At 34.7% G+C, this 144,179-nt stretch overlaps 8 protein-coding genes, 1 long non-coding RNA gene and 6 pseudogenes across 9 annotated transcripts; 10 read left to right on the top strand and 5 right to left on the bottom strand.

Moving 5' to 3' along the window:
- The window catches only part of LOC106399747, a 16,493-nt pseudogene extending 9,013 nt beyond the window's left edge, over positions 1-7,480 (top strand).
- Positions 7,481-26,926: 19,446 nt separating this feature from the next.
- Positions 26,927-29,035, bottom strand: LOC106399858. The gene is made up of 4 exons (XR_001280175.3): positions 28,453-29,035; positions 28,320-28,370; positions 28,103-28,149; positions 26,927-27,923 (listed from the first exon to the last, which is right to left on the bottom strand). It is a non-coding gene; the product is annotated as an uncharacterized LOC106399858 (long non-coding RNA).
- A 3,913-nt stretch (positions 29,036-32,948) lies between these two features.
- Positions 32,949-35,115, bottom strand: LOC106397787 (annotated as a pseudogene).
- A 15,465-nt stretch (positions 35,116-50,580) lies between these two features.
- LOC125592696 lies at positions 50,581-55,182 on the top strand (annotated as a pseudogene).
- A 15,479-nt stretch (positions 55,183-70,661) lies between these two features.
- Positions 70,662-76,270, top strand: LOC106400290 (annotated as a pseudogene).
- LOC106397964 lies at positions 73,501-76,334 on the top strand (annotated as a pseudogene).
- A 7,294-nt stretch (positions 76,335-83,628) lies between these two features.
- LOC106400341 (AAA-ATPase At5g57480-like) lies at positions 83,629-86,093 on the top strand. Its single transcript, XM_013840713.3, has one exon. The coding sequence runs from the start codon at positions 84,064-84,066 to the stop codon at positions 85,600-85,602; it is 1,539 nt and encodes a 512-aa protein (XP_013696167.2). The 5' UTR covers positions 83,629-84,063; the 3' UTR covers positions 85,603-86,093.
- Positions 86,094-94,016: 7,923 nt separating this feature from the next.
- Positions 94,017-96,221, bottom strand: LOC106397965. The gene has a single exon (XM_013838584.3). It carries the CDS (start codon positions 96,048-96,050, stop codon positions 94,113-94,115), a length of 1,938 nt encoding a protein of 645 aa, XP_013694038.2. The 5' UTR covers positions 96,051-96,221; the 3' UTR covers positions 94,017-94,112.
- Positions 96,222-96,354: 133 nt separating this feature from the next.
- On the top strand, positions 96,355-98,307 carry LOC106402182 ((DL)-glycerol-3-phosphatase 2-like). The gene is made up of 6 exons (XM_013842867.3): positions 96,355-96,535; positions 96,929-97,159; positions 97,342-97,402; positions 97,534-97,681; positions 97,811-97,890; positions 98,003-98,307. Exons 1-6 carry the CDS (start codon positions 96,463-96,465, stop codon positions 98,130-98,132), a joined length of 723 nt encoding a protein of 240 aa, XP_013698321.2. The 5' UTR covers positions 96,355-96,462; the 3' UTR covers positions 98,133-98,307.
- A 1,110-nt stretch (positions 98,308-99,417) lies between these two features.
- LOC106402183 lies at positions 99,418-100,702 on the top strand (annotated as a pseudogene).
- A 299-nt stretch (positions 100,703-101,001) lies between these two features.
- LOC106397966 lies at positions 101,002-101,550 on the top strand. The gene has a single exon (XM_013838585.1). It carries the CDS (start codon positions 101,002-101,004, stop codon positions 101,548-101,550), a length of 549 nt encoding a protein of 182 aa, XP_013694039.1.
- Positions 101,551-102,009: 459 nt separating this feature from the next.
- LOC106400265 (auxin-responsive protein IAA33-like) lies at positions 102,010-104,012 on the bottom strand. Its single transcript, XM_013840643.3, has 2 exons — positions 103,105-104,012; positions 102,010-102,686 (listed from the first exon to the last, which is right to left on the bottom strand). The coding sequence occupies exons 1-2, from the start codon at positions 103,506-103,508 to the stop codon at positions 102,608-102,610; spliced, it is 483 nt and encodes a 160-aa protein (XP_013696097.1). The 5' UTR covers positions 103,509-104,012; the 3' UTR covers positions 102,010-102,607.
- A 600-nt stretch (positions 104,013-104,612) lies between these two features.
- On the top strand, positions 104,613-110,181 carry LOC106397968. Its single transcript, XM_022709496.1, is given in 3 exon segments — positions 104,613-104,703; positions 108,904-109,356; positions 110,033-110,181. Coding segments are annotated over 3 exon segments (693 nt in total).
- Positions 110,182-110,994: 813 nt separating this feature from the next.
- On the bottom strand, positions 110,995-112,244 carry LOC106397185 (U4/U6.U5 small nuclear ribonucleoprotein 27 kDa protein). Its single transcript, XM_013837759.3, has 2 exons — positions 111,548-112,244; positions 110,995-111,281 (listed from the first exon to the last, which is right to left on the bottom strand). The coding sequence occupies exon 1, from the start codon at positions 112,177-112,179 to the stop codon at positions 111,550-111,552; it is 630 nt and encodes a 209-aa protein (XP_013693213.1). The 5' UTR covers positions 112,180-112,244; the 3' UTR covers positions 110,995-111,281; positions 111,548-111,549.
- Positions 112,245-136,128: 23,884 nt separating this feature from the next.
- Positions 136,129-142,402, top strand: LOC106400935 (ATPase 3, plasma membrane-type-like). The gene is made up of 12 exons (XM_048768817.1): positions 136,129-136,317; positions 138,233-138,352; positions 138,432-138,668; positions 138,737-139,621; positions 139,729-140,143; positions 140,221-140,459; positions 140,563-140,595; positions 140,680-140,922; positions 141,005-141,178; positions 141,261-141,443; positions 141,547-141,728; positions 142,010-142,402. The coding sequence occupies exons 1-12, from the start codon at positions 136,264-136,266 to the stop codon at positions 142,101-142,103; spliced, it is 2,859 nt and encodes a 952-aa protein (XP_048624774.1). The 5' UTR covers positions 136,129-136,263; the 3' UTR covers positions 142,104-142,402.
- Positions 142,403-144,179: the final 1,777 nt, after the last annotated feature.

Here is a 144,179-nt window from a genome sequence, read left to right as displayed (position 1 = left end):
ATCCTAGTCAATGGTCGGATCAGTGTTCCTAATGATAGAAGTCTTAAGGAAGAGATTATGAGCGAAGCTCACAAGTCTAGGTTCTCGGTTCATCCTGGTGCTACCAAGATGTATCAAAACCTTAAGAAGTTCTATCATTGGATCCGTATGAAGGCAGATGTTGCCGAATGGGTGGCGAAGTGTTCCACTTGCCAACTCATTAAAGCAGAACATCAAGTGCCTAGTGGCTTACTACAAAACTTGCCTATTCCAGAATGGAAATGGGACCACATCACAATGGATTTTGTGACTGGCTTCCCTACCACCAGGAATAAGAAAGACGCGGTTTGGGTTGTGGTGGATCGCCTAACCAAATCAGCATACTTTCTGGCCATCCAGAAAACGGACGGGGTCGATCAGATCGTACGCAAGTACATAGACGAAATCGTCCGACTGCATGGTGTTCCGGCAAGCATTGTATCAGATAGGGACCCAAGGTTCACATCTTATTTCTGGAGAGCTTTCCAAAAGGCTTTAGGAACTAGAGTGAACATGAGTACTGCCTATCACCCACAAACGGATGGACAATCTGAACGGACGATCCAGACATTGGAAGATATGTTGCGAGCATGTGTCTTGGACTGGGGTGACTCCTGGGAAAGACATTTACCCTTAGTGGAATTTTCTTACAACAATAGCTTCCATAGGAGCATTGGCATGTCGCCATATGAAGCTCTGTATGGACGGCCGTGCAGGACCCCGTTATGCTGGACCCAAGTGGGGGAGCGTAGCATGATTGGTCCAGAGATAGTCGAAGACACAACTGAAAAGATAAAATTCTTGAAGGAAAAGATGAAAGAGGCACAAGATCGAGCCAAGAACTACGCAGACAAAAGGAGAAAGGATCTGGAGTTCGCGGTCGATGACTTGGTATACCTCAAGATGATAACCTTCAAGGGACGGGTGAGAATTTCCGGGAGAAGGAAACTCGACCCGAGATACTTAGGTCCATTCAAGATTATTGAACGGGTTGGTAAGGTGGCATACAAGTTGGATTTGCCGACAGCAATGGATGCATTCCACAACGTGTTCCATGTCTCCCAACTCAAGAAATGTCGAACGGATCAAGATGTCATTGTACCAGAAATTCCTTCTGATCTGGGTACGAACTTGACCTTAGAAACAAGGTCGGTTCGAATCTTAGATAGGATGGAAAAAGCAATGAGAAAGAAAACAATACAGATGGTCAAGATCGTTTGGGATTGTAGTGGACGTGAGGAAATCACTTGGGAGACCGAGGCTAGAATGAAAGCCGACTATCCTTAGTGGTTCAATCAGTTCATGGACGAGGATGCACTTGATTCGGATTCGAGGACGAATCCCTTGCAAGTGGGGGAGACTTGTCGCATCCCCGATCCTGAATAGGATCGTTGGGATGGCCATGGATCGAGGAAACGTACTAGCCAGTCTTAAGACATGAAGGCAGGCGTTCCATGGCCAAGAAAGAAGGTTAAGAACATAAGGAAACTTAGACTTAACCTTATAAGAGCAAAGAGACAGCTAGGACGAGCAAGACAGTAGCTGGAAGGAGTTTGCGAGAAGCTCGACCAGCTCATCGGAGCTAGGCCAAGTTCACTCCAGCTCAACCACTACTAAGTTAGCTCCACTAGCTGGACTACTAGCTCACTCAGCTGAAGCAGCTGGGGGTCAGCTCATCTCAGCTAGACAGACTGCTCGGGTTTCGGGCCGATGGACCGAGTCCAGGTCAGTGGTGGGCTGTGAGGTCCAGCCATGAGGCCATGGACTGTTGGGTCTTTGGACAAGGCCGTGGGCTAAGTCTAGAAGGCTTGGGGCGTGGGTTGGGCTTGTGACCGACCCCAAACCCAATCAGAAAGGGGCGATGGGATGCAAGTGGCCAAAAGGGCACAACCTTTGGCCGATGGTGCCCATCCGCTAGCAAGTCGTGAATTGTTTTAATTCTTCACGCGTCTTGAAAACAGTTTTCCATTCATCCCCCGGTCTGAACCGAATTTGGTGATATCCACTTTTAAGATCCAATTTGGTAAAGATCGAAGCTTTTCCGATTTGGTCAAGTAGATCGTCCAAGCGGGGAATCGGGAATCGATATCGTGTAGTGATCTTGTTGATTGCTCTACTGTCCACACACATATGCCATGATCGATCCTTCTTTGGAATAAGTAGGGCAGGCACTGCGCAGGGGCTCATACTTTCGCGCACGTAACCTTTAAGCAACAAGGCTTCGACTTGTCTCCATAGTTCCTCATGTTCTTCGGGGCTCATACGGTACTGTGCGCGATTAGGTAGAACTGCATTAGGTACAAGATCAATATGGTGCTGAATATCCCGAAGTGGTGGTAATCCCGCAGGGAGTTCGTCCGGGAAGAGTTCGTGAAACTCTTCGATGATAGGTAGAAATTCTGCAGGAATTGGTAGTGACACAGCTTTTTCTGTCTCTATTGCGACTAAAGCAAATATCTGAGAAGTATCGCGCAGCACTTCGTTGAATTGTGATTTGGAAACGATGATCAGGTTTGGTTTAGACGGGTTTAGTTCCTTAGGCGGCACGCAGGGGACGGTAGCAGCGTGATCCTCCGGCCTTCAAACATGAAAGATTTCGTGTTAGTCTTACCGTTGTGAATAACCTTTCGATCGTATTGCCATGGGCGCCCAAGGATGATATGAGAAACGTCCATTGGGGCGATATCACAACAAATTGTGTCTTTATAGAAAGAGCCAATGGACAATGATATAAGGGTTCTCTTCGAAACATAAACCTCGGTGCCAGTTTTCATCCATATAAGGCGATATGGGTGGGGGTGGTTTTCAGTGGTGAGGGCGAGCTCGCGGACTGCTTCTTCGGAGACGGCGTTCGCAGAACAGCCCGAGTCGATGACGAAGCGACATACTTTACCTTTCACCGTACAAGTCGAGCTGAACAAGGTTGTTCTTTGCCATGCTTCGGTTGTCTTTGGAGCTAGACAATTTCGTCGTTTCATTAGGAAAGTTCCCGTGTCGCCGGAGACTTCTTCTTCCTCCACGTCGTCGAATTGACCGTCTTCTGTGTCATAAACTGGATCCCCAGTTATTTCTTTTTCATTCGCAAGTAATCCACGACGTCCTTTACGAAGGCAAGCCGACTGAATATGACCTCGTTCGCCACAGGTGAAGCAACGGAGAGCGTTGGGACGAGAAGGTCATGGTTCCACGGTTTCATTCGGACGAGGATCTGTTGTTGTATCCCGACCTGTGGACGTTTTTGAATCATCTGTAGTGGTCGTTGTGTTGCGCGTTTTGGTATTACCGGACCACTGATTGGCGCTGAGACGGGTTTGCTGTTCCACTAACAAAGCTCATTGACGTGCTTCAGCGACAGAGCCCGGGTCGAATTGGTGGAGCATGTTCTGAAGCTGGGGTTGCAACCCTGCTATAAATCGGGCTACTAACTGGTCTTCGGAGTCATTGATATCCACTCGTGTGAGCATCTGGTAGAACTCGTTAGATTAGTCTTCGACAGAACGTGGTCCTTGTTTTATGTTATGAAATTTCTGTAACAAAAGATGCTCAAAGTTATATGGGATGAACGTTTTCCGCATATGTTTCTTGAGCTTGTCCCATGCAGTTATTTTATCTTTCCCGCGTCGAGAACGAGACAGCTTAACTTGGTTCCACCAGGACGCGGCGTGACCGCGAACCCGAGTAGTAACTAAAGGAACTTGCTTGTTGACTGGTACTTCTTTGAATTCTAACAACTCATCGACTGTTACGAACCAGTCGAGAAGCTCTTTCGGCTGAGAACTACCATGAAACTCTGGGATATCGAGTTTTAAACCTGATGTCCAACGGGTATTCTCGGCGTGTCTGGGGTATGATCTCAATCATGCTGCTGGCGTCGATTGTTGATGTTGTCTCCGAAAGGGTTATCTTCTTCGGAATCATCATTGTCGTCTTCAAACACCGTATTGTGACGACGGTTTTGGTGCTGTTGTGGCCGTGCGTTTGCTGCGTCTGCTGCATTGGCTGCGTTTGCTGCAAGGGCGGCTTGAACTCCTGCTTGAACTCCGGTCTGAATTGCATCAGCCATTGTTCGTCGCATATTATCTTGAAAGTTTTCTTGAAAATCTTCGAGAAACTGTTGCATCTGTGTCCATTCATTAGGACGCGGAGCCATTGAAACCGAAGATCGATAATCACGATTAGAATCGTAATCAAAGGTCTCTGATACCAAATGACGGAGCGGAAGTAACTGTTAGTAACCGATAACGCGAAGATAACGTTGAATTATGCGAATGCCCGTTAACTAAGCTTTCTTAAAATCTGTTGAATTCTCAAAGAATGCCAAGAAACTAAGGATCAAGAGTGGCTTAAAACCAAACTCTAAGTTTATATTAATATCAAATCAAAGGTGTCTCTCACAAATCCAAGAGATCACTATATATAGCAAAGCAAAAGTCCTAAAGCTGCTAGGGATAAGGACAAACGAAACCTAATTAAAAACAGAAAAAAGAAACTAACATAACTATGGAAAAGGAAACTAGAAAACCAAAGCATTTTGGGATAGCAATGTATGCTACATCACGTATCCACCGGAAGTTTCTACGACAACTTCGACATCCCACATCCCATGGGGTAATGGTCGTGCCAAGATATTTGAGTCTGGACAGCTCTTGACATGCACTCTCGACAAGATCTCTGGTTCAGGTTTTCAATCCAAGAAAGAGTATTTATTCGGAAAGATTGATATGAAGATGAAACTTGTCGCTGGAAACTCAGCCGGAACAGTTACTGCTTACTCCGTACGTAAAAATCAACATTTATCTCCTTTTTACGTTTAAATTTTTTGGCACTGATTGTATGATTTTGATATTAAGGATAATGTTTTCACAGCTTTCCTCTAAAGGCGAGACATGGGATGAGATAGACTTCGAGTTCTTGGGTAATGTTACAGGACAGCCTTATGTTCTCCATACCAATGTGTTCACCGGAGGTAAAGGTAACCGTGAAATGCAGTTCTATCTCTGGTTCGATCCCACCGCGGATTTTCACACTTACACCGTCCTTTGGAACCCTCTCAACATCATGTAAGTAATGTGGTTCAACCCGATGTTCTTTTACATCGTCCTTTAGAAGCTTGATCTGATACATGACGGTTCTTGATTTTCTTGATATCTCTAAAGCTTTCTTGTGGATGGAATCCCGATCCGGGTGTTCAAGAACAACGAGGCTCACGGTGTGGCTTACCCGAAGAGCCAGCCAATGAAGATCTACTCAAGTCTATGGGAGGCTGATGATTGGGCTACACAGGGTGGTCGAGTCAAGATGGATTGGACTAACGCACCATTCAGCGCTTTCTACATGAGCTTCAATTATGTGGACTGTTGTAGCCGGACTTCAGTGTGGAACTGGGTTACGTGCAATGCGAATAGCAACTCGTGGATGTGGACTACACTTAACCCCAATCAGGTTGGACAAATGAAGTGGGTGCAAGATGATTACATGATCTATAACTATTGTACTGATTACAAGAGGTTCCCTCAAGGTCTACCCACGGAATGCAACCTTGGCTGATTGTGTGTCCGAGCAAATTCAAGCATGTTGCAGTTTGTTTCTTTCTTTCCTTCTAATTTGATCTCATGTTTTGTTGATTTGATCCTGTTATTCTTTTGAGTTTCTATTTGTTTCCCTTATTGGGTAATTGATTATACTTGGGCTCATCTGTAATAATTTCATTAATATGATTAAACTGTTGGTTTTTTATATCGTGACATTTAACCAGAGTACCAGACCAACCTGAGAATTGAGGAAAGAAACATACTTTCATAACATAGGGCATAAACAGAGTATTCTGTTATGAAAACAGAGCTAATTACGGAACTCTATGCACTAAGAACAAATTAGAGGATCACATTTCTCTGTTATTTTTCCTTCACATGGGCCTTGGGCTTTTTAACACACAAATAAACACAAATTTGTTTTCGTGATTAACCGTTCAATTTTATACTTATAAACTAAAATGATATTATTTAACTTCTAATCACTTTGCATGTTCGAAAAATTAGAATACTATATTTAATACAGAAAATTCAAGAACTTGATTTTTTCTTAGAATGTATAGTAAGTCCATGTTAGCTAATTCAACTAAAAAAATCGACTTTACATATTTGTTCAAAAAAAAATCGACTTTACATGTTTGTTCAAAAAAAAATCGACTTTACATGTCACTGGTACTTCAACTACATATTCCTTTTCAAACTCACATACATAACCGATAGAACTTTTGGCGTCTGATTGATCATATATCAGGTATTATCATCGTTAGACATCGTTAGAATGAGAAGCTTTGGGTTTTTTTTAGCTCTTCAGCAAATTTGGATACGTGGATGGCGCAGGGTGTGGTTTGAAGGGGACAATCTGTACAATTGTTAATCAAGTAAAGGACCATGTGGACTTAGGAAACCTTCTATGTGAAATTCGACATTGGATACAACTTCTACCGGAAAGCTCGTTGGATTATGTGAATCGGGAAAGGAACCAAGCGGCAGATGCTATTGCTAAAAAGGTTGTTCATCAAATAGTTCTAGTATATTTTATCATATTCCATCTGTTAGATTGATTAATTTCTTGAATTATACGTTTACGATTTAAACTAATAAAGCTTTTATGGTTTAAAAATTCAGATATAATCATTGCAGTTGAAGTACTTTTTCATTCATAACTTGGAATCTATCATGGTGTATCTAATAAAAAGATTTAGATTGATGTGACACCTTTCGAACACACCTGTTAGAGCATCTCGAATGAGAGGATTTAGTTTAGGGGTTCTAAAAGTATTATATATATATATATATATATATAATTGAGGAGTTTTAAATTTTATGGAAAACTTAACCCAAAGTATCTGTTTTTAGATATTTTGGATTATGTTTCTTGTAAAATTTAGAGTTCCACAATTATATATATACTTTTAGAACTCCAAAACTAAAATCTTTTAATAAGGTTGCTCTTAGTTAATTATGTCAAAAACTCTTAAATCGGTATTTATAGAACAAGCAAAATAAAACGAAAATTGATAAAAACGAGATGATAACAAAGGAGTTCAAGAAAACTTGTTGGTCTGTAGTAAATGATGGACAAGATTGCTAACTAACAAAGTTTATAAGACTGCATTGTGTTTGGACGGTGACACTCATCTCTTCAGTCACATGTCAACCAAAGCTATCAAGATTCAATGTATCGATTTCGACGTGAAAGAGATGATAAGTATTTTAAATTGGTTTTAATAATAAAAGATTATGACTTAAATAATAACACTAATAGAAAATTAAACATTAACCGAAAAATAAAATCTATCTTTAATATATTTCATACAGATTAAGATGACATCTAATAATTATATGCATACAAATAAAATTAAACTGTATTCAAAACACCTTTTGTTTAGTTAGTAATTCATTCATCTATACTATTAAAATATAAGTCATTACTTATTTCATATGTATTTTTTTTGTCCATTCCTAAAAGAATTATTAAATTTTACATAACTTCATTATAATATTTTTTAGGGAAATTTACTAAAATGATACAAATTAATTGTGTTATTACTAGAATGACTCATATTTATTGAAAATTGTTATAAAAATTTTCTGGACGAAACTGCCCGTACCCATAGTTAAAAAAAAATCATTACCAAAGTGTCCTTACCAATTTTTCGTTGGCAGATTTATTTTCAAAAAAATAAATCTATCAAATAATAAGTTTATTTATAAAATCTTTATAGAAAAAGAAATCTACTGTTATATTGGTGTCAGACTTTTTAAGAAACGTCAGATTTGTTTTCACGACAGAGTTAATTATCCGATTTAAATAGATAACAGACTTTTAAAGATATGTCCGGCGACTGAGGTAGCAGATTTGTTATAAATGGTAGATTTTTGTGGTCAACTTATTTTCTTATGTACCGACTTATTTTTTTTGTTCGACTTATTTTCTTATGGCTGAGTTATGTGTCCGGCTTAAAAGTGTTGGTAGACTTTATATTTTATATGGTGGCAGACGTTTTAATTTATGTTGTGGCAGATTTGTTGACGGAAATCTGGATTTATGTAAACCAAACTTAATTTAATATTCAATTTCAACCGAGTTTACATTAATTTTGAATCTGGTTTATTTTTAGGTTAATTAAGATCAGAATTAGATATCAAATAATGAAGTATCAACAAACTCCAAGTTCTTTTGTTGGTATATTTGACGTCTTTTTGTGTATATGTATACATATAGAATTGTTTCACGTATCATTGTCCAAGTTTCTTTCATCACCTGAAGCATAAGGTCTGGATTTAACTTAGTGCACGATTATTTTGTAAATACAAATATGCTTCTATAAATAGTGTTACTAGGGGCAAAGTAAATAAAAAAAATCTGTATGAGATTCTTGATGAAACTATAAGAGCTGGTGTAAGAGCACTCGCGGTTGGCATATACAATAATCCGACTAAAAGAACATCAGCCTGTGTACTGGAATACTTGTACATTACAAAAAAAACAACAAAAAACTACATAAGCAATTTAAAAACAACATGCATACTACTTAGTAAACTTAAGGAGCCTCCTCGTAGATTTCTACAGCCATCTTCAGATGTAGAACTGGAATAGTATTGTCATTCAAGCCGTTAAACATGCACCCTATTGGTAAACAGTGAATATACTTCAAAGTGTATAAACCCACAGTCTCCGAGGTTCAGCTCTTGTGGTATTGTCTTCTTTCTTTGCACCCTGAACTGCTTCTCACTTTTCTTCCACATTTTAGGAGACAACATCTAGCTTAGCAATGTCGACAACATTCTTTTTCTAAAAGAAACTAAAAATATGAAAAGCCAGAAGTGAACTGAGAAAGAATAAGATATTAGCACAAAAACTACAATTAGTATACCTTATAAGTCAATTAAGGGAAACTGTTTCTACATATATACTAAAATTGTAGAACACATAATGAATAAGTGAGTTACTATCATGACTATACTAACTCAAACTGTTAATGCAAATATACTAAATATGCAGAACACATAAAATTAAACTAAGAAATGAGCATCAGACTACCATTGATGCAATACACATAAAACTACGAAGCCCAAGCTGAGAAAGGATTGGAACTGCGACAAGCGACTGGTCCTTGCACCCAGATTTTCAACACTGATGCAGGATACACCAATCAAAGACAAATTCAACTAAGTGATGAAAGCATAGGTCCTGCTGGACGCGGAACCACCGAGCCGGACTCAAACCCCACTGGACAGTTAGATTCACCATCGCCCACAGGCGGATAGATCACGCCCTGACGACGAACTCGGCCTCACTGGTCACAAGGCAGAAACCAACCGTAGCTCAACCACACCATATCACCATTGAGAAAAGTTCTATCACCTTCCAGTACAGCCAAAGACCTTAAAACATCGATTAAAAGTAAAGAGGACTCATAGAGGCCTTCTCACAGCACATGTAAGAGCACCGCCGCCGGAAAAAGTATCAGATCCGAGAGACGAAACGGAGAGACGCGAGAGAGGAAACAATGTTTTTAGGTTTTTTTAGAAAATGCTTTTAATTTTTCGAAAATACTGTAAAATGACAGCACGTAAATAAGATTTCAAGGGTATTTGTGTATTTTGACCTTCTATGAAAGTTATTCTGGTAATTATAAAATAATATGCATTATTTTAGCCATTACAAGTAAAATATGTGTCATTTTAAGAAATTTCTCTATCTTTTAATATCATTTTTTGAAATACTAATAAATATCTTAAAGAAATGTCTAACAAAATCTTTCAAATATCTTTTAGAATCTTTTTAAAATATATATTTCGAAATTAGTTAATTAATATTTTAATTATCACAAAGTATAATTAGAAACTAAATTTTAGTTTAGTTTTGATTGTAAACAAAAATTAATAATTATATAAAATACTTTAATAATATTTTAATAATAATAGTAATAATTTTAAATTGATTTAATTTTCAAAATTAAATTGAAGAAAAATTTTAAAAGATGTTTTAAAAAGAAATATTCATTTCTATTTCTAATTTAAAAATAAAAATATATATTATCTATTTAGCACATAAATTATTACTTATTTCATATGTGATTGTTTTCTACAATTTACACTCCCTTCATAGATAAAACTTTTGATCTTTATTCATATCGTATATATAAGACTTTAGTATACTCTAATTAACGTTTGTACATTCTCCTGAGTTAAAAACCAATTCGATTTATTATTTAAACAACTATACTAAATTGTTTTAATTAATCATTATATATCATATTCTCTATTATGTAGGTTCAACTTAATTTAATTTTCACATATTTTTCAAATTTAGAAATAAAACAAAAATTATGTAAATCAGTATTGTTACATGATAATGTTTTCAAAATAAATTTTGTTACAAAAATTCAAAATTTATAAAATTTATAGTAATAATATTATACATCACAAAAATATTAATATTAAATTAGATAGTATATAACACCAAATTATATTATTTTACTGCTATATTTTATTGCATAACCTAAACTATTTTAATATTAAAGAAAATCTGCACGGTCGTGCAGGTCAAGATCTAGTTACTAATTAATAGGTGTCTTCAATTTTTCGCACATATTATGAAATGTTTAACAATGACTATCCTAGTCATGTTTCATTAGTATATATCATAATATTAAATATAGAAAAGGAACAATAACTACATATATAAATTTCTTTAACATCTAACAATTAGACGTAGAGGTAGTAAAGATTAATATGCCATTCGCTTTTTCATCTTTTCTTGTGTTCAAATTAACATCACTTTTAGGGTCATGCATAGCCTTTTAAATTCAGAATTGAATTATAAAGTCATATTTGAAATTTCATGCTATCTCATCTCATACACCCACTAGATACACCTTTACTAGGGTTAGTTCTATTTTTTTTACGTCAGTTAACTGCCAGTTAACATTAGATAGCCATTTACATGTACAATTTGTTTTCTACATTTTATATTCTATGTATACAGTATATGTTTTTTTCTTCTGAATGTTTTTTCCAACTTCGAAGTATTAGCAAACTATCTCTCAGACTAGAACAACTGTTTTCTATTATTCTTAAAAAAACAAAAAAAAACAATATGGCATCGTAAGCTCCGGTGTTTCGGCAGTGCCGGCCTGACCTAAAGCTGGGGAAGCACCAGATTTGGGCGTCAAACTGATTTATATATTTATGGGCATCACATAGAACAAAACTTCCATGTGGTTGTGTACCTCTTAACTGGTTTAAAGGTGCAATGTTCAAATCTGTAAGGGCGTCAAAATTTGTTTTGCTTTAGGCAATATTATATTCGAGACAAATGATGATAAATTTTAACTAAGGATTTTAACTAATCTGTAAATTTTTTTCTCTAGGTAATTTTAACTAAGTATTTTAACTAAGAGACAAATGATGATAAATTTTTTCTCTAGGTTGTTTCTCTAAAAAGTTTAAGAATAGGTTTAGTTTCATCATACGGCATCATATACAGTATAACCTCTTTAAATTAATACTCTATAAATTAAAATACACTAAAAATCTCTATAAAATAATATAATTTTATAGTCTCAAATTGAGTTTTTGGTTCAATTAGTATATCGATAAATTAATATCTCTATAAATTAATAAAAAAATTATAGTTTTGGTGTACATTATTAATTTATACAGGTTTCACTGTATATACATATTCGGAACTATTGTTTTATTGTACATCATTATTGTACAGCATTTATTATACATATCAAAAAATCTATATCATTAATTCTCCAACAAAAAAAATTAAAACTACAATCTTTACCGATCAAGCCCTTAATTATTGTCCAAAAAGAAGACTTATCACTAACAAAGGTACTAATGTACAATTTTTTCAACCTCCCAATTTTTTTCTAGGTTGTTTCTCTAAAAAGTTTAAGATTAGGTTTAGTTTCATCATACGGCATCATATATATACAACTATTGTTTTATTGTAAATAAATTATATATTTTAATAAATTACAGTTATTTTATTTTTACTCCAGAAAACTCATAAAATTAAGCTGTGGAAATTTGACTATGTATAACACTTATACATATGAGTTTTCTGGAGTAAAAATGTGCATCTAGGAAATGTTTATAGAGAATAAAATATCATGAAAACATCAAAATAATTGTAAGAAAAAAAAAAGAAAACTTATACTATAGATCAAAAGTCGAATCTTCTCTATTAGAAAAAAGAAGTACACTTTTAATTTAACCTTATCTTGATGTGGGGTATTACAAGTTTTGTCACTCATATATAACACAAATCGAATAAATTCATTAATGGCAATTTAGCAAATTAACTACCCCTAAGATTATCACATATTTCGTACGTATGATCACTATAATTCAGCCTACTAATGGTTTAATGTACCCTCCCCAATAATGACATTTAAATATGTGGCTCTGACTGGTTGGGCTTCGATTAGTAAAGCTAACACAAAAAACACGTGTGTACTATAGGAAAATATACATAAGTGTGCAAAAATCAAGATATTACAAATAGGGGTATTACAATTAATTTCTATGAAAACTAGAGTCTTTGTCCGCGTTTAAATATTTTAATTTTAGATGATAATCTATGGAAAAAAATATTTCATTGTTTAGTTTAATTAAGATTTTATTAGATGTTGTATCACAGGTTTTTCCAGTTTGTGAATTAATTGATGAGGATAGACTTTGGTGGAAGAATTAATTTGAAGACGTAATATAAAAAGTTGTTAAGACATGAATAAAAAAATATCATTTGGATTCGCCATATAAGCAATAATGTAAATTTACTCTAAAATTATTTTATATTAAAAAATAAAATTTTTATAAAACATATGAAAATATATTTTATATTGAAAATAATAAATATAATCTTTTAATTCTAAGATCATATTGCAAATTTTATCAAATTTTAGCTTCGAATGTTGACTGCACCAAACCACCACTTAACATAAATCTCTACATATACCTATGTATCTATACATTTTTGTTATTATTAGAACTAGAGATTTTACCGCGCTACGCGCGGTTTATTTGTTATAAAATTAATATTAAAAATATATATTATAAAATTTTATATTTATTTTTTTAGTGTTTATTATTTTGTAAATAAGTATTTATTATAAAAATGTGAAATCTGTAGGAGATTTCGTTCTGTTTAGATAATACAAAAATTACTTTGGATGGATTATGTGCAATATCATATGCATATATATTTGTGATTGATATTGTGTATAAATATGTAACCTTGCAATATTGTTGGTATAGCAAGAAGCAAAATTCATCAATTGGTGATGTCAGACATAAATTGACATTTATATAAACTTATTTGGTATAACAATGTAAATAAAGATGAAAAAGTCTAAAAGTATATATATAATAAACTGGAGGTAACAACTAAAAAAAATCTTTGTAATGTAATTTTTTTGATTCAAAAGTTTCCTTTCTATTCAATTTTGTTTTTAATAATTGTTAATTTTATTTATCCTAATTGTTAAACAAAGCCCTAATTTGATAAAAAAACAAGTTAGTTAAATAACTTGTTTTTAATGGAAAGTAAACACTAATATTAAAAATAAAATTTATAATTATATTTTAAAACTAAAACATGATTTTGATATTTGCTTATATTTTAGACGATTTATATTATTTTATCAATATATACATATTTAATAAAATTTATTGATCTATGGTTTAACAACAGTCTATCCAGTGATCTGGTGACTATGAAAATAATCTGGTTTAGTGCCCAAGTTGAGTTTAAAATATTGACAGGATCCATAAATCATTTTCCTATTTTTCTTTATTTTAATAGTGTTTTAGTTTCTTATATTTATTAATTTTTGTATATATATATTCTTATAATTATTAGATGTCAATATATATATATACATCTTCTGATTTTAGCAACTTTTTACATGATATGCTACACCGTTTGATTCTGTGATTTCTATTATTTGAGTGAGGAGAAAAAATTGTGTTGTTATGGCTTGTAACCGAATAAACCAGATCATTAGAAATCCATTCTAATATATTTAAAATTATTCAAAATTTTTTTTATTGATGGATCATATAAACAACCAATTTTTAAGGCTTATTTTTTTAGTTCAGAGGGGTTTATTGGTGTCATATAAACAACCAACTTTTTATGTTTTATTTTATTTTTTAGCTTAATCTGAAAATTTCAGACTCTTTCAATGATTTATTGTTTTTATTTTGTGGTTATCTTGTGTTGATTAATTAATAGAGGTCAGGTTACACAAAGAATGAAGATCCCATAGATGAGTTTTAATCAAAAGGTGATATTAGTATTACCCATATCCTAAACAGAGAACTCTTTTCACCAAAATGGAAAGCCCGAAGGCATATATGTTTGCAGCTGACCCTGATTATAAACAAAGTGATATATTTCGAGTTTCCTTTTAACACTGGCGTATTTTCTATGAGTATAAGGAAAAATAACGTGATTACAGGAATGATAAACAAAGCTTTAGTACGTGTGCGAGAGTTAAGAACTTCGTAAGTTATTTCTTACTACATCATATATGGTAATATCTGGCTCTTGATATAATCTTCTGGAAATTTATCTTGCCTAGCAAGAAAAGATGAATACAAAAATTTGAGACTTGAAGTAAGAAAGCTACAAATGATCAAAAAGATAGATCATATACCTCATTTGTTTCCTATGCTAGCTACTACAGATACAATATCTTCCTACATAAATTCCAATTCCTTTTCGCTAAAACTACTTTAGACAATATATATACCTCTCCTCTGAAATTAATACAATGTATGAACAATATATAAAGTCTCATCAATAAATGTCAAGCTCACATCATCCTCCCTGAATCTTCCAGCGCTAGTTCACCTCCAGTAGCATATTCCATTACAATAGCGATATTCATTGGTGTCCAAAATCACCTGAAAAAGTCGAGTGAGGTGTGGCTATTGGTTAATAATCTCTGTTGCCACGTTTTCAAATGTGGTTCTTGCATTGCCTTCCTCTTCTTCTTGTTTCTTGGAGCTCATGGCCTGAGAAATGGATTGACCATGTATACAGCAAAGCTCCATAGAAAAAGGACACGCTGAGACAACCCTGTTGAGTTATAAGATTCTGAGTTTCAAATCAAATGACAGACTAATAATAAACGTAACACTTAATGGGCAATGGATGCAAAGTTGATGAGCAAGTGATGAAGTAATTTGATATTGATTGAAGCAATTGACTGTAATAGTTAAAGTAAAGTGTATAAACCTTCAGAATTATGCTTTATATCCGCCAAGACATGATTTCGCACAGAAGCATCAATTGCTTCAAATTCCATATCATCCGCCCACTGATGAATCTGATGTTATCTTGAACATGAAGCTGATGCACATGAGTCAGCCACCATTCCTGTCATATATTGCCACCTTAAGCATTTAAGTACTTTGTTTAAAAGAAACGTATTGTTAGATCAGGGAAGACAATCTTAATCGAAGCTTATTATGATGGGAAACTGAGATTTAAGACAAACAATAGAAGAAATCTCAAAACCATTTAGAAAATAAACATGTCCTAAGTTCAAGCTTTGAGATCGAAACCAAGATATTAATAGATACATTCTTAAGAGATCGTACGGGTGGTGTAAATGCAAGTGTTTGGAAATGAGAAAGTAAAAAGCTGTATGGTGCGATCAGACAGCATGTCTCATAACAGAGGTCATGAATATCGGTACATGAAATCCAAAGTATGAAACCTTGATTACTACTCTTCCACCAGAGATGTCTTCGCCTTTTACAAAAGATTTTATAAAAAAAATCGATACTTAATTCTACGTGTTAGAACAATAGAGTAGAAACTTTATGGAAAAGAAGAAAGCAGGAAGATGACATAAGGGAAGTTACATGCATGTCGAAACTGAGATTTTAAATATTGCGTCTTTACCACTCACAACAGGTTCAGGAGAGATCTTTACACCTTCTACCTTAACCGGAACCAACCTGATCCATCATGGTTTTGAAAAATTAAAATGTATATTATGAGAAGATAAAAATATGATTCCAGTCAAATTTAAATATATCATCTGAGTGTCATTAAACTTGATACAAAGAGAGGACAACAAAATCATACCCCTTTCGGAAATAAACTTTTGCCAATGTCAAAAGGAAGTAAACTCTGAAAAGCATCTTGATCCTCAGTTTTTACGCTCCGAGTAACAGCTTGCTATAATTCTTAAGAGGAGCAATCTACAAAATTGGTCGATCCAAATCATCTATGCAGCAGAACAAACAATTGCAGCAAGAGCTTCATAGTTCATAGTAAGATCTGAAGTTATATTGAAAGCCTTGTTCAAGACTATCCCAAACTACGAATATATATTTTAAAGTTTCTTGAATTTTTTTGCCTCAAGAGTCAAGACCCATTAACGGTTCTGTAAAAAGAAATATACTTACATGTGTTGGTCATATTGATCCAATAGATGTAGTACAGTCTCTTCCTTGCTCTTGTAATCACGCATGCACTTCATGATCCTTCCGTGAACCTGAAACAGAGCAACGAAAGAAGAGCGTAAGAGATTATATAATGTAACTTCTAACGGATTGATGATATGATGGATTCTTACGTAAGGCATCACCAGCATTAGAAGTAGTAGGTTCTTGAGGTGTTTGTGATGTTACAGCATCATCATCTCTTTGGATATTACATAGACGTTGTTGCTCTTTCTCTCTTTTATCCCTGAACCACATCGGTAAGTGTTTGTGGCTGTATATTCTTGAAGCTTTACGTATCTTCCGATAAGTGTCGCAAGACTGATAGTAGGATCTGAACTATTCTGTGTACATTGCTTAACAACGATCCCTCACTACAAAATAAAAGTTTATAATCACTGAAACTATCAGTTCAAGTGGTCCAGAGACATATCCATATAGTCATACAAACCAAAGAAGAAGAAAAAAACTAACACAATTCATCGGGTCTTGTAGAGCAATTAAGTACATAAACTTGACACACAATATATAGATATATATAGAGCCAATAAGTGAAACTTACCTGCAAGAGTCAATCATTGTGTGTTATCAAACCATCGATAGCCACAAAGTATAGCCATGTGTGTGATTGTCAAATGTAAATTAGGAAGAGAAAATCGAGGTGAGCCATGACGTAAAAGAAAGTAGAAAAGTACGAACTACAGAGAACTTGGTTTGGGGTAGTGAGGGTTCGTGGGTATGGCCCTAAATTTATACCAAGTGGTTGATAAATTCATGAAATATCTGGATTTGAAAGATGAAGAATCATCAGAGGTAAAACGAAACATTGAAAAAGATTTTAAAGATCATTGATTGATCAAAAGTGGCTCATGGTAACGGGGGAGTCGGTGGGTGGGGGGAATCGCAAGCTGAGAAGAAATTGGGTTTGCGAAGGGCCAACTTATAATTTTTATAAAGCCCACCCGAAATCCATTTCTAATCCAGCGATGTTGACGTGGCAAAATCGAACTCACCCATTGGCTGATTTTTCATGCTGAGATGGATAGGCCCAATAGAGCTCATATTCCCCTTTTAGTATTGTATGATCACACCGCATTTGTTCTGCAGTTGTTCCGCACGTTACTATTTGGATTCTTGGTTGTTTTGTCTTTGTTGGTTTGAGTTGAAAAGACCGCAAAATTATTAAATTAAAAAATAAGGGAAATGTAAGGATTTATATTTTTCTATATGATTTCTATTTCAATTAGATGTCGAAGAAAATATAAAGTAAGAATAACTATAATATTTTTTTATTTCTAAGAGATTAGATTTTAATATTATTACAATAACTAATTTTCTCATGATAATAAATTAATCCCACCTCCAAGCTAAATCAATTGAAAATTAATAGTAATGTGATAAGATTATAAAAAGGCATATTAAAAGTAATATATAAATAGTTTCAATAATGTCATAAATAATAATTAGTATTTATTATGTAACAACAAATGATGTTTTATAATATATGTTTGTTTCTGTTTATAATATATTTGTTTTTAATATATAATTCACATATATCATGGCTATGATATATAAAATATAAATCATATATCAAATTTGCAAGTATTAAAACTCAAAAAAATTTCATCTTTTTACTACCCAAAATATATGGGATGCTGAGCAAACATGTGAGATAAATAGAGAGCATTTGTGTTAGTCTTATCAGATAACTCATATGTTGATCTGTGTATTTTATAATCAGATAACTTATATGTTGATTTGTTTCGGCTATACACTACAAGAAAACACATACTTAGCGAGGAAAATTAACGAGGAAAAACAATCCTCGTAAATTTGCGTCGAGTTTACGACGAATTTACGTGAAAAACTAAAGTCATCGTTATTTCCTCGTAACGTAACGACAAAACTGTTTCGTCGTAAAGTGGATGTAATTTTACGAGTATTTTACGAGGAAAAACTATTTCCTCGTAAATACGACGTAAACTTTGCGTGGTATTTACGAGGTAATAGTTTACGTGTATTTAGCGAGGAAATTTTTGAATCCACCAACTTTATAGGTGTTACACGTTTTTTTTGCCCACCTAATTAATTTTCGTCGTAAATTCATAGCAAAATTACAACTACCAGATTCGAATTTTCCTATAAATATGGATGTTTGAACATCATTTTAAACACACCAACAACAAAAAACGTGAAAGAAAAAAAATGGCTGGCTCCGAGACTATTTACGAGTTGCGGAAGTGGATGTATATGCATAGAGATGCTAACGGGAGAGTGACGAAAGAATACCTTGCGGGTCTGGAGACATTTATGCATCAAGCAGATTCAACACCGCTCGCCCAAGAAAGTGGTAAGATGTTCTGTCCTTGTCGGAAATGCAACAATTCGAAACTGGCAAATCGTGAAATGTTTGGAAGCATTTAATAAATAGAGGTTTCACGGCAAATTACTATATCTGGTTTCAACATGGAGAAGGTTTTAATTATGATCAGAATGAAGCAAGTAGTAGTAATAGCAATTTTCAGGAAAAAGAACCGGTTGATCATCATTTGCATAATGAACATAGTTACCATCAGGAGGAGATGGTAGATTATGATAGGGTTCATGATATGGTAGCTGATGCATTTGTAGCTCATGATGAAGATGAAGAACCTAATATAGATGCAAAAAAGTTTTACGAAATGTTAAACGCGGCGAATCAACCACTTTACAGTGGTTGTAGAGAAGGTCTCTCTAAATTGTCGTTAGCTGCTAGAATGATGAATATTAAAACTGATCACAATCTACCTGAAAGTTGCATGAACGAATGGGCGGACTTGTTTAAAGAGTACTTGCCGGAAGACAATGTGTCTGCTGATTCTTATTATGAGATTCAGAAACTGGTTTATAGTCTTGGGTTGCCTTCGGAGATGATAGATGTTTGCATCGACAACTGCATGATCTATTGGGGAGATGATGAGAAGCTAGAAGAATGTCGATTCTGCAAGAAGCCACGATTCAAGCCGCAAGGACGGGGACGTAATAGGGTACCGTACCAAAGGATGTGGTACCTACCAATTACAGATAGATTGAAAAGATTGTATCAATCAGAGCAGACTGCTGGAAAGATGAGATGGCATGCCGAGCATACTCAGACGGATGGTGAGATGACTCATCCATCAGATGCAAGAGCCTGGAAACATTTCAACAAAGTACATCCAGATTTCGCTAGCAATATCCGGAATGTGTATCTCGGATTATGCACAGATGGATTTAGTCCGTTCGGAATGTCAGGGAGACAATATTCATTGTGGCCAGTCTTTCTTACTCCATACAACCTGCCACCGGAGATGTGCATGCAACGGGAGTTACTATTCTTGACCATATTAATACCTGGTCCGAACCATCCAAAAAGGTCCCTGGATGTTTTCCTACAACCACTGATAAAAGAGTTGAAGGATTTGTGGTCAACAGGGGTGAGGACGTATGACTGTTCAACGAAGACGAATTTTACGATGCGAGCGATGCTTTTGTGGACCATAAGTGATTTTCCTGCCTATGGGATGTTGTCTGGATGGACTACACATGGGAGATTAGCTTGTCCATATTGTAATGGAACGACAGATGCGTTTCAACTGAAGAATGGTAGGAAGACAAGTTGGTTTGATTGTCACCGTCGATTTCTTCCCATTGGCCATCCTTACCGAAGAAACAAGAATTTGTTTAGGCACAAAAGGGTTGTGAGAGACACTCCTCCTCCATATCTAACTGGAGAACAAATTGAAGCGCAAATCGACTACTACGGAGCTAACGAAACAGTTCGTTGGGGTGGTAATTGGCATGTCCCTCGTAATATGCCAGATTCTTACGGTGTTCATCACAACTGGCACAAGAAGAGTATATTTTGGGAGTTGCCATATTGGAAGGATCTTCTTCTGCGCCACAACCTCGATGTGATGCATATAGAGAAGAATTTCTTTGAGAACATCATGAATACAATATTGAATGTCCCAGGGAAGACAAAAGACAACATAAAATCGAGGTTGGACTTGCCGGATATTTGCTCAAGAAGCGAGTTACATATTAAAAGCAATGGACAAGTTCCCGTTCCGATATTCAGATTATCTTCAGAAAAAAAGTCGGTGTTGTTCAACTGGGTGGCATCAGAAGTGAAGTTCCCCGATGGGTATGTTTCGAATCTCTCTAGATGTGTTGAAAAGGGTCAAAAGTTCTCCGGGATGAAGAGTCATGATTGTCATGTATTTATGCAACGACTACTGCCCTTTGCATTTGCGGAGCTACTTCCAACAAACGTACATGAAGCACTTGCAGGTACGTAGTGTATTATATCACAATAATTTACAAAATAATATATGACTAACAATGTGTTTAATTTTTTTTTGAATATAAAAGGCATTGGAGCATTTTTCAGGGATCTGAGCACACGCACTCTTAAAGAAGAAGTTGTGGAACAGCTTCAGGAGAACATTCCCATCTTATTGTGCAACTTGGAGAAGATATTTCCTCCCGGATTTTTTGACGTCATGGAGCATCTAGCTGTCCACCTCCCATATGAGGCATTGCTTCGTGGACCTGTACATTACGGATGGATGTATCAGTATGAGCGAGCCATGAAATATTTGAAGGGAAAAGCAAAGAACCTCGCCAAAGTTGAAGGTTCTATAATTGCTGGAAGTTTGACGGAAGAAGTTTCTCACTTCACATCGTACTACTTTGCGTCAAAAGTACGTACACGGAGAAGAGCTCCAAGAAGATATGATGATGGTGGTGTTGCGCCAACATATGCAGTTGCTGGTGTTCCAGACATCTTTAGCCAGATTGGGCGACTCGGTGGGAAGTCTAAAGAGGTTTGGTGGTCGAGTGAACAAGACGCTCATAGTGCACACACCTATATTCTACTCAATTGCGAAGATCCATTGATTCGTTATTTTGAAAGGTAACATATATTGACACTTCGAAACACATATAAGTATAATTAATTGTATAATTGCGAGAGATTCATTCCTATAAAATGTGATTTTACAGCCTATTTGTTTCTCAAGTCGAAGAAACATTTCCTGGTATATCCACAAGTGACGTAGACAAAAGGAAAGATCAACACTTCATTAAGTGGTTGCGGAATCAGGTATTAACTAAAAAAATTTCATACATTATCTGTATTTCATTAACATTCTCTTTATTTTTGCAGGTTGATTATGACGACGACGATGCAGATTATCCTAAGTGGTTACACGAAGTAATTCAATCTCCACTTGTAAAGGTCACCACATCACAGATGTATTTCACACGAGGCTATACTTTTCATACATATGACTATGGTAGACAACGGGCGACCAGTAACTATGGAATATGTGTGAAAGGGGAAACAGATTTCTACGGGATCTTGACGGAGATTATTGAAGTCGAATTTCCAGGGATACTGAAGCTGAAATGCGTCCTCTTCAAATGTGAATGGTTCGACCCCGTCGTCAACAGAGGTGTTCGGTCTAACAAATTCGGTGTAGTTGATGTCAACGGTGGACGAAGGTACAACAAATTCGAGCCTTTCATCTTAGCTTCACAAGCAGACCAAGTTAGCTTCCTTCCATACCCTCGGATGAGAGATTCAGGTATAAATTGGTTAGCAGTAATCAAAGTTACACCTCGAGGACGAATCATCAGTGGAGAAGAACCACCATTGCAAGAAGAACAGATAAATGAAGTTGAGGAACCTGAACAAGAAATTGATGATATCCTTCTCATTGATCCGCATAATCACGAGTACGAAGATCTTACCGATGATGCCACAGACGAAGCTGTTGAAGACGAGTTTAATGAAAATGATGATGTTTCTAGTGATGACGAGAATGTCGATGTATCCGATTGATGTATTTGTTTTATGAATAAGATGAGGGAGTTTGTTTTATGAATAAGATAATGTGGGGTTTGTTTTATGAATAAGGTAATGTGGGAGTTTGTTTTATGAATAAGCAAATGTGGGAATTGTGGTTTGGAATGGAAATAAAGATGGGGTTTGAAATATATGAAGTAGAAAATAAGGAATATGGGGTTTGGGGTTTCGGGTTTCGGGTTTTGGATTCTAGGGATTTAAACATAACACTCGTTAATTCCACGTAAGCTTAAATCGTCGTAAAGTCCTCGTATTCCAACGAGTAAATAACGACGAAGGACTCGTTAATTCCACGTAGGACTAAATCGTCGTAAATACCACGTAGGATGAATTCGTCGTAAAAACCACGTAGGATGAAATCGTCGTAAATATAACGTAATACAACGAGGAAATAACGACGAAACCTAAAAATAAATATGGGGTTTGGAATATATGAAGTAGAAAATAAGGAATATGGGGTTTGGGGTTTGGGGTTTTGGGTTTCGGGTTTCGGGTTTCGGGTTTGGGGTTTCGGGTTTTGGGGTTCCGGGTTTTGGATTTCGGGTTTCGGGTTTCGGGTTTTTGGTTTCGGGTTTGGGGTTTCGGGTTTAGGTGTTCGGGGTTTGGGGTTTCGGGTTTTGGATTTCGGGTTTCGGGTTTCGGGTTTCGGGTTTCGGGTTTCGGGTTCTAGGGATTTAACCATAACACTCGTTAAAAATAACGACGAAACTTAAAATTAAATATGGGGTTTGGAATATATGAAGTAGAAAATTAAAGATGGGGGTTTGGGTTTCGGGTTTCGGGTTTGGGGGTTGGGGTTTCGGGTTTCGGGTATGGGGTTTCGGGTTTCGGGTTTGGGTTTCGGGTTTCGGGTTTCGGATTCTAGGGATTTAAACATAACACTCGTTAATTCCACGTAAGCACAAATCGTCGTAAAGTCCTCGTAGGATGAAATCGTCGTAACTACCACGTAAAATGATTTAAACAAAACACTCGTTAATTCCACGTAAGCAGAAATCGTCGTAAAGACCACGTAAACGGATTTATACATAAACCCGTTAATTCCACGTAAGTACAAATCGTCGTAAATATCTCGTAGTGTACAAACTTGAAAAAAAAAGGAAAAGGAGAGAAATACCAGATTAACATGTGGCAAGACTTCCAGCAATTATAATACGTAAGTCTCGCCCACATGAATTCTAATATCTTCTCCTTTTCCTATTTTTTTCAAATATTTATAATTTGAATAGGATTTTTTTGAGGATTGTGATTTGAGATAAGGTGTGATTTGGGAGTTTGTGTGTGGTTTGAGAGTGAGAGTTGTGGGTATATTTATAGGAAAGCAAGCCTCGTTAATTCCTCGTAAGGTAAATCGTCGTTAATACCTCGTATAAAAAAACACGGGCCTTTGTGATTCCTCGCAATTTCCTCGTAAAAAAAAAGACGGGCCTTTGTAACTGCTCGCTATTTCGTCGTAAACTTACGAGGAATTTGCGACGATATGTAATCTTATATATACACCCGAGCGCTCACTCTTTCTTTCCTCTCTACTTCCTCTCTACTTCCTCTCCATTTCGTAGCAATGGTTAGCCTCTCTGATTCCTCTCTAATTTGGTTAGTTTATGATAGATTAGGTGGTTAGTATAGGGAATTTAGATAGGTTTGCGGATTTTATGTTGTTTAGTGTTGATTATGTGGATAATGTTGGGAAATATATTGTTGATGTTAATTTTAAAATTTTCATTTTTTTTCCAGGTTCGAAAAGGAAGACTTACTGCCCATTACAGAGAGATCTTCGGTGAGCCGGGTAGTCGTTTAGACCCGGCCTCTTCTTCCGCTCCCAGTTCTTCGGGCCAGGAGACTGTCCCCGAGACTCAGTACACTCAGAGAGTCTCTGGGTCTACTTCTTCTACTGCACCATCGGCTCCTCATGTGCCTCCTCCGATGCCTCCTCCTGTGCCTCCTCCGATGGCACCTCCGATGGCCGCCGATATTCATCCTGATTTGATGGTGCCTCCGAGTGCTCCTTACTCGCAGTACACTGTAGAGGACATTCTCAGTCTGCCAGGCAGAGAAGGTTTACCAGTCATCGACCCAGACCGACCGGACGGAACTTTGTGGTATGTTGCATTAATTTTTTTTTAATTCGTTTAAATTTCTTTTATAACATTAAAAAATAATTTATATTTTAAATTTGTATTTTCCAGGTGGGGGGTTGACGGATGTCTTGCATCGGACGTAACCGACACGATCAAGGGTTACTTCTCCATGCCACATCCAAACTGGAGTAAGACGCCTCACTACGTCAGAAAGACGTGGTTCAAAATTTACGCTGTAAGTTTCTATTAATTAATTATATATACTTTAATTTTTTCATGATTTATATATATACTTTCTAAAAAACTAATTGTTAATTTATTTTTCCAACAGCAAAAATATACTTGGGCCTTGGGGATCACTGAGAGGGTGAGGAAGAAGTTTAACGCGAAGGCGAAAGTTCGCTTGTTGGACACGGTCTCCAACTGGAAGGGTGACTGGATCGTGAAGGGGTATGAGCGTGGCAAACCCGCTGAGCTCACCACGGATGTGTGGGATGGCCTCATCCGTTATTGGCGCCTTCCTGATTCCATTAGAATCGCCCAGGCTTGCTCTAACTCCCGTAACACGGTCGATGAGCACGGGAACGGGCCGATGCTTCACACTACGGGCCAAAAACCCCACGCCGGTGTCCGTTTGGAAATGGTAATTAAATATTTTATTAAATAATTTTTTTAATATATATATTAATTTATTCTAACTTTCTTAACTGTTTTTAGGCCAAAGAGACGGGACATCTCCCTTCTCTTATGGAACTTTACGAGAGGACCCACAAGAACAAGGCGGGCGTATTTGTAGATGGCAAGTCCGAGCAAATCTACAACGACGTAGTTGCTCGGGTTGAAGACCGCCAGACTCAGCTGACCCAGCAGTCTACCGACGGATTACCCGTCACCTTATCCACACTTGACGTGGATAAGATTTACGAGGAGGTAAATTTTCAAAAAAATTAATTTTTTATTATTCATTTAATTTAACTTTAAATTTTTACTTACAATATTTATTTTTTGTTTTTAAGGTTGTCCCTAAAAAAAGGGACGGACGTTGGGTATTGGTTCCGTCAACGATGTTCCGAGAGCGACATCGTCTTATGGTCAGCGACGGGATGATGAAGTCACTGAGCTGCGTAGAGAGTCCGCTCAGCTGCGTAACGAGTTGACCGCGACAAAATCTCGTATGGGTGGAGTCGAGGGTTTCTTGGACGTTATTGCGGCCACAAATCCGGAATGGGAGTCCATGTTGAGGAACATGCGACAACAACATCCCATTCAAGGCGAGTCATCCGACGTACATAACGAGGCGGATGTTACGAGGAGGAGTGATGAATTCTACCGGGCGATGAACGACCCTTAGTTTTTTTTTTGGTTGTTGTATTATATAAATTCAAAACTTATTTATATATAAAATATTTTCATTTTGATTTATTTTTATTTTAAATTTTAATTTATTATTAAATTAAATAATTTTAATTATTTTTTAATTATATTTTTAAATTCTGTAAAAATAATAAAAACGAAGTAAATTCGTAGCTAATGTACGACCTCTTTACGTGGAAACCTTACGAGGAAATGACGAGAAACAATTAACGACTATTTTACGAGGAAACATTTGCGAGGAAATAACGAGGAAAAGTTTACGAGTATTTTACGAGGAAATCGTTTCGTGGTAGTTACGTGTATTTTGCGAGGAAACTCTTTCAAGGTATTTACGTGTAGGTTACGAGGAACTCATTTCGAGGTATTTACGAGGAATTGTAGCTACGTCTTTGCGTGGAATATTGACGTGGTCTTTACGACGAATCGCCCTACTTCGTCTTTACGACGAAATATATTCCTCGCTAAGTTACGACGAATTAGCGAGGAAATATGTGTTACGACGGACGAGTAACGAGCAACCGCGCTTCCTCGCTATTTCGTCGTAAAGCCTTTTTTACGACGAAATAACGAGGAAAACCGCCCTCGTTAAGGTGATGTTTTCTTGTAGTGATATACAAAGCGGCCGAGCATTTGTGTAGTCTTATAATTATGATCCATATAGATTCTAAGAATACATTGAGATTCTGTAACACCGTACATAAGATGATAAGAACTTCATTATTAGTAATTAAATGGATTAACAAATATAGCTTAGTTGAAAGCAGCACAAATGCTCAGCCGCTTTCTATAGCCGAGACAAATCAACATGAGTTATCTCTGATTATAAAATATCACAGAAAGTTAACCATTTTAAGGCCTTTTTAGATTCAATTCTTGTATAAAATCTACAATCTTGTTCTCAAAATCAATGTTCAAGTGATACATGTTTGTCACCGGAAACAAAGAGAAAGAGGAACAACGCTGAGAGATCCATTAAACTTTGTTGACCTATTTAATCTTTGGCATAAGAAAGGTATGAGACTAATTATGTGGGAAAAAAAGAGAACATGATGAGAAGGGATAAATCTTGAAGCTGACATTTAATCACACTTGCAAAAGAAAATCAAACTACACATACAAAATGGAAGTTCACAAAATGATTAGAATATTAAGGCTAAAAGCTTAGTAGCTCTACTCCACAAAGAGAACGCCACAACTTATCCATGGGGCGAAGCTCTTGGTATCGCCGCTAATCTAAACTCATCCTCAGCATGTTAATCATATCGTTAAACCTCTCATTAGGCACAGCACAGGTAACTCCTGCTTTGAAGAATTTCAAGTTCGTAGAAGAGAATGGTCGAAACGCTTAACCTGACCTCGACCAGGTAGAGCTATTGGTGTTTTGAGATCTATTAACCCCTGAGAATGAAACCTTAAAAGACAGTTAAGAAACAAACATGCAGAAAGAACTTCAGTAACAAAATACAAAGAACGCAGTTGTATTCTAAACCAAGCCGAAATTCAGAAAACAGTAAAAAACTTGTAGAAAAGCCAGAACAGACAGGGCGAAACCAAACCTCCCACTGCTGTTCCAATCACTTGGCTCACAAACATAACCCTTGGAGATGACAATATTAGGTAACCTGTCTTGATCTTGTGTCAGTTCTGAAGCTCTCGATACTATGTGCAAGAAGACCTACATGGTCTGAACCAGCATATGCTCTGATTGTAAACATGGCAAGTTTTTTTCATAGGTTGGCTAGTGAACAAACCGTGAGCCCGGCTCCATAAGAATGGCATAAAGCCAAGACTAAGGCGAAGACAGAGATGGCCAGAATGTAGTACTATTCAGCTAAGCGAAGCTCATAGCCTCCACCTGCAAACCATGAAGGAATTTGGTCTTTAAGGAAGAATCTTGTTCTATGCTGATATCTTTAGTGTCAATGGGAAAGGAGGAGGTTCTCGAACCAGCTCCACCTCGGATCTTGTTTAATATTCCGAAAAGGGTCCGGCTCAGCTTAAAAGTTTGTATATACCATCTCCTAGGATCATAGCAACAACAATTAACACCTGAAGAAGAGAAAGAAACCATCAATTACATCAAACACTGCATATATGAAAGTGAGCGATTTGAGTATTTTCTAATGAGTAGCTGCAATTGTTGTAAAGAACAAAGAATAAACAGAATGAGTAGCTGCTTTATATTACTAACCAATCACTGCAGTAGATAATAAAGGGAAGACATTAACCTGAAGTAGTTGTGTCCGCCATCTTCACAAAAATGCCTTACTTAACACTGTGTATTCACAAAAGACATTAACTATTATGATTTATTTATGTTATACTTGTCATGTAACTCCATTTCAACATGTTATTCTGTATATCTCACATTTCAAACGGAAGAATAGAGAAATATGAAAAGGACTTGAAAAGAAATATATAGATTCTATTTTTTGAATTCTGTACCATAAACGTTTTTCTATCTGTCGATCTACTTCAGTTTCTGCTTGTGTGTCCCTGCGATTTTTATTTTTTAAAAGGAAGAAATTATAGGGGAATGCAAGCTATCAGAAGAATCAACGCACTTTGTCTCTCGTACCATTTTCTCAGACGTTGTTGGATCATACAATACATCAAAAACTCTGCTTCATCTTTATTGTCCTCCTCTTGATACTCATCTGTTTAATCGATCATTGAGACATCATGTGGTGATGTTCCTGGCGAACTTGGATTTCCATCAGGATCACCGCCATTTCCCTTTCGCGGAACAGCTGCTCGAGCTCTCTTTAAGGTCTACAGTTCCAACCGAAGGAAATCCAATCCTAGAGAGTGGGTAGAATCGGGTAAATCATGTTAATGCACCGATTTAAGGAGCGCATAAATGAAAATCGGAACAGTTATAGAGAGTTCTTCGGAGGAGGCATCATCTCAAGAAAGCAACGGCGTAGCTTTCTTTGTCGACATTACTAAAATTGCTGCTGGAATTCATTGCTTGAGAGAATATTTTTGTGTTGGAATAAATCTGGGAAGAAGAAGATGTTATAAAGAAATTTAGAGGGAGGAAGGCCAAAGGAAAGCCATAAATGGGATTTTCGGAGGATTCATTGCACATAGATAGTGTGTCTATTGATCAACTATCCTAGGGATGTTATAACGGGTTCTCTCCCCGGGTTTTTAATGGGTTTTAAAGAAAAAAACAAAAATGCTCATTTAGATCCATTTAGTTTAACGGGTTTTAAATGAGTAGTTTTGTTAAAACCCGTTTATTAAATAGATTTTAAGTGGAGACCCTATTAACCCATATAACTTAATATAATTAATTAATTATTTTTTTAGGAAAATGTTATTGTATAGTTTTGGTGAAAATTTCGGTTTTACGATTTACGCGGAAAAATTACGATTTTACAGTTTTGGCGGAAAACTCAATTTCTACGATTTTGGCGGGAAAACTCGGTTTTACGGTTTTGGCTGGAAAACTCAAATTTTACGGTTTTGGCGGGAAAACTCAAATTTTACGGTTTTGGCGGGAAAAACTGATTCTGCGATTTTGGCGGGAAAATCTGATTTTGCACTTTAGCGGGAAAACTCGGTTTTACGGTTTTGGCGGGAAAACTCGGTTTTACGGTTTTGGCAGAAAAACTTGGTTTTCCGGTTTTGGCAGGAAAATCTGATTTTGCGGTTTTAGTGGGGAAACTCAATTTTACGGTTTTGGCGGGAAAATCTGATTTTGCGCTTTAGCGGGAAAACTCGGTTTTACGGTTTTGGCGGAAAAACTCGGTTCTACGGTTTTGGCGGGAAAGCTCGGTTTTCCGGTTTTGGCGAGAAAGCTTGGTTTTCCGGTTTTGGCGGGAAAATCTAGTTTTGCGGTTTTAGCGGGAAAATTCGATTTTACGGTTTTGGCGGGAAAATCTGATTTTGCATTTTGGAGGGAAAACTCGGTTTTACGGTTTTGGCGGGAAAACTTGGTTTTCCGGTTTTGGCGGGAAAACTCAATTTTTACGGTTTTGCCAGGAAACTCGGTTTACGGTTTTGGCGAGAAAACTTGATTTTACGGTTTTAGCAGGAAAACTTAATTTTGCAGTTTTAAAAGAAAACTCGATTCCACTGTTTTATTAGAACAATTTGATTTGCGTTTATATAATAAAAATAAGTTATAATTTTTTATTTGTTTCATTTAATTTTTGTTAAAAAACCTTAAAGTTAAAACAATTAAAAATTAAATCAACAATAGTTTAAATGGGTCTAAATAGGTTAGTACAAAATTTATGGGTCTAAATGGGTACCCGTAATAGACCTATTTTTAAATGGGTCTAAACGGGTATGAGTTTTAAATGGGGTGGGTCTTAAACGGAGTGAGTTTAAATGAGGTGGGTTTTACCATTTTAACATCCTTAAACCATCCCTTGAAGAAGTGGATACGACGGAGAGGGATTCATCCTTTCATCCTCAGCGTTTTAGGGATCAAAAGAAAAAACAGCCCAACACCGGTGTGACGTGGCAAAAAACTGGTTTTTCATTGGTTGATTTTCCCATTCTACGTAGACAGTCTAACTGAGGCTTATATCCCCTTTTGTTACTTGTTTATTTGCGTAGTATACATTCTATAAGTAAGCTACTTTAAAATAAGTAATTAATATTGGGATTCTCAAGAAAATATGTTTTAAATAGATTTTTTATAATAATCGTTATTTGTATTTCTCCAAAGTTGTTAGTCGAATATATTATCACTAGGGTCGGTCCGCGATACGCGCGGGATATGATATATAATTTTTTTAAAATATACTTTTTGGAAATTTTTCTTTGTTTGTATTTGGATTTATTGATTGTGTGAATGTTCTTAGTTTTGAAATTTTTGGTTCACGATGAGTTGATTGCTATTAGACCAAATGAGGGAGTAATTTATTCTGGTGTGAGCAAGTTCTAGAGATGGTGAGATTAATTAAGTTTACAAAATCCGGTTTTCTTTATTTGCTAATATTTAGTGTATTCTTTTATGTTTAAAAAGCATATTGTTTAAATTTGAGAAGCATTATGAATTAACATATTAATAAGAATAGGTGGACTTGCGAATATGTCCTAATTGTTGGACTTTTTTAGATTAGTAACCGTATACAATAGTAAATATGAAAAAGAATTAGATCATATTAATTGCTTAGTTTTGTCGACACCAGTCAAGCAAATACTATATATAAGTTTGCAATTTAGTAGTTTTGTAGTATTTTAACTTAAACAAATTAACATGGAAACATGAAATTATTTCTCGAACAGAAAATATACCTACTATTCCAGTTATACCTATCACTCGGATTGTTACTGAATTAATGTTACATTTTTGTATTTTTATTGTTCAGATATTAATGTTTTGTATATTGGAAAGTATACTGTTTGGTATATTGTGTTTTTTCATATAAGAACACATAGAGTGTATTTGGGTCGGCAAACAATGATAGTTTGTTGGTTGGAGTAGCTAGAGAGGAGGTAGTGATGTATTGGAAAAAAATATTGGGATAACTTTTACAAACTAACCATTTTGTTTGTAAAATGAGCTTTTATTTTTGGTTTGTTATGCTATATGGTGTTGTAAGTGGAACCTTTTTTATTTGATCTAATTGTGGACATATATGTTTTAGTTGAGAATGTTTATTCATATTTATAAAGGAAAAAATAAAACAATAATTCTACATTTTAAAATTTAGCCAAAAATTTTTTTAACTCATAACTGCACCAATTTTAATTCTAAGTTTTCAGTCAAACATGAATAAATGTTATTTTTCGTTAACTAAGTCATTTTTATCTAGTAAAAAGTAAATCATTTAATTTAGTTAATTATATTAATGATTGATTTTTGACGGATCCAAGTGGATTGATCAACACAATTATGAGATTTTTTTTTCTATTTTAAAGTTGATGATTAATATGATTTATTTTACAAAAATGATTCCAGTATACATAAAATCTAACTTAAACACAACTGAAATCAGTTCAGAGACAACATTAAAATAAGTAAGTGCTTAACTCCAAACAAAACTTAATCATAAATATAAAATGATAGTTTTTCTACGAATTATTTCTTGAGACGGTGTTTCTTTCTACGAATCTTTTTCATTACTACATGAATTATATATTTTAAATTAAATTTTTAAGTTTTTGGTTTCATTTGTATTTAAATATATCTTAAATATACAATGAACCGATAACACAAATATATAATGGGAGGTGAATAAGAAATTGCTTTTTTATTCATGATGAACAAACTAAAATTATTTGTACTCATATTTTTTAATTTTCATAACTTAAAATTATATTCAAGAAATCAAGCTAAATGAATAAAAAGTTAATTAAATTTTTGATATGATCAAATAGTCTTTTATCTTGTTCATTCAGGTTTCTATGAAAAAACAATTATTTTCTTTACAACTGATTTTTAATACCTTTAAAATAATTGAATTATCATCTCCAATCTTAAAAATAAATCGACCTATAAATAGGTAATTTTTGGTTTAGTGATAAAATAGTTTTATCGATCTAACTATATTTACAATCATGTAAAAAAATCAATTTTTAAGCTATAATATCTTTCACTTTTTTGTGTATTCTTTGCATTAATATCTTTCCATAGACATCTTTACTTACCATTTTTCTTTCTCGGCAGGCTTGAAATCTTCTCGAAAAACCCTTCGATGAGACTGTTAAACTCATGTTGTGAAACTCAAGGAGGGAGAATTAATAATAGAGTGACTTTCTCTAATTTATTAACTTTGATACTCAACTTTGACGAACTCTACGTCCCAATTATTGAGCTCAGTGTTGCCATAAAGATAGATAGCATCGTCATACAAATCTTTCGTTGCTATGCATCTCTGTTGTTGTTGTTTTTATGAAAATACTCTTATATTCTATGTATGTAATGATAACTGTTAGCTAAACATTGTTCTATTAGAGAACCGTGAGGATACGCGTTGTACGTTAGAATCATTGCAATCAAGAAACTGTTGAAAAAGCTTGAAACTGAGAGAGAATCTGTTGATGTAAAGTTTTAGGATATTGTGAGAAGTCTTTCTCATCTTCTTCTCGTAAACCAGAGAACCAATACCATTGATAAGTAGCTTAACCTTCTTGGATATTCATGTGTAGGAGCTGTTCGTCAGTTGTCACTCTGGTTTGAGTGAGAGACTGAGAATTCGTCTTTTATCAGTAATGGGACAGCTCTATAAACTATGAGTTGAAAAGAGTTAATCAGGATCCAGTGATTCCAGAGTAAAAAAAAAAACAAATTTTGATGGAAAACCATTTTCCCGTTGGTTCTTGCCAGCTTGGATATGATCAGATAGTGAAATATATCTTCCTTTTCCTCCTTCTCCTCTCTTTCCTTATCAGTTCCAAGTCCAGTTTCTCCAGCTTGGCTGTAACTGAGCACCATATACTTTCCAATAGGAATTATACCAAGACTTGTTTTCTTCTTGTGAATCTGAGAGGAAAAATATACAAAACCAAATAATCATCAAGTTAGTTTCTTGCTTTGTCTGAGGCGTCCAAGGAATAGTTTCTTATACCTATGTGAGTCTCTTCTTCAGTTTAGAACATGAAGCTGTTACATTCTTCTTGTTCTGTTTTGTTTTTTCAGTGCTTCCTTTTATTTGGTCTCTCTCTCTCTCTTGATGTATTTCTTTCCACAACTCTCCTCATCTTCTCTGTCTTGGCGTGTGCAGCTTCTTCTGCTCTCATCTTGTCTTGTTCCTTTGTTATTGCTTTCTCTTCAGCCAATTTAAGCTTGTCATATGAAATCTCTCGGTTTGCTTTTTCGTAACTGTCCCATTTAAGTTCTACTTCGTCACTTCCTCCTTCCCTTGCAACTTCTGTAATGTTCTCTGACCACAACGAAGTGAGCTTCTCCCTTAATGACTTGGATCTTGACCTTACAGCCCAAACTTTTTCATTAAAGCTCTCATCTTCTCCTCGGTTTCGTCACTGCAAGAGACAAACTCAGAATTTTTAACTGTGGTGTATCTACACTAATATGTTAATAATATATGTAAAAATGAATTGTGAGCCGGCATGCACACTAAGACGCACCATACATTCCTGCATAGAAGTGTGCTTAGACGTTGTGAGTATTCACTATTCAGGTTTGGTTTTGGAAGACCAATGCATTTAAACATTGTAGAGGTTGCACATATGATTACTGACTTGTAGGTGCTCGCCGTCGGTGTCTTTCTTGTAAGCTTAAGAGACTGTCATTTGTAAATTACGGAGGTATTATCCGGCCATTCCCTGCAATATTCATTCATAGAATGAGTTGATAGAGAAGATATTTATGTGAAACATATTAGGAGTTTGGGAATCTTTCTGATAGCCAGGTTTATAAAAGTGATAACCACGAAAGAAGCTAAAAATAAACAGAATTACCTCAATAGCAGCATGAGATATGTAAAGGAGCCTGATGAAACCGAAACCAGTTCATGGTATCAGGATCCTTACATTATCTGAAATGAAGAACTGTGAGAATATTACTCATATGCGTACAACCATTCTTTTCCCTACAACAAAGGACATATTAATTAAAAGATTCTACTTCAGGATTAGAACGTATCACAAAAAATCTGTTCATCCACATCTTGTAAAAACCGAACCTTAGTTGCCGTACGTACCAATACGTTAGAGTAAAATTACCATTACCACCAAGAGATATACTTGCATGGTCAAGGTTTCCAATGAAAAGTTTAGCACCAACATCCAAGCTCTTCGTATCTTGAGAATTTCAATCCAAGAATCTTGGATTGAAATTCTCAAGAGTGATAGTTCCGTAAGAATTTCTTAATAAACAAAATATAGGATGCTCCAGAAACAAAGACGATACCTTTGTTAACGCGTATAGACTCCCCATGGAGCCTAACCTTAATTGACTGCAGAGAAGACATTACCATTTCAGCCAACAAAGAAGATCAGGACTCTTCCTTGCTTCAGAGCTCAATGAATCCATATAATTTTTTTCGGGACAAAGAAAACTTGCAGAGAAGAAACAAATTTATACTCAAGAGCTCCAAGCAGTTACCTTTGATTGATAATGAATCATGCCATTGTTTATCGCCATGTATCCTGGCCTTAGCTTTGTCCCACTCTCCATTAATGATCTCTTCTCTCTATCCTCTTCACCACCATCAATGGCTTTCTCTTTATCCTTCACCGCTTTCATCCTCCTCCTTTCTTCTGTCGCAGCTTTCCTCCTATTGTGCCGATATCGTTTCCGACGATTGTCTTTCATCCAGGAAGTCTTAGCTTCCTCTCATAGGCGATAGCTCATAGCGAGAGGAGTTTGTCACTGTGTTCTGCAAAAGATTTAAGAGTTAATATGATTGTGATGAATGATGAAATCTTCAGAAGCAAGACTCACCTATTTATATATGTAGATTCACCGTCTGAAAGCAAGGTACGTTTTTGATTTCCCATTGCAATAGGAGGAAGAAATCATGTATGTTGATCGTGGTGACAATCAAACGGATGCAATCGAAACCCATCGAGTTGATTTGTCATGTCGACTGCAGCTTTCGAACGGCGGACTACAAAGAACGGGATGAAGACACGCGGGTTGAGAGGGTTAAGGTCACTTGTTATCAGCCTGGGTTTTATGAGCCGCGACCACGACCTCCTCGAGCGCCGCCTCTATTTCCTCCATTCCCACCTCTGTTTGCCGTTGAACGTTCTTCCCATCAGTCAGGAAATCCGACCAACTGCCAACAGTTTGTTTTATCGTGACATGTTCTTCTACAGTGAGTGCACTGTGATCGTCTTCCAAAACCGGCAGAGTTAGTGTGAGAAGCAGTTTGCTCTTCTTCTATTTTAGCCAAGAACCCAGTTGCATTCTGCTGTGATTCTCGTTCCTTGGCAGAGTTAAGACGCTCCTCTTCTCTGATGACTTTCGCATATATCTCTCTAATATCTAGCTCTGAGTCGGAAGAGATGATCGACTGACAAATTCCACCGAAACAGACCTCACTCAAACCCATAACAAACTGATGCATCTTCTCTGTTTCTCTGTCTCAGGAGCTGTTGCACAAGTGTAACTTGGAAGAGGCGAGTACATGTCCAACTCCTCCCATAGCTTGGACAGACGCCCAAAGAACTCAATCACTGATGGTCCATCCTGACGACATGATGCTAGCTGTTCCTTTAGGTGATGTACGCACACCTTGTTTCCTAAAGAGAACCGTTTGCGGAGATTTTCTCATAGTTTGTGAGTCTTGAACAAACGTAATTGTAGACCGCACTCGCGGTTCAATAGACGTACGAATCCTTCCCATAGTCATTGAATTAACCGAGAGCCAGAGCTCCAAGCTAGGATCGTTTGTGGACGGCTTCGTTATAGAACCATCAATGAAACCAAGCTTCCGTTTGGCACATATAGCATTGGTCATCTCACTAGACCACTCATTGTAATTCTCTCCTGTCAACGTCACCGACGTGATCATAGCTCCCAGATTGTCGGAGGCATAGAAAGAATACGGCGTTGCACTGTCAACGCCTCTGTTTTCCGACGTTCCACTCTTGGTCGCGGACGACTCATCTATTTCAACCATGCTTACTGAATCTCACAGAGAACCAACAGACACAACACAGGACTTCGAACTTCAAAGTTCTTAATACCAAAAACACAAACATTCTAGGTCTCAGAAAATTTCTGCTCTGATACCATGTAAATTTGGGAGACGATATTTTGAATAGAGTTTCTGTATATATACAACTCGAACGATGAGATATTCCTTAAACATAATTGGAATTATCTCTAATATAATGGAAGTTATCCTAATCTCAATAATGGGAATATTCTATTCCCTAACGGATGTCATGTGTATACATATGTTTCATTAAGATTTTGTCTTTTAAAGATCGAAAGAGATTACGTTTTGTGTTATAAACCAAGTGGTGATCGACTCATATCAGGCCCAAACCGTCCGGCCCATCAGCTATCCATCCGGCGCATTCGCTAATGACTTAGGCGAATGAGAGTTTACATTTATCTATACTTGATGTTTATCATTTTCCATATGTATTTAGGATAAGTACTATTTCCTATTCCTATTAGGAATATGATTTTCTTTTCTGTTATGACGGTCTAAATAAGACGGTCTAATACTTGTATAAATATAGACCTCTGGTCATGAGTAATAATAAGCTTACACATCATCTCTTTTATAACACGTTATCAGCACGATAGCCTCTAACCCTAAGCCCCCACGAAATTCCTTAAACTCAGCCGAATATCACAAAACCCTAATTCCGGCGGAACTTTAAAGAGATCGTTCTCCCAAATCGTGAGAACCCAGACGACGAGCAATATATCAAATAGAAGCTCTCGCCGAGACGAATCAGACGCTGCAAACCGCTTGTCGATCCGATCACTGACGCGCCATCACGCTCCGCTACAATTAGCTCTTTCTAGACGCGATCAAGTAAACCAGACGTTCTCCTTCTTCCCTGTTCGTGATCCGACCAAGCAAGCAGCCCGTCCACGACCCGACTCGAAGAACGATCAGCTCGCGGCGTCCTTCTCTCTTTGGTGGTCCAAATCTACACTCTATAAGTTTCTAAAGGTAAAACTCGAAACTTAAAAGAACCTACACTGAATTTGGTTGATTGATAAAGATCTGAACCATTAAAATTTGAAGAACCCTAATCTAGGATAATAGAAAACCTAACATATGGAACTAAGTTTTGGTTAGATTGTTTTCCTGTTAAGTTGATAGATCAATGGCTGTTAGGGTTGCTAGAACATTGATTGATCAGTAAGGGCATTGAAACCCTAAATCTAAATTATATGATCCGTTTCCTTTATGATGTTTTGAAAATCTGAAATATCAAAAACCTAAATTGATCCGACTGTTTTGATTGATTGATTTTGATGTATCTGAGGTTTAAGTTGCTAGATTAAAACCTTGAATTATCTTTGATGATTGTTTGAGTAAATAGAACTGTTTAGAATCGAATTTGATCTTAAAATTGTTAAATTGCTGAAAACCCTAATTTTCTTTTTTGCATAAATCGATTGATAAACAAATTTTCATATTGTGATTAATTGTTTGAATATCGAATGAACTGATTAGAAAAATTGCTAGTTTTGATTAAAACTATAATCTGTCCAGAATTGTGAATTTTCTTTTTGCTAAAAGTAGAAAATTTCTTTTTTCCTAAAATTTTCTTTTCTACTTGCTGGAAAATTTCTTTTTACTGTTAGGATTGCTAGAGAATTGCTAAAATTGACTGATTGATCTGATTTAATTCTTTTGTAAAGCTTGATATTGATAAAATCAAACCGAAAAAATGGGCCTTGAAACCCTAATATGATCTGATGATACTTGCATTATTATTCTGATTGCTTGATCATACTAAATGTTTTAAGAAAAGTAAAACATAACAATTATTGACCTGGTCTCACATTGATTAAAAATCGGCATGAATATGATTGTTGTTATGATTGATGCTTTGATTGCATTCAGATATAAAATCCGACCTCTAGGGTTGTTGCATCAAAATTTTATAAGGCCGTGTGTCCTAAAGCATCATATAGACCTCGCATACTTGTTTTTCTCGCACCATGGTCGAGTAGTTAATTGTTTGGTTGAGAGACTTGTGAAACCGTATGCATTGATTTTATTGACTCGGTTGCATCTTGAACTGATTAATAATATGTTTCAGATGTCGAAATTTGAGCCTTCGGATTATGCTGCCCTAAATCTCTCTGGAGATAATTATCTAGAATGGGTAATGAACACTTCAGTTGCCCTGAAGTCTAGAGGACTCGGGAAATGTATCATTGATGGCAATAATGCAATTGAAAGTGAAAAGCATAGAGCCATAACAATTATGCGCTATCATCTCACTGAGGATCTGAGAGATCAGTACTTAAATATTGAGGATCCTTGTGACCTTTGGACAAAACTAAATTCCAGATACTCAATGGCATTATGGCGAAAAGCCATGAATGAATGGAAGATTCTCAGGTTCCAGGATTTTGAATCCGTGGACGAATATAATTCTGCTCTGATGAAAATCGCCTATAGTCTTGAACTATGTGGTGAAGTGGTAACAAATGAGGATTTACTATATAAAACCTATTCCACATTCCATCCAAAGGATCTGTTGTTATCACATAAGGCTAAGGGTTTCACCACCTATAATGACCTATTGTCATGCCTATTGGCAACTGAGCAAAGAGAGCAGAAAGTTATAGATACCATTAGCAGATTTGAAAAACTTCAGAAAAGATACATTGAGCAACGAAACAGTGAGATGAGACCTCCTGAATCCAATGAGGCTAAAAATGATAAGGAGGAATCCAAGGAAGCCTTGTGGAAATATATGGATTGTGAGGCCGACTTATACATTGACTAAAGAAACGAGATTTCGACATTCTGATTTTATGTTTTATGTTTTGCTTTGATTTGCTTGTCATTTACAATTTTATAGCAATAATAAGAGTTGTTTTTAGTTATCATGTTTGATTTGCTTGATGATTTCTTGATTGATAAATGACAATGAAAACTTAATAAAAGGATAGTCAGTCTATTATAGACCACGGCATTGCCTAAAGGGGCACGAATTTATTCACCCAATAAAAGACCCATTGAGTTATAAAGAATTGAGCATGAATGGTTTCCACATTGAACCAATGGGCAAAGGAAACAAAAGTTCCTTTCAGATTATAAGAAAATCGCCTAAGGCCTTATAAGAAAGTGGTCAAGACTATACCTACATACTCTACTGATCTAGACTATGCCAAGGATCAGTATGATAAAGGCAAAAGCCATGGTAACCTGTATACCCACGAAATTTTATACACTTTATAGCATGACTGGATTAGCCATCCAGGTCTTTAAAAATTGATGCACATATTGCAAAAGGCACAAAGAGTTATCCCATAAAATCTCACGTTGTGTAACATGTACACAAGGGAAACTCATTAGGCTCTATTGTCCCAAGTACCACGTGATTATAGTATGTCCATGAGGGGGAGTGAGGACAAACTGTGATCCATGAACATACTACAAATCCGTGTGACATGGTCTATGACCATAGTAAGACTTGGCCGAATTCTTTATACTACAAAGGCCACTACCTAATGCTTGGGGACACAAGGATTTACATGTGTAAGGTTAATATGCATCAGGCCATATAAGTGAGCATAGATAATCCCATCTCAGAATGAATACGGGTCATAAACCAGACATATACCATCCTAAGAGATTTTGAATAAACCACCACATACATATGTGCCGGCTAGGATGGAACCTCAGAAGAGGATGAGAAAAAGATTGGAAATATATGTTGGATAGGAACATGTCTTTCTCCCACGTTTTTTTAAGAGACCTTGTGCCAAATATGGGTGATCAAATTATGGCCAGGTACACGGATCGCATGACTGATGAATCCGACTATCCAACATCAGGGGGAGAAAGAAATAAGCTGGTAAAAGAGAATAAGAGAAATAGAATGGTATTTACCATCATTGTCTTGGCAAGATCCTCGGACTAGAAAATATGATTTAAGACGTCCAAAGAATGTGATCAAATGATACAAAAGCTAGCAGAACTAGATGCCAGACACATTGACCCGAAAAGAAAAGAATGACTAAGTCATACCAGCTTAGCACCACGAATTTGATGTCCTAAGAGACACAATCAAGTTGCTACAGTGTCTATACAAGATAGACCAATAAGTTCCAAAAGATAAGAAACCTCGGAAAGAAATGAAAGGTGCATAGAATGATACAAATCCGAGTTCAAAGGAAACCAGTCCAGATAGAGAGATAAGGCTGGCCAGCTAAACATCTAAGGTACCAAACCATGTAGTTTGGGACGCCAAACTGCAAGGTAGTAAAGGTCCTGGATAATAAGATCTCAAATCTATTAGATCATGTCTGGAACACTATGGAACTACATAAGAGTGTTAACACCAATGATGTATTTACATATAAGAGAGCTCATAAAAGAAAGTAGCACTTGAGTTTAAAGATATAAAGCGAGGATCATGAACCCACGTAAGAGTACTCATAAAGAATAAAGATCAGATTAAAAGAAAACGTGAGGTTTAAAGAGTTTAAAGAAGAGATGGGCGTATTGGCCAAATATATAGAAACGCCATCTGATGATATAGACCAGTGGATAAATGGGTCTTGTGAGGGAAAGAAAATCGTGAGATGTGAAACGTGACCAAGTAGTCAAGAGGTCATTCACATTACTACTTACAGCATTCAAAGAATGGCTTGTTACACAAGGATACTCATAAAGACCAAAGGAACATATTATAAGGAAATATGCTCCTATGTGGTGGATGCTACTATACAAACTCGAAATTGATGAAGTCTGGAAACAAAAGAAATAATGATGTAGTAAGCAGTATATTGATCACTGGATAAAGAAAATAAAGGTATCAGAAAGATGAGAAAAGAAGTTCTCAAAGAACAGCATTGTTCATAAACTGTTCATGGACTGAAGCAAAAGCAGCTGCATTGAATATGATAAGACTAAGTAAAACTTAGTGAAGGAGTTCGATAAAGAACAATCCAAATCAGTCCATATATTCTTATAAAAGAAATCCCTTGTGTTTATAATAAATCAGCACTGCAAGTAGGTCATGAGATGCCATCAAAGAAAGTGTGGACTGCGATGTTTTTCAAGTAATAAGATTATAGTATGGGACTGCAATGTAAGCACAAGCCATTATGTTTATATCAGTGGATAAAAGGAAACCATAATGGTCCAAGAGAGTGACCAGAAGTATGTCTGGTCGAGGTCAAATGGATATGGCATTGCTGAAGGCAAGAAAGATCGATAACCATGTATAAAGGTCCTTGAGTGTATTTGACTGCAGATCCATAGTTTGATGAGATTATAAAACTCATTGCAGCAATGATTATTAATGATATGACCTTAGACACTCATGGGGTATGGACGAGTATAGACAAGGTCTATAACTCAACATGGATCGACCAATGAAGAAAGATCGACTATAATGGATAAGCCATTAGCACATACGGGTGATGTATGTCCGAATGGACGAAGGCATGTCCGTGAGAAGCCAAGTGATTCGTATGTGTTTGGGTCGATGACTCAATATATATATTAAAGTGTCCACGGTATGGCAAAGCCATGTGACTAGAGGATCCGTGGGACATGAGAGGACTTGCGAGTAAAGTTTGATCGCAGATTAGAGTTCCATCCGTGTACTGGTCGAGTGCCATCCGTCCGACCAGGACATAGAGTGGTCAGCTGCAAAGATGCACGTCTTGACCATGTCTTAATGAAGTTCCAGAAGATATGAGAGTTACAAGATAACTCAAGTTACAATTCGGCAAGAGTTATTCCTACATCACGTTCAAGAAGCTCAAAGGACTACAAGTTCAGTCATATGATATGTCAGCCGACTTTTCACCATGTCTACACCAACCACACGTCCATGAAATTTATCTATCAGTTTGGGACGTGCCAATTAAAGGACCAGTTCAAGACTTGGCGCCCATGAAGCTAAACTATCAAATTGTCCATACGCCAACTTGAAGAACATACACGGGGGTACAAGTCAGGGGGAGTTCATGTGTTGTACTCTTTTTCCTTATCCATGGTTTTGTCCCACTGGGTTTTCCTAGAAAGGCTTTAATGAGGCAACATTAAGCATGTTACAAGTCCTGAACCGGATGTGTCGATCAAGGGGGAGTGTTATAAACCAAGTGGTGATCGACCCATATCAGGCCCAAACCGTCCGGCCCATCAGCTATCCATCCGGCCCATTCGCTAATGACTTAGGCGAATAAGAGTTTACATTTATCACTTGATGTTTATCTTTTTCAATATGTATTTAAGATAAGTATTATTTCCTATTCCTATTAGGAATATGATTTCATTTTCTGTTATGACGGTCTAAATAAAGCGGTCTAATACTTGTATAAATATAGACCCCTGATCATGAGTAATAATAAGCTTACACAGCATCTTTTTATAACATTTTGCACTAATCTATCATGCTTGTTTCGCTTTCTTTAATTAATTTCTTTTGGGTCCGGTAGATTTTTAAATTTATGGTACTTTGGTAACCAGCCAAGTGAAATTGTTTGATCAATTATTTATTTCTAAACAGCTAATAATAAACTAAAACCAATTGTTCTAGTGTCATATAGTTTAGAATTATTGTGCAATTCAAACTGATATTATCATGGTATCATGGTTTGTACTTTGTATTAATGTTGTTATGCGTAAAGAAGTGGAAAATACTTTCGTATAAAGGCGATTAATATGATCATGGTATAAAATCATGGTTTGTATTAGTGTTGTTATTTTGTTATCATTCGGATTCAAACTCTTTCACTGCAAGTTATTAATAAACAATATTCTAATGGAACACTTTATTAGAAAAACATCGGTATATGTTTTAAACATTGGTCGAATCCGTCATAATAACCATTTTACAAAAATTAAAATTTATGCAGTAGTACTAATTTTTTTTTAAAAAATACTTTTCTACAAAAGCTAGTGTTGATATTATGTTGTCATTCGGAATTTTTTTTTTTTTGTCGACTGAAATCATTCTGAAAAACTTAATAGTTATTTTCTGATAAAAGCTGATTTTTTTTTGTTAATAAAATCTAGCCTATCAATAAAGGTGTGTTTTCAGAATTCCCTCTATATGTTTGGTAAAAATGTAGTCCATGTATATAAATATTTATTTTTGTACCAGCAGTTTATGATAATGCTTTTTAATATATAAACAAAATTCTTGAAGTATAAGAGCATCAACAACAGAGAGAACCCCTCTTAAAATATATAATACATAGTATAATACCAATACATTTTAATTTTGTTATTAAATTTAATACTTTCTTCATTCATTTTTATTTTTATTTTTTATTTTAAAATAAGTGTCGTTTTAAAATTTTAATGCAAAATTTATTATCTTTATATGTTATATGATTTTTTATATTTTCTGATCTATTTTTCTATTGGGTAAAATGTGGTTGGGTATATCAATAATAATGTTTTTATTTATAAAATATATAAAATTAAATATATTTTATTCTGTATATATAAATTTAAAATGATAATTAAAATAACACGGAGAGAATATAAAAGAAGACTAAATCAATAGAAATACAAGTAAAAAAAGAGTTTTTAGAAAGGAAAAAAAAAAGAATTTGTCTGCAAGAAATGGCTCTCAGCTTTTCACCCTCTAATTTTTTTCCATTTTTCGAATATTTTCACAAGAAATACTGTGAGATACCTCCCATAATAATGCCTTAAAACCCCAACAATTTCTTTTTAAAAAAACGGAATGCAATAATGTTATTTGATTATGAGGAGACGTGGAAGATGACCAAAAGAAAATTTTAAAAGAAGGTTGGACTATTATGTTGCTGTCCACCTCAAATTTATTTGTCCTACGACGACACTTAACATAAATACTTTTTTTTTTGCTTTTGAAAAAGAATAAAACTCAGTTCACCTCTAGATTAATTAAAATGTCACGTAGATAATTAATTAAAAAATATTAAATTTATTTAAAAATAACTAAAAAAAAATAATGTTAATTTTAACAACGCTGACGCCGCCACCTAACCCATAAACCCGAAATCTTAAATTCTCAACCCTAAACCGTAAATCTTAACCTAAACGGTATACCCTAAACCCAAATCCTAGACCCTAAACCCAAATCCTAGACCCTAAACCCAAACCGTAAACCTTAAATCAAAACCTTATACCCTAAACCAAATCCTAGATCCTAAACTCAAATTGTATACTCTAAACCCAAATCTTAGACTTAAAACCCAAACCTTAAACCAAGACGCTATATGGTTTTGATTTAGGGTATAGGATTTAGGTTTAGGGTATATGGTTTGGGTTTAGGGTTTATGGTTTGGGTTTAGAGTATACAATTTGAGTTTAGGGTCTAGGATTTTGGTTTAGCATATAGGGTTTAGGTTTTGGGTATATGGTTTGGGTTTAGGGTTTATTGTTTGGGTTTAGAGTATACAATTTGGGTTTAGAGTATACAATTTGAGTTTAGGGTCTAGGATTTTGGTTTAGCATATAGGGTTTAGGGTTTAGGGTTTAGGTTTAGGATTTAAGGTTTAGGGTTCAAAATTTAAGATTTAGGGTTTACGGTTTAGCCAGCAGCGTTATTGTCGTTAAAATTAGCGTTATTCTTTTTTAAAATTATTTTTAAATAAATTTAATATTTTTTAATTAATTATCTACGTGACACTTTGATTGGCAGTAAAAAAATAGGTGAATTTAAAAGTTCACCCTAAGAAGTGAACCAACTGAGATTATGTGGAGAAGAGGTAACAGATAATGATTGTCTATTCAAGACATACTCCACATTCCATCCAGAAGATTTGTTGTCAAAACATATTTACATAGAAAGAGGTTCTACCACTTACAATGACCTGATCTCTTGCCTAACAGTGATTGAGAATGACAAGGTACTAAAGAAAAGCAGTGAGATGAAATATCCTGAGGAAATGGATCAAGATGAATCCAACGCAGCCGTGTCCAATGCAATAGATGGACAGGCCGGCTTATCTATTTAACTAAGAGGGATCTCGACATTTTATTTTAAAGTCCTTGTGATTTACTTTTAACCTACTTGATCGTTCACGATTTTATATATACAATGGAATTGGTTTTGAATTCATTGTCTTGCCTGATCTTACTTGAACATATAAATGATTTTAAAGAGTTGCCTAAAGGGCATAAAACCAAGTAAGAAATCATGAATGGGTATAGTAAGCATAGTAAAGAAACTATGGCTAAGGCATTGCCTTAAAAGGTATTATACACACCCAAAAGAACATGTGACCCATTGAAGTTATAATGTATGGTTTCCAAGAAGAAACAATGGGTAAGGAAGGAAACAAGTTCCTTTAGACTTTAAGAAGAAAAACGCCTAAGACCTTGAAAGAAAGTGATCGAGACTATACCTATGATCTCTACTGATCAAAACTATGCTACAGATCAGTATGATAAAGAGGCAAGAGATGTGGTAACCATATTGAGATAACACCACGAAATTTTACACTATATGGCATGATAGGATTAGCCATCCTAAAGTCTAAACTTGATGCAAAGATTGAAAAGGCACAGAGTTATCCCATAAAAGATCTCACGTTGTGAAACATGTACACAAAGGGAAACTCATTAGGCTTAATTGTCCCAAGCACCACGACCTTATAGCATGGTCATGAGGGGGAGAGAGGATAAACCCATGATCAATACTACAAGTTCGTGTATGGTCTACGAGCATGTTATATGGCTCGGTCATTACTCGGCCATAAAGGACCATTCCTCGGCCGTAGAGGCCATGATACAAATGGCCAAACCGAAGAGACCATTACTCGGCCGAAGAGACCATGTTATGGTTGGTTGCAAAGACCATCACCTATAAACGGCTTGGCCACGACTTGACCATGACTTGGCTGTATAGTTCAGGCTTGGCCGCATACAAGCCATTACATATAAAAGGTTCGGCCATGTAAGCCATTATCTATAAGACTAAGATTCTAAAGTCTATAAGCTTGGAGACATTATGAATTTTACATGTATAGAATGATAATATCCATCAGGCCATATAAGTGAGCATAGATATTCTCATCTCAGATTGAATACGGGTCATAAAACCAGACATACACCATCTTAAGAGATTTTAAATAAACCACCACATACATATATGTGTCGTCTAAGATGGAACCTCAGAAGAGGATTGGGAATATATAAGAATAAGATCTTCTCCACGAAATCAAAAGGGCCAAGAGCCAAAACATGGGTGATCAAATAGTGGCCAGGTACGGATTGCATGAAACAAATGAATCTGAATATTAAAGGAGAAAGATTATAAGCTGGATAAAGAATGTTAAAAGTACGAATGGTTTTAACCATCATTGTCTTGGCAAAGATCCTCGGACTAGAGTTTAAGACGTCCAAAGAAAGATTATATAAAGCTAGCTAGTTGAGAAGCTAATCGAAATGCCAGACACTGACCCGAGAAATGACTAACCAGCTTAGCACCAAATGAATGTCCTAGAAGAGACATAATCAAGTTGCTATAGAGTCTATACAAGATAGACCAAGTGTTCCATAAGATAAAGGAATCTCGGATAGAAAAATGGTGCATAGAATACAGATCCGAGATTATAAGAGAAACCATACCAGACATTGAGAAAAGGCTGCGCAGCTACACATCTAAGGTACCAAACCATGTGGCTTGGGACGCCAAGCTACTAGGTAATAAAGGTCCTTGATAATAAGATCTCAAATCTATAGATCATGTCTGGAACATAATGGAACCACATGAAAGTGTCGACACACACACATTTGTATAAAGATACATAAAGTTATAGCACTTGAACATAAAGAGATAAGCGAGGTACTCATACAATCATAAAAGATCATAGAGATTAGAAAAGATAAAACGTGGAGGTTCAAATTATCTAAAAGAGAGATGGGCGTATTGGCCATATACATATACAGAAACACCATCTAATAAACCAGTGAAATAGATGGATCTTGTGAGAAGTAAAGAAACCGTGAGAGATGTACATGATGTAAAGGTGTTCATGTTTTTCTACTAATAGCATTCGATTATAGCTTGTTACACAAGGTACTCACATAGATCAAAGGAACATATTATAAGGAGATGAACTCCTATGTGGTGGTTGCTGCTACAGATTTTCGAAATTGACAATGGTCCGGTCATAAGAAAGAAATTAGATACAAATGATGTAGTAAGCAGCATATGGATCACTGGATAAGATGAAAGAACAGCTTCGTTCCTAAGCTGATTCATGGACTGAAACATAAAGCAGCTGCATATAGTATGTAAAAGAAATTGATCACACATGATCATTGATCTTGGAGTTGTATAAAATACAATCCAATACAGTCCATATATTTGAAATTCCTTGTGATTATACTAAACCTTAAAGAGGTTAGTAGGCATAGAATAAATCTATGTGGGTGTCCGACCAAAAGCATCCGGCCCCGGCCCTTCAAACTAAAGATGTCTGACTATGTCCATCTAAGAGCGTCCGGCTCTTCAGCAAAGAACGTCTGGCTCTTCGACTAGACGCGTCCGACTTTTAAGACTAAAAGGCGTCTAGCCCTTTCTTTTTGATCACGGGCTAGTAGAGACAAAAGATCAACCATATACAAATGTATTGTAGTCCATAAGCTTGTGATAGCAGAGATCTATGACCTAATAATATATATTTCAGTGTGTGATATAATCCACAGCAACAGAGGTCATGAGACGCCATCAAGAGATGGATAAAGGACTACAATGTCCGAGATAGATATGGTACTGCTTAAAGCAAGAAAGATCGATGTCCACATGTGAGATACATGAGAGTGTTCGGCCACAGAGCCATAATGAGAGATTATAAAAACTTAAAGCGATGATCATTGATCTTGAACACTCATGAGACAAGTAGTGGACATGTATAGACGAGGTCTATGACCCAGACATGGATCAGCCAGATCGAGACACAGGTTCATGATAACCACATCTAGTACATTGTCCATAAGTACTTAGTTTGTCCGATCAAAGTAAAGAGTTAACAGTAGAAGATCACGTCTAGACTATGGATACATGCAAACACGATTTTCAAAGGACCAATAGTGATCCCCGAGAACAATATGGTTCACATTGTTTAGCACACATGCTTTACCGGGACACTTAATGTCAAAAGACATGAGAGACGACCTGAGAGGTCAAAGTGGTCTAGATACGGCTTAGTAATGAACTTGGCCGATTACTCCCTTCCTACATATACAAGAAAGACCACGCACCAGATGCGTATAATGTAGAAACCTACACTGAGGTTCACATCAGGGGGAGTAGTGCGTGTTGTACTCTTTTTCCTTCATCATGGTTTTGTCCCACTGGGTTTTCCTTATAAGGTTTTAATGAGACAACATGAAGCGTACTACAAATCATGTATGGTTATGGCATCCAAGGGGGAGTGTTATAAATCATGGAGTGGATTGCCATTAACCAGACCCGGTCCAAGACCGGCCCAATACCTAGAAGATGGAGAGATGGCCGAAGCCTAGAGAGAGGAGAGAGAGAGCCGACTTTAGGAGAGATAAAGGCGGCCACAAAGCTTGGAGAAAAGGAAACTATTTTATTTTCCTAGTAGATGTAATCTTTTCATTATTATGTATTAGTAGTTTTCCTAATCCTAGTAAGTTTTTTTTTTTTTTTTTGATCAAATCCTAGTAAATTTAGGTTTTGGATACTTTCCATTTATCATCATCTTGTAATCCTTATATAAAGGAACCCCTTTGATCATTAATAAAAACACAGAAATATTCAGTCTCAAACATTCTAATTACAACAAGTATGTACTTTATTTCATTCTCATTGTTTTAATGTCACACTGTCGTTATACGGAAGTAACTGGAAAAATGCAGACAGGTAAATTATACGACAATTGTGTCCATCATGACACCTATTGTTGGAAAAAAATATACATACATATATCATATTATATATTATCATAAAGTTTTAGAAATTTATCAATGCTACTAAGAGCACTCTCGGTGAGAGTTATAGTCACAAAGTTCTTAGAATGTATTCTAAAAATTTTGTGACTAGAATTCCCCATTGGGGGTGCACTGATGTCTATGCACCTAGTCAATTGATAATATAATATTGTTAGGGTTTATATTGATGGAATTTAAAATTTAGTCCATAAGAAAATGTTCAATTTCTTTTCAATAAAAGTTTTCAATTTGTATTTAGTTTCTATGAAACTATAACTGATTGATGATGACAAAAATAATTTCTTATTGTTTCGGTAATTGCTTGACAAACTAGTGACCAAGAATCTATGTATGTAACTGAATCAATATAAATAATTTAGGGATTATCTTACTAGTTAACTTAATTTTCCATGTAAAAATTAAATATCAGAATCAGCAAATGCGTCTTCTAAAAAAAAAAGATAAAGCACTTACGTTTTATTAGGATGCCATATGTTGAACCGAGTATTGAACCCAAAAAAGCCTTGTTAAACAATTTTGTATCCTAATTAACAAATTCTAACAAAGTAGCAACTCTGAATGGCACATGGGAAGTGAATGCCTGAGTGGGGCTGGATTGAAAGGCTATGGAATATTCATAAAGTCGATTCGTACAGGTAAACTCGGCGTACGACTACAACCAATAGCAAAAATGAGATACACAACGCTCCCAAATGTCCACTTAAAATATAGATTTTTTTTTTGTCAGCCACTTAAAATATAGATAGTAACAAAAATAACTACAAAGAAAAAAACATAAAGAAAGGAAATGTCAGATCTGATCTGATCACTACAAAACTATTAAATTCATAATACATTTTTAATTTAAAAAGAAGGAAAGGGAATGATTAGAACAAGACTAGACCATGATTGTGGGACTATAATCTAAACAGACGGCTAAGTTTGCGCTGAGCATTTTGTCTCTTTATTACAGACACAACACAACAAGATTTGTTTCACATGATTTGTTATGTTTATGTTAATTTTCGTGATTGCTTTTATACAGATTCAAAATTAAGATTTAGGGGGATAAGAAATTAAAAATTAATTTTATATTCGGTGATTTTGACTTCATGTTAAATAAAATTCAGAATCAGAGGAGTTCAGAGGAGATCCGCACTCGTATCCCTTGGATCCTTTGGTTCATATGGAAGGCACGGAATGACATGGTGTTTGAGCTGAAGGAAATATCACCCATGGAGATTCTGCATTCTGCGACTTTGGAAGCAGCTAGCAAGAGCCTAGCTAGCGTACGTAGTTTCAGCGGTGACAGAGGAGAATGAAAGTCCTCTTGTCGTAGAACATCGTACCATTCCATCGAGACCGTTCTGCAGGTTTGATGCTTCCTGGAAGGACACTGATACTCGTTACGTAGAAGGTTCTGTGATCGTGAACGAGGATGGGAATATAATTTTCGGTTCATTCTCTAGTAATCGAGTTTTGTCCCTCCTACACGCAGAAATCCTCACTAGCTCTCAGTTATGGCTCAATGGCTTTTGAATCAGATTACCTACAACTGGTTAAGCTAACTGAAGATGAAGAAGAATGACCAAGTCTTATGGCTGAGTTTAATGATTTTATCGAGTTTCATTCTAAATTTATTTTTTGCTCCATATCTTTTTTTCTTCGTTCTCAGAGCATCCGAGCTGATCGCCATGCGAAAGGTGTCGGGTCTCGAAGTTTTAGTTTTTCCCATGTAAACTATGAGGTCGCATTTTGGATAGTGCTTGACACTGCTTTGTTGGAATAATCGTAATAGAATTATGGAGTTTTTGATGCCAAACAAAAAAAAATATAAATACTATGATCAGTCAAAGCATATAGTCTGTACTTTGTAACAAATATTTGGTTTGTGATAAAATGTTTATTAATTAGCAGTATGTACGTCCATTGAAAGAACTTAGACGGGAACGGCTGTGAACATGTTTTTCTAGCAGTATGTACGTCCATTGAAAGAACTTAGACGGGAACGGTTGTGAACATGTTTTTCCTTTGTCCACTTCTAATATCAATATATTTGTTTGAAATTTTGTCCTCAAATTCAGTTCATACACAGCCTGTGTTGGTGAATGCTATAACATTAGTACGATAAACATGGATATACATTGGATAACAGTAAGTGAGTAAAGTATATGTGAATTTACAATGTATCCATTAGAAAATTAAAAAAATAAAGATATAACTGTTATAAATCATATTGTGGATGTTCATAACCGGCCCGGTTCATAAGCGGTCCAATGCTAGAGAGAGAGACTTGGCTGTGAGGAGAGAGAGAGAGAGAGAGAGAGAGAGAGAGAGAGAGAGAATCGGCATCTTGCATTTTTCTTATTAGATTATGATTTGTACTCTTTCCATATTTGTATTTCCTTTCTTTAGCCTTTCCATTATTCTAAGACGGTGTAATTCTCTATATATAAAGGACTCCTTATCTTTATGAATAAGATAGAAACATAGATTTCATTCTCTAGTTTCACAACACGTTATCAGCACGATTACTCTAAACCCAAAGCTAAACAAACCCTAGCCGGCAAATCCATAATCCCCTCGACGATAAACCCTAACCGTTGAGACTCCCGATCACGAACCCAAAACCTAATACTCATCATGTTCCCGTTCGTGACACGATCCCAGCTCATGACCTCAGACCGTCTCAGCTCGATCCCGAGACACGATCTCAGCCAGCTCGCGATAGACGACTCGATACCGCTCGCGATAACAGCTTGTTTCCGTTCGTGATCAGACGATCTCAGCTTCAGCTTGCGTTCCCGATACCAGCAAGGACAGCTTGCGATACGTTCCAGCTCTAGACGACCTCAGCTCGTTCGCGTATCAATCTCAACGTTCACCTCGCGATCCTCATCTCATTAGTGGTCCATTCAACCCTACTTGTGGTTAAGGTAATCCTTAAACCCTAATCGAAACCCTAAGGTAATAGATCAAAACCCCAATGAGTAAATCGAAACTCATAATCATAAGTTTGATTCCCTAAATCCCAATTGATCTAATGATCAAAATCGTTTTCCTAATACCTTTAGCCGCATACCGCATACATGCAAAATGCATGCTATGCATGAAATCGATTAAAACCCTAAAGCTAATGCATAATCGATTTTAACCAAACCCTAATTAATCTTTGAGATCGAAATTGATTGTTTGAATGATTGTATGTTTGGATATAGTATGCTAGCCTTGATTAATTAAAACCGTATTGAATCTGATCACATAGAAATCGATTGCTAGGATTGATAATCTCATTCTTGAATTTGGTTGTTTGAATTGATAAAACCGATTGAATGATTTTCAAATTGAAGTCGTATTGATTGTTTGATCAAAACCCTAATGTCTTGAAATTAAAATCGAATACTATCTTGTTTGATTGATTAAAACCGAATGCTTGAATTGAAATAGAAATCGCTAGCTAGGTTAAATGATTTATGCATTCTCGTCTTGATAATGATCCGGCTAGTATTGATAGTTTTCATACATTCTCGAATGAACCCTAATTGATGCATTGCTCGACTGTTTGATTGCAATTACACATTGAACTCTTAGAAAACTGTTTGCTAAGATTGAAAACGAATGACCATTGTATTGATTGCATTGAAACCATTTGCTAAGATTGTAGCCGTGCGGCTTGTTTGCATCATGCATGCATAATAGTACGAACTGATTGCATATAGAATCCGAATGCTAAGATTGAACATGTATGCATCATATACGAATGACCTATTTGCATCATACCTAGAATCCGGATTGGTTGAGCATATTGATTGCATTCGCTTGAACATTTTTAAATCTAAATTATGAAACATATGATTTCAGATGTCGAAAATCAACAACTTGGATTTTGCATCCCTAAATCTCTCTGGAGATAACTACTTGCAATGGGCACTTGATGCTAAGATCATCCTAAAATACAAGGGACTCGGTGAATGTATCACCGAGGGCAATAATGCAAGTGAGAAAGATAGATATGGAGCTATATTAATTATACGCCATCATCTTATTGAGAGTCTCAAAGATCAGTATTTGTCTATTGAGAATCCTTTAGACCTTTGGACAGAGTTGAAAATGAGATATGATCACCAGAGAATGGCGTTATTACCAAAGGCTACGTATGATTGGAGGAATCTCAGAATCCAGGACTTCAAGTCCGTGGACGAGTATAACTCGGCCCTGTTTAAGATAGTTTCTAAATTGAAACTGTGTGGTGAGGATATAACGGATAAGGATATGCTTGAGAAAACATTTTCCACCTTCCACACAAGCAATATGTTGTTACAACAACAGTACCGTGAGAAGGGCTTCACAATTTATGCTAATCTGATCTCTTGTTTCTTGCTCGCTGAGCAAAACAATGAATTATTGATGAGAAACAGTGAATTGAGACCTCCTGGAACAAACCCATTACCTGAGGCACATGCGGCTGTAGAGGATAAGAAAGAGTCGAACCATGTTTAGAGTGATAGCCAACACGGCCGTGGTCGTGGAAAATGGCATGGACGTGGTGGTCGAGGCCGAAACTCGTTTGGTCAAAGCTGAGGCAACTCATATGGCTGTGGCCAAGGAAACTCTTATGGAGGCCGTGGTCATGGCCGATGCCGTGGTACATCATTTAAAACACAAAACTCGACCAAATCTGTGTGCCATAGATGTGGTATGGATAATCATTGGGCTAAGACATGTAGGACTCCCAAACATCTCGTTGACCTCTACCAAGAGGGTTTCAAACGGAAGAATCGTGAAGCTCATATGACTTATCAAGATGGTGAAGATGATTTCAATCATGAACGAGACGATCTTATGGATTATGAAACTTCAGATTGTTTAAAAGAATGAAGTTGAATTCGACATCTATGTTTTGTGTTCTTTGCTTTGTGTTTTCCATGTTTTGATTGCTTTGAACTTATTTTATTAATGAATGAAAGTTTTTATATGAAGTCTCTAAAGTATCATTCCGGGTATAGCCAGTCACATAGAGGGCTACGGCCAGGCTAACATCCTGTTGCCTAAGGGTATGCATCTAGAGATATCTAATTCATTGTATTCACCCAGCTCTAAGAGAAGCCTATTGAGCTTTAAAGACATTCAAATGAATGGTTTTCATATTGAGACTAAGGGCAAAGGAAACAAAGAGTTCCTTCAGATCATAGAAATCGGCCAAGGACATAAGAAAGTCCTAGAGTTTATACCTACGCTCTCTACTGGCCTTTATTACGCCAAGGTCAGTATGATGGAGGCCAATTCCGCATTTAATAAAGTGGCCACCGAGAATTTTACTCTCTGGCACGACAGGTTTTTGAATACAAACGACCATCCTTTTAAAGACTATACGTCTTGGTAATGCTGGTGAGTTCACGTCTCAAGCGTTTAATGATTGTTGTATGTCCATGGGGGTAAGTGTGGAAAACTCCGAGGCACATGTACATACACAGAACGGCTTGGCCGAATCATTCATAAAACGAATTCAGCTGATAGCTAGACTATTGCTTATGAGGTCTAAGCTTCCGGCCACAGCTTGGGGACACGCGGTCTTGCACGCGGCCGAACTGATTCGTATCAGACCGTCTAGTGAACATAAATATTCCCCATCACAATTGCTTACGCGTCATGAGCCAGACATATCTCATCTTAAGACATTTGGATGTGTCGTCTATGTGCCAATTGCACCACAACAGAGAACAAAGATGGGACTTCAAAGGAGGATGGGGATATATATTGGATATGATTCTCCCACGATTATAAAATACCTTGAGCCAACTACGGGTGATTTATTTAAGGCCAGGTATGCGGATTGTCACTTTGATGAATCCGAACATCCAACATTAGGGGGAGATAGCAGTAAACTGGTAAAAAAAATTACATTGAATCAAACATCCTTATCTTGGCAAGATCCTCGGACTCAAAGAGTGTGATTTAGAAGTTCAAAAGATTATACATTTACAAAAGCTAGCTAATCAATTGCTAGATTCCTTTGCTGACCCGAAAAGAGTGACTAAGTCATATATACCAGCTGCTAATGCACCAATAAGAATTGATGTTCAAGAGGGATACAATCAAGTTGCTACACACAATCAAGTTGCTACAGATTCTAGACAACGTTTGAAACATGGTAGACCAATAGGTTCCAAAGATAAGAACCCTTGGAAAACTAAAAAAGGTGCAGATAATAAAACCGAGGTTGTTAAAACCCTAGACACGACCGCGGCCGTTTTTAAATCCCGGGACTTAGCCGCGGCCGATCCCAAAACCCTAATAGCGATCACGGCCGATCATGAATGCTTAGATGCGGCCGGCCCTAATGTATCTAATACTGATTCTTAGGACGCCAAGATTCAAGGTACTGAAGGTCCTGATAATAATGAGATCTCAATAAACTATGTCTTGTCTAGGATACAATGGAACAGAAAGAATGTCGACATTGATGATATATTTGCATGCAATGTAGCACATGAAATCATGGATGATAATGAGGATCATGAACCCACGTCTATTTATGAGTGCACTCAATGATCAGATTGGATCAAATGGAAAGAAGCTATAAACGTGGAGTTAAATTCTGTAAATAAAAGAGGTGTCTTCGGTCCTATAATCCGGACACCTTATGATGTCAAACCAGTTGGATACAAATGAGTCTTTGTGAGGAAAAGAAATGAACATGGTGAAGTCGTGAGATATAAAGCATGGTTTATTGCACAAGGATTCTCACAGAGTCCAGGAATAGACTATGAGGAGACATACTCCCCTGTGGTGGATGCTACTACTTTTAGATTCCTGATAAGTCTGGCTATAAGAGAAAACTTAGGCTTGCGGTTAATGGATGTAGTAACTGCATACTTATATGGTCCACTGGATAATGAGATATATATGAAAGTCCCAGAGGGTATTGAATTGAAAAACAAATCGAGTTCTCGATAACAACATTGTATAAAATTGAACAAATCACTTTATAGATTGAAACAATCAGGCCGAATGTGGTACAATAGGCTAAGTGAGTACTTAGTGAAAAAGGGATATAAGAATGATCCGATCAGCCCTTGTATCTTTATAAATAAATTCGGCCAGAGCTTTGTGATCATAGCAGTGTATGTTGATGATTTAAATATCCTAGGAACCTCTGGAGAAATCTCCAAACAGTTAAATATCTTAAGAAAGAATTCGAGATGAAAGATCTTGGAAAAACAAAGTTTTGTTTGGGATTACAGCTTGAGTACATAAGAGACGGAATCCTTGTGCATCAAATGGCATATACAGAAAAAATACTCAAGAGATTCAACATGGCCGAGTCTCACCCATTATCTAGCCCCATGGTCGTGAGGTCCCTTGGCCTGGACACTGATCCGTTCCGTCCTAAGATGGACGATGAAGATGTCCTTGGTCCCGAAGTGCCATATCTCAGTGCCATAGGAGCTTTGATGTATCTTGCTAGTCACACACGACCAGATATATGTTTTGCCGTGAATCTATTGTCTAGATTTAGCTCTTGTCCGACCCAAAGGCACTGGAACGGGATTAAACATATTCTTCGTTACCTGCAAAGAACGAAAGACTTGGGTCTATTTTATACTAACCAAAACAAAGAAGGATTAGTTGGTTTTGCTGATGCAGATTATTTTTCGGATCCACACAATGCTCGATCACAGACAGGCTATGTTTTCACACATGGTGGAACGGCCATATCATGGCGTTCCATGAAACAGACGATCGCGGCCACATCTTCAAACCATTCGGAGATCTTGGATGTTCATGAGGCCAGCCGCGAGTAATTCAGAACAGGGGGAGTAATACGTGTTGTACTCTTTTTCTTTCACCATGGTTTTGTCCCACTGGGTTTTCCTGGTAAGGTTTTAATGAGGCAACATCTAAACCGTATTACAATCCATGTATGGTTATGGCATCCAAGGGGGAGTGTTATAAATCATATTGTGGATGTACATAACCGGCCCGGTTCATAACAGGGCCAATGCCAGAGAGAGAGACTCGGCGGTGAGGAGAGAGAGAGAATCGGCATCTTGTTTTTTCCTTGTTAAATTATGATTTGTACTCTTTTTATATTTGTATTTCCTTTCTTTAGTGTTTCCATTATTCTATGACGGTGTAATTCCTTATATATAAAGGGATTTTTATGTTTATGAATAAGATAAAAACATAGATTTCATTCTCTAGTTTCACACCAATAACTACATAAGATAGGGAATTAATTTTTTTTTGTGCACCAGGGAATTGATTATTTAATATTAAAAAATTCTGTTAAACCCCCATGTGCACATATAGGACCAGCCCAAAAGACAACCTAGTCAAACGGTGAAACCGTTGATCACCACAGTCGGTTTAAAGAAACATTTTTAGTTTTCTTATTAATATATATAGATAAATAAAATTGATAGTTTTATAGTCAGAAAAATATTTCTTACGCATTTTTAGTTATAAATGCATTGAGAGCATCAAGTTTGGAATCTTGAAAAAAAAAAAAAAACAATGGCATGTATTTATAAATAATTGGCGATGACTTTTTTATGGAACTAAAGATTTTTTTATACTTCGCGTACTGGAATTTGGAGGCAATTCAGGTTTTGGTGGATCCCCAAGATGCGAAACTTATAGAAAACATCCCATTGAGCAGGACTCAGCGGATCGATAAAGATAGATGGCACTTTACAAAAAATGGGAAATATTCGGTCAAATCAGGATATCAGGTAGAGAGGATTTCCAGATAGAGAAAGACCACCATTAATGATTGGCCCCACAGTTGATGTTTTGAAGGCTTTCTGTTGGAAAATACGATGTCCACCAAAGTTGAAACATTTCCTACGGCAATTAATGACAGGGTTTATAGCAGTGCGGAAGAATTTACAAGCAAGGGGGATTCAAGGGGATATTTGCTGTGCAAGATGTGGAGCTTATGAGGAATCGATAAATCATGTATTTTTTAATGTCCTCCAGCTATCCAGGTTTGGGCTCTCTCGAAGATACCATCAAATCCAGCCATTTTCCAACAAGTGCCCTCTTCACAAATATGAATCATCTATTTTGGAGAGTCTTTCCGCAGATCGAGGATCACCAGTTTGCTTGGATACTTTGGTACATCTGGAAAGCTAGAAATAATAAAATTTTCAGTAATTTGGACATGGATCCCATAGATACGCTTAAACTGGCAGAAATGAAATCGACACTGTGGGTTGAAGCACAAGTATTACATGATCAGAGAACGGCTCCACAAATAAATATGATATTACCGTCAATTCCAGGAAGATGGTGTTTTACGGATGGCTCGTGGAAAGAGGGTTCTAATTTTTCAGGACAAGGTTGGCTCAGTACTTTGGAAGGTTTTGATGGATTGTTGGGGGCAAGGAATGTTAGGGCTAGTCTATCGCCTCTTCATGCGGAGATGGAAGCGTTACTATGCGCAATGAATGCATGAGGAATTTACGTCAATTTCAGGTTACGTTTGCAACGGATTGTTCTCAGTTGATGAAGATGGTTTCGGAACCAGAGGAGTTGCCAGCTTTTGCAAGTTATTTGGAAGACATCAAGATCCTGAAAGAGTGCTTCACCCGATCAGAGCTTATCTATGTACCACAGACACAAAACTCAAAGGCGGATAGTCTAGCACGCAGTGCTAGGAATCAACCGTGTTTTGTCATTCACATGGATGAAGATCACCCGGTTTGGCTTACAGAGTCAATATGAGTCTGTATAGTTAATGACAAAAAAAAAAGATTTTTTTATACGATAAAAAATTAGAAACCTTTTGAAGTACTTAATTTTTCGAAAAATAGACTATAATCAGAACACAGGAGAAGGTTTTCAAAATTGAAACTGTTAAAATCATTTTTGGTCTAGCCATATCAGAAATTAAATGGCTTGTTTTTTTTTTATAAACTTACACAAGTGTGATTAAAATATGTGACTACGCAAAAAAAAATTAATAGTTTTGTAGGAAAAATGTAAGAACATTATATTTCTATTATTTTAAATTTACTATTTCTTATAAATAGTCGACTAAATTTCTATTTTTATGAAAATCTAAGTTTTGTTATATTTAATTGTTTTATAATGTTGGAAACTATATATAAGGGGCATAGCTTTTAAATTGGCTTAGGGTAGTGTGTAACATTAGACCGGTACTATATGAGGATGTAGCTTGTTGGCTGATGCAGCTGGAACATTTTCTTCAAAGGTATTGACGAGGTTCAGCTGATGTACATTTTCTTCAAAGGTATTGATTAGAGGTATCAGATGGCTCTGGATACTGTGAGTGAAGGGCAAATCTTGAGAAAGCAAAACAGCTGACTGAAAATTTGGTAGCCAGCAATAACACCAAAAACGCAGATGCGGAAGGGCAAATCGACTGGGATGGAAGCTACGCAGTTGGCTAGAGAAAGTTAGTTTGGATTCTGTTCACAATCTTCTTGTGAAAAAGAACGACTTTCAGTTTGCTGCAGAGGTGGAAACCATGAAACCAAAAGAAGAAAAAGATGTTAATTATGTCAGTAGAGCTGGTTATAAAGATTACAATTAGAAACCTCATTTACAGAAATCCTCTCAGGATCACAGCAGTTTCACAAAGAACTATGGTGCTTAGTGCTGGGTTCGCGGGTCAACCCGCCCCGACCCGCCCCGCCCCGCCGCGGGTCGAATCATTTTTTCGATTCAAAAACTCGACCCGCATAACCCGCAAACAAAAACTTTTATATCCGCACCCGCCCCGCCAAAACTCGCGGATAACCCGCCAAACCCGCGGGTAATATTAATTATATTAAAAATAGTTATTTTAATTAAAAATAATTATTTTCTAATTATATAATAATTATTTTAATTAAAAATAATTATTTTTATTTATATAATAGTTATTTTAAAAAAATACTATTAAAAAAATATATTTATAATTAAAATTATACAAATATTTATTGTTTTTTATATATTTTACGAAAAAATGTTTTTTTTTCAAAAATATTTTTTTTTTTTTAATTTGCGGGTTGGCGGGTACCCGCGATTCAAATTCGGCTGACCCGCACCCGCCCCGCGGCGGGTCAAACGGGGCGGGGCCCGCGGGCAATGATTAAAATTTCCAGCTCTAATGGTGCTTCTAATTACCAGAACGTTCTTACAGCACTCAGGTACAGGCTATACCAATATTTAAAAATCGTTTTATTTATAACCAATTTAGAAAATCGGCGTTGTCTAGACTGATTTTAAAACAATAGTGAGAATAAATATGGAAGTTAAACTGAATTTCTATTTGTTTTGGATAATTTTTTACATTTTAAAATATTTTCTTATCTTTTATTTATTTTTGTTTCTTAAAAGTTTTGTTTTTATCAGTCATACTAAGAATTAGGCGAGGACATTTTAACCTGGACCCGAAAACCCGAACAGGAACCGACCTAAAAATATCCGATCCGGAACTGGACCAAAAATTTACAAGTACCTTTTGGATCTAAATTTTTTTTACCCAAAAGAACCATAACCGAAAGGAACCGACCCAAATAGACCGGAATCCGAAAAGAACCGACCCGAATAGACCCGACCTGATAAGAACCGATTTGTACCCGACTTAAAAACATGTATATTTAAAACTATGATGTTTTGTGTTCTATTTTATATATATTATTTTTTGATTTAGTTGAAATATCTTTTTTTAACAACATTTGTTACTATTTTGTAACATTTTTTTAAGTAATATGAAGCTTTAAAATGTAAAATTTAGAGTTTAAAAATGTTTTATTTTAATTATTAATAGTTTCATTTAAGTTATTTTGTAAAATTTTAGATATATATGACAAATATCAACTAAATTTGATGGAATTTGGTACGTCATGTCCTTTTCAGATCCTAAATACCTGAATCTGACCCGGACTCGATATGGACTCGAAAAATTACAGATATTTTATGAGTATTTTAATTATAGACCCGAACCGACCAAGACCCAAGAAGAACTGATCCGAACCCGAACCGAAAATTTCTAAGTACCTATTGAATCTAAATATTTAAGACCCGAAAGACTCGGAGCCCCGATCCAAAGACACGAACGTCGATGCCTACTAAGTTGACAAACTACCAATCAAGTTGACAAAATTTATTCTAATTTTGTATTTTTTGAGTAAAAGTTTATTCTAATTTTTATTTTACTTTATATTCAGCTAATAAACTACCAATCAAGTTGACAAAAATTTAATCATTAATTTATTTTTACGTTATTTATTATTTAAATAAAGGAAATAATGTCAATTTAGCTAACTTTTTAGTATTTATTCTATATTTTTTTACTCCATTCTACTCTAGTTTATTCTAGTGTTTGACAATCACACTTTTTTTTTAGTTTTCTTTTTTTTAACATATTATTTTATTATGGTTTTTTTTGAATAAAAATTATTGTTGACAAAAAAATTGGTTGGACCAATGAAAGCTAACTCTTCCCCGACATTGTTAACTCGTTCTTTTTTTTGTTTGAGAACTGGCTTAGACTCGTTTTTACTTGATTCTTTTTCCCTTTTTATTTGGTTATTTTCTATTATTCCATATGTTTCATTTATAAGTGTCGTTTTGGATTCGTACACAAAATTAAAGAAATAATTGCTGCGGCCTAAAGCAGGTTGAACATGTGCAGTGGTAGTTTCTAGCCTAGAGATTTTATTTATCTTGAGTGCCTTCTTGAGTATACACTCCGCTTGGATCAACATCACTTCAACATCACTTATACTTTCTTTATCAATATACCTCCCATGGAAGAACCTTGGCAGAACAACTAAAATCAAGTCATATCAACAACTACCACAATCATTAGAGTCAACGCCAACAAAATAAAGTAGAATTATGTGAGTCATAAAATGATTAAGATGTTGGGTTTTACTACAGATTTAGAACGAATCATCTCGGAGAGTCCATTGATTACCAAAAAAAATATAAGAGGACTCGAGCTTCACGGAGGAAGGGAAAACCAATACCAAATTTGAAGAAAGTATTACAGCTTTGAAAATCTAAAAAGGTGGAAAAAAATGTTACTACATAATCAAGGTAAAAAGAGGAGACAAACCTTCTCGTCAAGAAAGGTATGTCAACTCTCATTGCTTGCTTCATATCAGAAAGAAAGATATGTTATGAAACCATTTTTGCAATATGTGTGGGGTAAATATCTGCTTGTCTTTCAAGAAAATTTACCTCCTACAAACTTTGGGTTGTTGCTGGTCGCTATCATCACTCTAGGCTGGCAAACACCAGTTTCCAGTCTCTTGTGAAAGAGTTCGTTAAGGCTGTCAAAAACACATAAGCAGACAATCATTTTCCTGCTTAGGAAGTAAGTAGTTTATTTATAAATTAGCAGGAGTGGTGATCAAAATACATGAAACAAAATATTTCTTCTGTGGAAAAATATTACTTATCAACCAATGACGTCTGAAAGAGAAGAGGTGGCTGGCATGAGATGTCTGAGTATTCAACTACTGAGAACAGAAGCTGCAAAATAGAAAGATGTACCTGGACATTTGTATTTTTCAACGCTATCACTTGCTCGAGCTTACTGAACCTGAATGGGATGGAATTAGCAACAGCAGGGACTTTAAACTTGTAGAGTCTGATCGCAACAACTGAAACTGAAAGCTTGAAATTGTTTTTGCTTCTGATCACATCAAACCCACTATGCCCATACATAGCTCTCTCCCTAAGAAGTTGTCTGAATGTGTTTAGGTAATGGAGAAGCTTGGATGAGAGATGCATGTAGGCAAAAAGAGATTATGTGAAAATGAGACCCATAAAAGACAGAAACAAAGTAACAACAATAACAAAACAAAATCAGTAAAATACTAACTTTATCATCCAAAAGCGGCATGTCATGTCCTTCAGTTCACCATCTTTCTTCACTTTCATATCTTAACAAAACGGAGAAGCGTGAGACAACGGTTCGACTGCAACGCACGGGCTTCTATTCGGAAAGTGGTGTCTTGGAAGTCGCCATTGTTCTTCAAGGTTCGTCTCTCTGTATATCGAGTGGAAAATAAAGGAATCTGTGAAAACCATGGCGTCGGAAATGCCTTTTTATAGGTATGAGATTGCGAAGAAGATGAAGAGGACGGTAATGAGAAGTAGTGGGTTCTCAAGTTTACTGAAATTGATTGTATTGGTTGATCATGGATCAGATCGTGAAACGGAAACGAAGAAGAGGAAGAGCAAAGAGTTTCACGAATCGATCCAGCAAATTAGGGTTTGGAGAAATGAGGAAGGAAAGGTCGAGTCGGCGAGTATTAGGTAAGAGGCTTCGACTTTTTATGGGCTTCCTGGCCCATTCGTATAACACGACGGATTTTTAAAAAAAGCAAAGCCCAACATAGGCAAACCGTAGCTTACGTGGAAAAACGTTATAACATGATTGAGTGATTTTTTTATGCCGACGTGGAAAGTCTATATGAGGCTTTTATTTCCCTTTTATTAGTTGTTTGATTTTATAATTTATAAATGTAATGATCTCATGAGAGAAGAAAGTGATAATGTAATTAATGCCATTTGATCGTTTTGAGTGTTTAATACTTTTGTTGCCATTTTTCGTTAAATTGGTTTGGATATATTGGACTGTAATCGATCAAGAAAAGAAACATATGTGGTTCATCAAATGTTCATTTGCAAATTTGGGATTTAAATTAGTGTAAACGTTGTAGAGCTTAGTTTACCGGTTTCACTATCATCACATATTAAAACTCTAATATCATTCAGTAAAAAAATTGGTAAAATTTTCAGTAATTATTCAGACTATGCATGGTGCAAAATCCCTTACTTATTTAATCAAGAAGCATTTTTAATACTTAACCTTGATTTTGTAAATTAATAACAACTTTGTCATTATCGCTGACGAGGAGAGCTCTCCTCAAACAATTAAGCCAATAGACCTTTAATTACTAGGATATTTACAACTATTGCCATTGGACCTACTATACATCTTTAACGTAGACATTACACGGTTTGTAATTTTGTATAATATGATAGCATTTAATGGATACTAAATTAACCGGTTGATATCCTAAAGGTTTCTTATCGGGTTATCTCCAGCGAAGCTTTGTATATAATAGGTTTGCCTTAAAAAAAATTACACTTTAAACCACTCCAGCCAAAAAAAAACAGGTTACTTCTTGACGTTAAGTTTATTTTGTAGGTGACCAGGCAGTTAGGTGTCCACAACAGGTTTGTTAGTAGCAGTCTCCATTTGCCATTCATAGTATGTAAAACCTGCAACATTATTTCAAATGTGATTCGATGAAATAGTTCAGTTTAGATTATTCATTTTCTCAGTTACTAAGTTTTTCACAAGTCTAAAGTAACAGTGAGTTATATATACATTAGTACAAATATAAATTTGAACTGCTACTGTAATAGTTAGTTTTGTAATTTATTATATATGTACTATGTACTATGTACATATGTAATATTATTAAGATTGAGTGAATCACTCCACAATATATGCGAGATTCACCAGTCAGTTATGTCATTGAAAACGAATATATGGTTCAGTAGCAATTATGGCAAGCCAAGATAGTATATTCAGATGTCATATATTTCTTATTTTGTAAGCAGAGACGTACTTAATGTAGATTTAAAAAGGTCATTGCCTTGGGTCCCCAATAGATAATACGAATTATGGGACCCCATTTTCATGAAATATTGTGTATCATACTGATTATAGAAATACAACATTAAATTATATTTGTCTTCATCCCAAGTTTGACACTCTAAATTAATTTTAGTTTTATTTGTTTTCCAAATAAGATTTTAAGAAAACAAAATCTTTTTTTATCTCGTCAAGTTTCCAAATCAAAAATATGTATCTCCAAACAGGAAATTAAATATATAAATAAATAAAAAAAAATACAAATGTCAGTTAATTTTAAATATATTCTCTATTCAATTTGAAAATTAAGGATTTAAATATACTTTCTACAATTGTGTCATTTTCTTTTTCTCTCACCGGCATCACAATTATGTTTGAAAACATAAAAAGATAAAAAAAAATCAATTATGAATTTGTTAGGAACCTAATAAAAAAAATTATTTAAAAACTAAATTATGAAAGTCTAGTGAAAGATATATTTTTTTGAACTGAGGCTAAAGTGAAAGAGTTTAATAACAAGAATACAGACATTTTTATTTTTATTTTGGTTTTTTTTTCTCATTTCAAAATTATATTACAATATTTGAAAATACATATATAGAAAAAGGCCTCATTTTCTTCATTCGCCTTAGGCCCCTCGGCACCTAAGCACGGCAGTGTTTGTAAGAGATGCGAACAAATTGATCTGTATATCATCTTATACTATGTTTACGACTTTCTGAATATAAATTATGGAATTTATCATTCTAAACTTTGTGAGCAAGGTATAACAAAATATAAAATAGTTAATGTGTAATGTCATGTAATTTTCTTCATTCGCCTTAGGCCCCTCCGCACCTAAGCACGGCATTGTTTGTAAGAGATGCGAACAAATTAATCCGGCACCTAAGCAAGGCCTCATTTTCTTCATTCGCCTTAAGCCCCTCGGTACCTAAGCACGGCACTGTTTGTAAGAGATGCGAACAAATTAATCCGTATATCATCTTATACTATGTTTATGAATTTCTGAATATAAATTATGGAATTTATCATTCTAAACTTTGTGAGCAAGGTATAACAAAATATAAAATAGTTAATGTGTAATGTCATGTCATTTTTGGTTAGAATATCGTACTGGATTCAATCTTGGAGAATAATTGCATAAATTTCGGCAATCTTTGTTAACGCGTTTATGAATTATGTCAATATTCTATAACTAGGTGTTTTGCCCGCACATGCGGGCATAATCATCTTACGAATACTTATTATTTTATGTCTTATTAATCTAAAAATCGACATTATAAAACTCTAATTGGTGAACATGTTGAAGGAAAAAAATTATGGTAAATTCTTTGTTCCTCGAAATTTATACCAGTTATGTTGAAATTTTAGTCAAATTATTGAAAGATAGATTTCACTTTTTTCTTCTAAATTTCCCGTAGAGGAATGAATTTATAAGAAAAAAATTTCCTATGCAATTTTGATAAGGAACAAATTGAACAAAAATTCATATTTTCTTTATTTTTTTTGAATTTCTCAAATAAAATTTTATTTTTATTTTCTTCATTTTCTTCATTCTTCTAGTGGTCACCAACTGAAGCTATAGTATTTCACGGATTAAAGTTAAATTGGTTTAAAGTAAAAGCAAAAAAAATTGTTTTGAACTCAGTCACAAGTTAAGTTATTATTTATGATTTTAAATAGTTAAATCAAACATCAAATTATTTATATATGTCAAAAAAACGTTCATCAAACTATGTACTTATTATTGTGTTAAAAGTTTTAAAACACTCATATATTAGAGATAGCTTTGAAAATATATTTATATAAATATTTTTGTTTGACTAATATTTAATTATAAACTGTCTTATATTTTATTTTTTTAAATTTATAATAAAAAAAAATATTGTTTTCAGATAGCAACACAATATATATAAGAATTCTCTTAATTTTTAAATATATTTTCACAATTTTAGTATATTAGTTTATAATTAATTATTTAATATAACATATAAATTTAATATTATTAAAATAAAATGCGTGTTTTATTATATATAAAATTTATTATGGGGTTTGTAAAAATTAATAAATACTCAGTTAAAAACTAATAGTAAATTAATGACCTATATAAAAGCTTAAAACCTAATAAAATATGACAAATAAGAAAATAAGAATTTTAATATAACATATAGATTTAAATATTATTAAATCAAAATTCTTTTTTAATTATATATAAAATTTATTACGGATATTTTTAAAATTAATAAATTAGTGATTCTGCTAAAAATTATTAATAAATCAATGAAAAAGTTAAAACCTAATAAAAACATGATAAATAAGCAAAATTGACTAAAATCATGGAAATCATGACAAATAAGCAAAATCAAAATAATTATATATCTAATTACATATTTTATAGTTATATTATTTATATTAATAAATTATGGATTCAACTAAAAACTATTAATAAATTAATGACTCGGCTTAAAACTAATTAAAACATGATAAATAAGCAAAATTACCTAAAATCATGGAAATCATGACAAATAAGCTAAGATAACATACTTTGCCGAAATATATGATATACTAGATATTTGAGATATTTTCATATTCATTATTAGTTTCCTTTCGAAATTCTATAGAAACAAGCTTGAATGTTGGAATTTTCATATACCCCTCAACGCTAAAGATATAATAAACCTATTTCTCGATGGCAGCAGCCATCAATCTGATTTCGGATTTGAATCTTTTAAGTCTATCTGGAAGGTTAAAGTCAAGAAAGAGCATTGAAGAGCATCAAACAACATTCCTAGCCCAAGGCACTGTGTATTATGGTTATGGTGGATAGAGTGGAGTGAACGTACCTTTTCAAAATCCAACTCTTGTATAACTTATTATGTCTGCCTACCTAATATTTCTGTTTCATAATTAGTGGCTTCAGATACATCACTAAGTTAGAAAGTTCTCAAATTCTATTTAATCGTGAGGTATAGATATACGAGACTCCAAATCTAGGTACTGCTTCTTAAATAATATGTAAGGTCTTTATCGTACTCATCCATATTGCTAAGGTTTTTTATTTAATCATTACAGGATTCCAATACCTACGCTTACTGAAGTCAGGCCAGTGTAATTGAAGATTCACAAACAATTGAACTTTGGCAACTTCAATTTATATTTTATATCATCTTTTTATTCTACGGTTTGTCTACGAACATATTTTTTAAGAACTACCACATTTTTTCCTATATACCATGACTTTTTTTTAGATTACTCAGACATCTTAACTTCTTAAGGTTATTGTTTCTGTGATAAGTTTATGCTTATTGCATTGCATAGCCATATATATGTGTAGTAGAATAAGTTGTTCCATGGTGTTCTGTTTATAAAATATTTGCTAGATTATTACTTATCTATATCACACAATTTTGTACCATATTTATAAGATACTTATTTCATTCAACTAATCTATAAAACTACATATAAGTTTGTGTACTAACTTGCAACATTAGTTGTGTTATGGAGTATGAACCCAGAAACGTATGCTTTCTTCTAATTCGGGCTATATTTGCCGGCGGTTATAGCAGATTTACTTGATTAAATTCTACATTAATTTTTCTATTAGTGTTGATAAATAACAAAAACATGATAGGAGAAAATAGAATGACTAATCGTTTGGTAAGAATTCGCAAAATCACCTATGTTCATCTTGCCGAGATAAATCGGACAGCGACCAAACCCTAATCCCCATTTTCCATCGATATGTTTGATAAAGATAATTTATCAAAGTTGTAAGAAAAAGCCCAATATTTTATAAGAGGGCTTTTAACGCCTGATCCAATGCAACGGGTCCAAAATGTTCTGAACATTAACCCACCTGTTTTTTCCAACATCGATACTAGGTCAGTCGAATTTTTTTCCCTAATTTTTCTGTGTTCACGACAAAACTATGTCGTGTTGGAATTGGCCTATTAAAAGTGTTCAAGAACCCAATTTAGTTAGGCTTTAGTAACAAAGCAACATGATTAAAGCCCATTATGTTAAAGTTTAATTTGGATCAAGAAAGACATAGTCCAGTGTAATAACACTATCTTTTTGTATGAAAGTACGTTTCTTAATTGACAAATTTTCAAGTTATAAATTAATACTATGTAACAAATTGTAGTTTATGTAATTTTCTGTAACATTAATAATAGTTTTACCCCGCGCAATGCGTAGATCTTATATTTAAATCTAAGTTGTACCAAAACATTTTCAAGTTGTATTCAGTACTTATTGAACCATATTCAAGTTTCTTGCAACCCATATTCTCTTATCTTAATTTTCCAATTCCATAGGCCTACGTTGGTTGAATGGATATGACCTAATTGGGCTGAATGTCAATATTTGTCTTTATGGGAAATGCTATGTTGACCTTTCCTTTTAGGCCCACAGAATGCCAATTTTGTCGTTGGTAAAAAGGTAAAATTTCATCAGATACTTTTTTTTTCGTTGACTTTTGAAAATTTTGTCACTACAAAAAAAAGTAGAAATTTTACATTATTTTGTGAAACGTATTTTACATTCTAAAGTTCGAATTCCAGACTATACATTTTTTTTTTTTTGTAGATTATATGATGTGAAATCATCGAAGGTTCCAAAGTATTGCAAATATAGTATTCATTGTGGTCGTCTGCTGCGTCGCCAGCTTGTTCAATGAATAACCGTCCATCGATCCAAATGTTTTAGAAAGAAATTCACCGTAGAGTCCGTAGAATTGTTCATTCGTACATGTTTTCCAGTAATTAATCATCCTATTCTATATAATAGAGTTAAAGATTATACAATGATTTAATGTGTTATCAGTGTTAAAAAAAAATCCACACGGGCCACAGCCATAGTGTGATCTGAAGAAGTCAATGCCTTAATTAACTATGTGGAGAGGAAGTGGCAAGATGAGCCTGTTGCGGGTCACGAAATTCGAAGCCGACCACGTTCTGAAATTTTCTTTTACCAAATTTAAATTTGACTCCAATCACCCCACCCAACTTTCAATTTTCCAAGCTATATGCTTATATGTATATTATTAATTTCAAACATGAAAATCTCTATTTACATTAACACTCCTGGCCGGACGTTTTTATCCCTAGGAAAACCATTTGGATTTCTTAGGTTTTTTTTGCTTAAAAAAAAAAATATTGAAAAGCCAACCAATCGCGGACCACCACGAGTCAGTGGAATCCGCGAACAGTGTAAGAAACTCACTAAAATCGGTTCTTAATTAGTAGTTTTTGTAACCGATCCTTAAGGGTTTTGTGGGGACCCACGCACTAAAAATCTCACTAAAGACTCCGGATAAACATGCTCTAAGATCCACCACCTTTGATTCCAACTTAGATCTCATATAGTGCAAAGACCTTTAAAGTTTAACTAATTTGTTGATAGATTGTAGACAATTAATATGATAATTCCCATACTTAAATATTCAAATACAATTAAGAAATAGCCTATGTTACTCATGGAGGTTATATATTGAACTATAAATCCTTCCATCTATTTATTGAGACCAACTATATTAGGCTGAATGCAATTTTAAATATATATATATATATATATATATATATATATATATATCTAAACAAAAAGAACTATTCATGAGTAAAGCAGAATCAATTATCATATTATTATATATAAGAAAATAGACATTGGCATGTTAAATGGTGTGAAAACTGAAGCCCTACACTTTCTTCATTTACAAACTCGATCTGCTTTGAACCTCACGTTCCTTAAGCTTCTCAAAAGCTCTGTTTTACCATTCCCCATAACAAAACAAAAACCCTGAATGCGTTTTCTTTAAGGTAAAAACGTTCTTGTTTTGTTTGATTTCTTCCTCTTTTTTTTTTTGGACAACTGTTTGATTTCTTCTTCATAGTCTCTTTCACCATCTCTAGCTCCATTGAAGAAAGAAGATGAGGTATACTCCAAGATTACAAGGGAGAAAACTCATCATCCCTTCTTTCTTTTTCATCATAGCTCTCTGTGTACTAGCTTTCATCAACGAAATCAGATTCGGCAGTTTACTGAGTTTCGGACGATGTGCTTTGTCCAATGTTCCGATGAATAACGGTTCATCGGAGACTCCATTGTTTTCTTCTTCTTCTTCTTCTTCTTCGGGTGATAATGAGATTAGGATTCTTGTCGGGATTCTTACACTTCCCGATCAGTACCCACGTCGGCATTTTCTCCGGATGATCTACGGGACACAAGCTATTCCCAACGGCATTAAGATCGACGTGAAGTTCGTGTTCTGTAATTTGACTAAAGAAGACCAGAAAGTGCTTGTCGCTTTGGAGATCATGCGTTATGATGACATCATCATACTCAATTGCAACGAGAATATGAACAAAGGTATCTGGTTTATCTCGGTTTAAAGTCAATTTCAGTTCGATTTGATTTTAGTTAGTTGATTTAGATCGGTTTGAGAACGAATTTTCCAAATTGAGATACCATTGTTGTTTTGGTTGCCTTCTTGGTGTAGTATATACAGGCTTGGTTTTGATTTGGTTTAATCATAAACCAAAACCATTATTGTATATGGTTCAATTCAGTTAAACATGGTTTCAATTTTAACGAAAAGAGGTCGTTTATCTTAAGGTTTTGCAAAAACATTTAGTTTATGAATATTTTTTTCATATTTAGTTGGTTTTACATTATATTACAATTTTTTTTTATTTTAGTTTGATTTGGACTACCTTGACCAAATTGGAATAGCCGTAACATTTTTAACTAATCTAATTTTTTCAATTCACAGGCAAGACCTACACATACTTCTCAAGCTTACCAGACCTATTCAACGAAACCGATTCACCAAACCCACCGTACCATTACATAATGAAAGCCGACGACGACATTTACATAAGACTAGAAAACCTCGTAGCATCTTTAAAACCATTACCTCGAGAAGATCTCTACTACGGCTACGTCATTCCATGTCAAAGCATGGACCCGTTCGTTCATTACATGTCAGGAATGGTTACTTAGTCTCGTGGGACATCGCAGTTTGGCTCAAAGACTCTGAAATTCCCAAGAAGCATCTAGAAGGTCCTGAAGACAAAGTGTTTGGCGATTGGATGAAAGAAGGAAGGCGAGGGAAAAATCGGTTTAATGCTAAATGGTCGATGTATAATTTCCCTGAGCCACCGACTAAATGCACACATGAGCTTTGGCCTGACACTATTGCAGTTCATTTGTTGAAGAACCAAGAAAAGTGGATACGAACATTGAACTACTTCAATGTTACTAGCAACCTTAAGCCTTCTAAATTATACCACATACCGTAGATCGTTTTCTGGTTTGCTTTGTTTTCATTTGATTAGTATAATTTATACTTTCTTTTAAAATTGTTTTGTGATCGTTAATGTACTTTAATAATGATCTGTGTAAATAAGTATTTCAAACATGCTCAATAGTCAACAGAATACTTGGAGTATCACTGAATAAGTATTTCAAACATGCTCAATAGTCTATAGTCAGTTCAAGTATATTAGACTATCACTGAACTTTGGTTCTAAAGTTGGCAGACCGTAAATCTTATTTTCACAGTTAGGATTTCTTTTTTTTTTGTCAACTTCACAGATAGGATTTTATCTGTCAAATCAAACATTCTCAAATACTATATTGAATATACCATGTAAAAAATGCCCAAAAAAAAATTACCATGTAAACTAAAACTCTTAACAAGCTTCATGTTGACCACCATTACATTGATAAGACGGATACAACATGGCTAAAGAGAAATCCAAAAGTGGCTTTCTTATCTATAGTCTTGGCTAAGATTTCTAGCATCCTGATTTCTTGGAAATAGTGTTGTATGTGAAATAAATAAAAGAATTGAGTTGATTATATATGTTAACAAATTGCACTTATTTTGTTGGTCATTTCTCCATAAAAAATTTTAAGGTAAGTCTTTGAAATGGAATAGCAAAAATGTAAATCGGAAGTGATTTGCGAAACCTCGCTTATGAGACTAAAACATGGAAAAGCTACATAGTGATTGCATAATTGGTAAATAAATCTTACGAATCCAAAATAGTGATCTAGCCATCATATGGAATAAGACTCACAAACTGAAAGAATAGACGTAAAAAACTATTAGTCGTGGGTGGTCGGACGTATTACAAAAACATTACTAAAACAAGAAATGAAAGAAAATAAGAAAAAGATAGAAACATCTAAAAAACTTTGAGATATCTTGTAGGATCTTGAGATGTTCTTTCTCATTGATGGCTCGGATTAACCGGCAAGCATCTGATTTCACATGAAGTTTGTCCCATTGCCTTTCAAAGGAGTGGGAGAGTGCTGATCGGATCGATAAAGCTCCTTGCAGGAGACGGTTGCCTGCTTGATCAAACTCTCAACAAGCTTGAAAAAACAAAACTGATATACCATTAATTCTACCACTAAACGTAAAATTGATTAAATTTCTTATAAATAGCCGGAAAAATAGAGAAGAGCAGGAGACACCAATACTACAATGCTCACAGAACACGGTGAGAAGAAACATAACTGGAGATAACATACAGTAGAGAGGAATCTCAACAGGAATTAGAAGAAAATCTGAAGCAAGGGAAAAACTGCAAAGACAAAAAGACCCAAATACAAGTATTAACAGATTTTAGGGATATAATCCTCACTCTAACAGCTGAAGAAGAGAGGCTCCTTGGGGTTGGGGGTGAATGGGCCTCACGAATTGGATACAGCTTTGGCTGTGATAGAAGTAACATCACAGACGAATTTTACCAAAAGACTTTTGAGCTCCGTGACCTAATAAAGAGTTGGCCTCGTCCTTCCCCCCCCCCCCCTTCTGTGAGTTTCTCGGGGCCTTTTGTTACTGCCTTCTTCAAGGGGGGGGGGGAAGTCGCCGTCGGCGTCGCCTGATTCAATCATCGACGCAACGGAGTTGTTTATCAAGCGACTTGGAAGCTTTCGTTGATTCTCTCCGTCCGTCCGTCTTCCAGTTTCGTAAGTAATCTTACCTTATATTCTCTTGTTGATGTTTGGTGTAGTGTGAGTTTGATTTCCCTGATGGAGCTTGTGTAGAAAACGAATTAAGGTTCTCTGGTGATTCATATCGACTAGTTTTGAATTAGCTTTTCTGTCAATGGAGTGATAGAATATGGAGCTCGGCTTTTGATCGATTAGATTCTCTTGATCTGTAGTTGAGGATGAAATTGTATAGTGATTCCTTTGATTGATTCTCGTTGACATTGATTCTAATCGTTATAAACATGATAGAAGCTGATTCGTTTCCGCTTTGTGGCAATGTAGAGTTGCTTCTGCTGCAGCCATAGTTGTGAGGCTATAGAAGAGAATTCTTGTTTTAGGTGTTTGAATATTCTCAACATAACTTTAACTTACTAATTGGCTGATTATCTCAGAACATCGTTTCAACAGCTTTGCTTCGCTTCTTTTCTACATTCGAAGATGGGAAGCAGTCCAGCTCCATTTCCAGATATTGGCAAGAAATCCAAAGGTAAGTTAGCAGATATTAGACGTTGCTCTCTCCGTTGTGATTCCTATGTGTTTGACTATTTGAAAATCTGCGGATCTTCTAAACAAGGATTACATTTTCGACCAAAGGTTTACTCTGACAATGCTGAGTGCCACTGGAACGGTATGTTGGATATCAATTAGATCCTTTAACGTGAATATATTAAATCCATCTTATAGAAAAATAATTTTGCTTATATGCATGTTGAAGATTATCATGCCTATAGAATATGTGTTGCTACGTGTTTTTCTGGACCAAAGCTAGGGATGCATACTATAATATGCATTATTTGAGAGAAGCAATCAACTCAACTCAACATGGGAGTACTTAAGAATACTTGCATTGCATGCCTTTGTTCGTAAAATAGGTGATAGCTAGTAGTAGGTATATCCAGCTAATGCATATGCTTCAGTTTCCAAACATGGCCTGTGATGTATTATCATAAGTTGTAAAAAAATTAGTTGTGATCTAAGTAGGGTTGTTTGGTTCAGCCCCCCCCCCCCCCCCCCCCCCTTCAGGCAATTGTGCTTAATATTTACTCTGAACCTATGTAACTGTATTGCATAAACAGGAATGGGTGGCTACAGGTCTGAAGAAGGATGATTTCTTTTTTGGCGATATAAGCACATTGTTTAAAGGTCAAAACACCATTGTTGATCTGAAAATCGACGGCCACTCAAGTGTAAGGAAATATCTGTAGTGATACATGCTTTCTGGTCTCTTGCAACTTTATTGTCCATAACCATATGACTGGATGCAGGTGTCGACAAAAGTAACTATCAAAAATCTCATGCCATCTGCTAAAGTTGTTATCAGCTTCAAAATACCTTATCACAAGTCTGGCAAGGTCAGTGCATAACTCATATGAGAAACGACTACTCTAATCTCAGTCCTATGGAAATGTCAATCAAATTATGTACTCTTGAGTCTTAACTTGTGTTTTTGTTATATTTCAGCTGGATGTGCAATATGTCCATCCTCATGCTACGCTCCATTACAGTATTGGCCTCAACCAATCTCCTCTGCTTGATCTATCAGCAACTATAGGAAGCCAGACTATTTGTCTTGGTGGTGAAGTTGGTTTTGACACAGCTTCCTCGTTACTAACCAAGTATAACGCCGGAATTGGTTTCAACAAGCCAGACTTCTTTGCTGCGCTCATGTTGTAAGTAACAACAACAACACCATTCCAACTGCTTTCAGTTTTTTGGCTTTTAAAGGAACTAAAAGACTGCTGATTTGTAGGGAGGATAAAAGGGAGAGTTAAAGAGCTACTTACGTCCACAAGGTGAATCCAACCACATCCGTTGGTGCAGAACTTATCCGTCACTTCTCCAGTCATGACAACAGCTTTACCATCGGAAGCTCTTATTCTCTGGATCCATTCACAACGGTGAAGGCCAGACTCTCTAACAATGGGAAAGCTGGGATGGTGGTACAAAGTGAATGGAGACCAAAGTCTCTCGTAACTCTCTCCGATGAGTATGACTCAAAGGCTGTGACCTGTTCGCCCGAGCTTGGTCTCGTTCTAGCCCTCAAACCATAAAAGAAGGAAAGGGCTCTCTCAGTTTGGAATACAAATTAAACCGTTCAATTTTTCACCAAGTGCTGAAAAACAGCCCCCAAAAGAATGTTTGTTGGGTTATTAAATTACTTATTGCACTAATATTTTGTTTATTTCATTGTGATGTGAAAGAAAAGGGGGGTAATAACCCGACTCTTTGGAGATAGAAATCTGTTTTTTGTTTCTTTAGACTTTGGCTTCGATTTGGTGACTGTAACAAAATAATCAATAAATATTTGATGAAATTAATAAATATCTGATGAAATGAATAAATAAAAGTAGGGATTTATGTTTAATTTATTGTTCAACAAAATTGAATGGAAATATTTTTTCATAATTTCTTTCAGAAATATGAAGAATATAGTAGGATCAATGTGTTAAATAATCTGAGAAAAATTGAACTAATAGGGGTATAAAATCACAAGAACAATTGACTCATGATAACAAAAAATCTGAAATGTGGTCACTAATCGAAGCATTTATATCCATTTAAAAGTGAAATGGATCAAATTGGGCTTAAAATTTTATTCAAAGTGTAAATGACCTCAGTTGTAGTGAACCTCTCTCCTTTCTCCTCTCTCCGTTCTCTCTCCAAAAAACCTTTCACGGAGGTGATGTTGAGAGGTGTCATGATTACGCCGGTTCCTTCTCCGGCTCTGACTCCCGGTGATCGGGCTTCGACTCTGGCAAGCGGCGGCTTCTTCAGCGACGACTTGGCCGGCTTCTCTTCCAGCAGGCGATGGCTCCTTCAGCGTTGCTTGGCTGGCTCTGCCTCCGCCGTCACACCTTTCTTTCCTTTGTTTTCCTTCTCTGTTCCTCGCCTCCATGCCCTCTCACAGATTCAGTTTGAGTTTCGATCTTCATCGAAATGGCTCTTCCTTCCCCTGTTATGGGATTGGTTCATCTTCGGTCTTATCAGAATCAATAAAGATGATATGTTGTGGATTAGGAGTTTCTGATGACCTAGATCGATTTCCTTCAACTAAATCACTTTCATCTTTGATGTGATGGCAATCTCGTTCTTTTCTACTTGTATCGTTGTTAGATGTGTCGTCCGTGCATCCTGTTCTGGTATGTTCCGGTGGATACCGATTTGACTTCCGACGACGACTTCAATGGTGGTGTAAGGAGCTGACGTAATCCTCTTTCGGCGCGTGTCTCTTTTTTGTTTTCGTGAGTGCACGTGGTGTCGATCAGGATCAGTTGTTGGGCTCCCTTGTTCGGCTTTCTCGGATGGGCTTTTATTTTACCCCTTTAGTTCTTTGTTTATCTTGTCCTTCTAATGGGCTTTTTGTAAATTTGGCCTTTGTTAATAAAATACCAGTGACAAAAAAATGACTCACTAGTATTATGTTTTTGTTAGGCTTTTTCGTATCAGCAAAAACCTAACAAAAATGATTGTTTAAAAGTTGACGAAAATTTTGACCAACAAAAAATAACTCTAGAAAGAAAAAGGAAAGTCTCAGACAAATCTTCACTATAAAAGTATAAATCACTACAAATCCAGCAACCACATTAATAATACGCTTAAATCAAATAAAACTGCAAAATTGTTATGAACCAGATTGTGGATGGCTCATAACCAAGAGATTACGATTTGTAATCTTTCCATTTATCTATGACGGTGTAATCTCCTATATAAGGAACCTCTATGTTATGAATAAAGATAGACTTTTCCATTATTTTCACAACACGTTATCAGCACGAAACTCTAAATCCCTAAGCTAATACCCAAATCGAAAAACCCTAAAACCCTAACCCTAGCCGGCGATCCGACGAACCCTAAACCCCGATCGCATCTCTTGTTCCCGCATCTGTTCCAGCTCGCGTCCCCGATCAGCTTCAGCCCAAGGCGTTCCTGATCCTAGCTCAGACGTTCGCAACCCGAGAGCAGCTCCAGCACACGACCTCTTCCTCGTTCGCGACAGCATCAAACAGCTCGCGTCCCGTTCGTGTCTAGCTCGCGGTTCAACTCCTTTGGTGGTCCGATTCAACAATCATCTAAGGTTAAAAGGTAATTCAAAACCTAATAACCCATAATCAAACATGGATTGATTGATAAAGAATGAAACCCTAAAACCCTAATCTTTATGAATCAAAACCATAGGGTAATAGATCAAAAATCCTAATTGAGTAAATCGAAGCTCTAAAAGTTCGATACCCCAAACCCTAAATCATGTTCCTACATGATTAAAACCTCAAATTGGTTTTTACAAGTTAAAATCCGATAAACCCTAACCCTATATCTATAAACCCTAAATAATATAAGTATCAGAATTAATTATAGTATACTTATCAAATTACATATTAAAACCCTAATCGAATATTTTGAAATCAAAATTGTTTTCGGTTTTGATCATTGAGATTTTAAATCTGATTGAATCTGATGCTATGTTGCTAGAATTGTTTGACCGTTAAATTGATAGATTTATTTTCTCAACCTGCTTGATTAATTGTTCATCTGATTTAAAATTGTTTAAACCGACCAGCCTGTTAAAACATTGATTGAATCCGATAGGTTGCTAGCTTGCTTTGCTTATATAATCCGATAGGTTGATAGATTGATTGAGATTTACTTGTTTAAAATCCGAATGATCTGATTGCATGATTCTTGAGATTTAAATCCGTGTGAGTTAGGATTGATAGTTTTTATAACCTGATTGAATGATTTGAGGTTTAATATTGCATGTTAGAATCTGTTATAATATAAACCCTAATTCGAATTGATAAACCCTAAAATAGAATCTATGTATTGCATAATCCGAATTGAATGTTTTGAGGTTTCATATTATACTAGGTTGATAGTTTCATGATATAATCAACTGTTCTGAAGTTTAAGATTATTTGCTAGAAGCTGATTGATTGATAAGACCCTAATTTCGAATTGAAACCCTAAACCCTAATTTGCGTATTCCTAAAATCAGATTGCTTGATTCCATCTTGCTAATATCAGCCTTGAAACTGATAAATATCAGCCTTGAAACTCATAAATATCAGCCTTGAAACTGATTAATAAAATTGATAGAATCAGCCTTGAAACTGATTGTTTTGGTTTTTCATGATTGAAACCCTATTTTTGGATCGAAATCCTAAATTGTGTAATGCTTGAATCCGTTTGATTATTGATCCAATTGCTAGTCTTGATAAAACCTAATTGAATCTGATTGTTAGTCTAGCTAAATCTCATGAAACTGATTGCTTAATTGCTAAATCTTGTTGAATGTTTTAATATTACCCTTGCACATATAGAATCCGATTGCTAAGATTGAGTGCATCATATCTACTTGGCAGTGTGGCCAGTTTGCATCATATATCATCATGACCAACATGTTTATGTTATACGCATGATCTGATTATTATCACCTTTGCATGATCTGATTGTTTTAAATTGAGGTTCCATAATTCCACTCCTGTACATATAGAATCAGTATGCTAGGTTTGCATTATAACCATATGGCCACATGAAAACATATAGAAATTACTTGTTTGGTCGATACCCTTGCTTGATAAATCTGTGTGACTTATTATGCATCATATATCACTTTGGCCGTGTGACCTTAATGCGTTATATCACATTTGGCCGTGTGGCTTGTTTGCTTATTAGAAATTTATTGACTTGATAGCATGTCTTGTTTATGGCTGTATTTTAAATATTTTATGAGATCTAAAATTGATTGATATATGATTTGGGATGTCGAAAATCAACTTGGATTTTGCTGCCCTAAATCTCTCAGGAGATAATTATTTGAAATGGGCACTGGATACTAAGTTTATCCTAAAGTCAAAGGACTTGGTGAATGAATCACAAAAGGCGATAATGCCAAATGAGAAAGATTGATACATGACAATATTAATTATTAGCCATCATCTTATTAAGAGTCTCAAAGATCAGTATCTGACTATAGAGAATCCTCTAGACCTTTGGACAAAGTTAAAAAAAAAATCGAGATATGATCACCAAAGAACAGTGTTATTACCAAAGGCCCTATTTGATTGGAAGAATCCCAGAATTCAGGACTATAAGTCTGTGGATGAGTCTATTGCTAGCTGGGCAAAATAATGGATTACTGATGAGAAACAGTGAATTGAGACCTCCTGGATCAACCCCTTTACCTGATACCAATAAGGCCGCAAAAGAAAAGAAAAAAGGTAACCACGTCTAGACTGATAGACCACACGGTCATGACCGTGGAGGGTGGAAAGGACGTGGCCATGGCCACTATAACACATTTGGCCGTGGGAATCACTATGGCAGAGGCCGTGGGTATCAACCCAATTTGAGCCATGGTCAAGGCAGTGGCCGTGGTATATCCTTTAAACCACAAAGCTCGACCAAATCAGTGTGCCATAGATGTGGAATGGAGAACCATTGGGCTAAGATATGAAGTACTCCCAAACATTTTTGTGACCTCTATCAAAGAGAGTCTAAAAGGGAAGAATCCTGAAACCCACTTGGTCTATAAAGATGGTGAAAATAATTTCGAACATGATCAAGATGATCTTATGGAATATGAGAGTTATGATTGCCGAAAAGAATCAAGTTGGTAATCTGATTTCGACATCAAACTTGTGTGATTGCTTTGTTTGTATTCTTTCTCTGATTTTTATCTCCTTGAATTTATTTCTATTACATTGTCTGCTTAGATTAAATGAATGAATGATTTTTCTATATGAGTACACTGAAAAACGCCAATATAAGTACTAAAGCAGGTATCGCCAGTCTGAAAGAAGAATATGGCTAGGCTAATATATTATTGTCTAAGGGTATGCATCAAGAAATCAGTGATGCATTATATTCACCCAGCTCTAAGAGCAAGAGCAGCCTATTAAGTTTTAAAGATATAAGAATGAATGGTTTCCATATTGAAACAATGGGCGAAGGAAACAAAGAGTTCCTTCAGATATATGTATTAAATCGCCCAAGGACATAATAAATCCTAAAGACTATACATGCATTCTCTACTGACCTAGACTATGCATAGATCAGTATGATAGAGGCTAAAAGCCTGTGAAAATATACACTTTATGGCACGACCGGATTGGCCATCCTGGTCCAAACATGATGCCAAAATTGATATTCAAAAGGCATACATTAAAAGATAAGAAGAGTTATCCCGAAGAATCTCACGTGTGTAGCATGTACACAAGGGAAAATCATTAGGCCATCACCAGTAAAAAGGCTACGAGCCCCTTTTTCATAATAAAGACTATATGTCTAGATAATACTGGTGAATACATGTCCCAAGCGTTTAAATGATTATGGTATGTCCATGGGGGTAAGTGTGGATAATTATGTGATACATGTCCATACCAAGAACGGCTTGGTCGAAATTTTTTAAAACGCAAATAGCTGATTGATATACCATAACTTATGAGGTCAAAACTCTCATTTACAGTTTGGGCCACACGAAATTTACATGCACCTAAGTTAATACGCATCAGACCATTTAGTGAGCATAGATATCCCCTATCACAATTATTAACGGGTCAAGAGCCAGACATACCCCATCATAAGACATTTGGATGTGTTGTATATGTACTAATTGCTCCACCACAGAGAACTAATATGGGACCTCAAAAGGAGGATGAGGATATATGTTGGATATGATTCTCCCACAATAATAAAATAGTTTGAGCCAACTATGGGTGATTATATTTGAGGCCAGGTACACGGATTAATTTAAGACCAGGAGGAGAAAAAAAAAATAAAGCTGGTAAAAGAATGGTAAAAGAAATAGAATGGAATCAACCATCAATGTCTTGGCAAGATCCTCGGACTAAAGAATGTGAAATATACGTCCAAAGATTATACATTTACAAAGCTAGCTAATCAAATGCCAGACACATTTGCTTACCCGAAAAAGAATGACTAAGTCATATATAAACTAGCTTGTAAAGCACCAACGAATTTGATGTCCAAGAAGAGACACAGTCAAGTTGCTACAGAGTCTAGACAACGTATGAAACGTGGTAGACCAAATAGGTTCCAAAAGATAAGAATCCTCGGAAACAAAAGAAAGGTGCAGAGAATGATAATCAAAATCCAAATCCGAGGTTACTAAGGAAACCATCCCAGACATGGAGATAAGGCCGGCCGGCTCTAAGGTACAGGTACCAAACAATGTAGCTTGGGACGCCAAGCTGCAAAGTATTAAAGGTCCTGATAATAATGAATCTCAATCGATTATATCATGTCTCGAACATAATGGAACCAATAAGAAATGTCGACATAAGATGATTTATTTGCATACAAGATAGCACTTGAATTTATGAATATAAGCGAGGATCATGAACTCACATCAATATAAGAATGCACACTCGTAGAAAAGATTGGATTGAATGGAAACGTGGGGTTAAATAGTTTAAGGAAGAAATGCGTATTTGGCCATATGATTAAGACGTCATATGATGTTAAAACCAGTGGATATAAGTGGGTCTTGTGAGGAATAGAAATTGTGAGATAAAAAGCTGATGTTGCACAAGGATTCTCACAAAGACCTGTAATAGATTATGATGAGACATACTCCCATGTGGTGGATGCAACTACTTTTAGATTTCTCATAAGTCTGGCTATATAAGAGAGAAAATTAGACTTGCAGCAAGTTGATGTAGTGACTGTATATTTATATGGTCCACTGGATAATGAAAGTACTAGAGGGTATTGAGCTGAAAGTACAGCAAGTTCTCGAGAACAATATTGATAATCATCAAAGTATATGATCTGAATATCCTAGGAACCTCTGGATACAATTTTCCAAACAGTTGAATATCTCAAGAAAGAGTTTGAGATGAAAGTTCTTGGAAAACAAAGTTTTGTTTGGGATTACAGCTTGAGTACATTAACAATGAAATCCTTGTGCATCAAATAGTATATACAGAAGAGGGTACTCAAGAGATTTAATATGGACCAGTCTCACTCATTATCTAGTACATGGGCGTGAGATCACTTGTTTTGGACACTGATCTATTCAGTCCAAAGGTGGACGATAAAGAAGTTCATGTAGTCCTGAGATGGACGATGCGAAAGTCTTGTTTTAGATACTGATCTGTTTGGTCCATAAGAAGGATGATGATGAAGCCTTTGATTTTGGTTTATTTTATACTAACCAGCTCAAAGAGGGGTTATTTGGTTTTGTTGATTTGTTTTCAGACAGGTTATGTTTTACACATGGTGGTACACGCATATCACAGCAACATCATCCAAGATTTCGTGTGTGTGTCTTTGAGGTCGATGACTCAATATATTCGATCAGATTGTGGCATAGCCGATGGTAAAGAAGAACCAACTATCATGTTCGAAGACGAAACTTATTATGCCCAAGATCTTCATCACCCACGGATTGCAGAAAATTGGAGAGGTCCAAGGGGACCTTCAGTAATGTCCAAATCAGGGGGAGTAATGTGTGTTGTACTCTTTTTTCTTCACCATGGTTTTGTCCAATTGGTTTTTCCTGGTAAGGTTTTAATGAGACAACATTAAAACACATTACAAGCTCTAAATGGTTATGGCATCCAAGGAGGAGTGTTATGAACCAGATTGTGGATGGTTCATAACCAAGAGATTATGATTTGTAATCTTTTTATTTATCTATGACGTGTAATTTCCTATATAAAAAACTTCTATGTTATAAATAAAAATAGATTTTTTCATTAGTTTCATAACAAAAACCCAAATTTGGTTTTTATTTTCTCACCTTTATACACTTGTCCACTTCCAAGTGCCCCCACTCTTTGCCTCTTTCCCCATCACGATGCTACCGACCAGCCTTTCATTTTTTTCTGTAACATCCTTTTTATTTCATTTTCTCTATAAAGCTTCCTGGAAAGAAAATAAAAAAGAAACTCTGACCTCTATAAATTGAGAGAAACCCATCTCTTCTCTCTTCTCGATCTCTGAAAGCTTTCACCTTTTAGCTCTTTTCTTCGCTCACACGCCTTAAAAGTTCACACCTTTCTCCTCTGTTTTCTCTTCTCCCCTTAAAATGAAAGAGTATTGGACATCACTAGCATCACTCCTCGGCGTCTTAGCTTTCTGCCAAAGCCTAATGCAATCAATCTTCCCGCCGGAGCTCCGTTTCGCCTTCCTCAAATTCTTCAACCGAATCTTCCACCTCTTCTCCTCCTACTGCTACTTCGACATAACAGAGATCGACGGCGTCAACACCAACGAGCTTTACAACGCCGTCCAGCTCTACCTCAGCTCCTACGTCTCCATCGCCGGCAACCGTCTAAGCCTCACCCGCGCCGTCAACTCCTCCTCCATCACGTTCGGCCTCTCCAACAACGACTCCATCGTCGACACCTTCAACAACGTCACCGTCCTCTGGGAACACGTCGTCACGCAGAGACAAACTCAGACGTTCGCTTGGAGACCGTTGCCCGAGGAGAAGCGCGGCTTCACTCTCCGCATCAAGAAGAGAGACAAAGCCTTGATCCTGAGCTCTTACCTCGACTACATCATGGAGAGAGCCAACGAGATCCGTCGGAAGAACCAGGACCGGTTGCTTTACACGAACTCGCGAGGCGGGTCGCTGGACTCGAGGGGGCATCCGTGGGAGTCTGTCCCTTTCAAGCACCCGAGCACGTTCGAGACTCTCGCGATGGATCCGGTCAAGAAGCAGCAGATCATGGATGATCTCAAGGACTTTGCGGAAGGGCAAATGTTTTATCAGAAAACGGGCCGGGCTTGGAAGAGAGGTTATTTGCTATATGGCCCTCCGGGTACTGGTAAGTCGAGTATGATCGCAGCGATGGCGAATCATCTCGGTTACGACATTTACGATCTTGAGCTCACTGAGGTTCATAGCAACTCCGAGTTGAGGAAACTGTTGATGAAGACGAGTTCTAAGTCGATAATTGTGATCGAAGACATAGACTGTTCGATTAATTTAACAAACAGGAAGAAGAACAGCAATGCGACCACGCAGCGGAGCTATTACGACATGGAGACACGACCAGGGACTGGTTCGGGGGAAGAGTCTGGTAACGGCGGGAACACGATAACGTTGTCGGGTTTGTTGAACTTTACTGATGGGCTTTGGTCTTGTTGTGGAAGCGAGAGGATCTTTGTGTTTACGACGAATCATATCGACAAGCTTGATCCTGCATTGCTTAGGAGTGGGAGGATGGATATGCATATACACATGAGTTACTGTGATTTCCCTTCGTTGAAGATTTTGTTGAAGAATTATTTGGGGTATGAGGAGGAAGATGTGGACGACGACGTCTTGAAGGAGATGGAGAGAGTTGTGGAGAAGGCGGAGATGACGCCTGCTGACGTGAGCGAGGCTTTGATCAAGAACAGGAGGGATAAGGATAGGGCGGTTAGGGAGCTGTTGGAGGATTTGAAGAGTAGAGGGGATGGGAATGTGAAAGATGGGAAGTTGAGGGGTCAGAGTGGAAATTTGACTGAGTTAGAAATTTTGGAGGAGGAAGAGAAGAGGGCTATAGATAGTCAAAATGAAGAAGAGGATAGTGATGAAGAAGAAATTGAGGTTGAGGATAATATTTGTAAAGACTAGAGAAGATCAACAATGTTTTTGTTTTTGTTTTTGAAGTCTATAATGTAAAACAAAAATGGTGAAAAGTTGTGATCTTTCCTCTTTTTCTTTATTTTGTTTTGTTGTTGACTTTTGTTGTTGAAGAAGTAGATGAAAATGTGAAGAAGACAGAACAATAACAAATTAGGATTGTAAAAATTTAACTAAAAGAAAGTGAGGAAAGTTGTAGAAAGTTGATCAAAAAGGTAAGCGGCTGATGAGGATTTTGTATGTGGGGAATGGGAAATGCAAAAGGTGGATAATAATGGACCAAATATTTGTCAAAGTATAACCATGTGTGGTGACCACACTGTGGTCAATAATTGGATCCTAATTAAAGTAAACATTTTCCTGCATATACAGTCACAGTCATACGATTCTACCCATTGTTCGTTTTATACCCATTACTATATGTCTATATATCATGTACTATCACGGTTATTGGATCCTAATTAAAGTAAACATTTTCCTGCATATACAGTCACAGTCATACGATTCTACCCATTCCCCACGGTCAAATTTCCTGAAACAACTGACTCAAGACATTATTTTTAAGTAATATATTTGAAATCTCGAACCAAAGTTTGAATTTTTTAACATTTGAAAAGTCTTATCAAACAATTTCAAATTCATTAACACATTTTAAGAACCATCTCCAATGACACACTATTATCTCCAATGACACACTATTTTTCCTCTATAATTTACATTAAAATAGAAAAGAAAATTCTATTTTAGTGTAAATTATAGAAGAAAAAATAGTGTGCCATTGGAAATGATCGAATACACGAATAATCTTATTCTGAAGGATTTAAATATCTAAACACTCAATTTTAACTACTAAAATATTTAAACTGCAATAACTATGATTGTCGTTTTATATAAGAAAAGGAATCATGCTGGTTATTGACTTTTTCTCTATTTTAGTGTAAATTATAGAAAAAATAGTGTGTTATAAGATATGGTTTAATATGCGAAAAATTCATTCTAAAGATTTAAATATCCAAACATTCAATTTTAACTACTGAATACTAAAACTGCAATAACTATGATTGTCGTTTTATGTAAGAAAACGGATCAAAGTGGTTATTGACATCTTATCTATTTTATAGTAAATTATAGGAAAAAAATAAGTGTGTTATTCGAGATGGTCTAGTACGGAAATAATCTATTCCGAAGGATTTAAATATCCAAACATTCAATTTTAACTACTAAAATATTAAAACTACAATAACTATGATTGTCGTTTCATATAAGAAAACGGATCATGCTGGTTATTGACATCTTGCTACTTTGGTGTATAGCATGCACTTGCCAAGTATTTATACTGTGATTGTTATAATTGGTACTCTGTTGTGGTGGCAATACAGTTGTCATATATTAGGTATGGAGTTTAGAATCATCATTGCCATTATTAAATTATTTCGAATAGGTTCTTATATGTCAACGAACACTCAAGTTACATGTTTTTAAAATTAAATTGTGAAGTGTTAAAGACTTAAAGTTGACGATTTGGTAGATCAAATTGTGCAAAATCTCGTTTTCATCTCTTTAGAGGTTTGTGTTTAGGATTCCACAGCTTGTGCTTACTTTTATTTATAAAATAATTTATGTTATTAATCAGTTGATTTATATTATAATAAACTTGGCCACTAGACATATCACTCTACATTAAAAGACAAATATGTAAATTATTGTTATTAATTTATGTTTGTGAACCTTAGTTAGGAGTTAGGACGGATTGTAATTGGTGCTTAATGTCCACATGACATTATTAATTTATCTTAAATATAGAAATATCATAGTGGAAATTTAACCTCAGAATGTCATGTTCCATTGATTTCATTCGGCTAGTATAGTGCTATATCATATTTTAAGAATTTAATATATTCAACGAAAAATGCATGAGTATTTTAATGCATCATAGCAGGCGAAGTTTATATGTCGTGAATTATGTGAGTCTGTTGACTCTAATCCAGATGTAATGTAAAGCTAAACAACATGTGCTTTGCTTCTTTTTTTGTCAACCAACATGTGCTTTGCAAGTTTGCATATTTAGAGAGAAAATAATTGTAAGCCATTATTGGGGTTAAAGCCCATTAATGAGGTCTCATTCTAGTGCAAAGGGCCTGAAACCATAGTAGCAGATGTCATGATTTTGTTTTGTTGTTCTTACACACGCTGACAACGCACACTAGTTCATAGGATTACTAATGCTATTACAAAACACTTCGCTGAATGTTGCTGGTAATGTTCACCATATATCATATCAACTTTTGCATATGTTATGCTTGATTTTGTAATGTAATAATTCTTAGAGATTACATATTTCAACATTGTTTGTGTTTTGTCTTTATATGATAAATAGTTTTACTTTTACACAAAGCTACAACTATGTAAATATTTGTTTATCAACCATCATTTGCTAACGAGTAACAAAACTGAATGAACTTTGTTTTGATAAACTAAATATTGTATTTCTTATTCCAATAGTACAATATCAAAATCAAATGTAGACATAAATGTGATAAAACAGATAACATAACAATGATTAGATGTCAAAATACACAAGTACACAAAACCATACGCGACACAGCCAAAACAAAAAGAATTAACTTCCAAAAAGGCCAAACTAAAAAAATGTTATGAACCAGATTGTTGATGGCTCATAACCAAGAGATTATGATTTGTAATCTTTCCATTTATCTATGACGGTGTAATCTCCTATATAATGAACTTCTATGTTATGAATAAAAATAGATTTTTCCATTATTTTTATAACACGTTATCAGCACGAAACTCTAAATCCCTAAGCTAATACCCAAATCGAAAACCCCTAAAACCCTAACCCTAGCCGGCGATCCGACGAACCCTAGACCTTGATCGCGTCTCTTGCTCCCGCATCTGTTCCAGCTCGCGTCCCCGATCATCTTCAGCCTAAGGCGTTCCTGATCCTAGCTCAGACGTTCGTGACCCGAGAGCAGCTCCAGCACGCGACCTCTTCCTCGTTCGCGACAGCATCAGACAGCTCGCGTCCGACGATCAAGGCGTTCCCGATCAAGCAACAAAGGACGTCCGCGACCCGATAGAAGCGACTCGATCCATTCCATCTCGCGTCTCAACTCCTTTGGTGGTCCGATTCAACAATCATCTAAGGTTAAAAGGTAATTCAAAACCTAATAACTCATAATCAAACATGGATTGATTGATAAAGAATAAAACCCTAAAACCCTAATCTTTATGAATCAAAACCATAGGGTAATAGATTAAAAATCCTAATTGAGTAAATCGAAGCTCTAAAAGTTTGATACCTCAAACCCTAAATCATGTTCATACATGATTAAAACCCCAAATCGGTTTTTACAAGTTAAAATCCGATAAACCCTAACCTTATATCTATAAATCCTAAATAATATAAGTATCAGAATTAATTATACTATAATTATCAAATCACATATTAAAACCCTAATCGAATATTTTGAAATCAAAACTGTTTTCGGTTTTGATCATTGAGGTTTTAAATCTGATTGAATCTGATGCTATGTTGCTAGAATTGTTTGACCGTTAAATTGATAGATTTATTTTCTCATCCTGCTTGGTTAATTGTTCATCTGATTTAAAATTGTTTAAACCGACCAGCCTGTTAAAACATTGATTGAATCCGATAGGTTGCTAGCTTGCTTTGCTTATATAATCCGATAGGTTGATAGATTGATTGAGGTTTACTTGTTTAAAATCCGAATGATCTGATTGCATGATTCTTGAGGTTTAATATCATCTGCTAGGATTGATAGTTTTGTAATCTGATCTGTTTTAAATAGAAACCCTAAATAATTCGTATGATAGGTTATATTGATCTGATTTGGATGTCTTTGAGAATTGAGAATCCGTATGCTAGGTTGATAGATTCATGATAAAATCTAATGTCTTGAGGTTTAAGATTGTATGCTAAGTTCGATTAAATTGATTGATCTGATTATATGTTTTTGAGGTTTGATAAATTCGGATACTAGATAAATTATTTACACATGGTTTATGCTAAATATCAATCAGCCTTGAAACTGATTCATTGAAATTCATGCTTGAAATCTATATTCTAGTAATGCTAAAATCAGCCTTGAAACTGATTCATTGAAATTCATGCTTGAAATCTATATTCTAGTATTGCTAAAATCAGCCTTGAAACTGATTGAGTGATTAATAAATCTTTTTACTAGTCTTGCTAAAATCCATTGATTGTTAAACCCTAATTGCATGATTAATTGAATCTGTTTTTGCTAGTCTTGATAAACCATAATATTATGAGCACATAAAAATAGTATTGCTGAGACTTGATAGAAATTGACTGATTGATTAAATGTCTTTAAGATTGATAGTCTCATTGTCCTCACAATATTGAAATCCAAATTGATTGTTTTTAAGAGTAAGGCCGCATGAAAATTATACCTAAATATGGAGTGATATATGATTTGAGATGTCGAAAATCAACTTGGATTTTGATGCCCTAAATCTCTCAGGAGATAATTATTTGAAATGGGCACTGGATACTGAGTTTATCCTAAAGTCAAAGGACTTGATGAATGAATCACGAAAGGCGATAATGTCAAATGAGAAAGATTGATACAGAGCAATATTAATTGTTAGTCATCATCTTATTAAGAGTCTCAAATATCATTATCTGACTATAGAGAATCTTCTAGACCTTTGGACAGGGTTAAAAATCGAGATATTATCACCAAAAAACGGTGTTATTACCAAAGACCCTATTTGATTGGAGGAATCCCAGAATCCAGGACTATAAGTAGGTGGATGAGTCTATTGCTAGTTGGGCAAAATAATAGATTACTGATGAGAAACAGTGAATTGAGCCCTCCTGGATTAACCCCATTACCTAATACCAATAAGACCGCAGAAGAAAAAAAGGAAGGGTAACTACGTCCAGAATGATAGACCACACGGCCATGGCCGTGGAGGGTGGAAAGGACGTGGCCATGGCCACTATAACACATTTGGCCGTAGGAATCATTATGGCAGAGGCCGTGGGTATCAACCCAATTTGAGCCATGGTCAAGGCAGTGGCCGTGGTATATCTTTTAAACCACAAAGCTCGACCAAATCAGTGTACCATAGATGTGGAATGGGGAACCATTGGGCTAAGATATGAAGGACTCCCAAACATCTTTGTGACCTCTATCAAGAGAGTCTGAAAGGAAAGAATCTTGAAACCCACTTGGTCTATAAAGATGGTAAAATAATTTCGAACATGAAAAGATGATCTTATGGAATATGAGACTTATGATTGCCTAAAAGAATCAAGTTGATAATCTGATTTCGACATCAAACTTGTGTGATTGCTTTGCTTGTATGATTTCTCTGATTTTTATCTCCTTGAATTTATTTCTATTACATTGTCTGCTTAGATTAAATGAATGAATGGTTTTTCTATATGAGTACACTGAAAAACGCCAATATAAGTACTAAAGCAAGCATCGCCAGTCTGAAAGAAGACTATGGCTAAGCTAATATATTATTGCCTAAGAGTATGCATCTAGAAATCAGTGATGCCTTATATTCACCCAGCTCTAAGAGCAAGGGCAGCCTATTGAGTTTTAAAGATATAAGAATGAATGGTTTCCATATTGAAACAATGGGCGAAGGAAACAAAGAGTTCCTTCAGATATATGTATAAAATCGCCCAAGGCCATAATAAGTCCTAAAGACTATACATGCATTCTCTACTGACCTAGACTATGCATAGATCAATATGATAGAGGATAAAAGCCTGCGAAAATATACATCACGACCGGATTGGCCATCCTGGTCTAAACATGATGCGAAAATTGATATTCAAAAGGTCACATTAAAAGATAAGAAGAGTTATCCCAAAGAATCTCACGTGTGTAGCATGTACACAAGGGAAACTCATTAGGCCATCACTAGTAAAACGGCTACGAGACTCTTTTTCATAAATAAAGACTATATGTCTAGATAATACTGGTGAATACATGTCTCAAGCGTTTAAATGATTATGGTATGTCCATAGGAGTAAGTGTGGACAATTATGTGATACATGTCCATACCAAGAACGGCTTGGCCGAAATCTTTTAAAACGCAAATAGCTGATTGATAGACCATAACTTATGAGGTCAAAATTCCCATTCACAGCTTGGGCCACACGAAATTTACATGCACCTAAGTTAATACGCATCAGGCCATTTAGTGAGCATAGATATCCCTATCACAATTATTAACGGGTCAAGAGCCAGACATACCCCATCATAAGACATTTGAATGTGATGTCTATGTACTAATTGCTCCACCACAAAGAACTAAGATGAGACCTCAAAAGGAGGATGAGGATATATGTTGGATATGATTCTCCTACAATAATAAAGTACTTTGAGCCAACTATGGGTGATTATATTTGAGGCCAGGTACACGGATTATTTTAAAACCAGGAGGAGAAAAAAATAATAAAGCTGGTAAAAGAATGGTAAAAGAAATAGAATGGAATCAACCATCAATGTCTTGGCAAGATCCTCGGACTAAAGAATGTGAAATAGACGTCCAAAGATTATACATTTACAAAGCTAGCTAATCAAATGCCAGACACATTTGCTGACCCGAAAAAGAATGACTAAGTCATATATAAACCAGCTTGTAAAGCACCAACGAATTTGATGTCCAAGAAGAGACACAGTCAAGTTGCTACAGAGTCTAGACAACGTATGAAACGTGGTAGACCAAATAGGTTCCAAAAGATAAGAATCCTCGGAAACAAAAGAAAGGTGCAGAGAATGATAATCAAAATCCAAATCCGAGGTTACTAAGGAAACCATCCCAGACATGGAGATAAGGCCGGCCGGCTCTAAGGTACAGGTACCAAACAATGTAGCTTGGGACGCCAAGCTGCAAAGTATTAAAGGTCCTGATAATAATGAATCTCAATCGATTATATCATGTCTGGAACATAATGGAACCAATAAGGAATGTCGACATAAGATGATTTATTTGCATACAAGGTAGCACTTGAATTTATGAATATAAGCGAGGATCATGAACCCACGTCAATATAAGAGTGCGCACTCGTAGAACAGATTGGATTGAATGGAAACGTGGGGTTAAATAGTTTAAGGAAGAAATGTGTATTTGGCCATATGATTAAGACGCCATATGATGTTAAAACCAGTGGATATAAATGGGTCTTGTGAGGAATAGAAATCGTGAGATATAAAGCTGATGTTGCACAAGGATTCTCACAAAGACCAGTAATAGATTATGAGGAGACATACTCTCATGTGGTGGATGCAACTACTTTTAGATTTCTCATAAGTCTGGCTATATAAGAGAGAAAATTAGACTTGCAGCAAGTTGATGTAGTGACTGCATATTTATATGGTCCACTGGATAATGAAAGTACTAGAGGGTATTGAGCTGAAAGTACAGCAAGTTCTCGAGAACAATATTGATAATCATCAAAGTATATGATCTGAATATCCTAGGAACCTCTGGATACAATTTCCCAAACAGTTGAATATCTCAAGAAAGAGTTTGAGATGAAAGATCTTGGAAAACAAAGTTTTGTTTGGGATTACAGCTTGAGTACATTAACAATGAAATCCTTGTGCATCAAATAGTATATACAGAAAAGGGTACTCAAGAGATTTAATATGGACCAGACTCACCCATTATCTAGTACATGGGCGTGAGATCACTTGTTTTGGACATTGATCCATTCAGTCCAAAGGTGGACGGATAAAGAAGTCCATTTAGTCCTGAGATAGACGATGCATAAGTCTTGTTTTAGACACTGATCTGATTGGTCCATAAGAAGGACGATGAAGAAGCTTTTGATTTTGGTTTATTTTATACTAACCAGCCCAAAGAGGGGTTATTTGGTTTTGTTGATTTATTTTTCAGACATGTTATGTTTTACACATGGTGGTACACGCATATCACATCAACATCATCCAAGATTTCGTGTGTGTGTATTTGAGGTCGATGACTCAATATGTTCGATCAAATTGTGGCATGACCGATGGTAAAGAAGAACCAACTATCATGTTCGAGGACGAAACATATTCTGCCCAAGATCTTCATCACCCACAGATTGCAGAAAATTGGGGAGGTCCAAGGGACCTTCAGTAATGTCCAAATCAGGAGGAGTAATGTGTGTTGTACTCTTTTTCCTTCACGATGGTTTTGTCCCAATTGGGTTTTCCTGGTAAGGATTTAATGATGCAACATTAAAGCACATTACAAGCTCTAAATGGTTATGGCATCCAAAGGGAAGTGTTATGAACCAGATTGTGGATGACTCATAACCAAGAGATTATGATTTGTAATCTTTCCATTTATCTATGACGGTGTAATCTCCTATATAAGAAACCTCTATATTATGAATAAAGATATACTTTTCCATTACTTTTATAACAAAAAAAAACATTTTTAGAAATTTATAAACAAATGAAACTCTCAAGAGAAAAACAGTATCAATTGCACATATAAACTCCAGTTTCGAACCTGTGATCTACCTCATAGAAATCCGTATTCCCCTCAGCAGCTGCACGCAGAGTGATACCAGACAAAGAGCTACTTCCCTGAACCGAGAATTTCACGTAGCAGATGATCTCTGGTTCTTCCTCGCTGTTCTCTGAATCGAGAGGCATCCTTGCTCTTAATCTCCCGGGACTTCCAGTGAGAGGAATCTCAGGGACTTGCCATTTCAGTTCTCGATCGGTTCTGTTTAGTATAGCTTTAGGAGAAACCTTAAGCAATGTGGGATCAACAGGGAGTTTCAGAACAAAATCGACGTTTTTCAGAGGCTGAGGTAGTTCCGGGCTTGAGACGTATTGTATCATGAGTGAAAGTAAAGTCCCACTGACTCGTTTCACCATTCGGACTCTAAGAGGCAACGGGGTTAGCTTAGGTTGCAAACTATACTTCAAGATAGGGATTGGTTCTTCTGATGGAGCAGTTCTCACGTGAAACAAACCGTTCCCTAAGCTACTAACCCGAGAACTCTGCATAGCGAATCTCTTAACCGGACTAGTACCTTCAACACGGAATGAGAACTCGGTTTCTTTCTCTTCACCAGAGCCTTTAGGTGGCATTGTTTTCAGATAGAACACACCCATTAGTCCCACTCTAGCAAGCAATGATTCCCTAAACTCCGTTCTAATTTCCTCAGAGATATACATTTCAGGACCTTTCATCTCAGGCTTCTTAACAAGATTATCGACATTACCTCCATCTTTACCCTCCACTGCCTTGGGATCACTTGTGTGCAAAAGCTCAAGCCCGGCGAGTCCTTCCTTCTTATGAATCTTCTTCGGTCCCATAAACTCAGAAGGATCCAACCCACCTCCCCAAGCATCACTAAGCGATTCAAAAGTTTCACCAATCGTAGCCTGCTCGTTGCTGAACTCAATCCCACCGTACTCCCCTTCGAATCCTTCCACATTGATGTGAGTAGACTGCGTTGCTTCAGCTGGAGGCAACGTAGTCACCTCGAGTCCCGCCAAAGCCAAGGTCAAGTCCTTAGAGGAAGGATCCATAGTCTTCTTGAAGCCGCCAACGAGTTCTTTCTCCTTATTAACAGTCTCACTCGCCGCGAAAGGATCCAAACTCTCAGGCTCCTCCATCTCTTCCTTCAACTCCTCAGATTCTTGCACCACAGGGGCCAAACTCGCAGCCATCTCGTCCCCAGCAGCAACAGTCTCTAACGGCAACTCGAATCTCGCATTGGAGAAGGCCTGCACAGAAGCCAAATGCTCCGCGGCGTGAGACTCCACAGAGGCCCAGCTATCCCCTCCTCTGATCTTATTCTCCGTGTCCAAAGCCGAATGCACCATCTTCGCGATCCCGTCGCCGTGCATTGACCCAAGCATCGCGGCCAAACGGATGTTGCTGACGCCGCGCAAGACGATGTCGAGCGCCATGTAAACCTCCGCGTACTTCCGCCCGAGCTTCACCGGAGTCACGTCGACTCCGCGGCAGGCGGTTACGATGACGCTAACGGCCTGGTTCACGATGTGGATGCACTCGAACACGTTGATGGAGTTGTCGTCGTGATCCGCGACGGTGACGCCGAGGATGTAGATGGAGTTCACTAGTCGGTACACGACGCGGTACTTGCTCTCGACGCCGACGATCACTTGTCCGTTTGAAGCGGCGAGGGGATCGTCGCCTACGAATTCCGCCGCGGTGGCATCGTCGGGGTCTGCGGCGGAGGTGGAGGAAGAGGAAGAGGAAGGAGGTTGTTTCTGTTTGGGATTTGGGTGTGGGTGTTTGGTGGGGGAGAATGCTTGACGCGTTTGGCGGAAGAAGGAGAGAGCGATTAGGGCTCTCGCCGGCGGGAACCATTCTCTGGTTTGGAGTAAAATGTCAGATCCGTTTGATGGTTGTAGAGCTAGGGCTAAGCATGACATGATGACGATTCGAATTTGATCTGTGAGATTCCAATGCTCGTGAATGCTCGATCTTGATTAAGATTAGTTGTTAATCGGATCAAAATCAATCGGACCTGAGATAGTATGATAGCCGATGAAGAAAAACGAAAAAAGGGAGAGGAGATCTTCGCAGTGAAGGAGTGATATTCATAAAACGAGGTCGTTTTTAACGTTACTCTTGTTCTACCTTATTGGGCCTTCAAGCAATTAGTACATAGAAAATGCTTTATATGTGGACCGGCCCGATGACAAGAATCGGCCCATATCCAAGAAGCGGAGTCACCGTACGTCATTGTAAGCATATTCGATTAGTTGTCAGTGACAGTGTCGGCTCCAAGAAAGTAGAAACCATTAGATATCCATCTAATCGTAGATCCACCGGAAGTGTTTAATGTCGACTCCCGCAACCGCCGGAAGAGGATCGATCACTCACGTGATCTTCGACATGGACGGTCTTCTTCTCGGTATATCTGATCTCTTCGAATCTTCTCTTTATTGTATCGCATTAGAGTGAGTTTCCACTGGATCTAAAATTCGTATTTGATTTTTTGGATAGTTCATTGGTTCTGATGAATGTAAGTTGTTGTTTAAATCTGATCTGAAACCTTAGTTCACTGATTGATTAGCCACTCGATTGTCTTATTAATCATTAGCTAATTCTCTATACAGTCTGTAGCTGATATCGTAACCACTTATGATCACTCACCTGTTTGATGTAGTGAAACTCTCTATCTTCTGCTCATATTTATCATCAAAACTTCTATATGTGTCACTATTTTTGCATCTATCTAATGATCAAATTTTTGTTTTAACAAAGCTAAGATAAGGTCCTCATGCCCATTTGGTTTCTGTTGCAGACACGGAGAAGTTTTACACGGAGGTACAGGAGATCATACTTGCTCGATTCAACAAAACTTTTGATTGGTCTCTCAAGGCCAAGATGATGGGAAGAAAAGCTATTGAAGCTGCCAGGATCTTTGTTGACGAAAGCGGGATCAGCGACTCTCTATCAGCTGAGGACTTTCTTGTCGAGAGAGAGGCCATGCACATGCTGCAAGAACTCTTCCCTACTAGTGAGCTTATGCCAGGTACGTTTTTCTGCTTTTACATGACAAACATATGGTTCACTGGAAAGTATTGCATGCCTTGATATTTCTGCTTCAAATATCACTGCCTTTGCGTCAAATCATAATCATTTTGGGCTGATCTTATTATTTCAGCCCTTTGTATTCACGTCATGAATGAACCAATTTTTATTCCACTGTTTCAGGGGCTAGCCGGCTCATCAAGCATCTCCATGCAAAGAACATTCCTATTTGTATTGCTACGGGGTATCTCTTTTCTTCACCACCACATCTTTTTCTCTCTTAATAATAATACCATTTGAGCCGTGCATTCAAATTTTCAGCTTTTTACAATCCGGAAAAACTTGACTTTTAACTATTGAATGCAATGGTTGCAGAACTCACACACGTCACTTTGATCTAAAAACCCAAAGACACAAAGAGCTCTTCTCACTGATGCATCACATTGTTCGCGGTGATGATCCTGAGGTCAAGCAAGGAAAGCCTGCCCCTGACGGCTTTCTCGCTGCATCTAGGAGATTTAAGGTAACTACACAACTATCTCCTAGATGCTTCATTTCTAATATATATATACAAAAGCCCATGTGATGTAATTGAGTCCTCTAAATTCAAGCTGATGTAAACTAAAGTCTCCTCTTTGTCTGGATTCATTAGGATGGTCCTGTTGACCCACAAAAGGTTCTGGTATTTGAAGATGCTCCTTCCGGAGTTCTTGCTGCTAAAAACGCCAGAATGTAAGTGAATCTCTCCTATTGAATAGACCAAAACAGATGAGTTTAATTGTTTAGTTTCAGACACAGTTATTACATCTCCATCAAGTTTATTCCTGTTGATTCCTCTCTACAGGAACGTGGTGATGGTACCGGATCCTAGACTAGATATATCTCACCAAGACGTTGCAGATCAAATCATGACTTCGCTACTCGATTTCAAACCAGAGGAATGGGGTTTGCCTCCATTCGAGGATTCAAACTAAAGCTTCTTCAAGGTAATGATAATAAGTCAGAATCATGAATGTGTGAGAGAGCGTTGATTGTTTGTCGTTTTATTATATTTGTTTTGGCGCCTACATGACAAGGCCATGAGGTTTTATGTCGTCAAGGGTGTGATTTCTGGCTATTGAAGCCAAAATGGAAACTAAGTTTGTGACATGACAAGAGACCAAACAAAAAAAACTGCCTTAGCGTTTAAACAAAAAGATTGTACAAACTCTTCCTCCCAAGTCCAGACATGGGTTCATTTGCTCTTGTTTTTGTCGGTTGCTGAATTGGAATCTCCGTTCCCTACGCATCACTAACATGTGTCATTTACATACTTAAAATCAATTTCAAACATAATCATCACACAGACTACAATGATGCGTGAGTTGTAGACGATAAAAATAAAATATAGATAAGTTACTTCTGTTGTATCCTACTTCATTTTGCCTTTACATCCACAAAATTAGGGATTTTAACATTGTTGTTGTTCCATTCATTTCGTGGGAAGATAAGACCAACCGCAACGGGGTCCATGACTGTCTCTTAATGTTAATCCTTAGGTTAGTTTTAATATAATAATAGTTATTATGTTAATTTAGCTAGGGATTGGTCCGTCGGGAAGGAGTTTAAGGAGCTGATCCTTGTATACGTGGTAACGTTTGAGTGGGACGGGTTCGGTTTGGGCTTGGGTTGGTTTAGAAAAATTAGGTCATTCTCGACTGAGACCGAAAAAAAAAAGAGCTCTCGATGATTAGGCGATAGCACGGCGATTTCTCTCCATCGGCTTCACGAAGGTAAATCGAAGCCTGAACTTGTATATTTGTTCGATTTAGATCAGTTTTCATCTTGTTTCCTCTCAATTAAGGGTTCGGGAATGGGGTTTCAATCGATTTGCGGTTACGATTGAAATTAAGGTTTCAAAAAGATTTGGAGTTAAATCGATTTGGGGTTAAAATCGAGTATGGGCTATTGTAGAAAGGGTTTCGAAACGATTTTGGTTTCAATCGGAATCGGATATGTTTTTTTTTTTTCTTATACGGTTTCGAAACGATTTTGGTTTCAAGCTCAAGCGGATCTTCTCTTTTTTCTTAACGGTTTCAAAACCTTTTAGGTTTATATGTGTTCGCTTTCAATCGGTTGTAAATGATTTATCATTTTTTTCAATCCATATGAGAAGTTATTGTTCTTTAAGTATGTTCTTTCAATCGGTCCTTGCTTTCGTTGCTATAAGTTATTGTTCTTTAACTATGTTCTTTCATCATTTGTCTCAGGTTAACGAAAATGGGACAAGATTACAGCTACAGCCAGCCTTCTTCATCATCAAACTCTAGACATGACCTCCCTTCTTGAAGCAGAAGCTCAGCTGTACACGGATGCAGAGCCGGATTAGTTCGCACCTCAACCAGAGGCTGATGATGGAATCCCGAGGACATGCTACTGTGGAGCTCAGCCTGTTGTCAGAATATCTTACACTCCTAAAGATCCCTACAGAAGGTACTTCACGTGCGACAATGTCGATGATGGGGATTGCCACATTTGGAAATGGTGGGATGTGGCTGTTACGGAGAAGATGTGTGAGTTTCAGAGACAACTCCGGCAGCTTAAGGATCAATCTTTTGAGTGTGACCAAAAGCTGGTTAAGCTACAGAAGACCGTCTGTGAGCTAAAGAAGAAATCATCGACTACAAATGGCTTTGCATTGGCAGTTTGTGTAATGGTCTCCGCATTAGTTTTTATAGGTTTGGCGGATATGTTTCGGACTGGTAAGTATCTCTCTTGTGCTTTTGGTTGTTGTTAATGCTATCTAGTAAAACTTTTGACTGTTTCATCTTATGTTTTTGCAGGAAGAGCTTCAAAGAAGTAAACCAGAGTGTCCTCAAGCTCGAGAGTGTCTGTATAATTAGGTACGATTACTACAACCTCTTACTCTCTTTTCTTTGAATTAATAAAAACATATATTAGTGTATTTTATTTGTTTAAAAAAAAAAACCCGAGAAGATGTTAGTTGTGTTGAGTAGAATTTTTTGTATGAAAGCTCAAAGTTTGATTGTTCTTGCGTAAATGCTACCTTCCTACCGCCTCAGATTTGATTGTTTTACTCGCGAAGACAGAGCCACTGTTTGAGCTGGAAACTAGTCTTAAACTCAAGCTAATTTCCGAAATGTTATGATGTCTTGATCTTGTTTTAAGATAGTTATCGTGTATTGTGCATTTGATGCTTTAAAACTATACTAACTGTTGTCTTATTTGATGTGTCAGGTCAAGCAGAAGGCATGTGAACCAAGTCACGGGTGCATTTGGAGGTGTGAAAGTCGTTTGGTCTTTACCTCATGTCAAGGAAGTCACGGGTTCTTCTTATGTAGTATAAAGTAGTCGTCATGCTTGTCTTTAGTTTCCTATCTCGTTCATCAAAACTTGTTTCCTTTAGGTTTCTATCTCTTTATTGTATCTTCACGTTTCCTCGGCGAGGTTGTAATATTTTGGTACCAAGTCTTTGTAAGATCACCCTGCTACAACAAGAAGTTGCATCTTTTGCTTCGATTTATAACACAAGTACTACTAGCTCTTCTCTTTAACTTCAACAAGTTTAGGTAACACTTGCTCTTCTCTTTAACTTCAACAAGTTTCAATTTTAGAAACATATCACTTATACAACTTGTGTAAATAATAGAAATTGATATAGAAACTTGAAAAAAGATTAGAATTGCTATAGAGACTTGAAAAAAAATTAAAAAAAAAAAATTATAGAAACCACTTTTAAAATTGATTAAAAGATTAGAATTGCTATAGAAACTTGAAAAAAAATTTTAAAAAAAAAATAACATGATGTTCAATATTATTGGTTTCAAGGAGGGATACCTAAAAATGTCATCATCTTCATCCGATGAAGTCGAAGCAAGACTGGAAGAAATTTTCGACGAAATCGTCGAAGATACATACAATGACATAGTCGAGTCCCAAACGAATAAGCAAAGGAGACGTGCTTATATAGAACGAAACCGTGAAGCACGACACGACCGTTTATGGAATGACTACTTCAGCGAAGATTCGACATTCCCGGCACATTTATTCAGGCGCCGTTTCCGCATGAATAAGGAATTATTCTTGCGTATTGTCCATGGCCTCGCAGAGAACGTTCCTTTCTTTCGACAAAGAAGAGATGCGACCGGGAGGTTTGGTCTTTCTCCACTACAAAAATGTACGGCAGCTATTCGTCAGCTAGCTTATGGTTCTGCGGCTGACACGGTAGACGAATATCTCCGACTTGGTGAAAGCACGGCACTTTCGTGTTTACACCATTTCACCGACGGAATAATACAGTTATTCGGAGATGGGTATCTACGAAGACCCACACCAGAGGATCTTCAACGACTCCTCGATATTGGAGAGAAACGCGGTTTCCTGGGATGGTAGGAAGCATTGAGTGTATGCATTGGGAGTGGAAGAATTGCCCAACCGCTTGGAAAGGACAGTACGCACGTGGATCAGGAAAACCGACAATTGTCTTAGAGGTTGTGGCTTCACAAGATCTTTGGATATGACACGTTTTTTTTGGTCCTCCAGGTACCTTAAACAATATTAATGTCCTCGACCGATCTCCTGTATTTGATGACATTTTCCAAGGCCGAGCTCCCAGGTTAGAGTATGTGGTCAACAGACACATGTATAAGTTGGCGTATTATCTCACAGGGGGTATATATCCCAAATGGTCTACCTTTATCCAATCTATCTCGCACCCTCAAGGTCCTAAAGCAGAGTTATTTGCTAGACTTCAAGAAGCAACCCGAAAAGATGTGGAACCGGCTTTTGGAGTTTTGCAAGCTCGATATGCGATTGTGAAAAACCCGGCTCTTTCATTGGACAAAGAAAAGATAGGGAAGATTATGAGAGCATGTATCATACTACACAATATGATAGTCGAAAATGAACGAGATGGATACATTCAGTATGATATATCTAAATTTGAAGAAGACGGCACGAGAAGTTCACGGGTACATACCGACAGGCTTACAAATATCGCTAATATGCTTGGCATTCGGGATGATGTTCACGATAAGCGTTTACATCAACGATTGAAAAATGATTTGATTGAAAATATTTGGAACAAATTTGGTGATTGAAGATTATTAATAAATGTTGTATCTTTCTATTAAATCATGTTATAAATAAAAAAATTTAATTTCACTTTTTTTTTAAAAAAATATTTTTTTATTAGTAAGGATTCCAAAAGTGAGATTTACTATTGGACTTACATATTTGATTAGGATCCTTAACTATAAAAAAAAAAAAAGTAAAATAAGCCTAAGGACTCCATGGTGAGCTTCACCATTGCGGATGCTCTAAGCGAACAAAGAAGAAAACACATATGGTAGTAAGTTTACAATAATGCCCTTGGGAATCACCGACACATAGCTAGGCTGCTACAAAACATCTTCTGACATCGTTGGCAAAACGTTATCTCTACTCTCACTCACTCGTTTCTTCTATCCTTTCTTGTGTTCCCTTTCACCGGCAAGATTCGAATTCTCTTCGCTACCCGAACAAAGTCCCTGTGTCCTCACAAAACCAAATCTCTCATCAACTTCCATATAATCAGCTATATAACTTCAAACACACGAGAGCAAACTAAAGTTGTTTAAAAGTCAAAGAAATCAAGTAAGCCAAACACTGAGAGATTTTAGTTCTATAAAGAAAAGAGTATGTCTTCATCAATAAAAGAAAAATGTATATTATTGTCTTGCATGAACGCTCGTACGAGCATAACCATCTTTTAGCATGTTATGCATACATGTCGGAACTCCTAATCATTGTAAAGCACATAATATAAAATTAAATATATGATTTGTAGAAAATTAACACGGCTTGAAAATAGTTTAAGATGGTCTTGCAAAACTATAATCAAATTAATTAGTATTATATAATAAAAGATAGATATGTTCTTTAGAGTTAAAACGAGGGATATATTACTTCCAACTGAGATCACCAGCAAGAAGGAGATCGTTCTCCATGTCTTCATAAGCAATAAGGTGTCCAGGAATGGCGTTAGACAGATCAAGATCATCAGTCCCGGAAGTCGAATCAGCTCCATCTACAAACATTTGCCTCAGAACCAAAGCCAAGCTTTGATAACTCTCATGTTTATCTAGGCTAACGCGTTGGCAGATAGAACGTCCCTCGAGCACAACGGTAACCGGAGGAACCACGGATGAAACTAGATCGTCGTCGACGTTGAGTCCAAACCTTGGGAATCTCCCGGCGGCTCCGGAGCTTGAGCTGCTATTAGGGTTTCTCGAAAGAGTGTTTGACATGAAGGATGGTGTTCTTGTCGTTGTGTCACGACTTTGTTGCGTTGTGTTGTCTTGATGAAACATTCTTTTTGAAGAGTCTTGGATTTGTGGCTGGAAACTGCTCGTACTGAGATTAGGGTTTTAGGGTATTTGTAACAACATCCGTTATAAGGAATTCAAAGGGTTTTGTGTGTTGAGAGTGAGAGAGAGACTGTGTTGATTTGGTGTTGATAAGATTCTGGTGAAAGTGAATGTATGTACTTATAAATACTAAATAGTCGTAAATTGTGTGCCAAAAGGTGTATTTTATTTTGTGTATTATTTTTGTTTCATTGTTGTCTTAAATATTTTACACTTAGCTTTCATTTCAACGCACATCTGCTCTTTGAGTTTCCAGTTAAACAATGGATCTGTAATTAACAGTCAATTTACTATTTCCTTTGTTTCATAATAATAAGTCACTTTAAATTTATTTTTTTTGTTATAAAATAAAAGTCATTCTACGTATAATTTATTCATTTTTTACCCTTTTGAATAATCAATAAGTTTTTATTTAAACTATTTTTATTTAATCAATTATACATTAAATAAGAATATATAAGTCTATTACACAATTTTTTTAATTTCTGTGAAAAATGTCAGAGTGACACTTAATATGAAACGGATAGAATATTTAATTATTAAATTAAAAAATTGAATTCATGTAAAAATTCACACTTGTGCATGTATTGAAAGATACTAGTATTATTATTATTACAAATTACAGCTTGATTGCATTGATCTATCACTGTTGGGACAAGAGCTGTTACTGGAAATGCTATATAGTATATTTTTTTTCGTTGAGGTGGTTTTAAAATCATATCTTATCAACCACTTTTCAACTCAATTTTGGTTCTTTTTCATTACTCAGTTTGTAATGCACAAGACGGTTGAGAATCTTAAAACATTTTTACAAGAGTCAATACAATAATATTATAATGAATCTTAAAAAGGTTTACGTGGACAATAAGCAAGCTGACAGAAAAACATAGGTTGAGAATCTTAAAAACATTTTTGCAAGAGTCAGTACATTAATAATATAATTAATACGAACTAGGAACCTCCGAATTAAAGACTTATTATAAATTGACACGATCAATTAAATAATGAAATAGGGTATAGAAAAAGAGATCTTGTAAATTGTAACGCATGGACTGCGGAGACGACCGCGCTGCCGTCGCCGAACGCCTCGCTTCCTTGACTCGCGGGCCTGGTCGGGAGCTCCACGTCATCTTCTTTCGTACATACACCAATACATATGAAGCAGACCAAAAATGTAATAAAAGCACACAACAATTCACACGTCCATGGCACATACATACCTAGCTACTTTTTCTTTACAATTTATCGCATACGCATTCGTAGTTTGAGTCAGTATTAATAACAAAAGGTCAGTGTAAACTAGTTCAGATATATTGACGTTGTTGCTGTCTTCAAAAGGTTCATGAATAGCCATATATAATATTCCCTCCGTTTCAGAAAGACGTAAAACATATATTTTTTTGGGACAATTTTTTTTTAAATATATATTTTTTTAAAAAATATTAAACGGAAAGAATATATCGAAGAAAAGGGGAAAAGTTCGACCTCCTAATTTCTTATATATGACTGTAATTGAGCGCAAACAATCTAATCTTCACTCTATAATTACAGATTTTGGTCCATCAACTATCCAAAGATTAAATAAAAATGATGTGCTCATTCTATAGGCTTCTAGCTATTTTAGTGAGGAACACTACAATTCCAAATTAATATAATAGAATAAAATTGTATATATACTATGCAGTAGCATTTTAAATCACACAATATCATATATAGATTTAGGTTTATAATCTCTTATATACCCGAAACCAATCTTTGAGAATTTCGATTTAAGAATCAACATTAATATATATATATAAATTTGTGAGTTAATTTAGTAATTATCATTTTCATTTGAGTAAAAAAAATGATGAATCTAAACTTACCGCATGATTATGATATAATGGTAAAATATTAATTTTTTTTAGGGAGTGGATCGAAGAAGCCAGAGGTGAATGAGCTAAGCAAACCCAATAAGGCATGAAAACGAAGCACAAGAAGCATATTTTCTTAGGTTAGAAGCAATCAATAATTTATTTCGTAATAATCATGGTGATAAGTGAAGATATAAATACATTTATTTTATAACTCGGGATCCGAAGAAGAAGACTCGAAGATCCGACATGGGAGGCATGGAAAATGTTTAAAACTTACCTCGGTTAATTACATAGATTTCAACTGATTTTGATCAAAATTTCAGTTTATTTAATCTTCCATTTAATTTGTCTCGATTTTTGTTTTTTTCGATTCTACAGACATACGTTAGTGTTTCCTTATTTCATTCCCCGATGATAATTTAAAATTTAATAACAATCAAACAATCGCCCGCTGATTTTGGTCTGTTTCTAACCAAACACAATGATAATCATGATTGTTCGTTCAGCTGAACTCGAACAAGTGCAAAAGATAATCCACTTCAGCCTTACATTTAAGCCCCCAAATAATTATACTTAAAAGGCCCAACTGAAACGCTATGGGCCCATGTTTATCCTAACTCCGTCAATATCCAGTTATGTATATTCAGCTTTTAGTTGCGTCACTATCACTCCTATCAGAGATTCTTTCACCTTCTGGAGAATCCAATCTTATTATATTTATGATCACTGAGGTGTTAATATCACGTTTTTGTGGTTCTGCCAGAGGTGGTGAAGAAATTGTGCTTATGAGGAATGTATTACTTTGTTCTTGGTGGCAACGGTTTGGTGTTAATCGACGTCGCTAATCGCAAGTTCTTGGCTGAGTTTCTCCGAGCTCTAGTCTAATGGTTTGAAACTTCGGCTCATGTTTACTTAAATTGTGTAAAGCCACAAAGTGGACTTCGATGGCTTCATATGTTATTGAAATACAAGCAAATAGTCAACGGTTCGAGTCCGCTTATCTCTAATTCTAATTCGAGCTAATTCGTTTAGATGATAGTATTAGATACAAAGTGTCCCACATCGGATGTTAGAAGGGATCCTTAGTGGTGATAAGGGGAGTGGCTATTGGCCCAAGTGTCCAACCAATCTCGAAAAAATTGGAACGAGTTCGCTTATCTCTAATTCGAGCTAATTCGTTTATATGATAACAACCAATTTTTTCGATTCGTTCTTAGTATTGTCTTTTGGTATAAAGATAAATAGGATAAGACATGCGCTTTGCGCAGAGTGAGTTTATTTGTATATATTATCAATAATTTTTTTTTATATTTAATCATTTTATTTTTACATATACAATGTTTTTTGTTGTTATTATATAATTTCTTTCGGATGGACCGAATCAATTTTTATTAAAAATTGTGAAACTAAAATATAGTTAATATATCATGGATTGATCGGATTGGACATTAAGCAAATTATGACACACAAACCTTATTTTTTTCCACCGAACACATTCTTGAAAAAAGTGAACAGTATTGTTTGCACAGTTGAATTATTTTGACTTTTATCTTCCATATGGATTTGAAAGGTTTCAGATCAACTATCGAATTCATATATGTCATTTTAATGCTTTTAGTCGTATGCTTAAGGAAAACTTACATTTTTGTAATTTAAAGTTGTTTTAAAAAATTCAAAATATAACATATAAGAAAAAATCTAACATATAAGAAAAATATAACATATAAGGTTTCCTCATTTTTATAATTTAAAGTTTTTAAAAAAAAAAATTAAATGTAACATATAAGGTTTCCTCATTTTTGTAATTTAAAGTCATTTAAAAAAATTCAAAATATAACATATAAGAAAAAAATCTAATTTTTTTATTATATGGTTAATGTGATTGTTTAATTTTTTTAATAATATAAAATTAAACAAAAATGAAGAAGGATGCAAAAATTGTTATCAAATATTTATTATTCATAGTCATTAATTGCTATATATATGTTAATCATATTAGGTAATTCTGTAGCTTTTATTTAAAGAAAGAATACACGCTTCTTATATTTTTAGTTAATATAATGTTTCCTAATAATTGAATTTGGACAAACGGTTTTTCAATTGATTTTTAAGCTGCCACGTAAGCTAAATTAACATCTTAATTGAGTGACACCTAAGCATGGTCTCTTTTTAATTAGTGCAAAATTAAGGTTACAACTTTTTAAATGATACTCAATTAATATACAGAGGATTTCAATTTCAGTCATGACCGTTAACGCAAGTCTTCTTAGGATTTTATGTTTGTGTTTGGGTTCAGAAAGGAAACAGTCTCGATCTAATAGCATGATTATTGGGGGGTTCTTAGAGTGGAGTTCTTAACGGAATATAAGAACTCATATCTTAACTTTTAACTAAAATTATTTTAACTTTTAACCAGCTCTTTTAACTTTTAACTTTTAACCAACTTTTAAAACTTTTATTTAAGAACCGGTTCTTATTTTTTTTAGTTAAAAGTTAAGAGACGGGTTCTTATATTCCGTTAAGAACCTCGTCCTAAAAACCCTCCAATAATCATGTTCTAACACCTAGCAGTAACGTGTTTCCATGCTCGGCTCTTGATCGAGAGCAGTCTTTCTTTTCTTATTCCCTGTTGTGAAGCTATCATATGGTATTTACTAATACTATTTTTTTTAGCTTTCATTTTTTGTGCTTTTCGATTGTTTGTTGGATTTCTCCGTTTGTGGAAATATTAAATAATCTATGAGTACACATATATAACGGACTTTTAACAACAAAAAAAAAGATACATATAAGGAAATCATATACTATTTTATTTAGATAACTACAAGTCTACAAAAAAACATTCAAGCCTTTCCCTTACGGCAGTATTTCCTTAGTGGAAAAAGATATGCAATAAATGTTTTTGATTGTAATAGTTATATTTCTTCAACCGGCTAATTGAGTTTCTTAAATCGTTTATTTAGAATAAATATTGGGGTTTGCTAACTAAATGTGCATTAAATAAAATGGGATATTATCTTTTAACTAAATCGATGAAAACCACTAAACTACAACTACTTTGATTAAATTTTGATGTATTTTAAATAAAATAATAAATCGTTTATATGATAAGAAATCAAATTCGTCTCGTAGTTACACATTTTCAGGTGCGCAAGCAAGCAACCAAGTCAACGAAGAAAAAAGCAATAGAGGCTGTTTGTATGATATAAAGTCAAACCCTTGTTATTTTTTTTTGGTGCAAGTCAAACCCTTGTTATTACAATGATATCGTACACATAATGATCAAAACCCATTACATGTAATAATAATATGCGTCTAAGATTCAAATAATAAACTCTTACAACCTTAATGTTTTTTTTTTTGATAAACCATTCTTACCCCATTTACAGTGGAGTGGATAGGATTTCAGTCTTTCCTTAATTAGATATAAGTATATTTTCATCTCCATAAATCTCAAACGTCTCATATCTTCTATGATTCAGCCAGTAAAATACTCACATCTCTTCTCTCTTGTCTCTATCTCTTCACACGAACATTCATCATGAATCAAGAACACAACAACACAACTCCAACACCAAAAGCTTCGTTATTGTTGATGGAAGATAACTTATGCAAGAGAGGATCAGAGATCTCAAGAAGCTCATCGGTTGGAGTTTCCTCTAGACTCTTCTATTATTACCATCATCGGAGCCTCGACGATGGAGTTCCTTTCAAGTGGGAAATGCAGCCGGGAACTCCCATCAATCCTCCCCCTGAAGAAATCGTTCCTCCGATTACTCCTCCTCCGGCACACCTCAGCCGTAGCCTCACTAAACCTTCGTTCGGAGAATCAAATAAACGTTCTCTTTTTACGGCGAACGTTAAGCTTTGGAAATGGAAGAATATTCGAAACAAATATTTCTCTAAATGGTCAAGCCAAAGCATGCTTAGTCGAGGTAATTACGCGTTACGTTTATGACAAGTTTTACATATTTGTTTACACAAATAAAAGGTTTTACATATTGGTTTGTAGTTTCTTATTACATAGATGATCCGCAAGATATATAGTATATTTTCAATCAAGTACAACCCAAATATTTATGGATTTATTGTCAATTATTCTGTTAAAATGCGGAATCATATGGTAACCATTACAGGAACATTAGAAACAGATAGAAAATGAACGGAAAGGAATAAAATTATAGGAATGATGAGGAATAATGATTCATTATCATATTTAGCGAAGAACAAATTTATTCAATATTTCTCTATAATAAAAGGAATGAGAAGGAATGAAGGGGAAAAACCATTCCTTTTATGAATGGTAAAATTTCTTAGGAATGTCAAGGAATGCATTGTTTCTCTTCATAACCATTCATAAGTCTTTTTAATCATTGTCAACTAATCTCGAATAATCAATGCAGGAATAACAATCTTAACTTGGTGTAATTGTGAAAAAATATCTAAGTTAATCATTTCGTCATTCTGCAAAGCATGATTTAATGTTACTAGTATAAATGTATCATTGTGATTCTTAAGTTTTTTTTAAGTTTCATAAAAAAATGATGTTAATATTAATTATGTAAATTCTCCACACAAACATTTAATTTGCATGTGTGATTCATATATCAGATAATAAGAATGCTCGTCATGGTGGTTCAAATTCTTGTGGTGAATTGGAGAGAACTGAGAAGTCTGAGGATTACAGATCAAGCTGCTCTTCTTTTTCTTCAACGTCATCTTCCTCCAAAGATCGGAGATAGGTTAAGGATTACGGGTGATTTAATAATATTACGTTGTTGTCTTTAACTTTGTAAGATTTTTTATAGTAAGCATTATGTTTCAACCACTCGTTTATGTGTTATAACTTCTAACAAATTAATCTTACTGAATACATTCTTACTTCTTTTTACCAAAATTTGATCCGTTCTAAACTAGTCCAGGAAATCGTAAGTGCCATTCGATCTACCTAAAAACACAGTCTAACCTTTCTTGGAGTTTGCCAAATTCTAGCCAAAGTGGGCCGACAATCTTTACTGGCAAATTAAAATGTTAAATTTCTTATAGAGTAATAATTAACATTTTTTTTGGTAAACATCAGTTAACATGTTATATATATAGCTAAATAGTAGTCTTTTAAAGTATTTGTAGAATGAGTGAGATTCTTCACTGCGACAACCATCGATGAGTTCCAACAGATACCGATACCTCCTTGTACCTCTCAACAGCTTCTGTAGGCACACACACATTACACACGGTAAAGACTGAATTGGTTCAAGTCGCGAAAGACCATTAGAAGTTTAGAACAAGAAGGCATATAGACAAGAGTTTTAAGGGAAAGGTTCAGGTTCTTGACATGGTATAGCTTAAGAGCTACTCATCGAGAAAATAGAGTTGTGAAGCCTTGTTGTTTGATGAGACATTCATGGATGATCCGTCTTCTTTGGGACAACAACTTGTGGATACATTCTCAAAATGCATACCGAGCAAGAGATCACCAACAACTGGTGTTGTAATCTGTCTCCAGCATTAAATCTTTTGAAATCCGTTTTTCTTTTAATCAAATCTGCTTCATTTGTAAACAACCATAACGATAATTTTGGAATTCCCACTTTGCTTCTAGTATAGTGCAAAACCCAACTAAATCATAGTCTAAAAGTTAGAGCCGGGAGAGATTAGACACAGATAACATCATTCACAACTCTAAACCCCTAAAAAGAGATAATTCATGAGATGTTTCTAACTCCAGAGAATACATGTTTGTTCTCTAAGGACATTAGAACAGAGTCTGGGGAAGAATTATTGCAGTAAATACAAGCTGGGAAATGCAGCTCGAACTCTCATCATCTGACCTCGTGTTTAAGACAGCATTGGCAAGGATCTGCAAGATAGGTTTTAGAGGAGAGGCAATGTGATTATTTCAATAACAGAAACCAAAAGTGCAAAGAGTCATAACAACAAGAATCTAGTTAAGGATCATGAAAAAAATGAAATTGCTTAACCTCTTCAAGTAAGAGATGTATGTCCATCCAGTAACAAGTAATTAATTTATAAATTCAACAGTCGAGAGCCTAGTGAGTTTTGTATGACTAACAAGCATCAATCATCAAAGACATGAACTTGGGAAGGTTTGTGAGAAGGCCTAACCTTTAGCGGTTACGCTCAGCAGGCAAAGGACGGTTAAAGCCACCGCGACGGTTCATGTACTGCCTCGGCTGCCGCTTGGTAACAGCCCTAATCCCACTGACGTCAGCGCCTTCGACATGCTTCCCTTTCGTGGAGTCGAAACCAGTAGGGATCCCTAACATCTTCATCATCTCTACCTCATTCACATCCATTCCTTCCTCCGCTTCGGCTTCTCCTCCTCCGCCGCTTGGTTCTTTATTATCCTTCGTCTTAGCTTGCTCCTTCGCAGTCTCCTCGACGGAATCAGACGCAATTTTTTTGCGACTCCTTTCCGCTGAGCCATGGCGAGGTCGTTTCCGCGGCGGAGGATCTGGAGAGGGAGTCCTGCGTCTGCTGTGGTGTCGATGACGGTCACGGTCAGTGGAGCGGGAGCGGGATCGGGATCGATACCTCTCGGGAGAGCGCACGTGGCGAGGAGGGCGAGCGTGGTGGTGGTGGTCTGGAGTACGAGATCGGGACTTCTTGCTTCGAACCCCACGGTCCCTGTCTCTCTCTCGGTCACGGTCCCTGTCTCTCTCTCGGTCACGGCGTCTATCCCGGTCGCGCTCACGGTCTCTATCCCCCTCTCGTTCGCGGCGGTCACGCTCTGCCATGGTGGTTGATGCGACTGAGGACGGTGGTTGTGTTTAGGGTTTTTATCCCCCCCCCCCCACTTATTGTGATTTCGCACCTTTTTTACTTTTACCATCAATTACAGTTGTAAACATATCTCCATCGCACAATCACTGAAAAATAATTAAACTGCTTTAAACAACTAATGAATATAGTTACCACTTACCAGTCATTGACCCGCACACTGATAAAAATTTGTTTCGTAAAATATTCTTTTTTCATGATATATAAGATAAAAATTAAAAGAAATAGTGAATCTACATATTTTATAAATTTTTTAAACTTAGTTAACAATTATAATAAGACAAAACGTAAAAAAAAATTATAATTGTCATAAATTTATTCATTTCCTTTTATGTAATATTTTTACATAAATAATAATGTGAATAGAATTTGTCAAATCATATGTTAGAATAACAATTATATAATTTTATACATTTAAAACTTTAAATATAATCAAGATATATATATGTATTTATATATTACCGGATCGGATCGGATATCCGCTTCCCAAAATTTTAATATTTGTGATTTGCTTCGATTTTAACAGATATTGATTTTTAACATTTGCTTTGCTTCGAAGGTTTACGGATATCCGGAATTTTCGAATTGAATCGAAACGAATAACGAATCGAATCAAATTTAACGGATAAAATGTCCAGCCCTAGTTATAGGTTCTCGCAATTTTTATATATTGATATTTGTTTTTCGTAACTAATGTTATACTCTCTCTGTTCCAAAATAAATGATGTTTTGGAAAAATTTTAATGTTTCAAATTAGATTATGTTTTGATATTTTATATTAATCTTAGTTTTATTGAAAACTGTGTGACTAATGATATTTTATCCTTATTTTTAAGGATTGACTGAATTAATTTTGATATATATTTTTAATGTTACTTTTTAGGAATGAATATGTATACCTTAATTCTTGTGCATACACCCAAAACATCAAGTTTTTGGAATAGAGGAAGTATATTTTAAATAAGTCATACATAACTAATTGTATTCAAAAGAGCTGTACCGAATCGGGTAAAATGGTTATTTTTGGTATAAATATCCGAACCCGTTTCAGATACATTTGTTACTTAGATATTTTTAGGTTCATATACATCATAACCGAACTCATCCAGATCCATAAAGATCCAACTCAAAACCCACATATAAATTTATAATATTCAAACGGGACCTAATTTAAAAACAAAAACGATACCCGAAAAGAACAACCCTTAACTAAATGGATAGCGAATTTTCATGCCTAACTCATTTTATAAACATATCTCAATCGCAGAATCACTGAAAAATAATTAAACTGCTTTAACAACTAGTGAATATAAAGAGTTAACAAAAAATTGATCCGTGTAGGTTATTACATTTTTATTTTAACCCTGAAAGATTTGATTACATTAACTTGAACATATTACACAAGCCGGCGATTGAGTTAATCCCGGAATCAAAGCCGGCTGACAAACACATCAGTCACCGGAAACATAAGCCCACACATGAGAATCAACTTGAAAGACAACTAAACTTAAAGGCTACAAAACCCAAAACTAAGTCAAATAGATGAAGATCAAAAGAAACCCAGACATCTTAGGACAATTATGCATGTCCATTCAAAGAAGAACCTTTGTGAAACACAAACGGCGGAGTCACCATGGAGTCACCATAGGACCAAAACCACCGAGAAGAAGGACCTCCTATAGTGAATAGCCCATCAATTTCAAGGAACAAAGCTTCAATCACCGGCGAGACAGAACAACAGAGTGTTCCTACGCTTGACTGGAAGAGACGGAGTCGGATAACACGACATGCAACGCCATAAGGAAGCTTGACGATAGGATAGATCTCGATCAGATCTGATGGTAAATGACAAGGAGCCAATCCAATCGACTTTGTATTCAACTGAAAGGCAGAAGATCGATACAAAGCTGATACAAAGATAACTCGAATCCAACATGAAGAATCATTAAACCCGAAGCTTGGGCTTCAACAAAATAGATCTCATCTAAAACGACTAGAAAGGGCATGCACCGACAACCGATTGAAGCGTAGGATGATCAGCTCCAACTTCAATCTCTTCGGAGAAGAGATCTACTGTTAAGTAGAAAGAAGCAAAAGAGAGATCATCCTCGATCATCACGGAAAAGACAAAAAGGACTAAACCTGACTTCGGCTCTGTGGAAGCCGCCGGAGTCGGAGAACCACGATCTGAGTTTGTGACTTTCTAGAGAGAAGGCAGAGGTTGAGTGAGAGAAAGCTGATTAATTGGTTATTACATTTTTATACATTGATTTTTTTTATATAATTAGTGTTATATATTTTAGATGTGTCATAATATAACTAATTGTATTCAAAAGAGCTGGACCAAATCAGATAATATGGTTATTTTTAGTACAAATATCCGAACTTGTTTCATATACATTTGTTATTTAGATATTTTTAGGTTCATATACATCAGAAAGCGGAGCCTAATTTCATAAAAAAATGATACCCGAAAAGAACAATCCTTACCTAAATGGATAGCCAATGTTCATGGCTAATTCAATTTATAAAATAATAAAAAAATTATTTTTATGTGTTTGGCTTAATTAAATGAAATAAAAAGATTTTTTTTATTTAGTAAAATAATTATATGGAGTGAAAAATTAAGTGACAATAAATGTAATACATTTTTAGAATTTTGATTAAATTATTATTTTATTCACAAAAACATGTCTTTAAATTATGTTTTTAGCTACGTAATTTTCCACCGATTGAAACTAAAAAATATTTCTTAGTAAAACAAACTCCGAACGTTTAACCTTATACAAAATCGAGTTATTTTACATATTTGATTTTATAATTGGCACAAAGTTAATATTGATTAACTAATAAATAAAAATCTGCACTATTATTATTATGATAATATTATTAATGTTGTGATGTATTGTTAAGGTAATATTATTAATGAAAGTGTTAAACTGAGTGAAATATTGAAAGATAATTAATGTAATCATATTAATGAAATTACTAAAAAGACATTTATACTTCTTTTCTATACTCCTATCCATATTTCCAAATAATTCTAATTTATATTGTTATCCATGTATCCAACCAATACAAAAAGGTACTTCAGTTTTAATAATATAGATATTTTGGTTAACCCCTTAGAATGAACCTCTAGGTTCACCAATCAATATGATTTCGTTATTTCATATTCGATATCTTTTAGAAAAGAAAACAAAGTATTGTCAAGTTATATTATACTTTTAAAATAAAAAGATAAAAAAAATAAATAAAAAATAATACTAGTTACAAAAAAAAAAAAATTTAAAAAAATATTTTTAATGTCGTCACCAAAACAATAAACTCCAAACCCTAAATCTTAAACTCTAAACTCTTGGGTAATCCCTAAACCCTTGGATAAATCCTAAACTGTAATTCAAAAACACTAGATATTAAAACACTAAACCCTAAACCCTAAATCCTAAACCCTTGAGTATTTTAGTGTTTAGTGTTTTTGATTTAGATTTTAGGATTTAGGATTTATCCAAGGATTTATGGTTTATCCAAGATTTTATGATTTATCCAAGGGTTTAGGGATTAGAGATTAGTATTTAGAGTTTAGTGTTTTGCTAACGACGTTAAAAAAAATTTTAAAATTTTTTTTTTTTGTAACTACTACTATTTTTTATTTATTTATTTACCTTTTTATTGTAAAAATATAATATAACTTAACAATATTTTGTTTTTTTTTGTAAGAGATATCGAATATGAAATAACAAAATCATATTGGTTGGTGAACCTAGAAGTTAATCGTAGGAGGTGAACCCAAAAATAAGTCGAATATAAACTGCATCATACTTTTTCTATGATTGGATTGCGGAATAGCAAAATATAAATTATACCAATAAAGTTTAATATAAAATAATAAATATTACAAAATTAAGAAATAAATTAAACTTAATAGAAAATATTTTACTTTTATTTTAATTATTTAGATTATTTTCAATATTTTCAATAGTAAATTGTCATCTTATAATATTATAAAAGTAAATTAAAATATAAAATGATTTATTAAAATCTACTAAAACATATTTTTCACTTAATAAATTATTTATATATTTTAATTAACGAAAACAAAAATTTATTAAACCCAATGAATCAAAAGCTAATTATTCAAGTAAATTATTTATCTCAATTAAATTTTAAATACATTCAGTAATTTAGAAATTTGATTAGGTGTATCCTTACATTGCGTAGTAAATAAAAATATAGTTTTATTAATTTAAATTTGATAAAAAAAAAAGTTTTATTAATTTAACTATCGACAAAGATTATCAATATTTATATATTTTTTTTCAAATATATATATAATAAATTGATCATTCTACAATAATTTTAATATAAAATTAATATTTATTAATATATTATAAATAAAGAATATGGTAATTACACCTTTTTAATGCAATATTATATTATTTAAAAGATATATTCGTAAAAATAAATAAATTTTAGAAATATGAAACACATATATTTTTCAAAAAGAATATTTCAAATTTTAAAACATTATAAATACTATAATATAAAATAGTTTTTATTTACAATGATTATTTATATTATGGTATATATGTCTTAATTATAGTATCATGTCTATACTATATTTTGAAAACAAATAAAAAAAGTATATTGACAATCATGCAAATATAAGTATTAAAATTATTTTCAAATATTGTTTTATTTTTAATTTCAAACATTTAAGTTTTCTTTTAAAAAATGTGAAATCAATGTTTTATTTTTTATTTAAATTTCAAATACCATCATAGAAGGTGGTATTTTGTTTAATGTTTTTTTCACTATAAAATATCAACCAAATTCCATCAAATCCCTTTTGATATAGTTTTTTTGACAAAATCCATATTTTCTGATAAGCTGAAATTTAGGAAAATGTATACAAATGACTATTAATAACCCTAGATTTTATATATAATTTATAAATGATACATACAATAAGAAGATATTTGAAAAAAAAAAATTCTCTCAAATCCTTATTCCAATAAAACCCACTTAACCAATCATTTTTTTAAAACAATGAGTAGGAGATATCATTTCTTTTCTACTTGATAAGAGCAATTAACACAAAAGTCTCAAAATAGAATTCTCTAACATACACTTTGAAAAAACTGTTATTTAAATAACCAACTTTAAAAAAAACTTACATAGATTCACCAATAAAAATCTCAATTCTTCATTAATCAGAAAAATGTACAAACTTAAGTTGATTATGAAAATGTGGAACTAAACATGCCTTTACGCGTGTACCCGGAAACATAGGCCAGCCGTTGAGCCCACTCTGGGAGCGGGATAAAGATGGATTGAAGGTCAGATAGATTTGAGTTTCAGTGGCATAGTCAACGTTAAATATCAATTGCCGTTAACAATTTTATGTTTAATGAAACGTTCTCGTAAACAGAAGAAAACTTCAAAAAGTTGTCGTAACAATAATTTTAAGTGTGGGATATGCTCATCGAATGTGGCTTTTACGGTTCGCTCATCCTAAATCTCTTTGATGCGATTGATCTCTTTTATAACTCATTTTGACTCTTTTGGAATTGGAAGAGATGGACTGGACGGCTATTGCAAAGCCTTTGGAAGAGATGCAAAGGAGCTGGCTATTGCAATCTTCTACGCTCAAGAATAAGAAGACATATGTCAAGAAGAAGAAGATATATGCCTGGACTCTTGCCTTCATCGGCGTACTTGTGGTTATTGCATTTAGTTTGAACATAAAGCTCTTAGGGGCTCATGCATAACACTTTCTTAATTAGCTCTGTTTTTTCCAACTGATGTTTACTCTTTCTGATATTATTATTATTATTATTATTATTATTATTATTATTATTATTATTATTATTATTATTATTATTAATTGTTAGTTGCTGTTGACCGGTTGAGGCTGTTTTTGAGCCCTGGATATCTTTCTGAGTTGAGAAAAATTTCATAACCAAATCGAGATTGTTATGTGCTCTTACTTGCCTCCTTTCAACAAGTTTAATAGAACCAAAGGCAAATAGTTTGTCTTTATTCTATACTAGGATTGCGAATCCCCGCGGTCCGCGGGGGAAAAAAGATGTTTTACCGCAAAAAAATGATGTTAAAACTTAAATGTAATAGTAAAATTTTAGTTTGTAACAATCAACCGGTTGAATGGTTAATAATCAAATATTGCAATGTTAACTATTAAAAATTACAGTGGAACATTTAAAAGTTGTGAATATTTATATAAAAATTAAATATTACATTTAAATAATTGCAAATATTCATCTAACCCAATTACAATTGTTATGTTATTTTTTGTTCCAAATTTATTTTGTTGAAAATTGAATATAAGTCAAATTTTGTACTACTAAAAATATTTATTTATCTCTAACAATCTAATAAATATCTTTAAATTAGATTATGTTATACAAATTGAAATATAGGGTAAAAAATAAAATAACTAAAATGCCTTTTTCTTTGAAGCAGTGATTATAAAATATAAAATTCATAATAAGTATAGTAAAAGCCCTCATTTTAAAAGTATTATATTAAAATTATATGATTACATAAGATATTATGAAAACAATTCATATGTATAAAGCGTATCTACTGAGATTTTACATAAATAAAAACATCAAATTTAGTGTACTTCATCTCTAATAAGTTTCTAAACATACACTATTACACTAAGTTGGATATTTTGTAAAAAGTATTATAACAATTTGGTGTAACATTATTCATCACAAGAAATTACAATAAAATATTTTTTCTATTTATTTAATAATGGTATTAACTTAATATTTTTCATTAAATTAAAAATTTAATCAAAATACTTATATAAATTTGTAATTAATAATACATATATGAATTAATTAAAAAAGTATATAAATTAGTTTACACAAAAATATTTATATATAACTAATGTAATACACGAGAACACAAAATTTAATGTTTTGATTGGAGATAATAATTAAAGTATATTAGTAAAATACCAAATTTAATATTATTTATATTATTAAAATTGAAGTATCTTTTGATATTGTTTATATTATTAAAATTGAAGTTTAAAATTAATAATAATTCATAGAAAACTAATGCAAAAAATTAAAAAATTTAGTATATTGTTTTATTTTAAAATAAATTAACAAATATCTATATATTATGTACAATTACATCAAATATATGAATAATACAATTACATCAAATTGCATCAAGTTATAATTTTTTTAACAGAATATTATATACAAATAAAAAATTTATTATCAAACATCTATATTATAAAATAATATATTCTATTCTATATGTAAATTACAAAACATAAACATATACATGGATTTTTTTTTATAAAACCAACGGTTTATGAATTTACGATGAACACAAGTTAAATCAATTATCCGCGCAGCTTATGTTTGTTGTTGCCCATTAAATAACAATGTTTATGTGGATACTGATTTGATTAAAGACAGTTCTTTCTTTTAGATTTTTTTTTTGTTGGTGTGTATAGTATGATAACTATTAGAAATATATTATTTTCAACAAAATTAAGTATTTGACCATCTCAATATTGTAATTTTCACTAAAGTATTGAAATTCCCCCAAATTGGTACTTATTTTTGCTGGTACTTATTCACATCATCAAAACTATATATGACTCTTTTTTTTGCCGACAAACTATATATAACTCGAGTATGTACTAAGCCTTTTAATCAAAAATTCATATATAAAACTTAATTTAGAGTTATTCTTTTTCTAAATAGACAAAAATTATATTTTCCAAAGACTAAACAATAAAGAAAGAGCGCATATTTATATCCACTATTACTCCACATAAATATACAAGTTCTTTTTTTTTAATGAACATGATCATACAATCTAAAGTTTATATTATAACCACAAATAGCCATTACCTTACAATTTCACCTTTTTATTTTGTGCAAGTTACCCATATATTAAATTCTTTGGATTAAGTACGACCAACAAAAATGAAAATATACAATTGCTATTATGATTATCAAAGGAAATTATGGCCCAGATACCGGAAAAAATAGTGTGTGCGTTAAAGAAAACCTTCTCCTTCCTCTCGGCCAGAATACTGAATCTAAAAGTAACATCATAAAATATATTTACGAACACATGGTTGGTTGGCCAATTTAAAAAAAAAAACATATGGTTGGTTACTTCATATCTTTTCCGGTTGTATTATCTGCTAGAGGGACAAAGGGCGAGACAACTAAATAAAATACATCTTCTAAACACTATAAAGCAGATAAATGCATTAAATACATAGGTACGTCATTGTATGAAGAAACTATTTATGTATTCTAACGCAATGATTTTAAAAACTTCCCCACTTAAACGCATGCACAGACAAGCTAAGAGTATATACATAAATTATTCGTGATTGTCATATGATTTCTGGTGAAACGTCACAAACCATTCACTGATGAAACAGAATTAATAAAGAAATACAAAACTAAAATCGAATAGATTGTAATACAAAAACTTGGAGAGGAAAGTTATCGTTTGTCGGCTATAAAATAAGACGCAAATCACTCCATCTCCTCCCTGAAATTACTAACCATTCAAAAAGAGATCTGATCACAGAGAATGAATTCAAATAGCGACAAGCTGTGAAAAGAAGTATTGCAGAAAAAACAAGAATACTTAAAAGGGAGGAAGATTAACAAAAGTAAAGAGGCAGAAATTAATCAGACATACGACGAGAATACGAAAAAGAAACCTCTTTGAATTAGGGATATATTAAAACAAACAAATGGTTTACAAACAATTACGTTGAAATTGGTTCTGAGATTTTGGGTGGAAAGATGGATTAGGGAAGATGTATGGAAGAATGATTCAACGCGTCTGTGAAATGAACCAAAAAATATTTGACAGGAATTGGACGTTAGGGAAACGGAGAGAGATAAAAAGTGAGTGAGAGAACCAGATGAGTTATTCTATTAATAGGTTTGTGAAAAGAGACTACTCTTGGAGTTGGTGACGGTTCTGGAGCTTGTCTAAGCAGCGTCTTTGAGGAGCTGTGACTTTAGTGAATGGAAGACGATGATAAAATCAATGACGTCATAGTCTTTATCTTAAACAAAATTTTATCCATTAGATTACATATCCAGAACAAACATCACCATTGGATTGAAACTTTTTTTTCCTATAAAAAAAAGATGACATCAGCGGTTAAAAAAAAAGGTTTGCTATTATATATAGATTTATCTCAAGAGTATATATATATACACACATATCTTTTCTTTGATCATTGCTATCATATTTATAGGATGTTTGATCTAGTTAAACCATGGAGATCCACCAGTGGCGGACCCAAAAATGGTTTTTCCTGGGTCATGATTTGTACTGTAAACCCAAATAGTAAGAAAAGCATAGACTATAGCATAAATTTTTGTAAAAAGGGTAAAAATCAAGTGTTGTAAGAAAAAATCGAGACCATAGCATATTTTTTTTGTAAAAAAGGTCAAAACAGGTACATGAAGACATTTGAACCCGGGTTAGGGCATAGGGGTGTCAGAGTATGAAAGCCGAAACTAACTGAGCTGTTTTTGAATGCATAAATAGGCTTACAAATCAAATTCTTAAATTTAACTGGTGTCAGTTGACCCCCCCCCCCCCCCTTCCTCTATGCGGGTCCACCTCTGAGATCCACAGCCTCTCCAATATGTTGCAAATGCGACTTTCCTAGCGGTGCTATACAATGATTTGCTATGTGCTTGGGGAAGCGGTACCCAAAACATGTAGACCACATAGGAGCTTCAATTCCAAATAACCGGAAAAGAGTTGTAAAAGAGGATGTAAAATGAAGAGAAAGCTCAAACGAAAACCTAAATGTGATTGAAGGAGCAATAGTCGTTGGACCGAACGAACATGATGAGTTTCATGATGTTTGTACATACTCCAAGTATACAGAGTCGACTCTAACGGGAAATTCAAATCTAGTAGCCGCTCTAGTAGCCTTATCAGGGGAAAAACATGTTTGACAAAAAAATATATTCTCTGCGTTACCTCCCTTGTTCATGGACGCAACTTTGTCACCAGCACCTTGGACACCTGAGAGAATGTTGTAAACAAACTTGTCAATTTATTTATCTCTCAAAAATGTTTTGAGTTAACTTAATAAGTTAAAAGTCAATAAACATAATTTTTAGAAAACAAAAAATTTAAATAAAAGTTATATACACTATATATTAAAAATGATACAATAATATAATATAATATGGGAAGAAATCGGTGCATACATTAAAAAACTGCTTTGAACCTCTTATCTATCCTCTCTCGCGACTTTTACAACGATTGTGTAAACCGAGTTTCTTCACTGTGTTTCGCCGGCCGACGTCGACTCCGGCGGTCGTACTCCTTCTTATTTATTTATTATGATAATATCAAGACACTAGTCTTTTCACCGTTTTCATAGTGTCTATGATGTCTCTTTTGTTAATATTTTGGGTGAATTGGAGTTTTCACCTTCTTTGTCTCCCGATATACAGTGGAAAGCGAAGACTGTCACTATCTCTAATGGTGATAAATCCTTCTCGATCCTTTGTTTGGTTATGGGTGTTATTCCTCGTCCATCTTTGCGTTTTGATTTTCCCTTTAATAGGGTGGATTTCCCCGGTCTGTGATCCTCAATGTCCATCAATCTTCGGGTGTTATGGTGTACTTCCAGTACGAGTCTCCAAACAACCATGACCACCACCAGTTTTCTTCTTTTTCGGCGAACTATCTGGCACGAGATGGTGTGTTATGATAGTATTGATTAGAATCAACAATGACATGATGATGAGGAGTGGTTGGGTTATAATATCGATGGATGAAGGAATGATACAAGGGAACAGAGGAGTTTAAACAACAAGGAGTCCAAAGTTGTTTCTACAACAAAATAAATTGAAGATATGGCTTTATCGGTATCAAAGTAAAAGAATTTCAATACCATGGACGAATACAGTAAAGCATGTTATTTCCTGCAGCGGGAGTGTTTGGAATGGATTACGATGTAACAAATGGATCGCATTCAATGATCTTTTTACAGAAAAATGCATTTACTTACAAAAATTGAGAGTCACAAGAAAGATCTTACAAGACTAATAACGAAATAGAGGAAAGCTAGCGAATCAGCCTATCTAACTTATGTTTCATATAATATGTTACATTGATTTGATATCAATAAAGTTAAAGATATGAAAAATAAATATATATAATATAATATAAAGATTTGGATGTTGATTTCCAAATTTGAGAAAACCTTAAACAATAAATCCCCAAATATAAAAGACACACGTTTCGGTGGAGAAGCACTAGCTAGTTACTATTTAAGTGCATTTCCAATTGATTTATCCAAATTTTCCCATGTGCAAAATGTTTGTTTTTTTTATTTTGATAAACTCTATCGGCTGATCCCGTCGGTCCCGGAAGGAACGCATTTAGTGCTACAGAATGGACTCTACCATACTGCTTGGTCCGAGTTTAGAATACCTTCCGACTAATGTCAGAGGGTGGACCAATCATCTGTTATGGTCCACCATGTAAACCACTTGGGCCGAAGCCCAAACCCAGACTGGCCAAGTAGTAATAATTTAGTTCTCATGGGGAATCAAATCCAAGACTGATGTGGGTATACACCAAACCCCAAAAAATTACCAATAGACTACCACCACTTGGTTATTTGCAAAATGTATATTATGTTGTCTTTATAGAGTCCTCCCAATTTTGAATTGTCAATTTCCCAACTTATGTGGGACGTTTATGCCAGAATATTTATTTTATCTTACTTTTTATTTGATGAAGAATTTCTCATAATTAAAATATATGCAATTACTACGCTGAAATCCATTTTCGTATGATTCAGTCCTTAAACAATTAAGATAAACAAAAATACATATAAAACTTTATGTTGAAAATTGTAGTTTTGATGAATATTTTGCTATATGACCGTGTCTAAAAATATTTTAAGATATTTCGAAATCTTTTGAAAAAGGACGTGAGAGAGAACAAGTGGTTTTGGTCGGTCGTTTCTTTACACTTTTGCAACATTCTTCGCTATTCATCCGTATCTTCCACCATATGCTAAAATCCCCCACTATACTATTCCTCTTCTTTATATAAAACTAGGGTAAGATAAATTTATATAAAAATTATTTTAAAAATATTATACGGAAAAATAAATTAATATTCTTGATTGAATTAATATTTTGGTCTTTAAACAATTTTTTTAACTTTTTGTTAATTACTAATTTGTTTACTGATGAGCTGATCCTATTTTTAAAAAAAAAATTAGATAAAAAAATCACTTACCGCATAAGAACCTAACGTTTAGGTCAAAAAATCTCGGGTCTATTTGATTACAATGAAACAATGTCAGCTTGATTTTATATATGATTTAGTAATTTAAAAATTAATTATGGTTATGAGAAGTTTACATTCACGTGTAAATCCTATCTATCTTCAATGTTTTTTTCTTTATCATTTTGGTTATTGTTCGATATAAATATTGATTTTGAAGTTTATTCTCATTTCGTTTGTTTGTTTTGACCTGAGATTTAGAAAATGCTTATGATTTAAAATAATTAAAGAGATACATACTTAGGTTAAGATCTGCACCTTTTGCAGAATAAATATTTTATATTTATTATTTATTTTTGTTTTTCTGCATATTATGAAATAATAAAATAATAAGTATATATATTAAATAACTAAGAAATCAGTTACTATTATGTAATAAATTGGCGTATGCATATAAATCAAACTATCACTCTTGTTTATTCACAATCATTTTAGGGTAAATAAATCAAAACAATCAGTTTTATCTATCGTATATGATATATAATTAAATTTAAATGATATTAACATATATATATATATATATATATATAGTACACTTTTAATATGGATATTTATTAAATGAAGTTTCTACTCATATGATTTTATAATTATTTACATATTTGTGTAACAAAAGTTTACACCAACGAATTTTTTTTTAATGTGGGATAATTTCAATAATTTATAATCATTTAAAAAACAATGAAGATTTCAAAATTAAAATATTAACTTTTCAATATATGTTCAATGCAAATATCAAAATATAAATATACATTTTCATATGATGTATAGTTTAATTTAAACGATATGATATATATATATATATATATATATATATGTATATATATTAACATAAAAATCTATTAAAATAAAATTATTTCTTCGTATGGTCTTATAATCATTGTATCTTAATATAGAAAAAAATTAAACATTGATCATAAAAGTTTATGTGAGACTTTTAACAGTTTTAGTAATTTATACTCGTTTTGAAAAATTCAATACAAAACATATACAAAAAAAAAAACTAGATTTTTATTATATAATTAATGTAATTATCTAATTTATTTTAATAATAAAGAAATAAACAAAAATGATAAAAAGTATACAAATTGTTATCAAATCTTTATTGTTTAAAATCATTAATTGCTATATATATATATTTTAATCACATTAGATAATTCTGTAGGTTTTATCTAAGGAAAGCCTACGAAACAATAAAAATTTGATATATACGACCAACTATAGCCTGCGAAATATTATTTTGCTAGAGAGTATAATTTTTAGACTATAGTTTATATAAGGTGCTCTAGAATTCTTTGAAATAAGATTTAGAATGCATACACAAGTGCCACATAGGATAGAGTTTTTTTTTTAATTTTTACAAAATTCAGATTATAACTTTTTAAAAGATCTTCTATTAATATATAGGGGATGTGAAAAAAATCCATACAGATCATGAAAGTTACAGGTATTCACGAATTTACTTGAAAACATAACTATTTTAACATTTGTACCAAAAAACATTAAAACTACTAGATCATTTCTCCGCGCTACGCGCGGATATATATTTAAATTTGTTACATTTATCATTTTTAACTTAACTTAAATAATTTAAAATTTGTTTTTTTTTTAATTTTTTTAGTTTGAAGTAAGTATTTCTATTATATGTAACACAATTAACTAATTAAATATGAAGAATCAAGTCCGAGATTTTATAGTTTTGTATAAAAATATAATTAGGTTTAGAATATAATTTCTCTTATTTAAAAAGATCGGAATCTCATCTCGAATAAATTCACGAAAATAAAAAGTACTCAAATAACCTACTTAAAATATAAAACCCTCTTTTCATAAAAATAATCATGCTTTCTTGCTCACTCACACCTAGACATCACCTATGTCTTTTAATTTATTCTCTATATATTTAAATTGCTTAGCAAAGATTGAAAGACAAAAGTTGAGTTTTAGATTTTATATAGAAGTAAAGATATAAAGAAAATCAATGATAAAATAGTTTAAAATGTAAATAAATCTAGGTATCAAGTTTTGTGAGAAAGAGAATAATAATCCGAATGATGCATGAATTAGAATCACTCTTTGCTGCATGCTTTTGCATGATCTCCTATTCGCCTTTTGAAACGCTTTATGTAATCAATTGATTTGTTGAAGTAGAAATTTGTTGCTGGTGATGAACGGAGTAGTAGTTTGCCTGGAAAATATTGGATATTATTGTTTTGTTGATAAAAAAAAATTAGATCTGTATTATTTTTTTATGTGTTTAATAAAATTATTTACCTTGGAAAAGTTTAGGAATTATGCTTGTGATGATGACAACTTTAAATTTCCTATTTTTCTTGCTTTGTAGGATGCTAAAATCTGCTGCTTGCTTGTCGCACAGTATGAGTTTAACAATTGTCGACTTGAGATAGAGATGTATGTATGAAGAGAATTATTATTTTGTTTTTAACTATTGTGTTAGATTTATTACACACAGGGATGTATTTTCAAAATTAAATTTTTGGGTCATACGGAGGAGATAAATTATGATCTCGAGATCAGAAAGAAATTAATTCTTCTTTTTAATAAAAAATTTAAATTAGTATATTGAGTTTTTTTGTTTCAAAAAAATATTAAGTGTGTATGATTTCAAATATAATAACTTTTATACAAAATGGAATGATAATATATTGTCATATCTTTATATTACTTTATTTAAGGGACAAATATCATACGTAGACAATAACAAATATTCTTGATATCTTTGAAATCTTCTTTTTGAAAACAGATTTTCCAGAATAAGTCATTTTAGGTAACAGAAATATACTTTGTAATTCGATTTTAATTTTACTTTTATTTTAACGTAAGTATAAAATATATTACAATTAATGATACTATAATCCTACGCTATTCTAAATTGTGGCTCACCAAATTGTATAAAAAAACCATTTATAATTTTTATGTTTGAATAATATCTCAAAATAAAATTACAATAAACGAATGAAAGCATGTCAAATCGAGTAGATAATTTACTAAAGATTTTTAACAATTATATTAGATTCCAAAATATCATAAGCTTCCGGTCGATAACTTTTCGATCTTGAATATAATTGTTGGAATATCAGAAAATATTATGGTTTTACGGCATATACCAACCTTCCAAAAAATAATATATATAAATTATTGAAGAAAATGCTAAGATTTCAATATTCAAAGAAATCCTAGGTGTGTAAATTAACAAATTCCATATATATATATATATATATATATATATATATATATATATATATATATTATTTTCTGATGAGAGTAAAATTTTGAGAGTGCTTTTCTTAGTTGAATAACCAACTGTAAAACTTAAAATATTGAGACAACTTCTAAAGCATAAAACCTTGTTGGTGCTAAATTAATATTTGAGTTATCAAACTTCTAAAGGATAACTCAAAACAACAACTAATAGGTAATAAAATTGTATAAGAGGCACTACTCTGTATATATCTAATGGCAAATATAACATAGACATCATGTGATGGAGATTATTAAATATTTCTATAGGATAATACATAAGTAAGGATTTGTTTACCTCCAGTTTGCAAAGGGGTGCAGGAGGTGGGTTCTCCATCGCTTCTATATTTCGATCCTTAGAATCAAAACGATTACCAGTTAGAGAGATGGACTACGATTTGTATTTTCTTGGCTGTTAAATTTTTTTACACTTACGTTGATTAAAGCTTGGTAGACACTTCCAATGGTGATTTCAATGGGAAATAGATAGTTGGGTTCCCTTTTTGTAGAATTTTTAAGAATGATTATATATTTAAGGAAGTCTAATGTATTTATGAATATAAGATATGCAAATAATGTCTTACTAATTGGAAGAAATATCATTAATTTGATTGATTTCCCCTTGATATATCATTTACTTGGAGTAATTATGTTGCTTAACGAACACGTTTTTTTGTTTTAGAAATGGTGATGAGCAAATTCCCTCGCACTCATGCATTAAGGATCACATCCAAATATGAAAATGATAATATGTTGCAATACATAAATGATTGACCTGTTTGTTATAAGTATAGATATCAAAACACTTAAAGAGACATAGTAATAATCCGTAAGAAGTAGAACAATAGTGCAACACATGATTATCAAAACATAATCATTCAGAGTATTTAAAAAAATTTAGAAAGACTGAAAGAAACCATGAGTCAATAATAAGCTCGAAAGAAACACTTAAAATGCAATCCCTTGCAAGATATCAAACGACACACGGAAGCTCTACTTCCCACGCTTGAGGCGTTTAGCTTTCCCCATCTCATCAATGTCATTAGTTCTCTTACTCCCCTCTGCAGAATTGTTGTTTCCTTCCGAAGCTTCTGTGACTGGTGGAGTGTCCAGATGGAGAATCTTGGTCACAGTTAAAGATCGAGACTTCCCATCTAAGTTGTGCTTTGTAACTTTCACACAAAATTTATGTTTCTGGCTGATGGTGCTGAGTAAAGCTTCCGGGACAGGCACCTCTTGGGTAACTCCTTGGTTTCCATTAGCCTGACAATCAAGTTAACCAATGTTCAATCGCAACTTGAGGACCAGCACTGAGAGTACCAATACTGAGAGTACCGAATGATGAAAGTTACCTCAAAATAGTTGCTGACTAATTCGGAAGCATGCTTCCCAGTCAACTCAAAACCAGCATCCCCAAGCAGTACAAAAACAGCTTGTTCACTGTTGTCATATACAGATATCTGTGCACGGTACCTGTCATGAAAAAATTAGAAGCTAATACCATTCAAAGCGTTACTGAGTACTGAGTTTAGAGTAAATACTGTGCTACTCCAGATATGTTGACTTTCCCACATTTCAAACACATCAACGAAGTTGGGCCTTTCGTAACCTTAGTATGGCACCCACTGCATGATATGTAATACCAGGTTGAGCCATGTACCACATCATCAATCGTAGCCGTCCACTCAAAAAAAGCCTCCTGCACCGCAAAGCTATATAAGACTCAAAGATTTGAATCAATAACTAAGAAATATTTACACCTAGTTGTACCTTAGTAGATCCCTGCTTGATGTAGGAGAATATTTCTCCTATGGTCAGTGTCTCCCGTTTAGTAACCACTTCGGCATTAACCTCCTCAGCACTCTGTGGGTTAGAGCCCAACCTGAGACAGAGTAGTAAGCACTGATCCAGTCAGTCATTGATATGGGGTTATGTAGCGAAAGAGTACATGTAAACACACAAATATATATATTTACCAGCCGAAGTAGTCGATCGTAGGTTGGACATCGTAGTCCATAAAAAAAAAGTGAGGATGACATTGAAGTCAGGGCAAGAGTACCTATTGTATTATGCAAAACCCATTTAAAGAGCACAAAGAGTAGATATGTAACTGTAAAAAAGCTATACTAAAGTTAGAAATCGTAACCTCCGAGACTCTTAGTGTTAACGGTCGCCACCAATAACACGGTGGGGGTGTTTTCGTATGATTTGAATTTTTTGCAAAACTCTTTTGCAGCCTGGTCCCAAAGGTAGAGCTTCATCACAGGTCCACTGCAAAATATCATCACTGAATGGTTAATAGAAATATAGAGAAAGGGTGTTTAAGAAAAAAAAAACATACTCGTGTGACTGCACATGAACCAGAACATGCCTCGCCCTTGCTATCTCCACTTCGTCAAGGACTGGGGTCCCAATGAAACTCTGTCCATTAACCAGCTTCTTGTGGCCGACAATATCTATCCAATTGTTCATCAAGCGTGTAAGTAAGAAGAGTACGAAATAAGTAATCTACTATTACATGACCACACAAAACCGAAACAGACATAGTACTGAAGCAGCTAACAGATCCTAATCATACTATGCTACGATAGAACCCTAAAAAAAAATCCAATACCAGAGGGTAGTAAAAATCCTCCCTACTGTTACAAACAGTATTAGTGAATTTCATTTGTCATTCATATGTTCTAAAAGAGTGATTTCAGAGACTGACAAAGCCAACGATTTCACAGAATGATTCTCACAAACCTAAAACGCATTTTAAGCAAAATTCGAGTTTATATCCGAGCAGCAAGAAAGACAAATATATCTCTAATCATCAAGCACTGCAACTAAGAGTTAGTGTGAGGGATAAGTGAGATTACCGTAGAGGTCTCCTTTGCGATCGCAGCTAGCTTGGAAATCCTCAAAGGAATGAAATCGGAATCTGTCTTCATCAAAATGGGTGGGACTGTCTTCAAGAACAGAGAGTTCAGAGTTCCATGAGAACGACACCGTCACGGCATGATCAGAAACCCGATACACCGACTTGTTTCTTGATCCGTAGAAATTGTTGAGTTTGTAAACTGATCCAAGCTTCATTTTAGGCAAATATCTCTCAATACGTCCTGGCGAAATGAAGCATTGGATAACAGTTTCCTGCGAAAAATACACAAACAATCAAATCGTTGTTTTTAATTTTCTAGAGATATATAAAATTTGAAAAGAAACAAATGTCACTAAGCGTCTAAATATAAGTGAGATCTTATTCTACTAAATATAAGTGAGACCTAAATGACGATCTAAATTACAACGAATCAAAAAAATGATGGTCGGTGAAATCAAGTACCTGTTCGTCGATTAGAAGCATCTCAATACCAATAAGCGTCTTCTTTAGAGGGTTCCAAGCCTCCCAGAAATGAATCAAGCGGAAACGAAGCTGGGTTTAGTGTGGACCCGGTGAGACATCTCAGAAGAACATGACGTTATCATCAGAATCGGAGGTGATAGGGGATTTCCCATTCGGTTTCATCGCCATGGATTGAGGTTAGAGAAGTTCTAGGGTTAGATTTGCATGCGGGAGAGAAAATGAGTATATAAAGTAGCAGAGAAAGAGTAAAGGGAAACGAATCCATTAAGAAGAAATTGATGGATCGAGATGTAGTGGAGAATTGGTAGTGGAGAATTGATTGTGGAGATGTAGATCGAGAGAACTGAAACGATGGAGAGAAACGGTGAAGACGAAGAGTTAGAGGAGTAGATCCTCTTGAGAGGCGGAGACCCTCGAGTCCACCGTCGAGGTTTGGTTTTTTTTTTAATTGAACCGATAGATTGTGTCGGAAGCCCAGTGTTTACGACGAAGCCCAGAGGAAGCAAATTGAGGCCCATACGAAATCAAGAGTTGAGTTTTGTACATCCAGCGTGGATTAATGAAATGTTTTGATTGGCCAAATATAATTGTCGACGTGGACATCCTATAATCCCTTTATATTTGCCTTTTTTGTTATTAATTTTATAGAGATATATAAAATTTGAAAAGAAACCAACGTCACTAAGCGTCTAAATATAAGTGAGATCTTATTCTACTAAATATAAGTGAGACCTAAATGACGATCTAAATAACAACGAATCAAAAAAACGATGGTCGGTGAAATCAAGTACCTGTTCGTCGATTAGAAGCATCTCAATGCCAATAAGCGTCTTCTTTAGAGGGTTCCAAGCCTCCCAGAAATGAATCAAGCGGAAACGAAGCTGGGTTTCGTGTGGACCCGGTGAGACATCTCGGAAGAAAATGACGTTATCATCAGAATCGGAGGTGATAGGGGATTTTCCATTCGGTTTCGTCGCCATGGATTGAGGTTAGAGAAGTTCTAGGGTTAGATTTGCATGCGGGAGAGAAAATGAGTATATAAAGTAGCAGCGAAAGAGTAAAGGGAAACAAATCCATTAAGAAGAAATTGATGGATCGAGATGTAGTGGATAATTGGTAGTGGAGAATTGATTGTGGAGATGTAGATCGAGAGAACTGAAACGATGGAGAGAAACGGTGAAGACGAAGAGTTAGAGGAGTAGATCCTCTTGAGAGGCGGAGACCCTCGTGTTCACCGTCGAGGTTTGGTTTTTTTTTTAATTGAACCGATAGATTGTGTCGGAAGCCCAGTGTTTACGACAAAGCCCAGAGGAAGCAAATTGAGGCCCATGCGAAATCAAGAGTTGAGTTTTGTACATCCAGCGTGGATTAATGAAATGTTTTGATTGGCCAAATATAATTGTCAACGTGGACATCTTATAATCCCTTTATATTTGCCTTTTAGTATAGGATAGATATATAGTTACTACTGAGAGTAAGAACATTTTTTCAAAAAAAAATTAAGAATAAGAACATGAAAATCACAATCAGCGTTGGTCCAACAATCTTCGAACAAAGCAGCTTGCATGTTTCGATTTCATCATTTACTCACCACCTCACCTTTGTTTCTTAATAATCCTTCTCTCATTTACATACTTTTTTTTATCATCTGTTTTGTTTTGCCCTTTTAATTTTTTTGTTTTCAGGCTCTGACTTTGAGCAAGAGAATTTTAAATTTTAAAGAAATGAATGTGTAGCCGTTACAATAAAACCTAGTAACCTTCACTAGTCTTTTTGTTAAAAAGTAACCTTCACTAGTTAGGATGAGTTTCTGAGCTAAAGTCCAAAGCAATTACGTCATTGTTAGTGGAGTGAGTACGTGAAGGTTACGAACCATAATTGCACGTAACATATGTTGCGATGCTGTGTAATTTGTCCCCACCACCATCCTACTTATTCGAATTCCTTCTTCACAATTTTCGTTTGTATCTTAACTAAGGAAACACCTACCATAACAAAATTGTATTGATTTGTACATATGCGTGATTTTTTTTATTTCTATAAATTATGCATGATTCCTAACGTATTTATTTTGTTAACTTTATAGTTGTTTAATAATCATACTCCCACCTTAAAATAATAACTTCGATATGATTTCACAATATAGTTAGCTTAGCTACCAGCCGTTCTTAACGAGGTTAAAACTAGGGCCGATCATTGTTACTTGCTACTTGGCTTATATTCTTTACTTGTTTCGTATTTGCCTTGAAAAAATTGAGTACTTAGGCAATATCAAATCAAGTAGTAAGTCAACAAATTTTACTATTTGCAAGTCCATATCAAGTATCAAATATTGTTAGTTTTTAATGTTTGCCTTGATATATACTTGCTTAGTTAATTATTATTCGTTAGTTTTTCTAGAAAATACTTGTTATCCGCTTAAAAATACTTATTACTCACTAAAAAATTATTATTTACGTATTTTTGTTTCAAGTAATTGCAAGTAATCAAATATTTTATAAATAAGTAATTGATTTTGGCAAATAACAAGCCGAGTCAAGCAACTTGCAAGTACTAGTTTTTTTCGAGTACTTGATAGAACGAGTATTTGATTAAAACAATCCAAGTACAAGTATTAAATCAAACTACTCGAACAAGCCAAGACAAGACAAGGAGTACGTACCTGAAAACTTGCAAGTATTTACTATGTGCCCAGTCTTAATTAAAACAGTCTCCATAGGTATACCTGATTATTTTAATGTGGGAGTGATAATTATAACGTTTTTAAAACTTATTTAAATTTTTTTAAAACTTTTCTCAAAAAGAACACACGATAGTTTTAGAGAGTATGATCATTTAGGTTTGCCTTTTAACATCAACAAAATAATACTAGGTTTGCCTTTTTTGAGAAAAGTTTAAACTATCGTATTATAATGTATTATGTACAACTAGGTGATTTTCCCGTGCTCATGCACGGATAGAAACATTTATAAAATAATAAAATCATTGTAATTGATTTTTATTTCTATTTATTGATAAGTTTAACTTATTTTGTAGTTTATATATTAGAAAGACAAATACAATATTGTTTTAAATTACGCTATTTTGTTATCTTAATTAAGTATTTGATTTTGGGTATAATAATTTGGATCGGTTAAGTTATTTTTAGTATGTTGAGTTGTATATATTTTCCAATTAAATTTTAATTATACTAAATCACATTATATATAACTATTTTATTTTCTCAAATTTCTAAATATGTAATTAATAATTGATCTATTTGGTTTTGGCTTAAATTTATGAGAAAAAATTGAAGTGTTGATCAGAAGTTGTATAAGTGAATCAAATTGAAATCTTTTAAAACCACGTCTATTAACCTAATTCTTTTATTAAATACCACATTCATAGGAAAATAATTTGCTAATGGAATTGGATTTGAGATAATTACTTGTTTATTTTTTATAGATATTAAAATATTCACATAGTATTAGGCTTGAGAATCTATAATTATGAAAAAGAAAAATTGTATGAAATTGTGAGAGAATTTGCTTAAAATAAGAGATTGAATAAGTATCCAAAAAATAAATATTATTTTAGAATATTTATAATTAAGAGAAAAGAAATTTCTTTATTGTATTAAAGTAAATACTGATTTAGTAACTAAATTGACTTTTTCTCATGAAAAGGAGTTATTATATTTTATATGAAAAATATTTCACTAACGTTATTATATTTTGTTTTTAAGATTATTTTTGGTACTAAATTCCTATATGATATATGATTTTATAAGAAAATATTAAAAAAACGAAAATATAAATAGATAATATTAGTAATGGAAATTAGTAAAATAGTTTATGAAATTGAGATTTATATAAAATGAAATTTCTTATTGTCAAATTACATGTTTTAAATATAACAAATCGCTATGTATTTTTACTTTTAAGATATTTTCTTTTTTATACTAATTTTGTTTTGATACTAAATTTCGTTATGATATTGATATGATTATATGCATACATATATATTAAAAATAAAATAAAATTAGTTTATAGATATTTTCCCTTTTTATTTTCAAAAAAATATTCATAAAAACTAAAACATAAGTTTTGATAATGCCAATTAAAAAATAGTATTAATTCATTAAAGTTAACAGTGTAATAAACCATTTTGAGAATTAACGTGAGCACGACACATATGAAAAAACTGACTTCTCAAATAATGTTATAGAGATATTTTAGTTGATCTTTTTCTTATCTCAAGATGATTCAAATCTTTTGAAAACGACTAAATCTGAAAAATTGTTGTATCTATAGAACTTTATTATTATCCAAAATTTTGAGTATTCTAATGATATTTCGGAAATAATTTAATATAGTATTTTCAATAAAAGTTTGAAAAAGGGAAAATTTGAAAAACGGGTATACCCCCATCCATGTAAAATTAATAGGATCAATTGGTTTAACGATTGAAACTTTAATAATTTCGTTTCTTATTGTCAATTTAATAAGATTTTGTGTTATAAGAAAAAAAATCTTTTAATAAATTGAGTAATATCTCTATGTGTATCGTAGAAAATAATAAGACAACAATATCCTCGATGAACAATTTCAAAAACATGACGAGACTTGGAAGTCAAATGTCAAAGTTTAACCGAGTTAACATTAATGATATAAAAACAGAGTGATGATATTTATCTTTTTAAAATACCTCATTGACAAAGCGATAATAACTAAGTTAACAAAAATAAAATAAGAAGAGAGATGATAAAATTTTCAGAATAATAACCTTTTCCGACTTGTTGGGCTGAGAATATTAAAAAGAAGTCGAGAAACCGAAAACGGCATCGTTAAAGGTGCAAGGGGATATAAATAGAGCAACCAAATAGCCAACGTAGTTCACCTTCACTTACTCTCTTTTCTCAGAAGAATCTGGTTCGTTTCAATTCGATTTCTCTCTGTCCATTCTTTATATTTTCTTCTTTTTGTAACCTCGAATATATCTTCATCATCGTTACTTTATTTTCTTGCTTAACTTTCCGTACTTTTTTTCTGAATGATTTCTAACGATCATCCTGTGTGACGAAGGCCAGAGGCAAAACATGGTGGGTGGAGGTGGTTCTCTTGAGGATATCAAGAACGAGAATGTTGATTTGGTATGAATGTTCTTTCTTTATACACTTTTCATTAACTATATCTTTAAACTCATTATAATTGTTGAATTAAACATAACGTATTAATGGAGTTTCGTGATATATTTTCACTACGCTGTTCTTTTACATTGATTCGATCTTTTTCAAGTTTCACTCGAGATTTTTCGTTTCATCGATGAGAATGATAAATATTCATGAAAAAACAGAACTTACTTCAGGATTTCTGGTGTTTTTTTCACCTTTTTTTTTTCTTTTATTTCCTCTAGATTTTGAGTATCTATACAAATCGCAGAATCACGGGAATTTAGCTAACAATTATGTTATTTATAATTACCAGAAAAAGTATAGTATTATTAAGTAGTACTCTTTGCTTTGACATGATTCTTTTTGGGGGTTTACCTAATTTGAAAATTCTTTCTTAAGAGAGGTCTTAATTAGTCAATTTATTGGTATTCATTAATTACGTTTTTGGAATTTTCATACTCACGGAAAATTGCACAATCATCTTTAATCACTTCTAGATGAACCTAAATTCCAATATTCATCTGATTTTCTGGACTCGGCTAAAATATCCAATGTTCTATTGACGGATCTGCCCCTACGATTATCTTCGGTTACAATGGACCTTTAAATCTATTTGGCCTTTTACAACAGAATCTATTACACCTGTTAAATATATCTTTTTAATTAGTAAAGAAAATAATAATGTTTATTTATTATTATCTTGTTGGTCGATGATTTTTCTTCTTCTTTTAACATCAGTTCTTTCCTATTGACCATATTTGTATGGGACTTAGGTTCATTAGGGTGAACCTTTAAATTAACCCCACACTTTATGACCAATCAAAATGACACATAGATTATTAATTAAAAAATATTAAATTAAATAAAAAATAGCTACAAAAAATAAAAACGTTAATTTTAACGACGTTAACGCTTCCAGCTAAACTCTAAATCTTAAATTCTAAACCCAAATCCAAACCCCTAAACCCTAATCCTAGACCCTAAACCCAAATTATATACTCTGAACCCAAAAACTAGACTATAAACCTAAACTCTATACCCTAAACCCAAGTCTTAGACCCTAAACCCAAACCGTAAACCTTAAATCCAAATTATATATCCTAAACCCAAAACATTAACTATAAGTCCAAACGGTAAATCCTAATCCCAAACCGTAAATCCTAAACCCAAAAACTATACCCTAAACCCAAATCCTAGACCTACCAAATGGTAAACCCTACACTCAAACACCAAACTTAGATGCTATAGGGTTTGGGTTAAGGTTTACGGTTTGGGTTTAGAGTCTAAGGCTTGGGTTTAGGGTATAGGGTTTAGGTTTATAGTCTATTTTTTGGGTTTAAGGTATATAATTTGGGTTTAGGGTCTAGGATTAGGGTTTAGGGTCTAGGATTAGAGTTTAAAGTTTATGGTTTGGGTTTAGGGTGTAGGACTTGGGTTTAGAGTTTAGAGTTTAGGTTTATAGTTTAGTTTTTGGGTTTAGGGTATATAATTTGGGTTTAGGGTCTAGGATTAGGTTTTAGGGTATAGGGTTTGAGTTTAAGGGTTTGGATTTGGGTTTAGAATTTAGGGTATAAGGTTTAGAATTTAAGATTTAGGGTTTAGAGTTTAGCTGGAAGCGTTAATGTCGTTAAAATTAGCGTTTTTAGTTTTTGTAGCTATTTTTTGTTTAATTTAATATTTTTTAATTAATAATCTATGTGTCACTTTAGTTGGTCATAAAGGGTGGAGTGAATTTAAATAACCTAAGTTCTGTCCATTTGTATGTAGTTTGTTAGTCAGCATATATAGATGAAACAAAATTGAGCATAATGTTTCCATTGCTAGACTCGAATAAGAGTTTGATAACTTACAACCAAGTTATGAGATAACTGAATCATGTTTATATTAATTGCAGGAGAAAATACCAATAGAAGAAGTGTTCCAGCAGTTGAAATGCAGCAGAGATGGACTATCTGGAGCAGAAGGAGAAAGCAGACTCCAGCTCTTTGGTCCAAACAAGCTCGAGGAGAAAAAGGTTAAACTAAACCTGTATACGTAGTTTTCTTAATGGACTACATAAATGAATCACTAATCATTCTCCTTAACTAAATCAGGAAAGCAAGATACTAAAGTTCTTAGGTTTTATGTGGAACCCTCTCTCGTGGGTCATGGAAGCAGCTGCAATCATGGCTATTGCCTTGGCTAATGGAGATGGACGTCCACCTGATTGGCAAGACTTTGTTGGTATTGTTTGTCTTTTGGTTATAAACTCAACCATCAGCTTTTGGGAAGAAAACAATGCTGGTAATGCTGCTGCTGCTCTCATGGCTGGTCTTGCTCCCAAAACTAAGGTCTTCTTTCATCCTCTCATTGTTCCACTAGCTTGCTTGTTCCGCAAGTAACAATATATACTGTGTAGGTTCTAAGAGACGGCAAATGGAGTGAGCAAGAAGCTTCCATTCTTGTTCCTGGAGATATCGTGAGCATCAAGCTAGGTGACATCATTCCTGCTGATGCACGTCTTCTTGAAGGCGACGCTTTAAAAGTAGACCAATCTGCTTTAACCGGTGAGTCCCTCCCCGCTACAAAAGGTCCAGGAGAAGAAGTGTTCTCCGGTTCTACTTGCAAGCAAGGTGAGATTGAAGCGGTTGTGATCGCCACTGGTGTCCACACCTTCTTTGGCAAAGCAGCTCATCTGGTCGACAGCACAAACCAAGTTGGACATTTCCAGAAAGTTCTTACCGCAATAGGAAACTTCTGCATCATCTCCATTGCGGTAGGTATTGTGATTGAGATCATAGTTATGTACCCTATCCAGCGCAGAAAGTACAGAGACGGCATCGACAACCTCCTTGTGCTTTTGATTGGTGGCATCCCCATTGCAATGCCTACTGTTCTGTCAGTGACAATGGCTATTGGCTCCCACAAGCTGTCTGAACAAGGAGCTATCACTAAAAGAATGACAGCCATTGAAGAGATGGCTGGCATGGATGTTCTGTGCAGTGATAAAACCGGGACGCTGACGCTAAACAAGCTTAGTGTTGACAAGAATCTGATTGAGGTTTGTGCTAGAGGCGTTGAGAAAGAAGAGGTCTTGCTTTTAGCTGCTAGGGCTTCAAGAACAGAAAATCAAGATGCTATTGATGCTGCTATGGTTGGTATGCTTGCTGATCCTAAAGAGGCAAGAGCTGGTATTAGAGAGGTTCACTTCTTCCCATTCAATCCGGTTGACAAGAGAACAGCACTCACTTACATTGATGGTAATGGAGACTGGCACCGAGTAAGCAAAGGAGCTCCAGAGCAGGTACCTAGAATATTATTTAGTGTTACTTGCAAGTCAAGTAACTAGAATCTCATTTTGTGTTACTTGCAAGTCACGTAATGTCTCTAACCTTTTGATGATATATTCAGATTCTTGATCTGTGTAACGCGAGAGCTGATCTGAGGAAGAGAGTCCACTCAGCAATTGATAAGTACGCTGAGCGTGGACTGAGGTCATTAGCTGTTGCAAGACAGACAGTACCTGAGAGAACAAAAGAAAGCCCTGGTGGTCCATGGGAGTTTGTTGGTGTGTTGCCTTTGTTTGATCCTCCAAGACATGATAGTGCTGATACCATTAGAAGAGCGTTAGACCTTGGTGTCAACGTCAAGATGATTACAGGTGATCAACTAGCTATTGCTAAAGAGACTGGACGTAGGTTAGGGATGGGATCAAACATGTATCCATCAGCTTCTCTTCTTGGTAATCACAAAGACGCCAACCTAGCTGCTATTCCCGTTGAAGAGCTCATTGAGAAAGCTGATGGCTTCGCTGGTGTCTTCCCAGGTTGGTTAAGAAGCTTTCTCTCTATTTCTTACATGTCCCTTGTTTGTTTGTTTATGTTTTTCTATTGAATCTGGCAGAGCACAAGTATGAGATTGTGAAAAAGTTGCAAGATTTGAAGCATATATGTGGAATGACTGGTGATGGAGTGAATGATGCTCCAGCTTTGAAGAGAGCTGATATTGGCATTGCTGTTGCTGATGCTACTGACGCTGCACGTGGCGCTTCTGACATTGTTCTCACTGAGCCTGGACTCAGTGTTATCATCAGCGCGGTCTTAACCAGTCGAGCTATCTTCCAAAGAATGAAGAACTACACAGTAAGTGTGCTGCTTCTTTTTTATTTATTTTTTGGTAATTCGGGGTATCAATTTTATACATTTTTACCAATTTTCACTTGTTTTTTTGTTCTTTTTAAAACAGATTTATGCAGTCTCAATCACCATCCGTATAGTGGTAAGTAATTAAACTTGTATGCATTCTTTCAATATCATCATATAATCTCTATGTTTATGATTTCTCCATTGTGCTTTTTTACAGTTTGGGTTCATGCTAATCGCTTTGATATGGAAGTTCGATTTTTCGCCATTCATGGTTTTGATCATCGCTATCTTAAACGATGGAACAATCATGACCATCTCAAAGGACAAAGTGGTGCCTTCTCCTACACCAGATAGCTGGAAACTGAAAGAAATCTTCGCAACCGGCATTGTCCTTGGAGGCTACATGGCTTTGATGACCGTTGTTTTCTTCTGGGCTGCTTACAGAACTGACTTCTTCCCGGTATGTATCTAACATATAATCAAATTCCTTGTCACACAAGCATAACTCTGTTTTGTTTTCTTTCTTTTCTTTTTCCTTTTAGAGAACATTCCATGTGAGAGACTTGAGAGGCAATGAACATGAAATGATGTCTGCTTTGTACTTACAAGTCAGTATTGTGAGCCAAGCTCTTATCTTCGTCACTAGATCAAGAGGCTGGTCTTTTCTTGAACGACCTGGATGGCTCTTGCTTATTGCCTTCTGGATTGCACAAGCGGTAAAAAAACAAAACATGGTTCTGTTTCTGCTTTCTTGATTCTTAAACTCTCCTTACTTATTCATAAACTTTGATCTTGTAGATTGCAACGGGGGTTGCGGTTTTTGCAAATTGGGAGTTTGCTAGAATCAAAGGAATAGGGCTTGGATGGGCTGGTGTTATCTGGCTTTACAGTATTGTCTTTTACATTCCTTTAGATGTTCTCAAGTTTGCTATCCGTTACATACTATCTGGAACCGCATGGAATAATCTCATTGACAACAAGGTAGGTTTTGGTTTCTTAGTTACTTGTTTGCTACGTCATTCTTTTTCTAATGCATGATCTGAAGACCAACACAATCTCTCTGTCTCTCTTTTTCTCTCTTAAGACTGCGTTTACGACTAAGCAAAACTATGGGATAGAGGAGAGATCGGCACAATGGGCTCTCGCACAGAGGTCTTTACATGGTCTTCAGAATCAAGAAACTGCTAATGTTTTCCCTGAGAAAGGTGGCTACAGAGAACTTTCTGAGATCGCAGAGCAAGCCAAGAGACGAGCTGAGATTTCAAGGTAATATCTATATTTCCTGTTTTTAAAACATCAAAGTAAAATTTTGAGTCTCTCTGGATAATGATGCCCTAATATTCTTAAAGTTTTAAATCACAAATTAACAAAAATCTGAGGTTTCTTTATTTCTTTCTTTTTATTTTTTTGTTTTTGTTAAAGTTCCAGGATTATTTGATTCTTTAGCAAGTAGAACTCAGATCCTGAGAAGCTGAAGATATCTGAGGGCTTCTTGTGAGTAACGTTAGGGTTTTAATGTGTTGTTAATTTGTTATTGTTGGTTGAAGGCTTAGGGAACTTCATACGCTTAAAGGACATGTAGAGTCTGTGGTGAAGCTGAAGGGACTTGATATTGAGACGGCTGGTCACTACACCGTTTAATAACAAGATGGGCCCAGTTTTAACCAGAACATGATTAAGGGAGAAGAAGAAGAAGAAGATCGTTTGTTTAAGAGATAGAAGGGAATAAGGTTTTATTTTATTCAGTTTGTGTTAAATTTCTCTAAACTCCGAGAGTTTCTTTTTCCTCTTCCTTGATTTTAGTCTTAATTATAATTGTATTTTCATTTTGCTCTGTGATGGAGACAAAAGATAAAAGTAATATGATGAGATCTTAGGTTTATACAATGTTAAACATATATAATATGTGAATATAACAAAACTATTCACTGCCGTGCAAATTGATTAAGTTACAAGAAAAATAAAAGGTTTTTTTTTCATAAAATAAAAGGTTTTTATATGGTCAATTTAGTTTAGTTTCAATATACCCTTCTACTTATAAAAGTAATTAGATTTTGTTATGCGCTTCGAAAGGGCAAGTTTTTCCAGTAAATAAAAAAATGATTTAAATTAGTGATTTTATTGGGATGTGCATCATTAAGTTTTAAAATTGTATTATATCGAAAAGTGAAATATTTTTTTTATTAAAATTATTTAATTTATCACTTAGTTTATTTTAGATTTTGTATATACGCTCTTATGTAACAACGTTATATTTATATTTTATGTGCATTTTATAAGAGTTACATTTGTTGAATTGGTTAGACGTAATATTTATTTACTTGGTAGATTTTGGGCTAAACTAATGGTATAGATTTTATGGGTTTTAATAATTCTTAGCAGTGTTTTTGTGATCCAGACATGCGGTCGAACCGGTAAATCCGGTGATCTGTATATAATCCAGTTAAAATATAATATTGGAAAACCAGATACAATCTGGTAAAAATCAGAAAACTTGTCAATAACCTGCGATCCAATAGTTTCTGACACGATAAAAACCCATATAAATAATATTTAAAAATATAATTCGGTTTTTGATATATTTTTTAATAGCACATAAATTTAAATAGACTATTTAATTTATGATTATTAATAGTATACTGATGATATATTTAGTATAGATATTTTGTGTTGTATAATGATATATATATGTTTTGTAACTACTATTTTTAATATGTGAATTTTTTCTAATATTAATTGCAGGTTCTTTAAATGCAAACTAATATGAGTGTTTTTAAGTCTAAAACTTATGCACACGGATTAAGAAAACGTTTAATTTTGTACATTTTCAAAATAAAAACATCATTACCCATACATCTAACCATATTTCAACCAATGAAAAAATAAACAGAATAATCTTATTAATAAATGTTGCATTGAAATCATAAAACGACACTTATTTTGAAACGAAATTTTTTCTCTAGAACGACATTTAAATTGAAACGGAGGGAGTATAACTTTTAATGTAAAAGAGCAAAGAAAAAAAATATATGAAAGGAAAAACGCAAGATGGAGAAAATTAACACAGTTTTGCAAACACAAATCTCAAAGAAGCATAGAAGTTCGTAAAAGCTTTATGATGGCTTTGATTCATGCTAAAAAAAATTAAAATATTTTTATTTAAGGAAAATCTCATAAAATTTAAGAAATCTACTTATACCATCTATTAAAATAATAAATTATTGTTAGAAAAATATATGGTAATATATTGTTAGTCAAAATTTAAAATAAGACCAAAATATTATTAGTCGAAACGGTGCAACGATATTGTTTAAATAAATTTTTCATAATGTTTTTCTTAATAGTATAAGACTTATTCTGGGTTTCAAGCAAAACCAGTGGCCTAAATATAAAGTTTTATGGAATCACTAAAGTAAGTAGCATCGGTGAGAAAGATAAAAAGGCAATCAAAATGCACGAATAGAATAACATTCCCATTATTCTTGGTCCAAGATTGGGATCCGATTTGATGAGTAGCGGTTCAATTATCTTCAGACCGATAAGATATACATCAACGGATATCATAATTCTTGGATGCATGTGTTCTTGATTAGACGACCACTAAGTCGTAACTCATGTAGTCGCGTGGCAATCGCTTTATAACAAACCCAAAGCTAGAAAAGAAACCGAGAAGCCGAGAAAGATCCTTTAGAACAGAGGAAAGAAAGCTTCTAGAAC

This window comes from Brassica napus, chromosome C9 (assembly GCF_020379485.1).
Source record: "Brassica napus cultivar Da-Ae chromosome C9, Da-Ae, whole genome shotgun sequence".
NCBI classification, from domain to species: Eukaryota; Viridiplantae; Streptophyta; class Magnoliopsida; order Brassicales; family Brassicaceae; genus Brassica; species Brassica napus.
This window is presented reverse-complemented; position numbering and strand designations above follow the sequence as displayed.

Coding starts and splice junctions, on each gene's coding strand:
- LOC106400341 (XM_013840713.3), top strand. CDS start 84,064: ATGAAAGAGTATTGGACATCACTAGCATCACTCCTCGGCGTCTTAGCT.
- LOC106397965 (XM_013838584.3), bottom strand. CDS start 96,050: ATGTCATGCTTAGCCCTAGCTCTACAACCATCAAACGGATCTGACATT.
- LOC106402182 (XM_013842867.3), top strand. CDS start 96,463: ATGTCGACTCCCGCAACCGCCGGAAGAGGATCGATCACTCACGTGATC. Junction 97,682..97,810: donor CTGCATCTAGGAGATTTAAG/GTAACTACACAA, acceptor TGGATTCATTAG/GATGGTCCTGTTGACCCACA. Junction 97,891..98,002: donor GCTGCTAAAAACGCCAGAAT/GTAAGTGAATCT, acceptor TCCTCTCTACAG/GAACGTGGTGATGGTACCGG.
- LOC106397966 (XM_013838585.1), top strand. CDS start 101,002: ATGTCATCATCTTCATCCGATGAAGTCGAAGCAAGACTGGAAGAAATT.
- LOC106400265 (XM_013840643.3), bottom strand. CDS start 103,508: ATGTTTCATCAAGACAACACAACGCAACAAAGTCGTGACACAACGACA. Junction 102,687..103,104: donor GCTGGTGATCTCAGTTGGAA/GTAATATATCCC, acceptor GTGAGGACACAG/GGACTTTGTTCGGGTAGCGA.
- LOC106397185 (XM_013837759.3), bottom strand. CDS start 112,179: ATGGCAGAGCGTGACCGCCGCGAACGAGAGGGGGATAGAGACCGTGAG.
- LOC106400935 (XM_048768817.1), top strand. CDS start 136,264: ATGGTGGGTGGAGGTGGTTCTCTTGAGGATATCAAGAACGAGAATGTT. Junction 138,353..138,431: donor ACAAGCTCGAGGAGAAAAAG/GTTAAACTAAAC, acceptor TAACTAAATCAG/GAAAGCAAGATACTAAAGTT. Junction 141,729..142,009: donor AGACGAGCTGAGATTTCAAG/GTAATATCTATA, acceptor TGTTGGTTGAAG/GCTTAGGGAACTTCATACGC.